The sequence below is a fragment of the Populus trichocarpa genome, chromosome 1 (genome assembly GCF_000002775.5).
Source record: "Populus trichocarpa isolate Nisqually-1 chromosome 1, P.trichocarpa_v4.1, whole genome shotgun sequence".
In the NCBI taxonomy this organism is placed as follows: Eukaryota; Viridiplantae; Streptophyta; class Magnoliopsida; order Malpighiales; family Salicaceae; genus Populus; species Populus trichocarpa.
The window spans coordinates 580,773-713,054 of NC_037285.2; the positions used below are offsets into that span (position 1 = coordinate 580,773).

Consider the following 132,282-nt stretch of genomic DNA (forward strand, 5'->3'; position numbering starts at 1 on the left):
CTATAGATGATGGTTTCTTTCTAGAATCGAGCTCAATTTTCAAAAGAGAGATGGGTGTGAGCATAGCCCTTTATTTTGTTTGGGCAACCCGTGATGCAACTTGGACTCTCTTCTTACATGAATCCGTGATTACAACATGGATCGAGTCTGTGATTAAAAACAAATTATTCAAGCTCACAATTTGTCTCTTTGCCTGCATGATCATGTGTGACAAAGTTAGACAAGAAATAATGCATGGCATGCTTTATCTGTTTCATTGCTAGAATCCTTGTGATAGGACACAGAATTCCCTTCTGTACATGAGGTATTAAGTCTAAAATAATTAGGTTTACCAATTACCACCACTTCCCATGTGATAATAACCAATTTCTTTTGTTTTTCTTAACTTAGCTTTTACAGGGGAAGTTATGCCGATAATTATTAATCTAGCTAGACAGGTCTTTCGAGCCCAAATTAATAATGTGGATAGCAATGATTTAATTATTATTTCCAAAATTATGAAAAACATTATTTCTTTCTTTAAAGTCTTATTGTTTCTAACTTTACCCTCCAATAATTATTTTCAATTCAAATATAATGATAACATGGATACCAAACCTAACCTAATTACTCTATAAACCAAGTTTTCAAAAGTCTTGTTGTCGTTGTTAACATCATGCTATAGACAGAGTTAGTGATGGATTAAGGTTGTTGTTAGTTAAAATTTTGTCCATTTGGTTTATATCACAGTTACTAAATCTAGCCAACTCAATGGGTTGATTTGAAACTTGACCGATTCATCTCTTAGCCTGGGTGTTCAAGAAAAAGTTAGCCATGAGTTGATTCATTTTGACATGGTCCACTCGACAAGTTAAACTCTGATATGTATAAAATATAGTTTGATTTTTTATTTTTTAGAATGATATTGTTTTAATTTAAAAAATTAAAATAATATTATTTTGATCAATTTATTTAATATATGATTGGAGTTTTGGGCCGAGGGAGGGTGGGTTTTATTACCATGGCTCGTATTGCCTTAGGTCTCCCGAATTGCAGGAGGCATGATGATATTACCAAACACGTTAATGAATGCATGTTGATTTCGTTTTAAGATAAGAAATACATAAGCTCAATGCTTCCCCTCTCTAAAACCTTGCACCTAAACAATGTTGCTTGTTTGGAAAAGCTGTTGTGATTAAAAAAGGTAATTAATTTATGGTGATAATTATGTATGCATGTGATCTTAATTGAAACTAATTAGAGATTAATTAATCACCGTAAGCTATTTCAATTATATCTGCAGCCACCATTAATTATATTGGTGCTTAATTTGGAAAGGTTGCAATATGGATATCCATCACATATTAAAAATATTAACTATAAATCTAAAAGACGGGAATTCACTATGCAAAATGCTTTACTATTCACATTGCCTTTTTCTTATCCTTTTTTTTTTTTTAATTTGGCTCTTTTTGGCCAAATTATTAGCCAAATTGTTTGGGAAGAGTTACATTAATTGAAATATGGGGTCAAAGTAACAAGAAGGAAATTTGTGGTTTTAATAAAGTCCCAGAAATATATTTATTATAGTCTCCATGTCTTCTAAATTATAAATATTTGTTACTTTAATTTTTAAAATTTTTTAAAAAAATCAATTTTGATATCAAACTTTATATTTTTTTGTTCTTAGTTTGAGAAAGATGAGAGAAAATTATCAAAATCCAGTATTAAAGAGAGAAAATTTATGTTGGCATCGATTTCAACAATAAAAAGATCAATATTGGTAGCAAATTGTTTCATTTGATAAGGGAAGTTTACATTAAATTTTTTTTTTTTTACTTTAAAATTTCCTAGAAGTTTATATATGAGCTCGGTAAGATTTTTTTCAAGTTGATTTCAAGTTTTGAGACTTCTTTTGAGTTTTTTGAGGCCATGAATAAGTTTATCAAATTGTCTGAGATGTTTTCTAGGTGTTTTTTTTGTCAAAAATATGTTGAAAAATTTAGCCGAATGAAAACAAAAATAAGAAAAATTAAGGGCCAAGCATGTTGTCCTACTCTTGTAGGGCCGTGCGTGGGCCCTTACTAGATGGGGCAAGCACGCTGTCTGGCTTGCTAGGCCCAGCAACGCCTAACCTTTTTTTTCATTTTTTTTTAATTTATATTTTCAAAATAATTTTTAAATTTATATTTAAAATAATACCTCTTCTCTCTTTTATTTTGTTTATCTAACCTCTTTTAAATAACAATTATTTTTTAGTTATCTTGTGTACATTTAATTTTTTGAGAGATTGTTCTAATTCATCTATAATTTTTTTATGTTTTATAAAAAATAAAATTTATTTTAAAAAATAAAAAATATTTATTTTCAGACATGTGTAGCTTTGCATAATATGTTTTTGCCTTTTTTTTAAAATCATTTTTATGTGTGTCTATTTTTATTACCATTGAAATAAAAAAAAACTAATTTTTGTGAACAAAGTTGTCAAACAAAATTGTGTCAAAGATTCGAGATACGAGGCCAAATATCTTTGTTTATATCTGACTTTTAATTTTAAATTTTTTTTATTATAAATGTATTTTTATTTATTTATTAACATACATAATTCTCAATTTATTTTAATATAAAAAACACATTGGAAAAGCTTGCATGTTCAAATTTTTTTTAAATCCAACCTACAACAAAGCACGAGTCAAATAACAAGTTTCCTTTAAAAATTGATAGATATAATGGTTATCACGTCAAAAATAATGATACAATGTACCATTGGATTTTCCTCAAATTTTAGAGTTTTGTGTTATCCTCACTTTCTTGTTAGTGTTATTAAATTCAGTTTGATTTGACAAGTCAATTTTGTAACTCATAAAATTTAAGCTAGATTTTATATTGAATCAAGTGAGAATTGATTTAATTTGATTTTTTATCAAAATAATATTATTTTAGTATTTTTTTAAAAAATAAAATTTTTAAATAATATCATTTTAAATTTACTCTAATCAATCCATTTAATTGGTGACTAGGGTCTTAGAGTGAGGTCATGGCTTGGAACGAGTTTTATAAGTATCTTCTTATCCCCACCGCAAGTTTTGATTTAATTTTGGATGATTGTAATATCAATCATCTTATCAACATATCTTATCAACATATTGTTCATCGAGAGAATTGTTCATATGGTGTCTATTTTGGACTCTGTACGTAGTGGGAAGCTTTAGGAGTTCGATAATGAGAGAAAAAAACTATTATATTAGCCTCACAACTTTTTCTAAAGTTTTGCGTGATTAACGTTAATTTATAGTTCATAAAATGATGTCTTTGCCAACAAAGATCGGCTCAACTGTTAATTGTAATAACAATAATATTATCAACTTTAATTTAATTTATCTCCCCACCAGTTTTCGTGTGTTAAATCCTTCCTTGGTCAAGTTTTCGAAAGATCGGATGGTGTGTTTTATCATAAATTTGTTTTTAATATTTTCTTGTTAATCTGAATTTGAACCCAGAGAGCAAGACTCAGCATGCAATCTCAATCATATCATACTGTTGTTTATTGTTATAATTAAGCCTTTGCTTGAGAACACTGGTGTGAACTGGGAATGGCTAGACTCCAGCTAATCGACATTGATTTGATTAAAGCAAAGCCAGTTGTGTTAAAAATTATTAATTAAACTCATGATTTGAAGTTTGATTTATATCATGTTTTAATTTAAATAAAAAAACATTAACCTGGATGACCAACTAGGTTGAGCCATGATCTATCTAGATTCAGTTTTTATTTTTTTTTAATATTATTTTGATAAAAAAAAAATATAAAAGCTACGACTGCTGTGATTATAAGTTCTTAAAAATTTAAAACTGGTAGCTCCTAAAATAATATTAAAATATTAAAAGCCACGGGACACAGACAGCCATAATAAGAACATCCAAACCGGTGATTGCTACATGGACACGTATATGGGGCCAAAAGCTGACGTGGGGGACCCATTCCCCCTTGATGAAGCATGGGGAATGCAGCCATGCGAACTCGAGATTTCAAGGAAATATGGGAGCCCCTTTTCAATGCAGCCTCACATCAACTTTATCATCGAAGACTTGATGGCAAGCAGTGCACAATGTACAGCAATTAAAACTCAACAACGCAGCCAAGAATTTCCAAAGGATGATGATGCCACTTGTCTGCACTTTGCTATACTGTATGGTGAAAGAATCATGACGGTTTGAATTCACTGATTATATTATCTCCTTATTAGAAATTTAATGTTGTCCCATTACATTAGATGTGATCATTGCATCCATACGCACAGTTGGTTTTCCATTGTTGGCAAATGATAGAATCATAGACAACGATTTTCAAATCTCAAAGCTTGGTACCACGGGTTCTAATAACAGTGTTTCTCTGTTGAATAAAGAATTGAGTATCATAATGTCAACTCTGTTGAATTTTTTGTCCATGAATTAACAATATTGTGAAAGATCAAAGGGGATGATGATGATGTACTCCTGTCCTGAATGAATACGATCCATTAAATAAGCTAAGCTTGTCTGCCTTCATCCTCCCATGTACTCTGCGCTTGGTGTTCATGGTAGCCACAGCACTTTTTGTCATGCATGAACAGGCTAGACAGACCCAAACTCACCATGTTTTGCATAATTTGTGGCCCCTGACAAATGGATCAAGTTTTCTAATGTAACTGTGCATCTTTTTGTTCCTGTTGCTTGATAATTAACAGGTTTCCACTCGTTTTTTGTCAGCCAGTCCTCCTCTCTACTGGTTTGCATCACATTTAATGATATCTCCTGGTATGAGTAAGACATGGCCGGGATACATGATCTGGGCGTATTCAACAGCGTACGTCCTTCTTGGCAGTTTGCTCTTTTCAAACCTCTACCCTTTCACTTAAAGCTTGAATGGAGTGTTCCTGTTTAGCAAGATGAAAGCTTCTCTGACTCGAGAATTTTTTCCATTCTACTTGCCCATTAATTGATTCTCTGGGTGCAAAACCACAGTGGAATGGAAGTGCCCATAAACCATCGATCAGGTTCTCGAAAATGGCAGTTGCAAAACTCCCCACGGTTCTTTTTCTGCATTTCTTGTAAAACCATGCTGTGAGATGCATGAATCACGAGCAGTTTTGAATAGAGCTCTGGCATGGGATTTTTTACATTTTTTGTGGGTGAGAGCAACTTTTGCCAGTGCTAGTGTGATTCGAAGAGAGTTGCTGATAGAACAGTATTGACCAGAAGTTTCATGGGTTCAGATTTAGTTGATGAACTGAGAATTTGTGTTTCTCTGTCACCATCATGGTATAGAATAGTAAATATTGCTGTGATTTCAATCAATAATTTCCCCCACTTTATTGATAGATATTCTGTGTTATATACACAGTGGTAGAGAAGTTAATTTAGGAAACATGTAAACGGTAATGCTAAAACTGTGCTGCTATTACAATGTACAGGCTACAGCTATAGAATTCAAATTTAGAATCAGCTCCAAATGTAGAATAAATGACAGAATATTTGACCTGATTTGAGGCTAAACATGCTCTGTTTTGATTTGAGTAGAATCACCGCATGTTTCCCTGATACATGGAATCCATAGCTTTTGTATTAGAAGAAATCAAAAAAACAAGTTGAATTGTAAATCAGTGTTCATTTTCTCCCCTTAAAAATTGCTAAAAATTGCCAGTGTCCATGAAAATCGAGTTCATGTGGTAAAATATTTTCCTTTTGGTTCACAGCAGCAATGTGATTTAACTTGCAAGTGTCCTTGATGAGATCAGTTTATTAGGTCTTGAACCATATAATGGAGGAGATAGCATAGCATGTAAGTGCTGTGACCAGTTAAACTAACAGTGATTTGTCCTGGATTCATACATTTGACAGGAAACCATAATTATTAAATCCAAACTGAGTTAACCGGAAAATTTGTTACCTGAAGTAAGTTTTACTCAGGTCGGGTTATAATTTAATAAAAAAAAATATTGATTTGGTTAGATTCAATTCCCTGTCGAGTTGATACTTGATATCTAGTTAAATCCAGAAAAAAACTTAATTAGGTCAATTTCTAATATTTTTTTTCTAAAAAAAAGAACGAAACAAAATCGTTCTGATAAAGAAATAATTAATAGTGGCTGAGATGGTGATCCAATAACTATTTTTGGACCAGAACCTGGGCCGGGCCGGAAATGCATGAAACATTGTTGCACCTCTCATCTAACAGGGCCAAAAGTTTTTAAGGAAAGAAGATTATTGTAGGCCCATATTTTGTCCCAATCAAGAATGATTCACATAGTCCAAGCCCAAAGACTCCAACGAAATGAAGATGTAGCTTGAGTTTGCACCTATAAAAACCTTATGCGTCTGTTTAGCTCTGCATCGAGCTTTATCAGTGGGGCTCAGACTGTATAGTCTCTCTCAAGTAATCCGCCTTTTTGGAATCATCTCTTCCATTTGAAGGTACCCTTTGACTCTGTGTAGATATTTTCTCAGGGCTATGGAAAACAAGTTTTTTTTTCTTCCTTGAGAAAATCAAATAGTAATTAACCAGTGAAGTAAGAAGGTTTTTGGCTCCAAATTTTGCAAAGAAACGGTGTAATATTGTTGTTAGCTAAATAGTTTAACAAAATTTCTGCTTTTTTCTTTTCTATTAAGAAAAAAGAAATTTAATTAAATATATATTATGAGATGCTTATTTATTTTTGGTATTTTCCTACTTGCTCTTTTAAATCTCTCCTTTTACATCAAGAAAGAAAACCCAGATTGTGAAAATTTTGAATTTTTTTGGAAACCTGGATATTTTCTTGATGCTGTATTGTAGAATCATGAAGGATTTTTTTTCTTTCAAGATAATCTTTTTATTTTTTATTTTTTTGTAGTTCCATTGATTGAAACAAGTGTAACTTACACATATCTAAGAATTTTGAGTTGAGAGTATAGTCTGTATAGCTATTAACTTTGTGGATATAGGGTAAGGATTTAGTTTAGAATCTTTAAGTGGTTATAGTGTCTTAAGAAATGAATTGACTTGCTTGTGAATTTGATGTTTTATCCTTTTTAGTGTTTTAATTTAGAATTGATAGACAATGTCTTGCTTATGTCCCGGAGTATATTGTCGTTTGATTATAATCAGTTTGTATATTTGTGGCAGCCATGTCTAGTTCGCAGTGCAAAGGTATCCAGAGAATGGAATGAGTGTGAAGAAGGTAGACCAGACATCTGCAGTTGAGCTTCAAAGTATTAAGATGACTGCAACAAGTTCTTCATCCGGTGCATCGACAACTAGTGGTCCAAAGGTGTCTTTATTTGCAGCTAAGTCAGGGTTTGTTATCCCTAAAAATAAACTTTTGGGTTCATTAGTTTCCATCGTCAAAGGAGGTAAAAAGCCGGGTAGTAAAAATGCAGTGAATGGAGAAAGTACCAATCAGGAACAGGTTCAGAGGAAAACCAAATGGGGTCCTGATTTAACACAAGATGCTTCTGTTAAAAGGGGAAGAGCCTTGGCATACCAGGTAAAATTTGGAATTCATCGCATGTAATATGTTCATTTTTATCCTATTCTTTTGAAGATTATAACCCCCTCATTTGAGCTTTTAATTTCCAATTTTTTGTTGCCTGGATTTTCATTTTTTGAAATATTTAATCTCTTAAATTTAAAATGGCTTCGAAGCATTTATCGCCTCAGTTTGTGGGAGAATATATTGCTCAGTTGGAGGCAATTGAAGATTTCCCTTTTTCCCATTGGGTGCTAAAATGTCAGTCTTCCCTGTGTGAATGGCTGACATGGAAGCTTCCCATTCCAGGTGCCACTAAGTGATATAAAAATTTTGGGCAGATTAGAGTGGATCAAATTGTGCAACAACTGGAATTGGGAATTCCAGAACCTGGGAGGGATGGAGACTCACATGACTCCAATGAGCTTGAAGATCCCAAATCTTCGATTCCACAAATCCATACTAAGGTAAAGTTGCTATTGATTTTGCATTGATGCTCATCTTCTATTGACTTTATTAGTACTTTAATTACTCTTTGTTTGACATCAAGAACTTATTGTTGGACTTATTGTGTGTAGAACTCTGAGATCTTGGAACTTGAAAAACAGGAAGCTATAGGCATGTTTGATGTTTCTCATCAAATCATGTTACTTTTTCCATTTTGTTATGTCTGGCTTGATTCTATCTTTCTTGATTTTCCAGGTGAGATACTTATATTGAATCCAAGCTACAAGGCTCCACCCAATTATAAGCCTTTGCTAAAAGAGACCACAGTTCCCATCCCTGTAAGTCATGTTTAGATGGTTTGGTTTCCTGTCTCTCCTTTTCCATACTCCACATGAAAAGATGCCTTTTGCTTTCGTAAGAGTAGTTTTATGACAAATTTGTAAACTTTCCTGAGAATAACCATGAACATTTGCTTTATCCTATATATTTTATCATAGAATGAAGATAAGGTAAGGAGTTTGGATTAGCAGGAATTTATTGGCAATGGTTTAGCAGTAGGTATTTTTTTTGTTATTTTTGTTTATTATTACCTGTCATGTTTGCTTGCTTTCCTATTTATAGCTAGTTACTTGTTGCTACCTATTTTTTGGACATAATGTAGGTGCTCGCTAGGGTGTAAGACTTTAAGTTATAAACCTACGGATATTAAGAGTAAATTACTTCAAATTTTGAATGGGTACTTCTGAAGCCAGATTGGGATTTAATTCGAGGTCTGCAAAATTCCCTATACAGTCATTAGAAATTAAGCATGCACTAGATATGCTGGACGCCAGTAGCTGGATTGAGCCACCATTATGTTTGTTCTTTATTTTGGTCAATCTGTGTGCTGTTATTGTTTAAAGCCAGCCGCCCATCTGCTATAAGTTCTTTTATTTCATAACCAAGCTGTTGCCACAGTCACTTATTTTGAGAGTAATATTGCTACATCATGACAAGTGTAAGGTTATAGTATATTGCCTCTGCAGGTCAAGGAGTATCCTGGATATAATTTTATTGGTCTAATATTTGGGCTTGGAAGCGAGACTCAGAAGCGATTAGAAAAGGTATATCCTTTGGTTGATGCCCCTGTCTGCTTCTGAGAAAACATGGGATTGTGTTTTTTTCCTATTCTTTTGAGGGTGGGGTGGCTTCTTTGATATTAGTTGTGCGTTTCAGTTATCCATGTTCAATTGCTGATTTTGTGAATAGGAAACTGGAGCCAAAATACAAGTACATGGTTCCAACGTGCATACAGGAGAGAAGGTAACACATCCTCTTAGTATGAAGTTATCGTCCTAGGATGATTGGTCATAAACTTGCTCTTCTTGCTCCCCCTCTAATTGTTCTGTTCATTTTAGTCTCCTTTTTGTGAATAAGATTTTTACTCTTGTCTAACTGCTGAAACATCTGTATCTAAATATCTTCCTTAAAGTGTAATGTGTTCGGCATTTGTATCCATAATTCTTAACTTTTTTTCCAGGTTGAGATTTCTCCATCTGATGGCAATGAGACTAAGGTTGCTTATGAGGAGTTGAGTGTTCATGTAACAGCCGACACATTTGAGAAAGTTGACGCAGCTGTTGTCCTGATTGAATTGCTAATCACCTCAGTATCAGTGAGTTTCACTGAACTGAAGATCACGGAAAACTACTTGTTTGTTTGTTTATTGTTGTCCATTTGCATCTTACAGCTGGATTGTATATGCGATTTTTCTTTTAACTTCTGCAGGCGATTTGGTCTTATACTAACTATCATCACCATTTGTGTAGGGAAATTTAGCGGCTGGGGATAATGCAAATGTTAGTCAGAATCAGGCGGCCTCTACTGCTTTTATGGTCTCTACTGCTGTAAACCAAGGAGTGGTGCTATCTTTTACTCCTCAACAAGGCCAGTTCCAATATCAAAATTCATGGCTCCCTGCTGCCACACCTCTACATCCACCTCCGGGCTTAATTTTCCCTCAGACTTCTTCAGCACCAGTTTTAAACAATCCTATACCTTTACAGTCAGCATCTTTCAATTCTTCAACCATGCCTTCATTATTCGGGCCTAGACTGGCACAGGCCTTTTCAAATCCATATCAGCCTAGAAATTTTCCCATGCCTACTCCACAGCCTCAATCTTTTACTGGTAGCCAGCCCCACCCAACAGGGCTGTACTCTGTTGCAAGGCCACCATTACTTCAACCCTCGTCAAGTGGTTCACATGATGGGCTTTTAGTCCCTTCTGGGTGGTCTGGATCTCCTGCAAGTGTTCCGGCATCATTAGGTTTTGTCAACATGGGACAAACAACAACTCCTATAGTTCCCTCACCTGGTCCATGGCCTACTGTTCCACAGCTAGGTTTTCCATCCAATGCACCACCTCCAAATGCAGCTAATATGGTTTCTCCTGTAACCTTCCCACCGGGACCATCCTCTCTGCAATCACACAGTGTTTCTATGAATCATCCTACCCTAATCCAATCTTCACTGGTTGCTCCTTTGCCAATTTCATCCATAAACCCGGTACTTGGTTCCACGCCAATTTCAGGAGTTGTAGGAGCTTTTTCTGGAACTACCTCAAATTTTGCTTCCATGAGATCACCCACAATAACAGATGCAAAAATACAGCACTCTGGTCCTGGTGATTTTACTTTTCAACCACATCATCTGCAGAATCCAGCTCCCCAAATAGCTCCCAGGCTTAGCAGTCATCATGCTGCTCAAAACGGTCCACTTCCTAGACCCATGATGCAATCGCCAGCACCTCAAGGACCACCTTTCCACTTCGAGGTCCCTAATTCAACTCCTCTACCTGGCAGGCAGATGTTTCCTAGACCACAGGTCAGCAACCAAATGGGTCAAGTCCCCTTTGTTGGAAATCCTACTGGTCCCTCGCTTCCCCCCAGCCTTCCAGCATTTTCAAATGCAAATTCATTTGGACAACCAGTCATGCAGATGGTGTCGAGGAACTTAAGTTCAACTCCCCACATACCCTATTTAACAGGTCCTTTACCTCCCAGACCGGGAAACCCCTTGCAACTTCAGCAGAATTATCCAGTTCCAATAGCTCCTCGAGGACAATCATTTGCTCCGAATCAGCAGCCTTTCATCTCCTTGGCATCTGCTAGACCAGCTTCATTCCACGGAGGTCAGCATGTTTATGATCCATTTTCACCTACTTCTGTGTCAACTGCGTCTCAACGGCAAGGAGCTAATCTAGGAGAGGGAAGAAAGCCAGAGAATGATCCACTGTAATTTTGCGTACCTTACAGGATGTCCTAGGAGAACACGTGAGGAAATCATGTCACGTCAGCTTAAAGAAGATCGTGTGACCGCCAATCTTGGTTTCTTCTTCATTGAAATAGATAAATTGGGCATTCCCCCTCCCTCCGGACTTCGACAAATTTATAAATGCATTTCTTTTCATCTAATGTTCGAAAGGGTAATAGATTGAACAATTTCATGCATTACTCCCTGATGACTAGACAGTGGGAGATAAAAGAGCTGATCTCATGGTTAGACCATCTATGGCTCCAATTCTACATTTCCCAAAATGTCTACCGTTGCCTATTGAGTCAAATCCACTTGTCGTATACAAGGAATACCTCTACAAAGCCATGAGAACAAAACAAACCGAGACGGTGAGGCCCGGCATCTAGCATTTACAAATCAACTATTGAAGAATAGCACCTGGGGCTTTTCTTTTTCGTGTTATATATTTACAGACACACGATCGGTCAAATAATTACATCGGAACATAAATTCATCTTCAATCTTATTACATGAGACCATTAGTTCTCACATCAGATAATTAACTCTTGACATCAAGCTTCTATGACAAGCAATAAATGCTAAACCTAACTTCAACAACAAAATAAGAGGCTTGTTCATATCTTAACAAACCGAACATCATTCTGACCGAATGCAGTTCCACATCCAGGGCATTTCCGATGGCGAATCTCTAAATTCCTTTGGATACATGGATTGCAGAACAGATGATAGCATTTCACAATCACAACCTGCCGCATATAAAGCGAGTCCAAAATAGTCAGCCTTTCAAATCATCTATAAGAACAATGACAAGGTCATCAGGTGATAAAAAACAGCCAGAAAGTTCACTCACCTCCTTAGGCCGGTCGGAACAGACACTACACTTGAGAATACTTTTACAATCTTTTATCTCATCTTGAAGTCTCTGTATTGCAGCCGCACCAGTTTCAGAAGTCAACTCAGCAACTTTATTGTTCACCTCCATGAGCTCTTCCTCAAGCCTTCTCCTTTCACTCCTGGCATAGCAAAATTCCCTTGTCAGGTAGATATTAGGTTTGCAGAAAGTTCTTTTTCTAAAAAATATAAAGGGAAGAGAAGACAAAGAAAAGCAAGAAGGCACAGAAAAGCCAAGTAAAAATACAAATACAGTTAATATGTTACAGTACCAAATGCTTAATGTGCATTTTTTCTCCTCACACAATTAACAGAACCTACCACACCTTCACCGACCATTAAACTTCAATCATAAACTATAACACACTCTTGTGAAGTGTAAGAAGTGCACAACAATTACTTAAAAAGCCCAATACAGCATCAACTAGACCACAAAATTCAGCTTAACCAAAACTATAATCCATATGCAATGCAAATTATAATTACCTACATGAGCACAAGGCAAAGTTGTTCCAAAACAAAAAGTCGCATTCTAGAGCAAAAACTATACAGCCCTTGTCTTCTATCCAACGTATAAAACACCATGCTACTCTGCAATGCACAGAAGTTTCATATCTAACTGTCAAAAAGAAAGACACCTCACCTTTCACTGTCTAGTTCCGTTTGGATTTCATTTATCTTCTTCTGGACCTGCTCATACTCCTTTTCAGAAGAAGAAACAGCATACTTAAGCCACTTCAACTCCTTCTCGGCATCCATCAATTCCCACCGTGCACTTTCAAGATTGATTGCAAGATGTCTGTCTTCTTCAGTGGATCTAACTGCCTCTATCAAACAATGCTTCATCTGCAAGATTCAACATCTAATTGATAAGAGAAATTAACAAAAAGACAAATCCTGCAGGATGTTTTCAAACAAAAATTACCTGCTCTTCACTTTGAGCAATCCTCAATTTTAATGATTCCACTGACACATTAACTTGTTGAAGGTGCTTTGCCAGTGCCTGCTTCTCGGAGAGTAGAAAGTTTTGAGTTTGCTTTGTCTTCACACTCTCAGATACCAGCTGCATTTTTAAACCTCAGTCTAATTAGAGATCAGAAGTCAATATTTCTACTAAACTACTTTGTTTTTTCACCAAAGCTAGCAGTTAGCATTAGCGGTTCAAAGTAGTTGGCAGGGCATGCATAGGGGTGTGACAGGCTTATATTGCCACGGAAGGGACCAAACCGACCACTACAGCAAACTGAAGGGCTAGCTTGGCCACCTCTGGCACGTGACAAAGAAAGGCTGAACATGACATACTGCAAATTTCACTACCACTTAGCCTAGAAGGTCGTCTATTTTTTCCCCAACCAATTAACAAAGTAATAAGCAATGTTTTGATAATCAACAATAAAGACAGATAACTATAAGACAAACCTTGATATTGTAGTCGTCCCTCTCACCGACTTGCTGCAATAAGTGTTGGTTTTGTGTCTGCATATCTTCATAAGCTTGGCCAATGTTCTGGATGAGTAAAGAATTAAGAATCAGGGTGGTGAGATAGGTGAGTATGGAGATTAGAAGGGGAAATGATAGTGGCAAGTACTAAGGAACCAAAATTGCTGGAAGTAACAAGAACTTATGGCTTCATGGGAAACAAACAAGACATTAGCAACATACCTCGATTTCAGAAATGTATGCCTCAGCCTCCTTGTCTTTACTTTTGATGGCTTCTTTAAGCTCTGAAACATCTCTGCATGTAATAGTTTGCAGAACATTGTCAGGTACAGGCAAGGCAATTCCTAGTGGATCTCTATAAAAAGAAGTGGGTGAAATTTTATTTTAAAAAAGAAATGTAGATGTATGAGAAAATACTCCAGGAACAAAAAATGAGGGGCTGATAATTTATTTGTAAACTTAATGCGAAATTTGACCATAACTAAATGAAAAAATAGATCTTCCTGCCAATCAAAAGATTTATGATGCAATAGCAACCAACCGCTCAGAAGCATCCAATTTGGCTCTTAATTCAGCTATTTCAGCTTCAGTAGCAGAAAGCCTTTGTTGGCAAGCAGCCTCAGCTTCATTAGCAGCTTTGACTCTCAACTCTAGACTGTGTTCATCCAATGCGCTTTTCAGAACTTCAGCTTGGGTACGAGCTCTACGTTCTGATTCTTTTATTTCATTAAGATTTCTACAAACAACAAAATTCAAAAATTAAAATCATGAGATTTAAAGGACTCAGTGAAGCACAAACAAGATCAGGCATGTGTCAAAAGAAACAGAAAAAAAAAATCCTAAACTAACCAAATTAATATTTGAGCTACCATCATATTTCTGAACTTCTTATTTATGCAGTTAATCAATTGGTTTTATCCATTAAATTTTGCAAAAATTAAAAATCCAAACAAGCAAACACGTAAAGAGGTACTCTTTTAATTCACCAATTCAGATGAATTGCCAGGTAAACATAATTGTGAAAAAATAGAAAGTTATGCTCTGTTTCTTTAATGGACTATACTGCAAATTAATAATGTCACTAAGGTAAATTGGGAAGGGAGCAAACTGTTTAGCAAACAATTATCCGTTGTTTCAAAGGGTTTTAATATCCTTTTTAAATGATGACACTAAAAAAATGTAGCATACATGTCTGTCAAATTTAACTGTTTTAGCCTTCATTGGCTAGAACCGAAAATAATGTCTTGCTAATTTTCAGCTTAAACTATACAGAACCCAAAGGCCATTAGCTTGTTGAATAGGTTGCATGATATCACACTCTCAAAAGAATGTACCTGTTGTCATAGCCCTCCTGTCCATACATGTCCAAGACTATTTGCAGTTCCTGTTTCTCCTTCTGCAACTTCTCAATCTGCAACATTAATACCCTTCAGTAACTGTTGTCAATTCAGTCATGAGTATCATAACACATGAATGTTTTTAACATTATTGCCCTAAGCTTTGAATATTGCATTCATCTTAACTATATCTTAATGATCTAGAAGTACACAAATTCCTTGCATGCGCACTCAATTATATGATTCCCCAAATTGGTTGATTCATACAAAGGATATGAAAAGAAAAGGTATTTGTTCAGGTTCATGAGAGAAACATAAACCTTTGTAAACTAGAAATGAAGAGGAATCATGTTCAAAATAATGTACTTACCAAAGTCTTAAGAGATTTTATGTCTGCCACCTGTTCAGCACATTTGCCTGCTAAGCATTTTTGTTCATTTGTCTGCATCAACAAAGAAATGAAAATCATAAATTTCAAAGACGCCCATTAAATCGAGACTGATAGTAGAAGGTAACAGACAAGCAATAGTTTTAGCTAAAAACAGTGAAGGAGAACAAGACAGGCTTTATTTTATAAATATTTAGTAGACTGTGGATTAAGTATTGACTCATCCATGGGAAAACAGCTCACTTTTAATAGATTATTTTCCACTAAAAATATGCAGGCAGTTCCTTCTTTTTCTATAATCATTTACAACACACTTATATAGAAACTCCTTGTGACTTGGCAGTCTCCTCATCAAGCTCATCAGATCAACTAACAAGGAAATTGCCTGGAAACACAAAAACCCATTCACATCTTCTCTTAAAGAAAGCTCACATGTAGAATGCTCAACCACTGAACTGAACAAATAAATGAAGATAGATTCACTAAGTAATCAAAAAACAATTGAAGGAAATGGCTGACCAAGCAAATGGCATTCATCATGAGACATTTTCAAGAGCTCATGTGAATGTTCCACCGTCTTCAAACTAAGAGCCCTATATTTAAAACTATAAAGCCACCTTTAGAATGAAGTACAGAAAACGAAGGGCAAATAGAAGAAATTTAAATCAAGTCATTTCTCTCAATTTTTGTTTTGTAATAATTGAAAAGGATATGGCCAATACAAAAAATAGCAGGGAACCTTTTCATTTAACAATGCTTTTAGTGATTTAGATTCTTCACGCAAGGAAACTGCTTCGTGTGCAGTCTGTTTCCATCGGTTCAACTGTGCTTCCATCATGCCCATTTCCTTAGACAAAGCTGAGGCCATAACACGAAACTCTTCTTTAATATCCTTTCTCCCTGCAGCAGGTAACATCTTAATAAACCAGATGTCCCATAAATTACATCTTCCATGGGAACAAATGTAGATATTAAAATCACCTGAATCCTGAACAGCTTCTTCCATTTTAATTTCAAGATCATTTTTTTCAATAATACACTTGCGCAGCTTCAGCTCGAGCTCTTCAATCCTAGGCACTGCAGTATCCATGGTATTTCTTGCAGCATCTGCTGACTCTACTTTTGCTTTCACTTCTTTCTCCCTTCTCACAACAAAAGACCTGTCGGCCTGAAATCATACTTTTAAAAGAGAAGTACATGTGACGAAATCATATGGAAGACAAAGGAAAAACAAGGTAAATAACCTGCAAAGAATCTGTCAGTGTTTTGTATCGTTCCACTTCATCATTCCAATGCTGGAGCTGATCATCTACTAAACTGTAGAGACGAGATGAATATATATGTTTGTCATCCTTGAGTTCATTCTGTGCAAAAATAATATCATGAGTTAGGTCCACCAAAACAACAGCTACTTTGCAAAACAAGTACATCATTTATCCTATCAAATCATATTTACAGACTTCAAGATCTTCCAATTCTTTTGATAAGGTCTGATTTTCATCTCGTGCATCTTCAAGCTCGGAAAGACGGTCAGCTGCCAGAATCTGCAGCATTTCCTCAAAAGCATATCCGATCAGTTAGTTAGTTAGTGTTGGTGTGTTGTGTGTGTGTGTGTGTGAGAGAGAGAGAGAGAGAGAGAGAGATGAATGGACAGATGGTTCAACTAGTACCTTCGTCTCGTCAAGGGAATCCCTCAATTCCCTTAAACGCTTCGACCTATCTGCAGTCTTTTCAGGTGACAAGTTTCCATTTACTGCACTTGGGGCCGGCATATGAATCCCAACCGCTGCATCCTTTTGCATTTTCAAATTGACTAGTTTTCTTCTACTTTCTTCAAGTTCAGCCATGATCTCTTCCAAATCACCTTTAAGCATAAGAAAAACATATGCACATTCAACAGATACTCATCATGTGCCATAATATAGAAGATGGAGAAATGGGTTACTGACCAACAATAAGTTAGTTTACATCCTAGAGTTGTATTTGTGTTTAACTGCATGCATTTGATAAAATTCTTAAAATATATACAAATTGATTTGAAAACCTATCTCAGAGACCTGCAACTCGTTTAATCTCAGATTGATCTGTAGAATGGTTGCTTATACAAGTCTGAATCTCATCAGAATATTCCTTATGCTTTGAGTGGAGAACATCAATCACCTCACGCAGATTCTTAGCCTCATCTTTCATCATATCATCAATCTTGGACAACTGGATGATGGCATCTGAAAATCGCAAAGATGCAACAAAGTAAAAATTAAAAACTCCTGAAGAAAGAACTAAAAAATCAATGAAGAAAAAGACTAACCTAATAAATGAAATAAATATGAAGAATGATCAAGTAACAATTGGACTCCACATCAAGATTTCTTCTGACCTTCTGTATATAGCTTTCCATTCAAATTCTCTACTATGCTCTCAGTTTTTGCCCTCTGAGCATCAATAGTATCTTCAAGAAATTTCATCAGCTCCATAGTAGAAGAGTGTCGTGAGGCAAGGGCTTCTTCTACAGATCTAACAATTCCGTCATTTCCATTGCTTTGAATAGAATCAGTCTTTAGCAGTCTGCAGAGAAATATCTGCTCAGCAGGGCATGGTGGAATTGAACCTAGAGATTGTCTCGAGTTAATATAACATATGATAACATGCAAAATAAATAACTAAAAACCCATATTCAAGTCTAGTAATTGTATAGATGTGACAAAGACCATAAATAGTCTCATAAAGAGAACCAAAAATGCTGATTAGTACCTCCTGAATGATCTGCATGATCCAAGATTTGCAAAAAATCTTGGCCTCCTCCAGCTCGTATGCCAAGTAGTACTAAATCATCAACCAACTATACAACAGAACCAGGCAAATTAAATACAACAGTAACAAAATGGAGTGAACCATTAGCAAATGTACAGGTGTAAAATTGCTCTTCGAACCTGATTCCATAGTTTGTTCACTGTGATCAACATGCCATCATATGAAGCTTGTTTGTCTTTTAGTTCTTTAATTTTGGCTTCAAGACCATGGAATTCATGTTTCTGAACATCTAATTGCTGAACAAGCTTTTGATTCTGGCATTGAAGAACTGTAACATCAACCTGGATGGAAGCAAAAAAAAAAAACCAAAGCTTTTAAATTAAATTTTCTGACAGCCTTTGACATATCATAAAAATGAGAGAGCACAAACAACGGTGCCAACTGACAAAAAAGACTTCCATTTCAAAACCCATAATCCAAAATCCTTTCCAATTACTAACACATGTAATGTCCTTCCATTTTCTATCTTTCCATACAAACCACTTCAAGACTCCTTTTTCCACCATAAGTGCTTGACAAGCTAAAGGGATTTCATCAATAGTTTCATAAAATCTGCCCTAAAAAAACCAATCCCGATATTACTTCAACAGCTCAGCTTAGAGTAAGCTCCGAATTTCCTCAATAATCTATCACGTGATGATCAATCACCATCACAACAACAACAACAAAGCTCAACCCCAGTAGGGTTCAGCTATAAGCATCCTTTTGCACCATTCACAGCGATTATTTCAAATAATGGGTTTCATTCATAAGCTCTAAATCATCTAAAAATCATGGGTTTCATTCATAATCATGCCCTGACATGACCAATCCCAATTACTTCAAAAATTCTAAACACACAAGCAGCAAAACTTATCACAATTACAAGAAATTTATTGAACAAACTGAAATTAGCAAGCAATCATGAATAGAAACAGAAATGTAGAAAGGGAGAGAGATTTTTACAGATTTGTTATCGGGAGGAGAAGTAGAAGAGTTACGAGCCATAGTAGGCGAAAGCGGGGAATTCAAGTGAGTTCTCTTCTTCTCTGGCTCTTCTGATTCTGAGCTTTCCATTTAAGGGTTTCTTCGTTTACTAAATTACTATATGAATATTTAAGCAGCCTGAGAATTACTGTATGATTCCATTTTTTTCTTTTGTGAAGAAACAAACTGCAAGAACACAAACCCTAGAGGAACAGCGAAATTGTAAGAGATAAAGCTAAGGTGGAGACTGGAGACTATTGGGACCAACCCGGCAGTAACTTGGCATGTCCGGTTTGGAAGAAACTTAATATATATATTTTTTTTAAATTAATATTTTTAAATTATTTTAATATACGAATATTAAAAATAACTTTTAAAAAATAATAATAAATTATTTTAATATATTTTTGAATAAAACACACTTTAAAAAATAACCATTACCACACTTTTAAACACTCTTAAAATTAAATATAGTTTGACATATTAATTTGGTGATGCTACCAACAAGCATAATTTAAAAGATCAATATGATATTTAAGAATATAATAAAAGTTTTTCTTAAAAAAAATAATTTTTATATGAAAAAATATTAAAATAATATTTTTTTAATTTTTTAATTTTACTTTTCATATCAGCACATTAAAACAATTTTAAAACACTAAAAAATTAATTTGAAATAAAAAAAAATAAAAAAATAAAAAACAAGTTCAACTTCAATATAAAATATATTTTTCTGAGTCATAGACCAAAAGTCTAGCTAGGGTTTATTTTGACATTGAGTAATATTTTTTTTACCAAAACAAAGTTGTTTTTTTGTTTTTTTAAATATAAAATAAACGTGAATGTTTCATGAATTTAAAAAATATAAATTTGAGTTGAACTACTAACTTTACAGTATACTCGTTTAATCCACAAATTTAATCTTGGATGTAATGAATCCTCAAATCAAGTCTTACAACGAATTATAAGAACAAATGCACACTTACTAATTTTCATGAATTATAAACTTTCACAATGCACACTTATTAAACTTGGACTCCATCCTCTCGCAGGTACATGTATTTAAGTTTTTTTTATTATTATTATTTTAGGATGTAACGAGGTTTAGCATAGAACAAATGAATGTATGATGGAGATTTGGTAGTCTATGATGAGCTCAAGAACAATTTTCAGATCAAGCTCACGCTTGCAGTGAGCTTTCGAGCTGAACAACAGAGCTCAAACAAGAAGCATTTGTTTATTCGCTCGCTAGAAGACATTAATGAATACTGAAAGAGAGGCCATTTTAGGAGGCAATAGGGCTGTCTTGTTCACACGCCAGAGGCAGCCCAAAATTGAAACTTTAAGGCCCTCCCCTCCCTCATTTAAGAGATTAGATAGTGTTCCTCAGGCCCATTTTAAGAAAAATATAAGCATTTAGAATTATTATTTTTTGAAAAGTAAATTCCTGAAAAATAAATTATTTTCTGATGTCTGGTAGTGTCATGAAAAATAAGTTGGAAAATAGTAAGAGAAAAGCAAAAAAATAAGGATCAAATTTGATAGATAAAAATTTTCAATTAAAAAAATAACAAGAGAAAAGTAAATAACAATCACAAAAATAAGGACCAAGGTTAATATAAAAATCAAATTAAATCAAATTCTAAGAGGTGAAATTGAAAAAAAAAATATAGCAATCAAAAGTTTGAGGACCAAATTTGTTATAATTAGCAAATAATATGATATTTCTAAATTTTTCATAATTTTTAGAAAGTGTTTTCCATTGACCAATTTTTCTAATGGCAAAAAAACACGAAAAAGTTTGGAAAATAGTTTCCAGGAAACCACTTTTCGCCAGACAAACTAGGCCTTAGATGCATTTGTGTTTAATTAAAGACTTAAAATAGAAAAAAACAGAGATTATAGAGATATAGAAAACATATTTTTTGTATTTTTTATTTTGAAAAAAACATAAATTTACTATTATAAAATAATATAAATCATATATTATAACCTCGCCTAACAGCTTAAATTTTTAGGTTGAAGTGGTTCTTTAACATAATATCAGAATCTTAAAGAGTTCGAATCTCACCATCTTTATTCTCTTTACAAGGTAGTATTATGAACTTGTATAAGTTTCAAGTTCAAAAAACTTTTACCTGAGGGGTGTGTGTTAGAGAATAATATAAATTATATCTTGAAATCTCACATAACAACTTAAGTTTTTAATTTGAGATGGTCATTTGATATAGTATCAAAGTTTTACTAACTAAATGGTCACGAGCATAGTTTTAAAATCCAGTCTAATCCGGGGTCGGAATCGGGCCAGATTTAAAAGAAAATAAAGAAAGGTAAAAACTCGGGTTAACCAGACAAAACTATTTTTTATCCCTTATGCATTTCTTAATTATGTCATAAAACATTAATCAAATGCAACCAGATATTCTCTTAACATAACAATAAGGCCCTGAACCGATAGTTGTTTTTCAATTCACATTGATGTTGATTTAGGGAAAGATCATTTATAATGGAAGAAGCTTCCTTGATATTTATCTCAATGGAGAAGAAAGAATTAATGTAAATCTTGGTCATTTCTCCGCACCATCTTCTACACTATTATTGAATTTTTGACCATTCAATCTCGTGTTTCCATTTCCCAGCTACCCTCTACTTCTGGTATGTGGTCACCAGACTTCCTATTTGTTAATTTCATCGTAAGAAAAGAATGTGTGGAAAGAGAATTTTTGTTTTTTTGTTTTAGTTTGTATGCCACTTTTTTTCAATGGAAGGATAAGACTAGCCAAAAAAAAAAAACAAAAACTCTCAAAAGTTTCAATTTGAAAATCTAAAACTTAAAGTCTAAAGTATGGAATAGATAAAAACAATATTATTAAATCCGCTTGGTGTGTTAACTTGATAATTTATCAATTTAAAATCTAATTTTAATTAGATTTTCAATTAAATTATGCACTAACTCAGTGCCACCTAATCAATCCAGACCTAATCAACCCATAATCTAGTGAAAACCTAATATAACTTTTTGTTTTTTCCAATATAGCATTATTTTACTTTTAAATTTTGTTGATAAGATACTATTAATCATTACTGGAGAAATTCCTAAAAGCGTTGTTTGAAAACTATAACCGGCTCGGCATAGTTGATTTGGAATTTATATTGATTTGAAAAAAAAAACATAAAATAAAATTTTGTTCATCCGGTTAAAAATCCAAGTTAATTTAAATTTGATCTCATCAAAACTCTTAATTAATTACTAACTCATTAACTATTTATTTTTTAAAAAATTAAAATTAAAATTTCAAAACAACGCTTAAAAAGCTATGTAATTGAATACGAAACAATGACCTTGCAAATAATTTTTAAAGATTTTCTATAAAAAAAACATAATTTTAAAGATTCTTAATCTAGTCATCTATTTACTTTTTTATAGTCATATATATTTCTTCAAGCAATCAAGATCTTATACGGCTAGCTATATCACCTTTATAAAAAGCCATAGCATGGAATACATGCATGAGAATAAATACGCCCTACGTACCTCAAAGCATATCTTATACTAGCAAAATGAAGTTTTAGGCTCAGGGTAAAGGCCACGGGATATTTGGACAATGAATCAAAACCCCTATTTAATAAAAGTTTTAAAAATAAATAAGAAATATTTATTAATTATACTTTATTTAGTAAAAAGTCCTAATTGCGAAATGAAAATTGCCCAAAAACCTATTTTTCAAACATCCATAAAAAATAAATACATTTTTTAAAAGATTTTAAAAGATTTCAATTTACTCAAGGTTTTCATTCACCTTAAGCCGACTCTGCCTAAGTGTCTATTTGTTTTCGTGTTAAACATTAACCGTAAAAAATATAAAAAAAAAATATGCTTTTTATAGTTAATTTGTAATTTGAAAAATAGTTAAGGCATGGACAAATACATGCTTAACCCTCTTGTAAAATGCAAGTGGTACGTACCATCATTTATGCTACAAACCATCATCATCACAAAGGCTTGACTTGTATATACACTACCAGAAAACCGGAGAAAAGCAACGGAATTACCGACGGAAATATTCTATCGGTAATGATTACCGACGGACATAATTCCGTCTCCAAATCGGTCGGTATATACCGACGGAATATTTCCGTCGGAATATACCGACGGAATTACCGACGGAAATATTCCGTCGGTATATACCGTCGACTTCACCGACGGAATATACATTTCGTCTGGAAATACGCAACGGCATGGTGACGTCAGGGGATTTTACCGACAGAAAGTACCGAGGGATTCAAACTGTGATAGCCGTACAGTGACGTGGCGCTGTCACCGACGGCATCACCGACGGTATCACCGACGGATTACTTTCGTCGGTGATACCGTCGGAAAAAACCATTATATGCACCCATCTGCCGACACTCTCATCCTCTGTTTCTCCTTCTTCTTCTTTCCCATCCCACCTCTCCCCTCCCAAACTCCTCCCAAACTGCAGCCAAACACCCATCCCAAACTCTCCACTATTCTCAACACGAGCACTCACAATATCCGTTTCTTGTAGATTTTATCATTTTTTTGTAAGTAAATCTATCCTTTTTAATTAGTTTTAATATTTAATTGTGAATTTTATTGTTTTAGTATATGTATTTTGTTAACGTTTGTACTTATTTAATTGTTATTTGTCAAAGAAACTTGTAGTATGAATGTATAATTTTGTAGTTGTTATAGGTTGTTTTAGATTTTGTCAAATTTTATTTGTTTGTAAATTGTTGAAATTTTGTTTGAATTACACCGAATTAAATGTGTCGTTGTGATGAAATAAATAATTAATAGCTTATTTAAGTGTCTTGTTTAATTGTTATCAATTATATTTCGAAGTTGTGAGTAATTCTGTAAATTTATATATGTATAAATTTGTATGTATGAACGTTGATAGTTGATAATTGATAATGAATATTTAACATAAGTGTTGTTTTAGCTTATTGGATAATGTCGGGGAAAACCAATATTTGTGTTATGTTTTATAGAGGTTCAATAGAAGTCATGGATGATCGTTCATGGATCTATCGGAACTCACCCCAAGGATTGCGGAGGATGGATTATTGTAACGGTGTCCAGGGTTTTATTAATTTCGCAACATCTATTCCGAGGAATTTTACTGATGGCGGTATTAGGTGTCCATGCAGGAAGTGTAAAAATTTAAAGTTTCTGCATCAAGATGTTGTAACGATGCATCTTCTAACCAAAGGGTTCATGGAAGATTACCTGTGTTGGTATGCTCACGGAGAACTATTTGTTCCTGATGAGAGCATGGAAGAACAGGTGGTTGGGTCAACTTCTAGTGCTAGTAACATGCATGAAGTTGGAAATGAGAACAGTAATCCTTACAGGAATATGGTTATGGATGCAATGAGAATGAGTGAAGATAATGTCAGGGGATGTCCAATCGTAGAAGAAGAACCTAATGCAGATGCAGCAAGGTTTTTTGATCTGTTGAGAGATTCTGACGAACCATTATGGGATGGCTGCACGAACCACAGTAAATTATCAGCCGTAGCACAGGTGTTCACCATCAAGTCAGATCACGGGTTGAGTGAGGCCGGTTATGACAAGATTATTGAATGGGCGAGAAGCATTTTACCTGAAGGGAACAGGCTGAAAGAGAACTTCTATGCTGCCAAGTCCATGATGAAACCCCTCGGTTTAGGATACCAGAAAATTGATATATGCCCTAACTTCTGCATGTTATACTACCTTGAAAATGCCGAGATGACCGAGTGCATGACGTGCGGGCATTCCCGTTACAAACCCAGAACTGGTAGAGGGAAGACTGTCGTGGCATATAAAAAACTTAGATACTTCCCAATCACACCTAGACTGCAGAGGTTATTCATGTCACCAAGGACTGCTGAACACATGACATGGCACCAATCACACCATGCGGTTGATGGAGTGATGGTTCATCCTTCTGACGGTGAAGCCTGGAAACACTTTAACAGTATGCATCCTCCCTTTTCAGCTGAATCAAGGAACGTGCGTCTTGGGTTGTGTACAGACGGATTCAATCCATTCGGGTCATTTGCTGCTCCTTATTCTTGTTGGCCGGTCATACTGACGGTTTATAACTTGCCACCGGGGATGTGTATGAGGCCGGAGTTCATGTTTTTATCTATGGTCATACCAGGTCCGAGCAGTCCGGGGCGGAATATAGATGTTTGTCTTCGTCCGTTGATTGATGAGTTGACGCAGTTGTGGTCCTCTGGAGCTTTGACTTATGACATCTCGAGGAAACAAAATTTTGTTATGAGAGCGGCTTTGATGTGGACTATCAATGATTTCCCAGCTTATGGAATGGTTTCTGGTTGGAGCACGCATGGAAAGCTAGCATGTCCATATTGTATGGAGAACAACAAGGCATTCACGCTAACAAACGGGGGTAAAGCTTCTTTTTTTGACTGTCACCGTCGTTTCTTGCCACATAACCACAGGTACAGAAAGAACAGAAAGGATTTCTTTGTTGGCAGGGTTGAAAATGATGTTGCACCCCCGCGTCTTTCCGGTGAAGAATTGTTTGATGTTGTGTCAGAGTACGGTGAAATTGTGTTTGGTCTCCAATCAGGTAAGCAGAAGTTTCCTAGTTTTGGTTTGACCCATAATTGGGTGAAGCGAAGTATATTTTGGGAGCTTCCTTATTGAAAGACCAATCTTCTCCGCCATAACCTTGACGTCATGCACATTAAAAAGAACGTGTTTGAGAACATTTTCAACACCGTCATGGATGTGAAGGGGAAGACAAAGGACAACATCAAGGCTAGATTGGATGTAGCGCTGTTTTGTAACCGTAAAAATATGGAGTTGGTTTGTGATGGGTCACGGGTCGCAAAACCAAGAGCAAGCTTCGTGCTAGAGAAAAACGCACAACTACTAGTCTACAAATGGCTTAAGAGTCTGCGTTTCCCCGATGGACATGCCTCGAACATATCAAGGCTGGTTAATACGGAGGAATGCAGATTATATGGAATGAAGAGTCATGACTGCCATGTGTTTATGCAAACACTCATCCCATTAGCTTTTCGTGATTTGTTGCCAAAGGGGATATGGGATGCACTAACGGAGATTAGTCATTTCTTCAGAGATATATGCTCCAGCAAGTTGAATGTTGATCACATTGAGAGGCTTGAAAAGAATATCGTCGAGACAATATGCAAACTTGAGATGATATTCCCTCCATCATTTTTTGACTCAATGGAGCATCTACCCGTACATTTACCGTTTGAGGTAAAAGTTGGAGGACCGGTCCAGTACAGATGGATGTATCCATTCGAGAGGTTAGATATTACAGTTGTTATGACATTTATAATTAAATGTTTTTATTTTAATGTTTTTAATTGATAATTTTATATATATATATATATATATATATATATATATATATATATATATATGCAGGTACTTGTTCAATCTTAAAAAAAAGGTTAAGAACAAGGCGCATGTTGAGGCGTCAATATGTGAGGCGTATATTGTTGAGGAGATCTCAACATTTATCTCATACTATTTCGAACCTCATTTGAGAACGAGGATAAACCGTGTTCCACGGCATGATGATGGTGGTGAAGTGCATTCAAGTGGGAACTTGTCAATATTCTCCAATCCTGGACGACCCACACCTAAAAATGCCGTGAGGGGAAGATATTTGTCTGAAATAGAGTTCAGACAAGCACACAATTATGTCCTATTTAACTGTGATGAGCTGAGACCTTTTATTAAGTAAGTAGATGTTCGACTTAAACTTTGTCAAGAGTGTACTATTTATGTTTTGTGATACCATACACTCATATACTTTGGAACAAACTTGCAGGCAACATCGACGATACTTACTGTCCAATAACTCACAGCTGACCGAATCCCAGATCTTTCAATTACAAGATGAAAAATTACGGGTTTCCCGACGTAGATACCGACGGACTATAACCCGTCGGTATTTCACAGAGAGTTGCAAAAAAATTTACGGGATTTTGCCACATTCACCGACGGATATACCGACGGAATATAACCCGTCGGTATTTCACAGAGAGTTGCAAAAAAATTACGGGATTTTGCCACATTCACCGACGGCTTTTCCGACGCCAATACCGACGGAATCACCGACGGAATTGCCCGCACGCATGTCTGACACGTGTCCCGTCTGCACATCACCGACGGCATTGCCGACTGATTACCGACGGATCTAAAAGTTTGGCGGGATTTTCGAACTTTTTTGGTGCGCATTTCAATTAATTACCGACGGAATTACCGACGGAAATTAATCGCACCGACAGCAATTAAGGGCCGTCGGTAATTCCGTCAGAATTTCACTATATATACCGGCCCCCACCCCCCCCCGCACCGTCTCCTCCCTCCCCTCCTCTCCCCCCGTCGTCTCCCCCTCCCTCTCCTCCCTCTTCTCCCCCGTCGTCTCCCCCTCTTCTCCTCCCTCTTCTCCTCTTCTCCCTTTCTCTTCTCCTCTTCTCAAGTGTGATCTTCTTCTCAAGTTTAGTTTCAAAAGGTATGTATTTTTTTTTCTTTATCTTTGTATTTTTTTTATTTTAATTATGATTATTTTTTTTGGTGTTCTTTGTTTTGTATATTGTTTGTAGATAAAATCTTAAATTCAACACATTATTAAGGTAATCATTTTTTATTCCCAAATTTATTTTGAATTGATATAATGTTTTTTAATTTTGTGTGTTGTGTAGTGTTTTTTAGTTTTTTAATTTTATTTATTAATTTTAGTTTTTTAGTTTTGATATTATTGTTTGTATTGTTATAATTGTTATTGTTGAATTTATGTTAAAAATGTTAGTTTATAAATATAATTGTTATTGTTGATTTATTTTAAAAATGTTAGTTTATAAATATAATTGTTATTGTTGATTTATTTTAAAAATGTTAATTTATATATATAGAATTGCATTTAATTATTAGTTTATCTTAATTTAGGATATTATTGTTTGTATTGCTATAATTGTTATTGTTGAATTTATGTTAAAAATGTTAGTTTATAAATATAATTGTTATTGTTGATTTATTTTAAAAATGTTAGTTTATAAATATAATTGTTATTGTTGATTTATTTTAAAATTGCATTTAATTATTAGTTTATCTTAATTTAGGATAAAATAATTAAATGAATGTTCATAGTTGTAATTCTATATGATGTTATTGAATAAAATGTTGTGTTGATGATGATGAGTTGGGTTGAGATCCAGGATGATTGGATCGGGATGTGAAATAAAATTGGAAGTGTAATTTGATTTTGTCAACAACTTGGGACCCCCCAGTACAGGGGAGACTCTGTCGAATTTTTTTTTTTAAATAATTGAAGTTAATTATTCGTATACATGTGTGTAGATGCGTAGAATGAAATCTACAGCACGTCGTCAGAAGACGGTTGCAGCTAGTTCTTCTAGCAGCGAGGAGGACGTATCCTTAGGTGCTAATCACGGCGAGGAATCTACGCCAACTTGTGATGCTGCCTCTTCTAGCGCGGTTTCACAGCGCAGAAGCGGTGTGCCTTCACAGCGGGGTCAATTCACCCGCAAGTACCAGGCACAATGGAAGGATGACCTCTCAATGTAAGTTCGTTTAGGTTTTAGATTTTTTTTTATATACTTATAACATAATTTATGAACAACTAATTAATATTAATTACTAATTTTATTTAATTTCAGGTTTACAAACATTGAGGCTGCAAGGACTATAACATTGGCGTTTAAATCGTCGATGGAGATTCCATTGTTTCAATGGAGCCAGGTTTCCAAACATCCTGAGTGGAAACCTAATATCGATGCATGGTTTAAGCGATTTCAGGTCGGTGTTAATTTTTAATTTCCAGCTTATTTTTAATAAATGATTTTTATAATTTTATATCTTGTACTATTTTTATTTTATATGAATTATTTATATACACAGAACAAATTTGAGTGGGATAGGGCGAACAACAATGTTGTGAGGAGGGTATGGGAGAATCACGCGGCAACTAGGTAACATCAAAAATAATATTTATTTTTGTTTTATAATTTAATGTTTTAAATTCTAATTTGTTACTATGGAAGTAGGTTGCGTGATTTTTGGTATGACACCCAAAAAAATCAAAAAAACATGCGAGGGATAACGGTCTTGAAGGATGGAATGAGGTGGCGGTTTGGCAGGAATTCAAAGCGCCATTCATCTCGGGGGAAATATGGACGGCATATATTGAGCACGTGACCTCAGAGCGGTTCTCACGGCGCTCACAGTCTGGCGCCGACAACCGGAACCGGCAAATTTATGGTTCGGTGACCACGCACACTGGCGGATCCGTCCCATTCAGCGCACATGCAAAGCGGATGGTAAGATTAATTTTATTGAAATATATCGATAATTAATTTGTCGTTCCTTATAATATATTTAACTTTCAACCTATTTTTGCCTTACAGGCTGCATCTCTTGGACGTGAACCGAGTCCAATGGAGCTGTTTCTAGAGACGCATGTGCGGAGTCAAGACCGCCAAAAAGGGGTGCAGCAGTTCGTGGACAACCGTGCTCAGCACTTCGTGGTATGTTCGTTCATTCATTTTATTTTGTAAGTTATTATTTTCTTGAATTGCATCTTGAATTGCATTTGATGATTTTTTTACCGATGGAATTTTCAGGAGACCTATAATAGCCGGTTGAGGGAGAGATATGGGGACAATCCGTCGACCCATCCAGATTTCGATCCAGATTTGTGGATGGAGGCGGGATCGTCTGGTGGACCCGATAAAAACAGGGTCTACGGGCTCTCCAACACTACGGCTGACAACTTGCGTTCGACTCGTAGTGTCTCAACTGTTGGAAGCTCTCCATCAGTATCGAACACCCAGTCTGAGGAGTTCATTGCGTTGAAACAACAATATCAACAACTCTCGACGAATTATGATGAGCTCCGTCAAATAGTCATGGAGATGAGATCAAAGATGGGTGACGATACTTGTGCAGCTTCTTTTTGGCCGTTTGGTCCCGGGAACAACCAGCCTCCTCCTCCTCCGCCTCCTCCTCCAGCTCCGCCGCTATTCTAGTTTAATTTTGTTTTTTAAACACATTAAATTTGTAATGAATATTATTACTTTTAGATTTTTAATGTTTAATGCATTTTTATTTGTTTATTAATGTTTTTTACAATTAATAAATTATTTTTTTTATATATTTCAAATACATACCGACGGATACTATCCGTCGGTATTTAACAGAGAGTTGCCGAACAATTACCATCCATGCCATCTTTACCGACGGCATCACCGACGGATAATATCCGTCGGTGATTAACTTCCGACGGGATTACCGACGGATAATATCCGTCGGTATCACACAGAGAGTTGCAACAAAATTACAAGCCATGCCATACATACCGACGGCGAACCCGTCGGTGATGCCGTCGGTAATTACCCTTAAAATTACCGACGGATTGGCCGTCGGTAATTTTCCCGCGAGGAATTTTTTGTTGGCGCGCGTATCCGTCTGTATTACCGTCGGTGTTTCCGTCGGCGGATGGTTTTTTTTATTTGCGACAGAATTAGCGACGGAAATGGGATTTACCGACGACTGGTTCACCGACGGATAGATTCCGTCGGTGAAGCCGTCGGTATTTCTTTCACCGACGGATTTCATGGCTAGCACCGACGGAATTAATCCGTCGGTAAAACTGGATAATGTTGTAGTGATATTTATAACTAAAATAAATTAAATTTTGTTTTTAATACTACTTCTATTGTTATAATTAAGGGATTTAGGGTTTGGTGTGTTCCAGTAGTAGCCAGTGCATGTCATTTTCAAGATACACAATGTGCTTAGTACGTATAACAAGTATATATGTTTGAGTCCACGGCAAGGTGGTAGAAACAGCCACCTTTTTTCAGGAGGAGGAAATTAATACAAGGGCGTTTTATATATAGTTCTACTTCTATTACTGCAAAAATGTCAGTGAAAGCTATTGTTTTAAACAAATCTTTCAACCGATCATGATCCAAAGTCTAATACTTAAATTAAGAATTGATTAAAAAATAAGGAGATTAATTTGTAGGGCCAAATCAAGTGAAGATCATTTCTGGGTGGATATTTGAGGATTATATAAATAAAATAACATCTCATTTTCTTTCAATTTGTTTTTTTCACTTTACAAACAATCAAACACAAACCACTCACCTATAAGCTAAAAACCTTGAATTAATCAATCCAAGCCAAACAATTTTCACACCAATTCCCAGCTCTCAATAACACAATACAACCCTCTCTTCCCATGTCATTGTTTTTCATCAAGCAGACATTGTTGAGGGCTTAAATTGAACAAAATGGGACACCACAAACCTAAATTATCATTTTTTTTTACACATACCTAATAATCACATTTAGCCCATCAATTTTGATCCCTCCTGTATATCTTTTCCTTACCTTTCCATGTCAATTGGTGCAAAGCCTTTTTCGAAATCCATAAAACTCTTCTTGTCACCAACTTTCTTACTCTTTTGTGATTCTACATCGTCCAAGTCGTCATCTGGAAGCTGGTCTTCTTCCCTTGTCAATGTTGAGTACTCAACTTTGTCCCCATAAAACTTGACCAAGACCAAATAAAAGAGCATCACAAAAATGGTGATTGCAATCAACAACCAGCTAAATTGAATATTCACCAGTGATTTAGCACGATGCAAAGCCTCGTTATCATGACATCTAACCACCAGGTGACCTTCTTCTAAGTTGAGGAAGCAACCTTTAGGTATCAAAGAAGGGGTCCATAATGCATAGCCCATGACTATGAACCAAACACCTTGGAACATGATACTAGCTGACCTAACAAAGCTAACCATGAAACTTTTAGGGAGGCCAATTCCCATGAGAGTGGTGGCTAGAGAAACAACTATGACAATTTGTAGAAGCAAGTGGTATTGCCCTTCAACTCCCATGTGATCAGCTGAGTGAAGGTGGAAGAGGAAAAGTTGTTGGCCAAAGGCTAATGCTCCAAGGAGTTGAGTTAGACCATATTGAGCTTTAGGCCCAATTCTATCGAGAAGAATAGCAAACACTGCATAAACAAAGAAAGTCATTGATATCGAGGAGTGTTCAAAGTTGTGAAGGTGGTTTGATGGTATGGTTCCATCAGAGTCAAATGGTTGATGCATTTCAGGACCAATAAAGAGTTCCATGGATATAGAAAGAGAGCTGCTTAACATGATGAGAAAGAGCTCCAAGTACCTAAATTTTGAAGTTGGGAACCATGGTGAAGACGTGTAGGAGTTTGGTTGTTGAGCATGGAGTTTGATATGGCTAAAGAGGTGCCATAAACCAAGAGCTAGGAAGGCAAAGCCTGGTGCCACATGACCAACTAAAGTACCCATTGTATGTTTTTGTGACACAAGTAGCACAACTATTTCCTTCTTGGTATGTTTTGTCCTAAGGAAAAGAAGAAAGAAAAACAAGTGTTGTCGTCGTTGTTTTTGGATAGAGAGAAAGGGAGAGGAGAAAGAGAAGTGGCCTGCTAGAATTGGGGGAGAAAGGAGTGCAATTTAAAAGGGATTTTTATGGTCGAAATTTTTAAAGGCCTAGAGGGTTCTATAAGGATTAAGCTTTGAATATTTATCATGGCTTGGGAAGAAGGTTTGAATCCATGGTTGACCGTCATGGTACATTGGCTATCGCTAGGATGAGCTAGCAGCCTGTCTTCTAGAATGGAATGGTGTGTCCCATTTGACAACTATAATCCCTTCACTAATCCAATGACAAATTAACCCCTTTTATTAAGTCTAAAATGTCACATCCATGAACTTAATTACCATTGAGATTAATTAATGCCTAAATTTTACAGCATCCATTTATGAAAAGATATACAGGTACCTCGACAACATTCAAGCACATATTAATTCCATGACGTCCATCTACCTCTTGATCATTTAAAATAGGAGAAATATACTATCATGGCATCCATTCAAGCATATATTAACTGTGATTTGGTAGTTGATCACCAAAATCCTCGTGGGAAAATCTTTTTCGTAAAGGAGATGATCCTAACCTGGAAAAAAAAAAAGCTGAAACAATTTTTTTCTAATCTGTTGTCTCCGTATGAAAAATAAATTTCATAGATGTTTCTAATTGGGTTCTAATTTGAAAAGGAAACCCCCCCTCAAAAAGATATTTCTAATTCGGAAATTGGAGAAAATCAATTTCATAGATGTTTCTGATTAGAAAAATCATGTGCAGGTTGTAGCTTTTGAAGAACTATAATTATAATTTTGAAAATAACACATGAAAATAATTGTGATGTTAATTTTTAAAGTATTATTTATTAAATATTTAAAAGCCACATTCACGAATCATAGTCATAATTAAATTAATGATTCTCGAAAGGACACTTAATTACATCGTTTATCGTGCTATAAATTAATTAGCAAGAAAATCATGTCAAGAAATTGGCCACGAAATTATACATACCTTGAATGCTAAGGAGCTATCCAGCTTACATGACATACCATTATACTCAATGTGTAGAAAATTGGAGTATATAAATAGATTGACTTAGATCGATGATCATCTTGCTAATTAATACTAATTGATTGAATGTCAAGATAATTAATTACTCCATAAAAAGTGCTAATCTTTAACAATTATCCTCTCAAGTAAATTCTTGGTCATGATGAAACCTGAAGTTGACTCCTTAATTTATCCATGCATGATTCAATTAATAAAAAACTATTATATGTATATGTGTGTGTTAAAAGGGCATTTTCGTCCATTAAACATTCGATCCATGGTCAAATTGGTGGTCAATTTCCAGCTTATTTATTAATTTCACATGCACTATACAAAAACTAATTTGTTTTTGCCTTTTCTTCTTGGATTAGCACACAATCTATACCTAACACGTATGCAGAAGAAACTCCCAAATAAAATAAAAGCATAGAAAAGTAAAAAATATGGAAGTTGAACTTGCCAAAAGCATGAACTCTTGAAAGAGACATATATATAGAGCTTGATAAACAAAAGGGATTTAATTCCTAATCATGGTGCTTATGATTTTATTATAAAAACGTTGAAGTAATTTAATTAATATTTTAAATAATGAGGCTATTAATTTTGGTCCAAAACTTGGTTAATAAGATTTTTTTTTTATGAATGGCTTCTACTCAAGTTAATTTTCGGGGAAAAAAATCTTAGTGGAATTAATTTGTTCAAAAATTGCCTTTTTTTATTTCACTTATAAACTTTCTAGTAGAAGCTTAGTTCTGTCCCAGCATAATTAATCTAAAAAAAGTTGATAAGTAAGAGATAATTTTTCTAAAATTTCCATTAAAATGCAAATATGTGATTTACTAATTTAATGGTTTAGTGTTTACTAGTTCTTTAATCCAATAATTAATTGGTTAACAAATAGTTTTATATATTAAGGTACCGTTTGTTTTTCTAATACACTGCTAAGGTTTAAAAACCGAATAAATATTTGATATATTTTTTCTAGTAAGTGATTATTTTAGTGAGCAATCATTGATTAAGTAATTCCTTTTATTTTTAGAAATTTTAATTTTTTTTATATTTTTAAATTATTTTGATGCATTTATATTAAAATTTAAATTTAAAAAATAAAAAATATTATTTAAATATACTTTTAAACAAAAAAATATTTTAAAAAACAACGATTTAAATACCAAAAATTCACTAAGTCATCAATGATCTCACATTAATGCTTTGTCGAGCTAAGCTTGACAGGACATGCATGGATAAAATATTCAAGACACAAATTAATAACACCATTTATTTATTATGTTTCTTTTCCATGAAACAAAATTTTAGCAGGATCGGCCTTCATTCCATGCGTCATCTGCCTGTAATTTTGTTATAATTGATTAATAATAATAATAATAAAAAGAACAATTCGAACTGTATCTTCATTAATTTTCATCCTCATGATTTCCCAGCATAGTTTATTAGATCACTTTTCTAGGGTATGTGTTTGATTGTAGGTGGACAGAATATTATAATATTATAAGATAAAAATATAGTTTAAATAAAATCATTATTGTCTCTAATACAAACGCCAAATTAATATCAATAAATTAAAGTAAAGTTTTTATATAGAATTTGGTTCAATCTCATGCATCAAACGCTATCTCAGAGAACAAATTAATAATTATCTTATTTCATGATATAATTAGTTGATTTTTTTGAACAGATTGAAAAATATTTATTGAAGTCCTTCTCTCCAAAATTAAGCGATCAAAATCTATTTCTAAATGTTATTTAAATGCAATCAAATTCTTCAACCCTAGCAGGTAGCAGCTAAATTTTATTCTTCTATCTCTATCTATTTTTTAAAAAAATTGATGTCACTGAAGATGTCATCAAAGCAGATCATGGAATTTTAAAGGATTAGGCTCTAATGTGAAAGGAACCTGACCTAAAACTAGCTTCTAACCATGTGTTTTTCCATGGAAATTAAGAAGAATAACAATTTCAGATAGAGAAAAAGAAGAATCATAATTAATTCAATTATTAATTTCAGTTTTTTTTTCCCAACTTTCTTTTTTAGTTGACAACTAAAAGTAGTATTTTTTAAAAAAAAATTCGATCTTACCTAGCAGGTTGATTCGTGACCTGAATGACCCGAGGTTTAGATCGGGTCTAGTTTCAACAAAAATAAAAGAATAATTAATTTGGTATTACTCAATCAAAAACCTAGGCTAATCTATGATTCGGTCGGTTTGAAAAAACTTGTTGATTTTATTTTATTTTATTTTAAATAATATTATTTTTAATTTTTAAAATAAAAAATTAAATTAGTCTAAATTAATCCACGTCAATCTATTCTGTCTATCCTAAAATGGTTTTATATTAATGTCTTGGAAACCAAACTTTTCTGTCCGAAACAAAATCTAGAAGAGCTGTGCATTCCAATTTCAAATCCCATGAAATAACCCGACTGCAGCAATATAGAAAGAACGAGGGATCTAGACTACATGCATGGACTCGTTCAGAATTATGACTTCTAGAAAAAAAAAATCACTGAATCCAAAAATGGTTAATACTGTATAACATGAATTATATGATTTTTTTTCTCTAATTCGAATCATTTAACCATCTCATTCTGTCTTCTTTGGTGCAATTTTTATTATTATAATTATCAAGGGTTCTTCTAGCTAGATCTTAGGTTATATAGTCTTAGGAAAATCATTGACAGCATTGAACCCATAAATGGTTAAATACTATATGTATATATAGTATTTGTCAAAAGGGGCAAACCCACTTTTCACATCAATCAAACTGATGACCTGCAGGTCGCCCAATTTGTTTTTCTTTGGTGATTCAATCTCTTCAATGTCTTTCTCTTTCTTGAATCATCTGCAGATTCTACAGATTTTAACCGAAGACACTGCATAAGAAAAGATTGTCATTACCAATATGTAACAAATTAATTCCCCAAAGCCAAATAAATTCACATGTATAAAAAAAACAACAACTAGATGAGGTGTTAAGATATAATTTATATTATTTGTTAACATATTTTTTTAAATGAAAGCTCTCTGGGTTTGAAAGTTATACAGATTTATATTACATTGTGTTTAATTTTTATCAAATAAATAAAAACAGTAAGATTTAAACTTATAATCATTTAGTCATCAAAATTCTAATATCATAATAAAAAATCATCTTATCTCAATAACTTAACATAATTATTTCAAATCATATTGTTACGAGTCAAAGCCTACAATAAAAGCATAATAACTTTTAGCTGCCTAAGGTATAGGTATCTTCTTCCAGTTTTTTTTTATGGAGATATTTTTAGATTTTATCATATTTATTTTAGAAAAATGTTTTTCAAAAAATATTTTTTTATATTTATTTCCTATAAAATCCTTCAAGAAAATAGTCTTAGTTGACGAGCAAACTTGACCCGATGATATCCTTACGTCCAACTAAAAAAATATTTTAATGAGATTTTTTTTTTCTGAGAGGATGGTTTTATTTATCTTAAAAAAATGAAAAGAAAGTAAAGGAAAGGGATATAATAATAATAATATTAGCACAAAGTATCGGAGTGAGCTATATTTGGATGGGCTGATCCCAATATATGAATCATGTTTAAGAAATTGTAGTTTGACATTTCAAAGGAAGCAGAGAAAGGGCTAGGCCCACAAAGCTCCCCCCCCCCCCAATGAATTCGATAAAAACTAATTCATTTTTTTTCAAACAAAAGTGTTATATTAAATCACCAATTACTTGAAATTATGGTAACAATCACCCAAAAAAAAAAAAGGCTGGTAAAAGAAAAATTATTAATTATGATGGATCCATTACAGAAAACGAAAAGAAACAAAGCTCATGATGTAAATAACCCCTAATGCACAAGCCATTAGTGCAAACCATACACTTTGCACCCTACCAGCACATATGTATATATCATTAAATAAATAAATAAATAATATATAGTATACCATTAAGCTAGAAACAATTTGTAAGCATAAGGAAAAACACTATGACTTCAATTTTTCCACATCCTCTGCCCATCCATGTCAAAAGGGGCAAACCCTCTTAAGCTTTCCCCACGAACCAAACACTTCGAGTCGCTCAAATTGTTCTTCTTTTCTGTTTCAATGTCGCTAGAGTCTTCGGGCATTTCTTCAAGTTCCTTTGCCAATGACGAGTACTTGACATTCTTGCTATATTTTTCAACCAAAGCCAAATACAAGGTTATAGCAAAAATGGTGATTCCATTAACAAGCCAGCTAAATTGAATGTTCACTAATGATTTTGCACGATGCAAGGCCTCTTCACTAGCGCATCGGACTATTTTGTGACCATCATCGTTGTAAAGTGAGCAACCCTTGGGGATCAACCTTGGAGTCCATAACATAAAGCCCATTACCATGAACCATACTCCTTGGAACAAAATACTAAGAGACCTAACAAAGCTAACCAAGAAACTCCTAGGGAAGCCAATTCCCATAAGAGTGGTGACTAAAGATATAGATACGACAAGTTGTAGAAGCAAATGGTATTGACCTTCAAGACCCTTGTGGTCAGTCGAGTGGAGGTGGAACATGAGAAGTTGTTGGCCAAAGGCTATTGCCCCTAGAAGATGTGTTAGACCGCATTTTGCTTTAGCTCCAATTCTATCAAGAAGCAGAGCGAAAGTTGCATAGACAAAGAAAGACATTGATATGAAAGAGTGTTCAAAGTTTCGGAGATGGTTTGATGGTATGGTTCCATCAACATCGAAGGGTTGGTGTTTTTCTGGCCCAATGAAGAGTTCCATTGTTATGGAAATGGAGCTTCCTAACATGATCAAATAGAGCTCTAGATACCTTGGTTTTGTGACGGGGAACCATGGAGAGGAAGTGTAAGAGTTTGGGTGTAGAGAGTGGAGTTTTACGTGGTTAAAGAGATGCCATAAACCTAGTATGAAGAAGGCCATGCCTGGTAATACATGCCCTATCAAACTGCCCATCTCTGCGACTGTGAGTGCAAGAAGTTCAGATTCTTTTGGAATGGGGAGGGAGACGAGTGATCTACAAGTGTTTTTATAGTACTTTTCTTTGAAAGTTTTATATGAATTGTTTCATATTTAATAAATATAACAGTACCAAATAATATGAAAAGTCGAGAATGGATCTTTCATGAAAAGGTTTAAAGTTTTTTGGATTGAATTCAAAATCAACTATTAAATTCAATATGATATATGAGAGCTTAATTAAAAAAACTATTAATTAGTTTCCGTACGTAGTCTAGATTGCTTAACAGATTTTAAAACGTTTGCCTTGATTCTATTATATGCCATATGCATGTAATTTTGTTACGGTATGGCTCCTTTCTAAGTTTAAAAACCCATCATTAAAAAAAAAAAAACAAAATCGTGTTAGATCGGTCTGTAATTGTTTTTTAAATTTAGTATGATATCAAAACCTCAAAAAATTCATTACATCCTAAAGTTTAATTAATTAAATTGCTTGATAAACTTCAAAAAAATACGCTGGAAGTGAAGGAGAAATAAGATAGAGCAATCATCCCACTTACAAAGTAATATATAAGGTCTAAGAGGTTTATTTCTCCTGTGGTCTCAGGTTCGAGCCATGTGGTTGTTAATATGATGGTTACTAGAGGCTTACATGATCGTTAATTTCAAGATCCGTGGGATTAGTCGAGGTGCGCGCAAGCTAACCCAGACACTCACATTAATAAAAAAAAATATATATAAGGTTGAGAATAAATTACGGAAATGAAATAAATTAAGCAATATGATTCCTGAGTTATAAAATTAAAATATTTTGAAAAGAAAAAAAATCAATTATTAAATTTAATTTAAAGCATAAAGAACTTGAATTTTAATCTAGATTTTAGAATTAAGGTATTTTATAAATTTAAAAGGTTCTATAAAAAAAAATATTTTGTTGAATATTGGCTTAATATCATATGACCGTGAGTACTTGACGGGTTTAGTGGCATGTATAATAATATAGGGCACTTAAGGTATTATATCTTGAGTTTTTAGAATTGTAGTTGAAGTTTTTTAAAATAGTTTTTTATTTGAAAATATATGACAATAATTTTATTTTTTTTAACATTAATATATTAAAATTATAAAAAAAACACTAAAAATATTAATTTAATATATTTTAAAAAAACTCCTAAAATAAAAAAACAAAAATTACGACAAACACCAAGCAACTTGATTGCTTTGATGAGGGCTAGCGAGCAGGAACTTCTTGCAGGCCACCTAACAGACTTGAATATTTATTGTTACTAGGGAAGTCTTAAAGGAAATTAAACAAGCATTAAATCTTGGTGCAGTAACCAAGTCAGCCGTGTGGTCATAAGAGGGACTGAGTTCTCTTTGAGTTGCTCAGAGGTTTGTGAGTATGAAAGGTTGGGTAATTTTATAATTTTGTGTGGATTCTCTTTTATATTTTAACCTTAGATTTTTCCAATATATTTGTAGTCTAAATTGAAGAAATTAAAGAGCTTAGCAATCCCTAAAACGCATGCTAGCTCCTGCCTTCAACCAATTGTATAAAGTAACATAGAATATTTCAAAGAGCAAATATGTGAAAGCAAAGTACTCCCTCTTGACTTCTCTCACCAGAACCTTACCTTAGTGCTAATAAATCTTCTCCTCATCATATTCCTTTACATATTGTAATTGCAAGAACAAACTGTTCAACAAGTCCACAAGTGCTCATTCCTTAATAAGCTAACTGATTAGCTGCAGCTTCCTAGCAGCTTCCTAAATCATTTTCCCCCTCTTACTTGCACAAAAATCTCCATCATTACCCTTTGCCCAGCTTAATTTTGTGTACAATTTGTTGTCCTTGGCCTATCATTATATATATATGCATGTATAATGTACATGCAGCTAGCTGCAAGGAATTAAAAAGATGGAGCAGGAGACTAACTTTCATGAAAATATAAACAGCACATGAGGCCTAGCTTCTTCTTTTTCTGTCTTGAGAATGACGATGGCTTACTAGTTACATCATCAAGTGAGCTACAAAATAAGTTTCATGATCACACGAGATCAAATATCAAACCAGCTCACTAATGGGTCTCTGATCTGGTGATAATAAGTTCTTTTCGTACTTGCAAGAGGCCATTGATTCAGATAACTTCTTTATAGAATCTGAGCTTAAAAACTTGTATGTTACAAGAGGAGGGATCGAGGTCATGGTAACCCCTCATCTTGCTGGTGAAGTGAAAAGCTTGCTTTTGTATTATAGATTTTTCCTCTCGAATTGGACGATATTTCACTTGGAATGTAGTCGATTTGGATGCTCAAGGGATTGAAGATACACAGCTTCAAACTTGGTGTTCATATTTGAAGATATAAAGCAAATCAATGAGAGAAGACTTGTTGTTGAAGTAAGGGTTTGAAATCAAAGTACAAAAACTTGTTCGTGCACCATTTTAATGGGATTTTTTTCCTTCGGAAGAAACCACCGTATGGCTGGTGTCAAATACAAAATAAAAATGTTTCAAGAGAGGCCATCACAGCTGGTCCATTGTAACCTTCCATATGGGTGTGCTAAGTCAGGAAGCGGCCTAGTGATGCTGGGTCTTGAGAGAATGGATGGTCCCTGACATAAATAAAGGCTAAATTGTTAAGGAGAAAGGGCTTACTGTCTTCAGTCCATAAGGCATCACCCACCCACTAATGTTGACATATGGTCCATAAGTATTATTTAAATAAAATCAAACAAGATTATCATTGTTTTTCTTAACAAATAGTACTCAAAAAACAAGTGCTTTTACATAGGAGTAGAATTAATTTTTATATTTATTCGGTTTCCTTTAATTGTATCATGGAACAATTATTTATTAAAGCAATCCTTAATTAAAATATGTGCATTTTGGAAGTCAACTAATGGAAGGCAAAGTCAGAGACGGTGTTTGCTAATTTAACCCTGTTTCTCAACATAATCGTCATGGTCATGAAGTCGTAATTTCTTAATGAGAAAATTAAGATTACCGAAATTGACTTCCAAAATTGCACAGTTAGGCAAGTTTTGCCCACTCTTAAGGTCCCATATATAAAAATTGCACCACACTATTGAACAAAGCACCGATTTCCATGGCTAGAATTTCCCCAACATATGGTTTCAAATTCACCGTTCTCACCCTCTTTTCTTCCTTTTCCATTATTCACGCTACAAAAGAAATAAAATCAAGGTTTTGTAAGAGCCTAGACCGGAAGCTACATGGGTACAAGAAAGAAAAGCTAACCCATTTTCGTGTTTTTTGGCATGATATTTATAGTGGCTCGAACCCCTCAGTCATGGCCGTAGTGAAGAGCTCAAACAACTCATCAGCAACTCTTAGAGAAATTGGTAGGACGAGCTCAAGGGTTTTGTGGATCAGCATCACAACAAGAAAAATTCCCAATTGATGGCAGCATTAATAGAATGAAATATTTGTCAGAATAATTAATAGATGGCAGGCAGCCTAATTAAAGTCTAAATCATTAACAAATAGCACAACTCTTAAAATTCCCTCACAAGACAAATTAATCATGGCAAGATAGTTTCCTTGCTATTAATTAATACGACTTTGACAAATTGGAAGAGTGTATATGTATAAGTTGGTAAGCGGCGTCTTGACAAGGAGTACCAAAATATGGAAACAAGGCAAGTGCTTTCGCTTTTGTAAATTGCCTTGCCATTACTAATCTTATCATTCATTTTTAAACAAGAGAGAATCTAGATGAGTTGTAACATATCCCAATACAGTAAAGAAATTGGTAGGCCTCACATGAAAGGCAAACGCTCTGTAACCCTGCTTCTGTGAGCTCCGACCATATTGGACCCAGTGGTTTCAGTCATGTACCCTCCGGGCCTTCCACAAACAGTGAGCAATGTCCGAGCTCAATTCATCTTCAAGGGGAAGAAGGGGTTATTTTCCTTGGATTTTGTTTGTGCCCTTCTTCATCGCTATAAAGATTAGATTTGCTGGACCTACTGCACTAGCAATCTTGCGTAAGATCCCACGATCGGTTTGAGATTCCCACTCTCCTGCAGCCAGTTGAAAGTGGTGTAATCATTCTTGACATTTAGTCCATTGCCTACGTATAATAAAGGAGTATACGATACCGAATCAAGCTGTGAAGTGTTTGAATTTTCTGGCAATTGGGTCATGTACAAAGTTCTTGAGAAGTGTGGAATAAATAAATAAACAAACAAATAAAAAAAAAACTAGTCAGACTTGGAAAAAATAGCAGTAGTCTGTGTAGGCAGCCACTGAAATTTCAAGTGATTAGAAAGATGGAGGAGAGAGTAAAAAATAAGTAATGTTCTTCTAAATTAGAAGAAAATAAAAGGCCTTATTGAAAATGATGGAAATAAAAAGAAAATTCAAGAATTTGATGGATCTACATTCCTAATCTTCTGTCTTCCATGAAGCTGGGCAATAGCCCTTTCAAGGTTATGGTATTCCTAGCTTTCGTGATTGATTCCAAGAGTAAAACAGCACAGCAAAAGGAAAGGGGAAATGATAGAATATTGAGTTGTAGAGTTTCAGCAACAACTTCATCATCAAGTTTGCGTAGGCTTTGGTTCAAAGCCTTATCAGCCAGCCCTGCAAGGATGACTGGTTAGAACACTTGCAGCTTCAGATTATGTCATAATTTGAGATCTGGTTGGACTTACTTTATGGGCTATCATTTTAGCTTCAAATTTAAATCTAAATAATAAAAAGTAATTTTTCCATGAATTTATAAATTCAAATATAAAAAAATCATATTAAGTTTGATTAGAAAAATAGTCTTGTTTGTTAAAAAAATCATTTTAATTTAAAAACTTAACTTATTAAGCAAATTTTTAAAGTATAATTAATTATATTGTTCTTTAACATATTCTTTTAAGTTAAAATTTACACAAATTCTTTATGAAAATATTTTAACTTTTGATTATTCCATCATTAAAACTTTAATACTATATTAAATAACTATTTTCATTTAAAAAAGTTGAAAGCATGATTTATATATATATATATATATTATTGCCTGGGAGTGCAGGAGCTTTGTTTTTTAATGCTTTTCAAGAGTGTATTTGCCTTGAAAAAAATTAAATTACTGATTTTTAGTGTTTTTCTATAATTTTAATATGTTGATAAAAAAAAACAATAAAAATACACTTTTAAAAAGCACAATTACCAAACACACATTAAGATTGTCACATGAAACTACGACATCATTTGACATTACGATCCAATTGTGCTTTTTAAAATTTTAAATTTGTTTTTGGAAAAAACTTCAAATTACTTTTTTTCTCATTTTTACATCCTAATATAAAAAAAAATTAACATACATTCAAATAAAAAATTACTTCAAAAAATAATCTCAAGAATCTCATACAAGCTTTGCATTAGAATATCATATCATTTTGGAGAAAAAAAAAAGGTTAAAAACAACACGTCAGAAAGTGATATTATGATGTCCAACCCCACATCCCAGGAAGTTGCTTGAGCTTTAATGCACCGAGTCCTCGGCCTGGGTTCAAAAGACTAGAAAAGGCACCGTATGATCAAAGGCCACAAAACTCACTGTACGCCACCAACCATAACGTACTGATTGGCTAAAAAAGCTAAAGACACAAGGACAATTACCAATAGAAATGCAGCAGTGGTATAAATTAACTTGAGCATGGACAATTCTCCAGAAAGACAGCAAGAAGGTTTGAACAGATTCTAACGTCAATTGCAAGACTTGTATGAGAAATCAACATGTTACTCCGGCCCCGATTGCCAGACGTGAAGGGCTGGCCGGTGGGTCCCAACTGGCTGGAACGTCTTGCCCCCCCACTTCGACAATGGAATCATCAGACCCTTTTGAATGTTTTAGCACCGACATGGAAATGTTTGGTCCAACAAACGAGCCCCTCAGTACCATTACATTTTTGTTAAGTCAATCTGATTGTTGTATTAAATTATAAACAAACCATGATGAATTTGACCTACAATACAAAGATATCATGATTTGTTTGCAATTCACGAGTTCAACTGAGTTGAATTAATGAAATGTGACAACAATAAAATAAATTTGATGAGAATGTTTTTTTATAGACTTGATTGTTATTACGGTACGTGATAGATACATGAAAATAATTTTTTTAAAATAAAATATATTTTTAAAATCTATGCTTCCAAACAATCATGAAATGACTGAGATATATAACCTAGATTGGTGGTGGACTTTTCCAAATCTAGCACTGATATGTTACCATATTTCCACATGATTTTGAGAAAAATCCATCTCTACACCTTTGTTGTTATGCCAAAACTTGGAATATATAGAGCCATAAATATAGACAAAGGGGGTGAGATCGAAAGTTTTTACCAAATCAAACAATTGCTGGCACCAGTTTCAATGTTTCACACTACAATAAACCAGAGTATATATATACTTAACAAACCCATTAGAATTGACAAAAATCATTATTTAGGGTATGATTTAGAATTATAATGGAAGGATTTCACGTGTATTGTAATAGTTTTTGTGGTACTTATGGTACTTTAAGAATATAAAAAAAATTAAAAAAATATTTTTAAATCAAAATTACTGAAATAAAATACAAACAGTGACATATCCAGGATACAACCAAGCAATCATGACCTTAATTTGACGTCATTCTTAAAAAAACTAATCCACTTTTTTCCTCTCTGTTTTTTTTTTCTTAACATCATCAAGACATCAATATGGCAGTGGAAGTCAGTCACGAAAAGTATGTGGTTGGTAACTACAGTGACAGGAAGGAAAAAAAAAAAAGAGTTGCATAATAGTAGATCAACAGTTCTGGAAGAATTTATGCAGAATTCACTATATATATATATATATATATATACAAGTTTTAGGCATACACCAGCTACTCCAACATCACCCCACTAAGATATTTTCCCAAGTTTAATTTTCAATTCCCATAATTTACTCCATGGCTAGATCAGTTCCCATCCTTGCTTCCAAATTCATCACTCTCTTACTCCTCTCTTCCTTTGCCACAATCTTGGTCACTGGAGACCAGGATCATGAATTTGTGAGAAGTTTGGACAGGAAGCTACTAGGGCTCAAGAAAGAAAAGCTAAGCCACTTCAAGTTATATTGGCATGACATCCTTACTGGCCAGAACCCCAGCGCCGTCCAAGTTGTGCCACCACCATCGAACACATCAAGAACAGCTTTTGGGTTAGTGAGAATGATCGATAACCCATTAACCTTAGGGCCTGAAATGAGCTCAAAGTTGGTAGGAAGGGCACAAGGGTTGTATGCACAAGCGTCGCAACAAGATATTGGGTTATTGATGGCCATGAACTTTGCTTTTATTGAAGGTAAGTATAATGGTAGCACTATTACTGTTCTAGGGAAGAACGCAGTGTTCTCGACGGTGAGAGAGATGCCGGTGATCGGAGGAAGCGGACTTTTCCGGTTTGCTAGAGGTTATGTTCAGGCGAGAACTCACAAGCTCGACATGGCCACAGGAGACGCTACAGTTGAGTATAATGTCTACGTTTTTCATTATTGATGGTCGTCCTTTTTTACCTCTTTTTCTTGGTTTTTATTCAACTATTTGCTTTAATTTATGAGGTGCTATTATCTATTTCCAATAATGGTGACCACTTAATTTTGATCATTACTTCCATGTTGGTGGGGAGAATTAATTGTCACTGTCAATCGGTACTTGAAGTGTTTTTACACTTTCCTTTGAGAATTATTAAAAGACAAAAAAAAAATTAAAAAAAAATCAGTATTGATTCAATATTATTCTGTCTAGCTAGATATGATCCGTGCATGCTAATGAGATCCATCAACACATGTAATGTGTTGGTTATATAATTGTAATAAAAATTAAATACTACTGATATTTGTTTGGCAATACAACACCAATGCTCTAGTAAAAACATATATATATATATATATATATATATATATATATATATATATATATATATATAAAAATAAAAATTATCAAATTTGTTTTTATAGATTTTATGTCAGAGTTATTCAAAATATAAAAATTAGATATATATTTTAACCTTTTTTTAATTATATTTTAAAAAATATTTTCTGTATTTAAGTCAAATTACCATTTATAATCATAGACTTATGAATGATATTATTATTTATGTTTTGGTAGTGTTTAGTATTGCAGGATAGTTATTTTTTAAAGTATTTTTATATATAAAATGTATTAAAATATTTTTTTATTTTATTTTTTAAAATCTATTTTTAATATTAGTAAGTATATAAAATGATTAAAAAAATATAAAAAATCAAATTATGTTGCTTTTTTAAAAAAAAAAAACTAAATTTTTAACAAAGACGCGGCGGCGAACGACGTTGACATAGGGTTTTTAAAACCTGCAACTTGCATGTTTTCACCGACACGCTCGGTCTGGAGAGTTAAAGTGGATTGTTACTGGGAAAATGACGTCATTTTGTTGGCAGACATAACCTGAATTATGGGGAAGTGGGAAACACGTGGCAGTATGAATAACACCTCGGATTCATTCAATTGACATTGCAATTAACATCATGAGCCTGGTCTGGGCCTCACATTATGGGCCTCAATTCTACCTATTTCTCAGGTTCAGGTTGGATCCAATCTTATTGGATCCAAGACTTGGACTCCCAGATTAATTTGTATTTATGTGAGCTTCAAGTTTTTTATTAAAGTATTTTTTTATCTAAAATTTTATTAAAATTAAATTTTAAAAAAATATATTTTTAATATTAGTATATTAAAATGATTTAAAAACATTAAAAATTAATTAAAAATTAAAAAAAATCAAAATATAATTGGACCTTAATACCAAATGCATATTAAATCACTTTACTTATGTTTCTTTTATAAAGGTTATGGATGTACAATAGATTCCCAGTTATGGCAAAGTAGCAGCCGGTCCATGATCTATGTAATCATAGCAACCTTGAGCTTTCCAAACATTTGTTTTTCTCTATGCTCTCTTCTCCTAGTAATATATATGATCTCGGGTGCAGCACAAAGAACAATCATCAAGCATGTTTGAGTTTTGATTCGAGGATCCATCTTCAAGAAAGTTGAATAATTCGATCATAATTAGCAGATCATCTTCAATGTAATGAGATGCTAATCATTGCTTAAGATCATTGGCATGTAGAATTCTTACAAAATGGATGAAATAATCACCACATTCCCTCTCCTTCATCTTGAAAGTTCGTAGTTATAAATTGGCTAAGGAATTTCATTAGAGTTTGGGCCATTTTTGGGAAAAGGAAACCCCATGTGGACCATCAAAGATCATATTGGTACATGCTTGCAAATGGGAATAAATGTCGTGTAAAATGTATATAATCATCACTTCGTTGATCGTGTTGATGATGCCGAAAGTGGATCAATAATCAGGAGTTTAATTATGGGTTTAATACTATACTCGAAAGGAGAGCGAGCATGCATGTGAGAAATATCCTAATCCCTCAAGCATACGGCATCCCATTATTTGTACCCAACAAATTAACAAACAAATAGCTTTAATATATAGTTCAAAAACCAGGAATACATATCCACATCCCTTTCCTTGCAATGGCTTTAAAGAACTCAAAGTAAATAGATAAAGCTAGCAAAGCTGATGTGGACCACCATGGCTAGCTAGCTAGACACAACTTTCCCAATAATATGACCCTACCATATTTTTTTCACTAAATTAATTCTATGCTTTTGCTTCATTATTCTTCTCATCAACCCATGTTATGGTCCATGGTCGGCTGTAGGTACTACTTTCTAATCTTTAAGATTAAGCGGCGGTTTGTTTTTATATTTTAAATTGTGTTTTGATATATTTTAAAATACATTTGATTTTAAAAAATATTTTTTTAATATTTTTTAAATTCTTTTTTTATGTTTTTAATATGTTAATATTAAAAATAAAATAAAAAAATTATTATATATCATAATACCAAACACAAAAAAATCTTACCCGTAAAAAAAATACACACTTTTCTTGGGATGATCTTCATGGTTAGGCAGAAAGGGGAAGTATCCCTGTAATCCAAGTAAAAAGCTACACATCCCCCCATTTTTTTCCCCTTTCCATGGTTGCTGATGACCTTTTAGTAAAGTATTAACTACAAATAGAATTGCTAATCAATTCCAAGAGTGAGTGTTATGCATGCTCTTGTCTTAATTTGCATAATTATCCGCCATCTCCTCCCTATTATAAAAACCATAGTCACGTCTATCAACTCTCTTCCTGAAGCAAAAACCAGCTCACTCTAGAAAAATACACTTCAAGAATTCAACATCTCTCAAGTCACGTCTTTCCCACATAATAAATCCACATCCAAAAAAAAAGCCATATTCTCCAACCATGGCTAGGAGCTACAATAACCACTCCTTCTTAGACTATATTTCCTACTTCTCTATGCCAATCCACCTCTTCTTTTTTATCTCCATCCTCTTTTCCATTCTATGTCTCTCATGGTACATAAACTATGAGGACAAGTTTGAGGACTTGATCAACCAAGTGAAACTGTTCCTCATGCTTTCTCCTGTAGTTTTACTCCTCCTTGTTCACTGCTTGTCTAGTTGTTTCCCAGTTTTCTTGCCATTTCCTGAGAGGGATTCGCTTCATAGAGCTGGAGGGTCTCCATGGGGTGTTGCTCTTTTGCTTGTTTTCCTCATTTTCATGATCTCTTACCAATCTTCCTTTCATGAGCTTTGGTAATTCCCTTTGTACACAAAATAATGTTAATTACAGTGTTACATATGTATAAAGAGGGTGTGTGTGCTAGCTATAAGTGCTGGCAGCTTGCTGTTCATCATGGTATATATACAAGACTTGCTTTTGTTTCTGTATTTTTACTAATTTGTAATCAAATTATTCACAATTTATGAGTTCATGTGGTCACTCTCATCTTAATTGTTCTCTCTCTCTCTCTCTCTCTCTCTCTCTCTCTCTCTCTCTCTATATATATATATATATATATATATATATATATATATATATCAAATTGATTGTGCTACCCTTTGCCAAATGATTTGTTGAAAAATATAATATCAAATCATATTTAATTCTTTACTGGCTTGTTGATAGTCAAGGATTTGTAGCAAATCCCAAGTCTGGTTTGAAGCTTGTAGGCATGAAGTGGTCCATGATGAGATGTGTGGTCACAGCCCACCCCTGACGAAAAGAGAAGGAAAATGGCATGAAGCATCTCTTCTTTAGACTGTGATCTTCATCTGTTGTCAACCTCAAGTAAATGTACCAAACAGAAAGATTTGACACACTGAGTACAATATAATGGTTAGGCAGAGCAGCTGTGTCTCCGCTTCACATGGCAGTGCATAACAAGTTTAATATTTCACTTTAGATTTCAATAAATATGAAGAACATTGATAAATTGAATTATTCTATTATCAATATGCGTTGTTATATAAATATTTCTACCATCATAATATTATGGAAATATTTAGAGTTTTAGTCCCTGTGTTTGAGTTGGCCCGGCAAACAAGAAAGATTCTATTATCAATTTAAAGTGGTCCTCTCTACCATTACCCCACTACTGGTATGCTTCTATCAGCTATATGATGAGTGGTCACACGACTCACACCTCAAAAGGATGAAGCGCTTCTTCAAATTATTTCCAATATTAGTATGCCATAGAGAAAGTTGAGTCCAATATGGCATAGGCATAGGATTTGATTATCACAAGTTCAGGTATTAACTGAAGGCAAGAAGAGAGACAATAATGGAGGGCGGGGGGGAGATGGCCCAAGAGGTGAAAAAATCTTCCTATCTTGTGGTTCAGAGAGGACACGCACTTCTCCCTTATTCTATCTTGTTAAAATGTGGTAGACATGGAGAGGAAAGAAATTATAGCAATAAGCTAGAAGGTTTGGGTGAAAATAGATTCGAGAGTGCTTAAAACATTTTCATGGAATTGAAAGACCCTCTCTACCTCTAGCTATGAGACGGTATATATTTCAAGACTTTTCTTGTGCTACTTGTTTCTAGGAATTGGCATTGGGGCAGAAGGCATTGAACTGGATTTCCATATTTAAGTACTGAAATGCTCATACTTAAGCTCTCCCATGCTAGATTGTGTTCTAAACCTCAAATTAAAGAGGCTCAGACATGTTGCCAATTTCGAAGAAAACACACAGAAAATTATGAAATGGAAGACCCTCTAACATTTTCAGCATAGATTGCAGTAGTTTCTTAACAACATGCCCTGCAAGAAGAAAGTAGCTAAGAGGGCGAAAGATCATGAACCTGTTATGCTAATATGAAAATAACAAGAGGGCATTTTGACTTCATCAAGTAGGTTAAAAGTTACACCATATCTAGTAGAAGCCAGCTTGCATAAATTCTGCACCCACCCTCGAAGCATGCTTAACTATGCTATTGCTTGGACAGGAGTGCTGTTAAACTAGAAGATGAGGCCGTGCAAGGAAGGCTGGTAAGAAATGAGGAAGACAAGAAGCAACAGCACAAAAGCTACACCCCAAGGTGAGCCTCCAGCTCTATGGATGGCACCAGGCTCCGACCCTGGAATAGGAATGTTAAACTGGCTGCCTGCGGAGAGCAAATGAACAGCAATAATCAGAATCAAAGGAGAAACGACCAGTAACCTTTGCAGCATCTCAGATGCTGTGGCCATGACCGCATCGTAAACTACATAGCCCAAGAATCCACAGATGAGTAATGTGGCTGTCATTAGGAGCCATTGTTCCGAGGGGGTGAAAGTTGAAGGTCTTGGTCTTGGAGCTGAGACCATTATGAGTAGAAGAAGAACAGCTCTTTAGTGAATGATGCTTGCTTGAAGTCCTGGCCAAAACACCAAGGCTCGATCGAGGAGTGACTGTTGTGTGGGAGAATAGAATACATGGATCCTTGTCCTTTTATATATGGACATACTATCCACTACCTTGTTAATTTAGTGGTAAAAACTATTTGCATCTCTGACTCTTGTCCCATGCTCTAATTTCTTATGGGGTCTGTACAGATTCACAAAATCTAGAAGCCAGATTTTGAGTCTCCCAAGTCCCATGGGAAGGAAGGCATGTGATCATCAATTTAAGTAAACTCAGGTGTTAGTACTAGTTAAATAAGTTACTATTAACTAAAAATCATTTAAATCTTAAATCTTAAATCATTATATAAATTCTTAAATCAATTCTCATATTGCTAAACTAAAAATGAGAAATTAAAATAAAAATTAGTTTCTCAAAATAGCTTTTTTTTTTAATAGATTTTAAATGTAATAAAATGAAAATAATAAAAGTAATATAGAAAACAAAATCAAATGAGTTCTATTTATTATTCCTCAAGACAACATTATTGAAGCTGCAAATTATTCCAAAACATAAGCCGTTACGTACACACAAGATAATGTACTTGAAAGCATAGCAGGTGGCATAGCTTAAGAGGAAGAGAACTCAGAATCTTCATGAATGTTTTGTCTTGAGGAATAACTGTGAGATGCATGTGATCTCACCATGGCTCTCATCACCAGCAACGGTCCTTCTTCATTGTTCCCCTCCATAAACGACAGTAAATCAACCTCAGGCTATAGGATCTGCTGTAAGATCTCCATCTTCTGTTGTCGTCAAACAAGCAAAATATACTGACTAAAATTGATAAAACAGAAACATTCAAGAAAATTTATCTCCTAATAAAAACTAAAAACTTAAAATAATATTAAAAATTAAAGAGCGAATTCAAATAACATTTAACATATATTAATAATTTGTAAATTGATATATATCTTGATATAAATATATATACTAATTAAACATATTAACATAAAATACTAGAATACATGTTAAAAATGACACTCGAAAATGATTATTATAGGAGGATCAGTCATCATAGGCTTGTATCTCTCTTACTAGTTAGGTACACAAAATATTATGTACACATAAATTATTTATATATATTTTGTTAGCATGGAGTCACTGACAAATATAACGATATCGGGACATAATAGATACTCGTATAATTATCAAAACAATGTACATCATATCGAATTGAATTTAGACAAGTGTAAATTCAAGAATTGATGAGTACTAGGAAAATAAAGAAATATATATAAATATTCAAGCAACTAACTAGTTGTACTCATCATATAATCAACATACATATTTATTTATATTACATGCATATTAAAGATTATTTCACTCACCTTAAAAACAAAAGCAAAAGACAAACGGATACAAAACTAGAGACTATTAAGGATCATTAGGAGGAACATCATCAGAACCTATAACGGATACGGAAAACACTTAAAAACAACTCAAAGTAAAATAACATAAAAGAGTTAAAACTCTAAGCTTAAAGACCAAAACATAATTATAAAGCTGAACTAATTCACCTGATCGATCTCGAACATAACCCAAATTGATCAAACCTTAACAGGCCTGAAAAAACTCTACTACTGGGTCAATCGGTCGACCAAAATATCCAACCAGACAATTGTCATCACAAGTCAACCAGTCAGCTGGTTTAGATCAACCGTTCGATCGGCATCACAAATCAACTGGTTGGTCAGTTTAGAACAACCAACCAATCGTCAACAACTAATCTATCGGTTGATCACGATTTCCAAAATCTCATATATTTGTCTTCAAATCTGAAGAACCCATAAAAATACAATTTGTTCTTCAACAACCTATAATTTCAGTCATCTAATTAATTCATTTAAGACCAACTAACACCCTAAAATAACAATTATAACTCTTAAATCATTCAATCATCAAATCATAATAAAAACCCTCACTTTTCTTAAAAACCTTCTACAATCAAGAATAACAATAAGAAGGAAGATACTTACTTCTTTAACCTTTCTTGAAACCAAAACCTTAAGTTAAAAACAAATATCTTTGGTGTTTTTAGAAAAAGTTACTGTAGAGAAAATAAAAAAGGAAAAGAAAGGAAAACAATTCTCTAAAAACTTTTATTTAAATACTAGGTTAGTTGGTTAGGTTAGGATTGAATTTTGGGTTTAGGTCTGATGGGTCAAGAATATGGATCTTGTAGTCATCATCGCCAAGAACAGCATCAATAGATGATGAATTCTTCTGCTTTGGTGAGTTCATGATGGAAGAAGGTAAGGAAGCCATTCATCCTATAACGAGTTTGCAATTGTCTAGAGCGTTTCTTTCTCTTTCAAGGTTAAAAGTATTGTTCTAATCCCCTAGAGAAACAACCCAAGAAATAAAGTTGGTGGCATTTTCTATAATTTCCTCTTATAAATATACAAGAAACATGAAACCTATATGTCAAGTCCTGGAACTGATAACACATATTTGGAGCATACAAAGGTGGTTGCGGGATTTGCCTCGTCTTTCATGCTAGTATAAATGGATTTATTTTCCTGAATACTAATTTACTGAAGCTAGCTGAAAAGAATTACAAGAGATGTTGGACAACAGCAAACACATACACCATTAAACACAAGATAATGTCTCCGTGTAGTTGAAAGCATAGCAGGTAGCATGCTTAAAAGGAAGCCTCAAAATCTTCTTGAATGTTTTGCCCTTGAAGCAGTAAGCTATGATCTCACCAAGGATCCCCATCACCAGCAATCACCCTTCAATGTTACCCCCGTCGATAAATGACAATAAACGAACCGATCCTTTCTCTGCTGAAAATGGCGAGGCTGCAAGATCTTCATCTTCTGTTATCTCAGGATATGCCATTGCAATAGCATTCATATGGAGACAGTACTTAACAAACCATCTTGAGAAGCCTCTCTCCATGGTATAGTCTACTATGGATTGATCAGTACTTTGGTCATGAGACGTATCAGGGGAGACAATACCTATGTTCAAATCATCAGGATTTTGGTTTCCTGCCAGAACCCCAATAAAATGCAAATGCCCATCAGACTATCCAAAGTACCTGAAATTCTGCTCCTGCCAATTCTCAGGAAGTGGAGGCCTCGGAATTGTCTCGAGGCATTCATTATCAAGCAAGAGACTGAAACCATCCCCCAAGGACTAATCCAAGAACAGCATCATTCCAAGAGACGCCGTCCGCAAAGTTGACAGGTAAAAAATCAAAACTTTCTTGGCTCACGCAAAGCTTCCAGTCCTTGGTCTCAGATGAGTACACATAAATCTTAAGCTCTGAGGTAAAGAATTGAGTGCAAACAACCCTGTAACAAGATGATTCCGAAGGATCAAACACCAACTGAATCGAATCAAAAAATTGTCCATCGTCAGGTGGTGGAGGTAGCATTGCAAATTGCCTTGTAGTAGGATTGAATATATAATTTATTGGTTGAGACCTCTCTGGAAGATCCCGTCTGCATTTAGAACACAAAAGCAAGCCATTGCAGGACTGAGAAACATAAATACATCCCGGGTTATTGCTGGGGTCAAAATCAAGGAAATTGTAGGAAAAGTAAGCTGATGATTTCCCATCAAGAGAAACATATTTGTGGGTTGGTGGTTCCTTGGAAAAGAAGGAAACTCTGAGGAGAAGAGCTGAAACGGTATGGGGATTGAGGTGAGTATGGCGGGTAGCAAAACTTGTGTTGGAAATGATAGAAAGCCATTTCTTGGAAACTAACTCGAATCTCAGGACTGCTTTTGCGGGCACACGCAATAGAATCTCAGTGACAAGGTCATCATTACCAAGAACAGCATCAATGGATGGTGAATTCTTCTGCTTTGGTGAGGTCAAGATGGAAGAAGAGGAAGCCATTGATCCTACCATCGATCAGCTTACAAGTACTGTCTAGGAAAGCATTTCTTTCTCTTTTCAAGGTTAAAGTTCTATGGGATACATGGACGGCAGGCACATTCTTTTCAAGAAAGAAACAATATCAATTACTTTATTTAGAGATTTAATTATTGTTTTAATCGCCTGGACTAATCTAACAGATAAATTCAGTGGCGTTAATTTTCAATATTTCCCTTTCGTGAAAATACAAGGAACTTGAGCCTTACATTTCATGTTATGCGCAAATAAGGTCATGAATGACAGAATTATATGATGTTATTATTGAGAATGTCGACAATGTGATCGAAGGCCTACAAAATGAATCCACAGCATAATTAGTTATTAAACCACAATGTGATCTATTAAACCAGCCTGGCCAAAGCTCAGTGAATCGACTTGGAAAACCTATTATCCAAATCCCAGCTTAATTCGGATTTTAATTTAAATTAAAATAATATTAATTTAGTCAAATTCAGATTTTAAATAAAAAAATCTTAAAAATAATAGCAATTTTATTTATTTAGTGATGTGGTGCATGTTATTTAAAAATATTTTTTAATTAAAAATATATTAAATAATTTTATATTTTTTTTTAATTTCTTACACCATGACATTGAAAAACACATGGAAAATAACTTGATTACTTAGTTTTCTTTGCTTCCTTGAGCGACATGAGGAGACACCAGTAAACTACCTGTCGTTTTCGCCTTGAAGGGAACCATATTAGATGGCAAACTAAAAAACCGACGACGTTTCAAATCTATATTTTATTCTCACACCGCAACAATCCTCAGTGAAAAGCCACAGAAAACAAGAGCTTGGGTGGGTCACTGTTGAGAGGAGGCAAATGGAAGGGCCAGAGATGTCTTCATCAACACCAACAGCAACGATCAAGACCAGCAATAACAATGATTTTAAGCCACAAAAACCACTGTTCAGGCCAGCTCAAGATGACACCAAGCCTCCACTCAAAGACCCAGTAAGTAATCTCTCTCTTTCCATTGCATGCACACACACACACACAGAAAACCATAGGTCGGAGCATGTGGGCACTTTTTTTTATGGTTATGGTAACACCTTTTGCTTTGGGTTTTTTTTATTTAATGTCAGATTCTGAGATCAGACCCAATTGAGACTGAAGAAGCAGTGCTAAAGCTGCCTCCTTTCCCATTTTGCAAATCAAAATGAGGGGCTTGGTCTTGTATCTGTTTCTGGGTTTTTGGAATTGGATTTATGAATGTAGACTATGATGATTTTGTGATTGTTGACATGTTTAGTGATAAATTGGGGATGATTTGTGTATGTTGGCTTGGAATTCATGGTTTTTTATTTAATCCTTGTATTTCTTTTTATGAAAAGTGAGGAACACTTAAACCACTTCTCCCAATTTCTCATTTTCGTTGAAGGCAGGTAGGTATCATCCAAAGAAAAATGTTTTTTTTTTTCTGATCTTGAAAAAATACTCTTCGAAACATCATTTTACTTTTTATGTCTTGTTTTTTTTTTTTGTAAATTATTAAATAGTAATATTTAATGTTTTACATGTTAGCTAAATTTATGTGTTAAGTTCAATTTATTTTTTCATGACATTGTCAATAATATACTTTTTCATGTTTTAGAAGTAAATTACTTTCGAGCTATTCAACTAACTTTGAAAACAATAACTTAGATAGGATATGCTATTCAACTAACTTTGAAAACAATAATTCCATAAAATTTAGACGCTATTTCAGCACATAATTTTCACATAATGTACCGTCCGTCGCACAGCACTTTTTACACCAAAGCATTGTTTAATCTAGGACATGGGAGGATGAACAAGAAACTAGGGGTGTTCAAAAAAACCGACCAACCGATTAAACCGAAAAAATCAAAAAAAAATTAACTGAAAAAACCGAACCGAAAAAAAAATCAAATAAACCAATTAAAAAATAAAAAAAACTGACTGGTCCGGTTCGGTTCCGGTTTAAAAAAGCTTAAACTGATTGAACCGGATCAAACCGAACCGGTTTCATTAAATCTAAAAAAAAAGTATAAAAAGAAAATCATAACCCTAAAACTAAATACCCTAACCCTTACAGCCGCTCCACTCCTTTTTCCCCCCTTCTTTTTCCCATAAACCTAACAGCCGCCCCCCCTCCCTTTTCCCTTTCCCCCTTTCCCCTCTCATAACCCTAACAGCCGCCCCCCCTCCCTTCCCCCCTTCCCCCTCTCCCTTTCCCCCTTCCTTTTCCCATAACCGTTACAGCCGTCCCCTTCCTTTTCCCTTAACCTTTCCAACCGCCCCCTCCCTTTCCTCTTTCCTTTTCCCCTAACCCTTCATGATCTCAATCTTCAGGGCTTCAAGGGAACATAAATCATCTCGAAAGGTCAAATCTGAACTTCTGGTTCAGGTAGATGGTGTAAACAATAGTCCCACTTGTGAAGATGGCCATCAAAAAATAGTGATTGTTTTGGCAGCTACAAACTTTTCTTGGGACATAGATGAGGCACTAAGATTGTTTCATTGTCTTCTTGTAAATATTTTTGAGATTTTTTTGCTTTTTGAAAGTCTTAGATTCATCCTAAATGGCAATATATCAAAGATGTAGTACAGCATCTCGTTTCTCCATTGGCACAAAACCTAGATTAAGGTATACAACAGCAGCAGCAAAAATGCTTCGGTTTTTTTGGTTTTGGATGCTAAAAACCGACCTGAACCGAACAAAACCAGTTCGGTTTGAACTGGTTTTCGGTTCGGTTCGGGTTATATTAACCAGGACTATTATTTTTCGGTTTGGTTGAATTTTTGGGTTAAAACCAAACCGAACCGGACCGCGAACACCCCTACAAGAAACCATGCCAAATCTGACCTCACCCAAAACACAAGGTCTCATATCATGAATTTGCTAGTTAATTGAGAACTACATTTTAATAAAACAATTTTTTTAAAAAAAAAAAAAACAATCAAACTCTGAAGTTGATCAATATTGTGGTACAAAGTGTATTTTAAAATTGTTTTTTAATTAAAAATACATAAAAAAAATTATTTTTAATATCATAACATTAAAATCATCTAAATATATCTATGAAAACATTTACCATGCAAAAACACTCTTCAAATCATTAACAAAGTCAACTAGTTTGTATAAATCAAGTTTCAAGTTAACAAGTTGACTCTTCAAGAAAAGAGTTGAATAAACATGATGAACCCACATGGAAGTGTTTTACATTTTCATTTCAAAATAATCTGAAGTTTACCATATAAACCTTTTAACGAGGGAGCGAGGATATGGTAATCATAAATATTTTGTTTAGTACATATGAAAAATAATGATAAATTACTAATATGAATGTTTAGCATTGAGCTTCAGATGAAGAAGAGGGATCTTCGGTAATCCTTGGGAACTTTTTTGGCAAGCTAAACACAGGATCATCACCGGCAAATCCTTGAAATGCCCTTCCTAAAGCATACCCGAGAGCCCTGGCTACAGGAACCGCCACTGCATTCCCAACTTGAATGTACCTGAATTTGGCGCCAAAAAAAAATGAGTTCCATAATTATTTGTCAAATTATGATTTCTACATTGTACAAGTGACGGCTAACAAGAGTTGATATAGAAACTAACCCAAGCTAGGTTTACAAACCCAAACGACATAGTTTACTTAATAAAAACCTAAAAACCCGATTTAATTTTTTAAAAATAATCAAAATGATATTTAAAAAAAAAAGTATTGAAACGATAATCAACCCCTTAAGGCTCAAGCCTTGAGCAAGGTGATAGAAGAGATGTTTACTAACTCTGTATCATTGCAGATATTCAAAACTTAATATGTTAATATTTAGAAAAACCACTAACCTTTCTTTAATAGGTCCACAGAGCTGATAATAATCAGGAAATCCTTGTAATCTTGCATTCTCTCTAATAGTTAACACTCGATCTTGCTCAGGATGCATGATTGCCTGATTATGAGGCTCCGCACGGGTCACAACAGTTGGGACAGTTTCATCCCACCATAAACGAGCAAATGGCCTGTTTCACAAGCTCATAATATTTATTAAACCCGAAAAAAAAATAAAAAAAAAACCTTGCTGAACAAAACACATAATGGCCAGATCCTTACTTGGAAGAACTTCCATTGACAAAAGTCATCGCATAATCAGGAACCTACAATACCAATAAGTCAAAGTAATATGAACAATGAGAATACATAAGAAGATTTATATAAAGATAAGTAGAAAGTATCCAAAATACCAAGGGTTTTCCTGAGCTCAAGTATTGCCTTGGAACTTCGGGATCCCACTCCACCTTCTTATCAGGTCTTACTCGTACACCAGGTAAATCCCTAAAATTTCCTCCCTGATCAAACAAAAATTTGTCATTAAATAAATGACACAATGATGTAACAGTAATTTGATTAAAAATAAATAAATGTTAAAGAATACCTTTCTCTTCGGGATTTGACAAACTCGTTGATAGTCATCGTCATTTAGTTCAAGAGGACGATGATCAAACAATAAATCATTTAATTCTAAACCTGCAAAAAGAATTAACAATGTCGCGTACATTATATTGGTACATTACATAGCGATCAGAACACATTCCTAACAAAAAAACAAGAAATCCACTCACCCATTTTCTTCAATCTAATCATTCGTTGAAATTCTGTTTTAGGAGATTCACCATATGGCATCTCATCACGCTTTTCATCGTTCGCAACCTGATTACATTAAAATGAATCAAACAGGAAAATGTTATAAGTTTACAAGATATTAAATTAAATGAACGAGAAATATAACCAACCGCAGGCAGGTCAGATATTGCATCCTCTAAAAATAATTTCCTTTCTAATTGAGGTTTAACACCCTCCTCGTAAGCCACTGTATTACCCTACATGTCATGAGCAAAATTATTTTAATAAAGATAAAAAAATCAAAAACATAAATGATATGGTATTAGTTGTTAACTAAAATCTATTGTGATCAATACAAGCACTCGTACCTCAAACTCTAGAGGAACAACACCCCTAACAAGAACATCATGGGTGGGAAGAGGATACTGTGGCAACTTCTGCAAAACATAAAAGATTTGATTAGAAAAATCACAAGTACTTTCGAAGTAGCATGAAAAAAATATTATATATCGTACCTCAGTAGCGCAAGCACCCCATAGAAAAACTCGCATACGAAACTGTGGAAGACCATATGCCCCGGCAGCCAGCATACCCAACCGAGCTTGGTATTTCATACTTACAAGGCAACCCATGGCATATCGTCCTAGAAATCCATCAGCAAACTTCAGAAGGTCAACCACATTCTCCATCAGCACAAACTTTGGCTTGAGAAAGTCTACTATGTCCATAAAAACAACAAGCTGCTTGTTTTTTGGATCCTCCAAAGGATTTTTAACATTCCTAAAGCGATTGAAGCCACTAATTCCTTGACATGGAGGTCCACCACAAATCACTTCAACATCTCCCTAAATGATATATTTTGAAAATGAATCAATCGGCAATGCATATAAAACAACTTAAAATGTGAGTTAAAGCTAAGTAAGCTTACTGGTAATGGCAGAATATTTGACTTGTAGCCGTGCATGACAAACTTCTTTATAGCTTCCCGACAATTGCTATTCAAAAACAATTGTTGTTAGACACCGTTTAAAGAGGAGAAAAAATAAAGAGCAAATAGAATAAGCATAGTGAGTAGTCTATTTGCATACCTCAAACCACTAATTGGTTCCCAAGTGTCATAATCAGGTCCATAATTTTTCCAACTAACCTACATTGAGCAAATTCAAAGGAAAGCAAGGAAAAAAGTTAGAAGATAAAAGGGTCAAAGCAAATGCAATTTCAGTTCTAACACATGAAAGCACAGAGTAGATTGGTACTCCAGCAATGTCAACACTATTGCAAACAGGCTTGGAACTTCATGAATGTCATAGGCGAAAATTGCAAACACGTGATTAAGCAATCATCATTATCTTCTTGGTCTACTCTCATTATAAATATCAGAAGATACCCTCTCACTCAAATATGCAAAACCTTGGACTCAGTTTCTGTTTATCTGTTAAAGATATGCCGATATAGTAAAAGTTAACCTAGTGTCTGTTTATTTGTTAAAGAAATTCCAAAACGGTAAGCATTCTTCACTTCAAGTTGACCACGTGTAAGCTAACGTATATACTACACGGTATAATTTTACCAAACCTTGAAGTAGAGGTCACGCTGGCCACCAATCTCCTTGGGATCTCCATGGCACACCTCAAGAATTTTCTCCACCTCGAACACTTCAGAGTCATCATTATTGTCACTGACATCATTGTTGTCATCATCCTCCTCCTCCTCATCATCATCATCATCCTCATCATCCATGTCAAAACTATATGTTTGTTGTTTTTCCGGGTCATCATTTTTCACAAGGGAAAACCTTATGCAGAGTTTTTCCCACTCTTTCAGTAGCATTAAGAAGTCTTCAGCAGTCTCATTTCTCACCTAATCCACAAAGTTTGTCGAGTTAAAGTTCAACATCTTGAATAGGGTGGAGCAGCAATAGAAAGTCAAAATTAAATATAAAAAGGACAACCTGTGTCTCCGGATGATTCAACCTTAAGCTTTCACATGCATGCTTATTCAAGTCAACAGCCCATTTCTGCAATTTGAAAAATAAAAGTGAGACGTCGATTTCAAAATAAAGTTCAAGACAAGAAATGAAACCAAAACATGTGATTAAATATAAACAATGATGATTGTGGCAACAAATCACACGTACATGAAAAGAAGAAAGGAGAAACTTACCGTGACAAGATTTAAACCAGACAAGTTAGCACCAAGACAAAGACCAGTAGACATTGCTCCACAGCCAGAATACAAATCTAATAAAGCCACCTCTGATTTCCTACGGCCACTGCTTTCACAAACCTCATCACACTCAAACTTTACCCCAGCAGCATCAATATCACTGGATATTGTTGATGAACTCTCAGGTGCAGTTGTATTGTTTTCTACAAGTTAAAAAAAAACAAGCAACATAAGATAACAGCTTACAGAAGACATGGATTTAAATTAATTTACCCTTGAATAGGAAAATCGTCACCTGATGGTAGCTTGACAAAGGTGGAGTATGGAAGCAAATAAAGCATGTCACAATAGAAGTCGCAATTTAAGGTCTTTGCCCGTCTAGTCTCTGAATCCACCTGAAATGGCAACTCCAAACATTAACAATTTTGTGACAATAAAATCAAATGAAAGGAATAAAATAGGGGAGTATTCATACACCAAGTGCCAATCTGACAATTTTCAGCTTCCGAGTAAGGCAGTCCAAGGGATTGTCATTTCGAATCTCAGAAAAGAAAACACACTTCGGATCCGAAATGTACTTATCTTTAATAATCTGTTTCAAAACATTATAGTTTTAAGAAATGAGCTATACGTCACACCAAAAATAATATATTATCAACCACCAAATATCCTTCATTTAACTTACCGTGTCAGTAGACCTATAGTACCATTGAGCAGTAAAATGTGGGGTCCTGTCTTCAGACTCGAACATCTCGATTATCCTACATATATAGTCTGCTTCTCCATCAGAAGCCTAACAACCAAAAAGAAAATCGGTAATATAAACTTTAACCAACGAAGGACTCAAACAAACTCTGAACTAGATCCAAAACTCAAAAAATCAAGTGAAGAGCAAACTCACTTGAACATGAGCATCATCATAGAGATTATAGATGATCCCATCAACCTCTGCCCGCTTGTAATGACATCTAGCTTTTATTATCTCTTCAGAATCATCCAAGCTAGAAGAAATTGAATAAAAAGAGGAAATATAAACTAAAACATATATCAATGCATTGAAGGAGAAGGGAAGTGGAGAAGGAAAGAATGGCTGAGCAGAACAATTGAGGACGTAAATTACCTGTTTGAAGGTTTTGAAATTGGTGTTTTGTTCTTTATCTGAAAGAAAAAAGGGAGACGTAAAATCAAGGGTTAACTTAATTTCAACCAAAACTGTTAAAGCAACTAAAAGTATGTTCTCAGTCCACAGCAAAATATAATTTAAATAATTTTTTCCCAAGCACGACCTTCATTTAATGAATACTTAGCTTTACTACATTCAATTTTGACAACGGCATAGAACCCTCTCCTAGACAAAATCCAATTGATTAAAATTTGATTGTTTTCACAGATTAACTACTCAACAAAGCCAAGATGTTTCTAATTTCGACAATCATTCAAATCCAGCGAAGATTTATGGAATCTCAAGATAAATATATAGCTTAATTAACTTCGTCACGGTTATTAAACATGACCGGGCAATTGCACACAGGAAATCCACAACCCAAAATCTGGTTCGGGTCATTCAATGTTAAAACCTAGTTGATTTCAGCAGGACTCGTTAGATATAAACCGAACTTGGCTAGGTAAAACATAAGATAAAAATTATAAAATTAATAGTTTTGATAAAATTAATTTATGAGGGCAATAACCGACGCCATAACCTAGACTCTTTTTCAAGTCATAAGAAATATAAACATGATAAACATAGAAATATTTATAGCGATTATCAACAAAAATATAATCAAGCAGCTATCTCTATCCATGAAACATATTTGCACTAAACACTGTTCTCGAACTGATTTTCTTTCGTATTTCTGCACAAAAAAATATATAAAAAAAAAAGATAATCAGAAAGATAATGACCAGAACAAGCAAAAACCGTTACCTTATTAGCATATCGATGAGGCCACTTCTTTCTCGCTTCTGCATCAGGAACTTGATTTCCGACAAACCTCGCCGGCGTTCCATCCTCCTCCTTAGCCTTCTCAGGAGTCGATATCTTCTTTGTTTTGCCAGATCCGCGTTTCTCCTTCTCTTTCTCCTTCGTTTCAGATCTAGAATCCCCGTTATCAGTCCCCATTTTAGCTCCTACTTCATCAATCGAGTTCGTATCATCCTCCTCTGCATCTAAGAACACCTCCTCTGTCTCCTCCTTCTTCACTTTCTTCTCCCTCAAACGACTCCGATTCGGCGCTGTCGACTGCTCTTCCTCTGCTTCTTTCTCCATCAAACGACTCCGAGTAGCCGTTGTCAACTGCTCTTCCGCTGCTTTTTTCTCCTTCAAACAACTCCGCGCAGCCGCTTTCGACTGCTCTTTCTCTGCTTTTTTCTCCTTCAAACGACTCCGAGTAGACGCTGTCGACTGCTCTTCCTCTGCTTTTTTCTCATTCAAACGACTCTGTTTCGGCGCTGTCGTCGTCGACATCATCTTTCGCGTTTTTGGAGGAGAAGACGACGACGTTTCTGGCTTTGAAGCTGTGCTGCGCTGTCGTTTTCGCGGCATGCTGGAGGAGGAGGAGAAGGATAAGGAGATGAAACGGCAACGTTTAGAGAGAGGGGGGGTTTGGTTTGGGGAGGGAGCGAGAGAGAGAGAGGAGTGGGCGGGGTGAACTTTGAACACGAATTAAAAAGAAGGCAAAATAAAGAGGGAGCGGGAAGCGAAAAAATTGGGAGGGATTTGAGGGATTTGATTTTTTTTTCTAGAGGGGGCTGATTTGATTGGATGGGATTAAGAGGTATAGTTTTAATGCTGGATTGAGAACAAGATTTGAGTCACGGGTTTGAGAATTTCGATTCATATTAACTCAAAAAAATTAAATAATTTTGTTTTAATCATAAAAAAAAGCCAATAGGTTTAATCTTCATTGTTATGGATTGATTATAATTTTTTATCACATCAAGCTAAGTCAATTTTATTTTATATTTTTATTTTTTTACCTTAACTAATCTTGATTTAGGGTTAACTTGTTAGGATAGACTAAACTGACAATTACATATATTTGGATCTTTCAATTATTATTTTTATTGTTTTAATAATGTGTATCTAATGAATTTGAATTTTAACCTTGTTTAGGGTTGTGTTTGCATCTACAGTAAAATTTGAATTTTTTATGTTTTTTTTTATTATTTTGATATATTGGTGTCAAAAATATTTTTTTAAATATATATATATGTATTATTTTGATGTATTTTTAAATAAAAAACACTTTAAAAACACAGCCATTACTATACTCCCAAACACTTCATTCATCTTTATTTGTGATGCAAAGGGATTTTGTTTTATCCTGATGATGGAATGTTTTTTAGGGTTGATGGAATGAGATATATTAGTTGTTATATTTTAATTTTTGATTGAAATAATTTTATGGTTTTTTCGAAAGGATGTTTTGAAAATAAAACTGGTTTTGTATTAAATGAATATCCAGGTTTTATTTGATAACATGGTTTAATCTGTTTTTTATTTGAAAAAAATATTAAAAAATAAAGTTTTTTATGTGGTTTTTGATGTACTAATTTTAAAAATAAAATAATATAAATATTTTAATACATTTTGAGTTGAAAATAACTTTTATAAAAACTCCAGACATCATATTACTAAACATATACTTTGGGTGGGTATAAATTTTTCATTTGAATTGACGGGATCAAGATTGAAGATGCATTGATGCTATTGACAGTGGGAAGTAGATAGCAAAGTTTTATCGTGATAAGGCTATGTTTAATTCCTGAAATTTATTTTTAAAAAAATTAGTTTTTAATTTTTTTTTGTTTATTTGATATTAGAAAAGTTGGTTAACAGAAAATATTTTCCAGTCAAATGAAAATTTAGCTTTGTTTTCAGGAAAGTGTTTTCCTGAAAAATTTGGGCGGAAAACACTTTCCCGAAGTTGTGAAAATTTTAAAAATGTCATATTATTTGCTGATTATATCAAATTTGGTCCTCAAACTTTTGATTGCTATATATATTTTGTTTTTAATATTTATTTTTCAATTTCATCTCTTAAAATTTAATTTTTATATTAACTTTGGTCCTTATTTTTATAATTGTTATTTGCTTTTCCCTTATCATTTTTTTATTAAAATTTTTTATCTATCAAATTTGGTCCTCATTCTTTTGATTGTTACTTATTTTTTTTGAAATAATTTATGAAATGTTATTATTATTATTTTTATTTTTTAGACTTGATCTCTATTATTTTGATTATTATTTATTTTATTTGAGATAATTTATGAAATTTTATTTTTTTTCAATTTCATTCTCATTCAACTTTTTAATTTGTAAGATTTGTTCCTTATTATTTTAATAAACTTGAAAAAAATAAAACATTAATAAGTTATTTTCCAGCTTATTTTCCATGACATAACCAAACACTAGAAAGTGTTTTCCAACTTATTTTCCATTACATTACCAAATATCGGAAAATAATTCACTTTTCTTAAATTCATTTTTTAAAAGAAAATTATTTTCCAACAAATAAACAGAGCCTAAATAAATGAGTATAATATCTTATTAGTTACTTTTTAGATTCACCTTGAAAAGAAAAGGAAAAATAAAAAAAACTTGGAAAAAACAAAAAAAAATGTTTGGATGTAAAAGGCCGGTGGTAATTGGAGGCTGGAGGGAAATTTTCCCTATTATTCTTGGAAAGGAGGGAAATGTCTACGAGAAATGAACTTTAAGATATGGAGAGTTTGAGAGTCTATTTGAAAATATAGTAGTGAAAGCTGAAATGTATTAAAATAAAAAAAAATTATTTTTTATATTTGTATATCAAAATGATATGAAAATATTTAAAAAATATTAATTTAAAATTAAAAAAATTAAATTTTTTAAAAACTCTTTTAAAACATAAAAACAAATTTAATTAACCTGGCAAATCATGCTACTGTGACCTCACGAGTGGGGTATTGTTTCTCTTTCCTTGATTGGCAACCACTTTTTTTTTATAATTTTTTTATATTTAAATATTGAAGTTAATATATATAAATGTATTAAATTCATTTATATTTCTAGATTTAAAAATGAACGTCTAGTCATGTTACAATCACTGGAAGAAAAACGGAGAGCTGCGAAAATTTTATTTCTCCAGCAATGATATATAGTGACTAGAAAATGTCATGGAAAGGCAGGTCCTTTGTAATCCTCCCGAGGGGATTTTACCTTATCCTTCATCCATATAGTAAAAGACTCGGAGCTACTCGTGCAACTGCATCGAAACATCAACACACAAATTGTATGTTATAGTTAATTATTATTATTACATGATATATAATTTAAATCCCACAGGCATGCACGTTTCATAGGAGCTCTTTCCCAACCTGTTATTGTTCTGGCAGATAGGTTATCTGTGCGTTGACACGAGCTACTTCTAGAAACGCGTACTACTTTTAATTATGAGACAATTGAAATAAAAAGAAAACGTTTTCTAAGTATGCAATCAAGAGCTGATAGCATTAAAAAGTACATGTTTTGCTTTCAAGCAATGGATAAGTAATATGTAAAAAACTTATTTAAACCGTTTCGAGTTTTATATAAGAATCAAATTGTAAAATATAAAGGGACATTAATATAACATAAGCATTGTCTGGGCAACTTAAAATAAAACATGACACGATAAACAAAAAGAGTATGAAAGCCTAATTTTTAAGTGATAAATGAAATCCAAGCAATTATTAGCAAGTAAATAGTAACAAATGCTTGTCAACTCTTTGTTATTGCAAGAATCTGAATAACTTAGTTAAATGTCTACAAAATTAATTTATATATTCATTCATGTGTTTGGACTCGATGTATAAAATGAGTATGGTATATACTTCAAACACTCATCTTAGAAGGTAATTTTTTTGTCAAAGAGAAAGCGATCTAAGAGCACATAAAGTCTTTAAACTTTATCGAGTAAGCATTGGCCACGCATCTAATTAAATAACCCAATAATTATTGTGCAAAGCAATGAAAAAAAAATTAATCAACAATAAAAATAATTGAAATTGAGAAAACCAGGCAAAAAATAAAGATCAAGATATCTCACATCGCAACACGAGTAATTTACTTGGTTATGTTTAATAAATTTATCTATAAAAATAAATTTGTAATAGAAAAACACATAAAATTTGCAATACACGCACACAAAATCTATTGAACAGTAATTGTAAAAAAAAAAAAACAATGCAAGGCTGCATGTAACACATAAAAATTACTGAACAATAATTAATAAAAAACAAGGCAAGGCTGCATATATAAAAAATCTTATATATATTCACTCTATATGCATTGCAACGCAAGCCATGTTTTTCTACAGCGTTCTTCGTATGTTACATGTAAAATCAATTGCATCCACTCTTTTTTACAGATGATATAGATAGCTCATGCAAAAATTATTAAGAAACAAATTAAATCTATATTAGACAAGTATCAATACGAGTGAATGAAATTGTGGCTGGAGTTGTTTGCGGTTGTTTTACAGAGTGTTTTTTACTCATAAATGTATTAAAATAATATATATTTTTTATTTTTTTAAAATTATTTTTGATATTAACGCATTAAAATGATCTAAAAATACCAAAAAAATATTAATTTTAAGTAAAAAAATAAAAAAAATTTAAATTTTTTAAAATTATTTTTGAAACGCAAAAATAAAATTTTATAAAAAGCTCTGTGTATGTGTGTGTGTGTATATATGTACTTTAAAAAACAAGTCTCAGATAGAAACTACGTAGAAGAGTCAAGAAAAATATGTCGACCTCCTAATTTCATCTTAAAAATAAAAAATAGACGACGACGTCGTCTATCGACAGCCCCTCTGTAGAAACAGCAGGAGGAAAAGACCTGCATCTACACACCAGGCCAGGGGATCACGTATCGTGGACTTGACCTTTCCTTCGCCATGGTCCATGGACTATATATCTCAAGAAACGACTCTTCAACGTGTCAATCTTCAACCTTCTGCTACTCGTTTCCGTGCCCACCACGAGTTGGATCCTTTCACCACGATCACACCCTTGCCGATCAAACTCTGAATAAGCTGACGTGGAAACTCGATCGGATTTTTATAAAACAGTAATTTTTTTAATAATTCAATTCATCTAATTAGACTTTATTCGAACTCCATCGAGTTGATAAAAAAACAAAATAATATTGTATTAATAAAAATAAGAGAAGGTTATAATGCGGGTTGATTATTGACCAGATAGTCGTCCAGATAATAGCAATTATTACATCTTTGACCCTGTTAAATATATTAAAGAAAGGGTGCATTATTTTAGAAGCCATGTAACACCAGAGAGAAATAGCAGAGAACTGCCTTGTTACCACATGGATAATCCTATAGGGCTGACGTGGCTTGATTGGTCTCTGGTAGGCGACAAATGTCATGTCTTCCTCTACCTGCGGATTAATATTTGGTTTCTTTGCTTTTTTAATTGTTTTTTTTTTATTATGTCTACTTTACATCTTTTTTATTATGTGGACCATTTTTATTTTAATATTGTGATTCTTCCTTCTAATTTATTATTTATTTCTTGACACCGCCTTAAAAAAGACAACCATGTGTTTATCACGTGTCAATAGTCATTAATGATAGATTTAATATAAATTAGATGGAGATACCAAGTTAAGAAACAATCTTGCAAGGAATTTAATTAAATAAATAAAAAAGTGAATACACTGTATTGAGACTTAAGAATGCATGAACCAAATGTTTCATTAAAATATTTTTTGTTAATGTTGGGAACACAAAAAAGATAAAGACTAGCACTATATATATATATATATATATATATATATATATATATATTAAAAAATAAAAATAAAAAATTATCTCGGAACTATTTTAAAGGTGAAAACTGTCAAAATCTATAATTACCTGCGTAGTTACATATGATTATCAACGTAGATATCATCATTTCTTGTTGTTATTCTTATCCACCGCCGAGTGAATGACCCTTTTTTTTTTTTTTTTTTTTTTAATTTAAATACAATCAAGAGCCCATTGATTAAATGGGAAAAGGGAGCGCCAAGCTCATCTCTATCTAGTCGGCCCTTTGTTGATTGTCTCTTAGAGAAAGGCAAGCAACTTTTGTTTGTGTGCTTGAAAACAGTTTTTTTTTTAAATTGAATTTTAGAAAAATAAATTTTTAAAAAATGAATTATTTTTTGATATTTTGTTGTGTAATGTAAAATAAATTAGAAAACACTTTTCAGTGTTTGGTTATGTCAAGGAAAATGAGCTGGAAAATAACTTATTAATGTTTTATTTTTTTCAAGTTTATTAAAATAATGAGAAACAAATCTTATAAATTAAAAGGTTGAATAAGAATGAAATTGAAAAAAAAAATTAAATTTATAAATTATCTCAAATAAAATAAATAATAATAAAAATAATAGAGATCAAATCTAAAAAATAAAAATATTGAAAGATGAAGAAATTAAAATAATAATAATTAACATTTCATAAATTATTTCAAATAAAATAAGTAACAATCAAAAGAACAAGGATTAAATTTGATAAATAAAAAATTTCAATTAAAAAAATGATAAGAGAAAAGCAAATAACAATTATAAAAATAAGGACAAAAAATAATATAAAAATTAAATTCTAAGGGATGAAATTGAAAAACAAAATATATATAGCAATCAAAAGTTTGAGGACCAAATTTGATATAATCAGCAAATAATATGACATTTCTAAATTTTTCACAACTTCCGGAAAGTGTTTTCCTTCCAAAATAAAATGAAAACACTTTCCTGAAAACCAAGCCAAATTTTTCTTTGATTGTAAAGTATTTTCCGTTGACCGAAAAGTGTTTTCCATTGACTAATTTTTTTAATGATAAATAAACACAAAAAAATTTAAAAAATGATTAAAACAAACACGGCCTTAAAAGAAAAAAATTACAAGTGCAATAAAAGGCATGCTTTTACTGTGCAATGCAAACATTCGTGTCTTTCATAATATCATGAAAAATTACCTGCCTTAATGAAAAGATGTAAAGTAACTAAAATTTATTTGTTTTTATGTTTTAAAAATAAAATATTTTAAAAATATTGTTTTATTTGTTTTGAATTATTTAATTTTTTATGTTGTCAGATTATTTTTATATGCTAATGTTAAAAATAATTTTTTTTTAAAAATAATTTTTTTAATATATTTTTAAATAAAAAAACACTTTAAAAAATAACTGCTATCCTAATATCAAAATCTTCTTTTATTATTTGATTAATTCAAGTTAACAAAATACAAGGAAAAAATAAAAAAAGGCCTCTGTTTTTTTTGATTTTTTTTGTTAAAAAATAGTAAAATACATGTAAAGAAAAATCATGAATAGCATTAAAAATGTATTTTTCAAAACCAATACAAATTTGAAAAATAATGAGGAGATACTGTATAAATATATATGATAAAAAAATAAAATAAAAAAATAATTTATATCTCTAGTAATTTCAAAGTGAATCAAGAAAAGACATGATATCCCTTTATTTTTATATATAAAAAAATAATACAAATAAGCTCAAACTATATTTAACAAATATATTTTTTCAATCTAAATATAATCCGCGTAAACAAAAAAACACAAGCACGTAATCTTGCATGTAAGCGTATTTGCCACCAAACTTACCTTCACCCCACAACCAAACCAAGCAAGCAGACCACTACGACCGTTTCCCCCTCTTTCTGGTCCCACCATAACCCAAAACTCCATTCCCACTTGCTTTCACCATTTCCCTTCCTCATTCTTTTGTCTCTTTCTCCGCCTCTCTCCCAATCTAACCCTAACCCTAAAAAGATCCCCAATTTCCACACCCTTTATTTCTCTATTTCTCTCTCAAATTGATCTTCAATCTTATAATCGAAACCATAAAAAAACCCTATCTAATCCGTTTTTTTCCTGAAGGAAGCCATGGATTATAGTTCGATTTCACTATAATGATAATCAGAGTAGAAGTGCTAGGGTTTTTAAGGGACGGATTGCATGGGCTTGATCAGCTATTATGCCTGAGCTCAGGAAGAATCGCGCAAGGTTAGCGCGAAATCAACAGCAAGAGAAGCAAACAGACACACCAGTTGCGAGAAATCACGCAAAGACCCGTGCTGCTGTAGCCAGAGAAGCGAAGAAGAGGCCGAGGACAAGATTGGAAGCGAAAAGGTTGAAAGAGAAGGAGGAAGAAGGTGATCAGAGTAACAGCAAGAAAAGTAAACGAGTCGAGGAGGAGGAGGAAGAGGAGGGTAAAAAAGTAATATTGATATCAGAGAGTGATAAGAAAGGGAAGAATTTGGTAGTTGATATCGAAGAAGAAGAGAAAGTTGAAAGAGTGAAGGGTGTAATGGCTGATGACAGTGGAGGTTTAAGTGCTAATAAAGCTGGTGCCCAAGAAGAGGAGGGGAGTACTGCTCCTTTTCCTGATAAGGTATGCATGTTTTTTTGTTTTTATTTTTATTTTGTGGCTGATCTGATATTTTGTTATCGGGGTTTACTTTACTTTGTTGTGATTTTGCTGATATATAGAGTATGATGTCATTTCGTTTTTAAATGGTATGTTTTTGTGTGTGAAATTTTGCTTTTCAAGCTGGGTTCTGGTTGTTGGTGTTGTAAGTTGCTGAAGTAATGGTCATTTAGTGGTTTTTTAGCTGAATGAGTGGTCTGTATTCTGTGGGGATTTTGATTTTGTGTTGGCTAGGTTTGGTTGATGGTTTTTCCTGAAGTTTGGCTTTAAATGCTGGTTTTGTTTAGTTGTTGTTGGTCATTTATACTTGTAGCTACAAAAGGATGGTTTTGTTGGAGGTTTAATATGCAATCTCATTAGCGTTTCTGATACCCAGTGAAATAGAATTTACATTTTTTTGGAATGTTTGAATCTTTTCTGAAGTGTTTTACGGTTTTTTGCTGTTAGTTCTGTACATGCATTTATTTGTTCATGATTTAAGTATAAAAGCCTAGGCTGAATTTTTTGTTAGTTTCCATGGTTTTGTTTTATTGTTGCATGGATGGCTTTCTAAATTACGACTTATTCAGCTTCTACCATTGCCTTTTGTTTTTATGGTAATTAGAGTGTTTGTTTTTTTTCTTATCTAAGGTTCAAGTGGGAGGGTCACCTGTATATAAGATAGAAAGGAAGTTGGGTAAAGGTGGTTTTGGTCAGGTGTTTGTTGGTCGTCGTGCTAATGGTGGAAATGAACGTGCGACGGGCTCTGGGGCCCTGGAGGTAAAATTAATGTGGCTACTGCATTTGTCTTTTTGGATATACAAACTTAATCTTCCTGTAATTTTATTTTTCCTGCCTGTGTTTCCTTTAGGTGGCTCTGAAATTTGAGCACAGAAACAGCAAAGGCTGTAATTATGGCCCCCCATATGAGTGGCAAGTTTACAAGTACGTACATTTTCCCGTAGATTAGGTTGTTCTGGTGGTTTTCAGATCTATCATAAATATTTTATTGACTCTGCAATGTGTTTTTGTTTGACAGCACGCTTGGTGGCAGTCATGGAGTGCCAAGAGTACACTATAAAGGAAGGCAAGGGGATTATTATGTAATGGTATGATGTTCAAGCCCACCTTTTCTCACCTGTTTATCATGTTTCCTGGTTTAACTTCAGCTCATATATTTTTCAGGTTATGGACATGTTGGGCCCTAGCCTTTGGGATGTATGGAATTCTTCTGGGCAAGCGTGAGTATTCATGCATTGATGTATGCATTTTTTAATAATATTAATATTTTTGGGCAGGGTTGAGTGTATGCTTTTTTCCATGGAATTGGTTTTGGGGATAAATTTTGTGAAGTTGTTTTTATGTTCACCATAAAACATGTTATGCTAAATCTCGCATGCATTGTTTTATCCGATTTGTCAATTTGCTACACTTTTTCCTTCCCAAAAATGGAGGAAGAATAGGGAATTTCTTTTATTGCCAGGCTGGATTCTTTTACACGCGAGACATATTTGCTTTCTTTGTTCTACATGTTGATTGGTTTGCCATTCTTTTTTAATGCAGGATGTCCTCGGAAATGGTAGCTTGTATTGCAGCAGAGTCTCTGTCAATTTTAGAGAAGATGCACTCTAGAGGGTATGCTATTTAGCTGTGTATCAAATTGTTTTCTTGGTTATGTTGTCATAAGGATATCCATTTGGTAGCTTTATTAATTCTTCATTCCACTTTTTCTGTGAAACACTTATGAATTATGCAACCTTGTTTGATTTTAGCTATGTGCATGGAGATGTAAAGCCTGAGAACTTTTTACTTGGTCAGCCATCAACAGCTCAAGAGAAGAAGTTATTTCTTGTTGACCTTGGATTAGGTGAGTCGAAGTCATTTATCATTGAAGTACTTTTATTGCTATTTTTTGAAATTCCTTATGTGTTATTGGTACCCAAAACTGCAGCAACAAAGTGGAAAGACAGTGGTACAGGACAGCATGTTGAATATGATCAGCGCCCCGATATGTTTAGGTGAGACTTGATGATTTTTCTTCTTTGGTCTTGTGGACAAAATGTGAACCTGACCATTATTTATGATACTGTTCTGTTTAATTCCTCAGGGGAACTGTTCGATATGCTAGTGTTCATGCTCATTTGGGAAGAACTGCCAGTAGGAGAGATGATCTTGAATCTCTTGCGTATACACTTATCTTCCTTCACAAAGGTAGATTGCCATGGCAAGGCTATCAGGTACTACAAGGACATACAATCACACATGCCATGCACATGCTTATATTAACAAATGCAAAACACACATGCTTGCAAGGGCAGTGCCATCCTCATGCATTTCTTCGATAAAATGATATGTTGACTCTGTTGTCTTTTCTTGTCAAATTAATCTTAGGGTGACAACAAGTCCTTCTTGGTTTGCAAAAAGAAGATGGCAACGTCACCAGAGATGCTGTGCTGCTTCTGTCCTCCTCCTCTTAAACAGTTTCTTGAAATCGTGGTGAATATGAAATTTGACGAGGAGCCCAACTATTCCAAATTAATATCTTTGTTTGAGAGCTTGATAGGACCAAATCCAGCTATAAGGCCAATAAACACTGATGGTGCTCAAAAGGTAGGGGTGCTTAAATCCACAAACAAGTATTACTTTTACACTCGCCCTTCTCTGGTCAATAATAATGCATCCTTTGGCAGATCATTTGTCAAGTTGGTCAAAAACGTGGTAGGCTGAATATCGAGGAAGATGATGATGGGCAACCTAAGAAAAAAGTCCGTCTTGGAGTTCCTGCTGCGCAATGGATTTCTGTTTACAATGCCAAGCCACCAATGAAACAGAGGTACAATGTTTTGATTCGTGATTCTTGGGTCTTTTCCCTCTAAAAACTTGCTTTGTTCTTTTGGATTCTAGTTTACCTTTATTAATCTGAGGCAACAAGAAATCATACAACTCTGGGTATGTAAGCAAAGAGAAAATCGTTTTGTAACAGTGAAGTGGCTGTCCTAAAAGGACTGCTACATGCCCTACCTAAGCAAAGATTCGAAAATGATTGTTATTGCATTTATCTGTTTGAAAAATCCTTTCACAATTCCATTGTGTCGCATGGTTTTTTTGGTCCCCTATACAGCCACCTTATCTATCAGGTTTGGTGGTCTTTTGCTTGGCAATTGGCGTAAGGGTGAACCACTCATAGACATGCCTCCCCAACTCCCCTCCTCCCTCTCGCTGCTTTCTTAAAAATATTTGACACTGGGGATGCTGGGCACCCCTCCTTTGCTTCACTGCACTTGAATGTGGTTTCCTGACTTCATTGAGGCCTGACGACATCTTTCTGTTCTTTATATAGGTACCATTATAATGTCGCTGATGGAAGGTTGGGTCAACATGTGGAGAGAGGAATTGCTGATGGTCTGCTTATAAGTTGTGTGGCATCTTCTTCCAATCTTTGGGCATTAATCATGGATGCTGGAACTAATTTTACAAGCCAAGTTTATGAACTGTCACCTTTTTTCTTACACAAGGTGAATCTCCACTTTGCATAAGTAAATGCAAAAATATAAACTCAAATTCATACACGCATTAGCATAAGTATAAATATGTTACATACATATGCATGTGTAAGTATGCTCTGGTTTCCTTTTCTTAATCATGTTAGTAATTGAATATGGAGACAATAATTGAAATTGTTACTTTCCAATTAACAGGAATGGATAATGGAACAATGGGAGAAGAACTATTACATCAGTTCTATTGCTGGTTCAAACAATGGAAGCTCCCTTGTGGTCATGTCCAAAGGTTAGTTCACATTTTCTCTTAAGTTCTTTGTATTAACGTGCAGCTATTGTTAGTCTTTGGGCCACAGTTTAATGGTTTATTATGACTTTTCTGTGGTTGTTGCATTTGAACATGAGCCACTTGCTTGCAACTTTTCTCTCTTTTTCTTTAGGCATGGGGGTCAAGGTGTTGCTGTGGTGCAAATTTTAGCAAACTTTTCCTTTTGGCAACTATAACAAAGTGATGCCTTTAATTTATGCAGGCACCCAATACACTCAACAGTCTTACAAGGTAAGTGATTCTTTCCCCTTCAAGTGGATAAACAAGAAGTGGAGAGAAGGATTTTATGTGACATCAATGGCGACTGCTGGAACCCGCTGGGGTGTTGTCATGTCACGCAATGCAGGCTTCAGTGATCAGGTCAAATTTCTTGTCATGTAGACAATTGAATTCATTCCTAGGCTATGCCCATTTCAAATATATAAAAGCAGCAGCCACTGCTCTTCTCACTAATTTGCATGAGCATCGAGCCCATGGATTTTTACTGTTCATAACTCTGACCAAACTTTCCATGGTTTGAATGTGAACTTCAATTCACCTTGTACCTATTAGTTTTTGGTTTTCCTTTTTATTTTTCAAAACTGTTGCTATTCAAATGAAAGCTTGATTAAAAATAAATAAACAATTTGTTTGAACTTGAACAGTGGATTCCCACTTAAATACCTAGCCTGAAAGCTCTTTTTACCTTGCCCTCTAGATTTCATTTTTATTTGTGATCTCACAGGAACAAATTGCAGATTTAGTTAGAAATTAACATTGATTAAGAAGTTTTAGATAGTTATTGATGGCAATAGACACATTGATTTAGAACCAAAATATAGAATAAAGTGACCTTGGTAACTTGTCAACCATATTTTTAAACGAAGTACTTTGAAACAAACTCGTGTGGTGGTTTGCAGATTGCTCAAGTTTAAACCATATAAAGTATGTACATATTTGCACTATATAAGAAGTTTATATGTTTTCTTGCAAGTGATTCACTCGAGAGTGGGTTCTGTGTCACTTACCACTGGCTTCAACAGGTCGTGGAGCTTGATTTTCTCTATCCAAGTGAGGGCATTCACAGAAGGTGGGATACTGGTTTCAGAATTACATCAACTGCTGCAACTTTTGATCAAGCTGCTCTTATCTTGAGTGTCCCAAAGCGTAAACCTGGAGATGAAACCCAGGAAACTTTACGCACATCTCAATTTCCAAGCACTCATGTTAAGGTAATACATTCTGTTTGATCATGGAGCTTTTGACTCTGTTCTTCAATTATCTGAATGCTTTGTTTGTGCTTGAATCCACCTCTATCACAGAAACAGACTGCACCTTTCTTTTCTGTTGTTTGAATCATCATGCAGTAAACCAACAGGCCTAAACTGTTTTCTTCATCTTTTCCAACTGCTGTAACATCTAGATATTTCACCACTACATAAACATAGTGCCTTAGCTAATATACAAAAGTTTGTACCATGATTTCATGGCATGCTAACTATGAGTTGTGACAAATTCTAGAAATTGAAGAAGTTTGCATAACAATTTCTTGCTTGTATGGGCATCTCTCCTGTTTTGATATCCCACCAGTGTTAAATTTTAGTCATTTTTACGCCCCCCTGATGGGAGTAGTATGAAATTTATATACACTGTTTATTCTCATTAATATTTTATTTGGTAATGAATTACGATGCAATATCTCACTTTGGTTTTTCTTTTAACGCACAGGAAAAGTGGGCGAAGAACCTCTATCTTGCATGTTTGTGCTATGGGAGGACTGTTTCTTGAAATGTCAAATTGTCGGGAGCAAGAAAACAAACAAAAAGAGATTTTGATGATTCTTGCCCACCCCACCTCGGTTATTTTGTTTCTCATGTTAATTATACAAATTGGAGTAGAGAGCTTTAGTTGCAGCAACTGAGAATTGTAGTTTTGTGTATGGTTGATATTGAAGCTGTAATTTTAGCTCTTAATACAGAAGGTTTTAGTTTGCACTTCTTTACTGCCTTCGATTTTATAACCTGAGTGTTCCAAAAGATTGGTGTAAATGATCTGCAAGCCAGAGTTCAGGATTTGGAGCTTCATCTGGGCCAAGGCTTTATTTTTTCTTTTCTTTTCATATTATTAAACCTGTTTTTGATATTAGTACATTCAAATAATTTAAAAATATAAAATTAATTTTAAGTAATTTTTTTAATTTGTTTTGGGAGTTTCAATTGTGTTCTTAAACAGTCAAGACTTAGAGCTTGATCCAAGTCAAATATTTAGTTGAACATGATATGATAAAATTTAGCCAGTCCAATTGGGTTAATTGTGGGTTTTTGTGCCATGTTTAATTAATTGATACTAAAAAGTTGATTTTGTTTTAATAAACATGGTTAATGAGAATTAATTTTCGAATCTAGAGTATTTGGTGTATCTTTTGGTTTCAAGTTGGAATTGAAAATGAAAAAAATAAACACTTAATTTGACTAAGCTTGTCAATCCAAAACCTAGTTGAGAATTTATATTTTTTAATATATTTTTTATTTTTTTAATAAGCCATCTTATATGAAAAACTTCAAAATAATACGGGTGGAAATAGACTATATACATATATAAGGAAGTAGACTATATACATATATAAAATATAATGCATGAAATGTAGTATAATTATTTCACATTAAAAAGTTAATAAATAATCTATATGAAAATAGGTTATAAAAAAAATACAAGGCATGCTTTTATAATATATATCTACCTGTATTATTTTTTAATTTTTTGAAGTTGGATAATTATATTATATTTCATGTTTTATATTTTTTTATAACTTATATACACATGTATTATTTCAAAATTTTTAAATATAAAATATTAAAATTTTAATTTTTTTTTAATTAATCTGAATCAACTTGAGATTTTGGCTGGTTCAAACCCTATGAAATTAATTTGATTTTCATCGTCAATATATTATTGGACCCAGTTACCGTATAATTTTAATTTTACAAAATTAATCACCATTTCTATCTATATATTACTGGCAGGAAAAATACCAGCCATCCAAATATCCAATCAAATGGCTGATACATGATTCACGTCACCATTTTTTTAATTATCTGAACAGCCATCTCCCTCCACAAGTTCTCGTCTCCCATGTCCTCCGTAGATTACATTTACACACCCGATATGAAAAGAGAAACTGATTTTGTCTCAGAGAGATAGAGATAGAGAGAATGGCATCGTCATTATTATCTACTTCTCATCTCTCAGTTTTCCCAGAACGCCTGTCTTTATACTCTAAACCCTCCCAGCACCACTGTAAGACTAAACTCTCTCTCTCTCTGTCTCTTTTTTAAGCACCCCCATAAGTGAATTTCAGCTTCTTGAAAACTGTCTCTTACTTTCTTTTATATACATGCTGTTGAATCTTCTTGGCTTGTGAACTTTGTTTTTATTGCTTAGGTTTTGCTTTCCTAGTTTAGTTCTTGTTTTCCAGTCGTCTATAGTTCAGTTCTTGTCAGCATGTATGAGAATTTGCCACATAGTAACTATAATTATGTGAGAACTTAAACATGTTTGAACTAGCTTCCATCTGTTTCCTCATGGTGTTTTTCGTAGTTCAATTGATGGATATCAGTGTTTGCTCTCATGTACGGTTTGTTGGTAGACAAGACAGTGTTGTTCTAACTATGATGTCTGTTTTTAACATGTATACATAGTACTTAATGTGAAGCCAGTTGGGATTCGTGTGAAATCAAGTTTGGAAGATGAAAGCTCCTCGTCCTCTGGAGGTTTCGATGACCCATCACAGTCAATCAAGATGAAGGTTTGTGTTTTCTCTATGTCGAATTTGTCTTTCTTTGTAATCAATTTTCTTAATTTTTGAAACAATGTTATTCATGATTTTACTTATATTTATGCTTGTAGGTTCTTCTCATTCTTAAGTGATGTTCTTAGGGAGAAAACCACACTTTTCAATTTTAGGGGGCATCGAAGCCAGCCCTCGATGAAATGGGATAATAGAGGAATCACTTTTAAATCTTAACAGATTAGCTATTGTATAGTAAAAGAACAGAATACTTGTAATGATTTTGTAGCGGAGAGGTTGTCTTCGTTAAGCAGAAAACTTAGAATGCTTATGTTTATAGTTCTTACTGATGTACAAGGTCTACAATAAGTCTATGATAGAATACGAGATGTTGATCTTCTATTCAGCAATATCCCATTTTTTGCAACAGGAATCTCAATTGTCAACATCAAGGCGCCAGTGTCTTTCTTGCTTGTGTTCAACCTTAGTTTTAATCGGTACTTCAGCAACTTCCATTTCGATCCCAAAAGCAATTGCCATGGATGGAAAAGAAAGACCTGTATGCCGGAATTGTTTGGGCAGTGGTGCTGTACTTTGTAAGTATTCTTTTGCTTTTATCTTGTGTTCTCTGCATTTTTCTTAATGTGATCTTAGTTTTGTCAAGTTTGCGTTTTTTTAGCATACTAGGGATCTTTAAAGTTTTAATTCAAAATTCATCTCGCCTTTTAAACTGGCCTGCAAGATGTTGATTTACCTTTTATATAGGTGATATGTGCGGTGGTACCGGAAAATGGAAAGCCCTCAACAGAAAACGAGCTAAAGATGTTTATGAGTTTACAGAATGTCCAAATTGTTATGGTACATATTCTCTGTCTGATGCTCCGTCTTTATATTAGCACCTGAGATTATATATATTCCGGTACTTGTTTTTACGCTTTCTCCTTCTTTGTTTTCATTTTGCATTACTTGGAGATGAGAAATATTCCATTTTTTATCAGCATTTGAATGCAGGAATGATAAACCGGACATAAGTTAAGTATATCTCGGCATGTAATATGTGTCATTCTGAATATCCCTGAATTAGAAAATCCAGACATGCCTCATTTCAGCAAGCTTCTTTATATCGCTGCTCTATAGAAACATGTTCATAGTGGTTCTTTGAGCATCTGATTTCTGACGATGAATCAACCAGAGATTAAAGCCCTTTGGACTCCAAAAGTATTTTGAAGATATAAGAATTAGGGAAACATTTGGAAAGTTTGGAATTTCCCTCATCAGAAATTCTGTGATAGACGTATCAGCCAGCTGTTGACGGAAGTAACCATTATGCGTCAATGAGGCCAGCCTTATAGTTTATTGAATATAAGGTTGCTGGATAAACTGGGACTCAAACTAAAGACACGTTTTAGCAAAACTTCCAAACATTGTCGTCTCAACAAGTTGTTGGTTTTCAAGTTTAGAGTAAAATATGTTGGAAACATTGCTGCATATTGGTGTACAAGATCTAAGAGCTTCTGTAAAAGCTACATCTTCCAATCTCTATCATGAGTTGCAAACAAGTCCCATATACCAGTTGAGTTTTCTTATAGCTTACTGCTCCTCCCTTTAGTTCAAAGTCAGTACATAGCACACCCTCTTATTCATTAGTGGAACATCACAAGAAGCTAAATTGATCCCTAGAAATTATACAAACAATACTTCAGAACCTATTTTTTCTGTTCAACATGCTGAAATGTGAAAAAGATTTAACAGCCAAGTATCAAGTCTAGAACTTTAGCCTGTACCTGTAACTTATGGTTAGCTAGACATTTTTAAAATCACATGCTGCATATTTTTTTTTCCTGTTTGAGAAACTGGTCACGCTGCTATATAGCTTCAAAAATGTTTGTTTTGACATTAAAGATCGTTGTATGGTAAAAGTTTCTTATTCTCCTTTTCCAACACCAAATGCATAACTGTTATCGTTACCACTTTTAGCCATGAATTCTTTACCCTCTTCTCTCTTTTTGCCTACAGTATTCTTGATAGTTTATTTTTCTGTGAGAAATGACCACCAGTGCTTGGCGTGTGCAGGTCGAGGGAAACTCGTTTGTCCTGTTTGTTTAGGTACTGGTTTACCAAATAACAAAGGTCTTCTAAGGAGGCCTGATGCACGGCAATTACTTGATAAGATGTACAATGGTCGGATACTGCCTGGTTCTTAAGTAAGTCATCATTTTGTTCTTCTCTACAACTCTCGGTAAATTTTTGTTTGTTGTATTCTAGGAACAACCGGTACTTTATAGCATTCTTCTTTTCATAGAGGGGTAAAGAACAGATTCTAACCTGAAAACTATAATTATGTGGCAATTTTCATGAGTACGTAAAGCCATAATGGTTGATCAACCAACATCTTTTCATGGGCTTCACTCTTAATTAGTCCTTTGATCAACAGCAAATCCAAAGGCTATGTTAGATTGCAGCTTGACCATTTAAAAGAGATGGGAGGTCCAAGGCAGAAAATCAAATTTCACATCTTCAGACAAAATTCTTAAAAGGAGTTTTGAACACTCCTGTTATATATAATAGGTTTGAGAGCTGTTTGAATTTGACACCATTAATTGAGAGCTTGAAATTTTTATATATGTAATAAGTTTGATGACACAATTTTTTTTTTATGAGAGCCCCCTAATTATAAGGTTTACAAACTGTTACTGAATTTCTGGAATTTGAGCAATTTTTTTTTTTTTTTGTAATGGATTGTTTAGTTGTAGGAACAACTAGAACTCGAGGCTTTGATACTAAAAGCTGAATCGGGACAATGTAAGATTTGAATAGAAAAGAAAGAAGAGAAGAGAAAGAAGAAATGGAAAGAGGAAGTGGGAGCTGGAGAGGAGAAGAGAAGAGAAAAGGGAGGAGGTGAATTCTGCAACTCTGCAATGTAGAAAAATAGCATATAAATAGTATCCCTAAACACCACCAACGATTGTACTCATAGCCCACTAAATAAAATTGTCAAACTAAATAAAAAAAATTAAATCTAATTAATAAACTCAAATAAAAAACTAATAACATTGGCTTGTACGTGCTCAATCTCCCAATAAATAAGTAGTGGGTTGGGTAATCTTCTGTCATCTTTGTTAGTACACGTGCCATAACATGCGGTGCGGGTCTAGTATTCCCACTAGACCAGGGCTATCCATTAGGTAACCTGCTGAGAACAGTGTGCTCCAGTTTGTGTTCACATTCGTCATCAAGATGAACGAATGCCCGCTCAACTTCTGGGAGCTTCTCAATCTTGCTCTGCAATGTCTCTCCAATAGCGTGTGCTTCCTTTAGAGGTAGCTCTTCTGGAAGTTCAATGTCAACCTGTTTCCAGAGGGGGAAACAGAAGTAGAGATGTTAAATCATACATATAATATAGACTTGGCAAATTCCCCTCTTGAAAATTTGATTAATAAACCCTTTTGACTTCACGAAGGTAGACAGAAGACAGTTCAAAGGTTTGCCAATTTGATGACCAAAACTTATGTCATACCGCAGGCATCACAACATTTGGACAAGGACGATCGAGTCATAACAAGCCAAAAAATCCAGTGTTCAAATCAGCAGAGTGGAAGATCCTTATTGCAAGACAATTCACTCAACAAGCAATACTAAATAACAATTATGTATGGCATGCTTACCTCTACGAAATAAAGAACTCCAAATCAACAAGCACGGACTGTGCTTAGTGCTTACACGCTCGACTTGAGGGTGCCTTGTGACAAGATATGTCAATTTCTGCAAGATTTCGGGAGAAACTGATTTCCCAGCAAGAGAAACTGCAACAAGCAGCCCATCTTTAGAATGCTGGCAGATATGTCTAACAGGAATAACCTTATCTGCCTATCACTCTATCTGCTTCCTTCCAAAACAACCACGAATGAAAAGTGATACCTGCATTTTCAAAAGCAGTTCCAGACCAATTTGTAATTGTGTAAATTGCAAGAAGAATAGCTCCAGCAGGGTCAATCCACCAGTAATATTTATCCCCAAGAACAGCAGCAACTAATCCTACCGCATTCGTCACCACGTCAAAATAGTGATCCTGGATGTCAGAATCTGATCATTAGCAGCTCAATAACAAAAAGCTAATTATTTAGAAAGTAGAGCCGAAAACCTTTGCATAAGCACGGGCAATACTGTTTCCTGAGCTTCTACAGTAAATCCAAAGAGCTAGTTTCCCCACAGTAGCAGTTACCAACTTACCATTATCATGTAAAGCCATTGTAGTTGATATGAGAATATCTTTGGACGTGGTTCATTTACAATAAGCTCTTCAGCAGCTTGGATCAATATCTGAAAAGCCTATGAAGAATGAGTGTTAGGTACCAAAATTCTACTCCTTCGAAAGTCTATGCTTATCAAGGGAAGTTAAACCAAGATCGTGATTGATGAAAAAAAATTATAAACACAATCGAGTTTAAATTTTCATATTCTGCCTCACACAGATCATTGTGTGTTTAAATTTTCATATTCTGCCTCACTTAGATCATTGACCGATGGACCACAAACACACCCTTGTTAATTTTATTTTTCATCATCTTCTTCACAAATTGTATCAGTTTCCATCAAAGTATCAACTTCCTCGAATGATTTTAACGTGGCGAATTGTCTTTCATAGTACTCCTTTACCACCATAAATTCCATAACAAAAGACAAGAACTCAATCACTGTAAAACAGAAATTAATCTCTATTTGGTTTCCAAGAAATTAAACAGAATTCTAAGAGCAGAAATGAAAACCCGTGAAAAAACAATCAACAGCAAGACTTGATCAAAATTACTCTTTTCCCTTTCATTCTCTCTACAGTTTCCAAGCAACGAAACAAGTCATCAACTTTTTAACCCATTTTATGCATAAAAACACTTATATTAACCCTCATACCTTTTCAGCTATCTTTGCTCTCAAAAGCTTTTTTTGTTTTTTTTTTGTTTTCACTTTCTTAGTAACCAAACAAGTACTAAACTTTTACCAACAAACACATACACAACAGCCCAGCAAATCCGAATTATCCTCCATTCGGATTCTTATCAAACTCTTGACCCGGTTCTTGGATTTCCTCTCTGTCTCTAGCGCAAAACAGTCACGGAAGCTCACTGTCATTAACTCCAGCAAAAAACAGGCACGGAAGCTGCAGAAACCTAAAAAGATATATCTTGTAGAAACACTGTTGACCAAAACTCGTTTCACAGTGTTTCTCAATCCTTTTATTCTTTTTGCGATTTTTAATAACTAAACATTTTTTTTTTAATTTTATCCATCTAGATTAAGTTGACTTGAATTTTAAATTTGATAATTTAATTTGATTTTTATTGAGTTATTCCAGTGTTATGCATTGAATTGAAATATTCCTGTGAAAAAAATGATAATTTAGAGATCAAATTTAACAAGGAGGCAGCCGTGCAATTTTTTTTTTACTGTTGAATACCCGCCTTGTTAAGATTTTAGCCTAAAGAATTTTTCTCCCTTTTGTTTTTGGTCTTTTAGTTTGAAAGCTTAACATTTTGATCTTAAACTTTATTATCCAAACATAAGAATACTGATCTTATAAAAATTTGTTTTTATAAACAAAATCATATTTAAAAAAGTTTAATTGTTAGATTATACCATCAATAGTACGATGATATTTGATTTTGAATTTAATAATTTAAATCAAAATATAAAAAAAATCTAAAAAAAAAATCAAAAGATTGATTATTGAGTTTCAAACCGGTTAGGCCCCAGTTGACCAAGTCAATCTAGATTATAGACTTAAGCCAACTAAATTTTTTTTTTTCTATTCTTTCTTTAACCCGGGTTGCCAGGTTGGTTGGTTCATGTCCCGAGTGGATCTATTAGGCCTGTTCAAATTTAAAAACAATATTTTTTAATTAAAAATAATATTTTTTAATGGTAATAATAAATAAAGTAATGGTATAATAATGGTGAAGTAATCATGGAAGTGGTGAAAAAAAAGAAGATGCGGTAGTGATAAGTTGAAGATAATCATCAGAAAAAATATTATTTATGATTGAACATGACGTAGAAAGTGGAATAAAATTGGGTGGAAAATTATAACTGAATTGTTGATTAAACATGAATCCTTTATTTTTGTATTGACAATAATTCTTCAAGTTTACAACTTACAAATTTTCAACTGGATACAGCAGCAATCTCTCTTTTTGGATACAGCGGCAATTTGTTTTTTCATCCCTCCACCCAAAACCCTTTTCCCCTTCCATTACAAAAATATAATTCTTTCACCATCATTATTAATTATAGTTCATTAGCATATGAAAAGTATAATTTATAGTTAATTATACAAGTAATATTACTTACCAAACCCTAAGATCCTATTTGCATGTCCTACCCCATGTTGCTTTTTTATTGTACAAGAAGCCTAAGGTTGGCTTAATTAGTCCTCTGATCAACAGCGAATTCACAGGCTCTGCAACAGCCTTTAACCAGAGAATACATATTACTTGTTTCAACTCCAAAAACTAAATAAATTTACAAAAAAACCCACAAAAATCATATTGATTGTACAAGCCTGATGTAAATTACAATCATCCATACTCCGAAAGTAGCATTGCTTTGCAACATAGATGACTACGGAAACAAGTAAGAAAAGGTAGAAATAAGGGCAAGGATGCATGGGAGGAGCTCCAAAAGTCAAGGATCATTGCCAGGCAGCTTGCGTAGAACTATATGTTCTGGTTTATGGTCACATTCAAAATCAAGATGAACAAAAGCTCTCTCAACCTCAGTCAATTTCTCAATCTTATTTTGCAAAGTCTCACCAATAACATGTGCTTCCTTTAGTGGCAGTTCTTCCGGGAGTTCAATATCTACCTGTTCCAAGGTAGCACAAATCGTTACAGGCTTAAAGAAAAGGATGCGCTAAAACTTGTAACGATTCGATGTTAATGAGAATTCCATATAGCATAACTAACCTCTACAAAATAAAGAACACCAAAGGTGTAGGCTCGGATCATCTCGATGCGCTGGACTAGAGGATGCCTGATGACAAGATATGTCAACTTCTGCAGGAATTCATGAGGTGCAGATTGTCCAACAAGTGAAACTGCATAAAGAAGTGCATGCATGGTTAGAAAACTTGGTGCATTCAAGGAGGACTATATTGGTGAAGAAGGTACCTGCGTTTTCCACAACAGTTCCAGACCAATTTATAATTGTGTAAACTGCAAGGAGGATGGCACCTGTAGGGTCCATCCACCAGTAGAACTTATTGCCAAGAACAGCTGCAATCAATCCTACTATATTCGTTACTACATCGAAATAGTGATCCTGAACATTGGCATTTGATTTAGTTAGAACTGGTGACAACAAGTCCAGAACTAAAAGACACAAAGCTTTTTCAGTGACAAGAACAGGAACAAAACCTTTGCATAGGCACGGACAATCTCATTTCTTGAACTTCTGCAGTATAACCAAAGGGCAAGCTTTACTGCCGTTGCACTTAGCATTATTGCATATAACCACAAAAACTGATTAGAAGACATTTTCTCAGTATGTTTGTGTTGAATTAGTTGTTCGACGGCCTTTGTCAAAATCTGAAACCCTGTAAGGAAATGAATCAGAATGACGAACCCTGTTCTATGAAGAAATCAATTTGCCATTCACATTAGGTTAGTTTTTCTGTTCCTAGTTCTAGCTCCTTGTTTTGCCAAGTTATCACTCACCATGAAATCAAACATGTCAAGATGCAAAATTTCCACGTTACAAACAAAGTTGTATCGAAAGAAACTAAAAGGATACATAGATTTGATACGCAAAAGGAATAAAAAAAGAAAAAATTGCTAGTTGCAGCTGGTTAACATACCAAGTGTAGCCATGATAGCAGCAAAGATAACAATCCCCACTGGCTGCACCCTCAATTTTCCAATAGGATACTTGTAGATATTTATTTTTTTCATTGACAAGTGAGTGAACCAAAGAATGCCACCAGCCATAAGATCAAGCAGAGAATCCAGCGTCGACGCTGCTACGGCCAAAGATCCAGTCTTTATAGTAGCATATATCTGCACACTATGCATATCTCCATCTTTAACAATTGGAATAAGAGATTGATCACACAGGCCAAAACCAATTTTTTAACAAAATAAAGTGCAGAAAAAGAAGAAACTAGAAGTTTTTGGAGTTTGATTGACCTTGGAGAACCAAATGGTGATAAAACTACACCTTAAATGCCAGCAATACTATGTTTGCATAGTTAGATATCTTCATAGCCTTTTCATGTCGAGCTTGGTCTTCATCATCATCCTCATTGTCGTTGTCATTTCCCATTAGAATATCAACATCCTCAAAGGATTTCAGCGTATCCATTTGCTTTTCATAATATTCCTTTTCCCCTGTAAAAAGATTGAAACAACAAAACATTCAAAAACTTGTGCAAAGAGTCAACAAGTTCTGTCCTTGGATTGAAGAACTAGTGAGTATGCAACCTTGAATAATTATCACATACCAAGGACCGATTACCTTCTGTTAAGCCTGTTGTTTTGGATAAATTGATCTGATAAGGGGACTCAGTATCCAGGCCAGATCTTACCTTATCAGGCAATTTTGCCACAAAATTAGACCTCAGCGAGTTCACTGAATTCCTTCCACTCAGTCTCCTGCTTCTTCTTCCTTCACCCATTAACAATGGTGTTTTCGGGCCAGAACCTGAATTCCCCTCCATCTGGATCCAAACAATTGATTCCAGTTCCAGCAGAAATATCTATAAATATAGGTATATCTTTTGCTGATATTTTTGTACAAAGATCTTTCGCTGATATTTTTGTACAAAGAGGCGGCATGAAGATGCTCGCCTTGTTGCTTAAAAACTAGGATATGATCAGCTATTAGTAGCTGTTGACTTTTTTAGCGGTATTTGCCTTCGCAAGTTTTGACTATTGCAGAATACTTTAGGAACATACCCAGAATGTCAATTACTTGTGCAAGAATTTTTCGCTCTTTTTCCTGATAAGAGGTCATGGACCCCGAAAACGGTTCATTTTTATTTCCATATTTACCCTTTAAAGTCCAACATCAAGTTTTACATAAAAAAAATATAGAATATTAATTCAATATCGGTCCCTGCCCATGTGATTTAAAGACAGAAAAATAAAAGAACATGCAACATAAAATTCTATCTAATTTAGTCGCACCACAAATTTTTATTCAAAATTTTATCATGAATATTTCATCATATAATAAACTCTTTATTACAATTCTTCTATACTGTTTATATACTATTAAAAAATTCTAAACAAAACTGGAATAATAATAATAAAACTGTAAATCAAATAAAAAAATCTTAAATTAATTAGAGGAAAATAACAAATTCTAAATAGTAATTTCTGGACATTATCATGAAGCCTTTATGATATTTGATTGTTATGAAATTTTAACTCTAAAAAAAAATAAAATCTTTAAAAATTTCTAGCAAAATTTTAACCCGTTCTAACAATTAAATCAAAATTTACATCCATGAAAAATCTTCAACATCGTATTTCCATTGCTTTATGCAAAAAAAATCTAAACCTAACAGGTTCTCATCAAAGACTAGCTAAAATATTTGGCCTAGGAGAAATTTTGGTAAAGAATATTAATGACAAACCCAAACAAAAGTAGCTATAAGAAAGTAGTAGGCTTTCAAGTTCCACTACAAACATGTATAACAACAACTTGACTTTTGTGGATCAAACTAGCTGTCTGCCCTGTTTAAAACGCTACGAGTACCTCATTATACAAAAGTAGGGTTCCCTTGTTGTATAGTCTTCATTCAATTCCTTAACTGGATAAACTGATTCACCATGAAAGGGAAACACTGGATCCCAGGTTTGTAACCTTTTACGAGACAAATGAAACCAACGCCAACTCTGACTACGCATTTGCACATGATGTTATCTATCTATATATAGACCAATGCTAACTGTTGGGTAACCTGCTGAGAACAGAGTGCTCTGGTTTGTGCTCACATTCAAAATCAAGATGAACGAATGCCCGCTCAACTTCTGGGAGTTTCTCAATCTTGTTCTGCAATGTCTCTCCAATGGTGTGTGCTTCCTTTAGAGGCAGCTCTTCTGGAAGTTCAATGTCAACCTGTTCCAAGACGTGAAATATAATGATAAATTTTTATTGGCTCATTCTTAAACAACAGAAGTAGAGATGATTTATAACTGAATTGTTGCTTAAACATGAATCCTTTATTTTTGTATTGACAATAATTCTTCAAGTTTATAACTTAAAAAATTTCGACTGGATACAGCAGCACTCTCTCCTTTTGGTCCCATTATTTTTTTTTCATCCCTCCATACAAAACCCTTTTCCCCTTCCATTACAAAAAAAATAATTCTTTCACCATCATTATTAATTATAGTTCATTAGCATATGAAAAGTATAATTTATAGTTATTTATCAAGTAATATCACTTACCAAACCCTAGGATCCTATTTGCATGACCTACCCCATATTGCTTTTTTATTGTACAAGAAGCCTAATGTTGGCTTAATTAGTCCTCTGATTAACAGCAAATTCAAAGGCTCTGTAACAGCCTCTGACCAGAGAATACAAATTACTTGTTTCAACTCCAAAAACTAAATAAATTTACAAAAAAACCCACAAAAATAATAGTGATTCTACAAGCCTGATGTAAATTACAATCATCCATACTCCGAAAGTAGCATTGCTTTGCAACATAGGTGACTACGGAAACAAGTAGGAAAAAGTAGAAATAAGGGCAAGGATGCATGGGAGGAGCTCCAAAAGTCAAGGATCATTGCCAGGCAGCTTGCTTAGAACTATATGTTCTGGTTTATGGTCACATTCGAAATCAAGATGAACAAATGCTCTCTCAACCTCGGTCAATTTCTCAATCTTATTTTGCAAAGTCTCACCAATAACATGTGCTTCCTTTAGTGGCAGTTCTTCCGGGAGTTCAATATCTACCTGTATCAAGGTAGCACAAACTGTTACATGCTTAAAGAAAAGGATGCGCTAAAACTTGTAACGAGTTCCATATAGCATAACCAACCTCTACAAAATAAAGAACACCAAAGGTGTAGGCTCGGATCATCTCAATGCGCTGGACTAGAGGATGCCTGATAACAAGATATGTCAACTTCTGCAGGAATTCAGGAGGTGCAGATTGTCCAACAAGTGAAACTGCATAAAAAGGTGCATGAATGGTTAGAAAACTTGGTGTATTCAAGGAGGACTATATTGGTGAAGAAGGTACCTGCGTTTTCCACAACAGTTCCAGACCAATTTATAATTGTGTAAACTGCAAGGAGGATGGCACCTGCAGGGTCGATCCACCAGTAGAACTTATTGCCAAGAACGGCTGCAATCAATCCTACTATATTCGTTACTACATCGAAATAGTGATCCTGAACATTAGCATTTGATTTAGTTAGAACTGGTGACAACAAGTCCAGAACTAAAAGACACCAAGCTTTTTCAGTGACAAGGTCAGGAACAAAACCTTTGCATAGGCACGGACAATCTCATTTCTTGAACTTCTGCAGTATAACCAAAGGGCAAGCTTTACTGCCGTTGCACTTAGCATTATTGCATATAACCACAATAACTGATTAGAAGACATTTTCTCAGTAGGTTTGTGTTGAATTAGTTGTTCGACGGCCTGTATCAAAATCTGAAACCCTGTAAGGAAATGAATCAGAATGACAAACCCTGTTCTATGAAGAAATCAATTTGCCATTCACATTAGGTTAGTTTTTCTGTTCCTAGTTCTAGCTCCTTGTTTTGCCAAGTTATCACTCACCATGAAATCAAACATGTCAAGATGCAAAATTTCCACGTTACAAACAAAGTTGTATCGAAAGAAACTAAAAGGATATATAGATTTGTTACGCAAAAGGAATAAAAAAAGAAAAATTTGCTAGTTGCAGCTGGTTAACATACCAAGTGTAGCCATGATAGCAGCAAAGATAACTATCCCCACTGGCTGCACCCTCAATTTTCCAATAGGATACTTGTAGATATTTATTTTTTTCATTGACAAGTGAGTGAACCAAAGAATGCCACCAGCCATAAGATCAAGCAGAGAATCCAGCGTCGACGCTGCTATGGCCAAAGATCCAGTCTTTATAGTAGCATATATCTGCACACTATGCATATCTCCATCTTTAACAATTGGAATAAGAGATTGATCACACAGGCCAAAACAAATTTTTTAACAAAATTAAGTGCAGAAAAAGAAGAAACTAAAACATTTTGGAGTTTGATTGACCTTGGAGAACCAAATGGTGATAAAACTACACCTTAAATGCCAGCAATACTATGTTTGCATAGTTAGATATCTTCATAGCCTTTTCATGTCGAGCTTGCTCTTCATCATCATCCTCATTGTCTTTGTCATTTCCCATTAGAATATCAACATCCTCAAAGGATTTCAGCGTATCCATTTGCTTTTCATAATATTCCTTTTCCCCTGTAAGAAGATTGAAACAACAAAACATTCAAAAACTAGTGCAAAGAGTCAAAAAAGCTCTGTTCTTGGATTGAAGAACTAGTGAGTATGCAACCTTGAATAATTATCACATACCAAGGACCGATTACCTTCTGTTAAGCCTGTTGTTTTGGATAAATTGATCTGATAAGGGGACTCAGTATCCAGGCCAGATCTTACCTTATCAGGCAATTTTGCCACAAAATTAGACCTCAGCGAGTTCACTGAATTCCTTCTACTCAGTCTCCTGCTTCTTCTTCCTTCACCCATCAACAATGGTGTTTTTGGGCCAGAACCTGAATTCCCCTCCATCTGGTTCCAAACAATTGATTCCAGTTCCAGCAGAAATATCTATAAATATAGGTATATCTTTTGCTGATATTTTTGTACAAAGAGGCGGCATGAAGATGCTCGCCTTGATGCTTAAAAACTAGGATATGATGCAGCTATTAGTAGCTGTTGACTTTTTTAGCGGTATATGCCTTCGCGAGTTTTGACTATTGCAGAATACTTTAGGAACATACCCAGAATGTCAATTACTTGTGCAAGATTTTTTCGCGCTTTTTTTTTTTTTTAGTTTAATGTAGGTGTTCGGGCCAGCTTGCGCGCACCTCGATTAATCCCACGAGCCCTAAAATTAACGACCATGTAAGCCTCCAGTGACCATCATATGAGCAACCACAGGGCTCGAACCTGAGATCACAGAATAAGCAAACCTCTTGGTCCAAGCTCTTACAACTGGGCCACCATCTAGATGGTTTTTTTTTTTCATTCTTTTTCCTGATAAGAGGTCATGGACCCCGAAAACAGTTCATTTTTATTTTCATATTTACCCTTTAAAGTCCAACATCAAGTTTTACATAAAAAAAAATATAGAATATTAATTTAATATCGGTCCCTGCCCATGTGATTTAAAGAGAGAAAAATAAAAGAACATGCAACATAAAATTCTATCGAATTTAGTCACACCACAAACTTTTATTCAAAATTTTATCGTGAATATTTGGCCTAGGAGAAATTTTGGTAAAGAATATTAATGACAAACCCAAACAAAAGTAGCTATAAGAAAGTAGGCGTTCAAGTTCCACTACAAAGATTGTACTTTTATTGTTTGAGGAAAGTAACAAGAAGAATGCATAAAATGGCACAGTGAAAGTGCTAGAAGAACCATCAGCCAAAGCATGTCAACCAAACATGTATAACAACAACTTAACTATTGTGGATCAAACTAGCTGTCTGCCCTGTTTAAAACGCTACAAGTACCTCGTTATACAAAAGTAGGGTTCCCTTGCTGTATAGACTTCATTCAATTCCTTAACTGGATAAACTGATTCACCATGAAAGGGAAACACTGGATCCCAAGTTTGTAACCTTTTACGAGACAAATGAAACCAACGCCAACTCTGACTACGCATTTGCACATGATGTTATCTATCTATATATAGACCAATGCTAACTGTTGGGTAACCTGCTGAGAACAGAGTGCTCTGGTTTGTGTTCACATTCAAAATCAAGATGAACGAATGCCCGCTCAACTTCTGGGAGTTTCTCAATCTTGTTCTGCAATGTCTCTCCAATGGTGTGTGCTTCCTTTAGAGGCAGCTCTTCTGGAAGTTCAATGTCAACCTGTTTCAAGATGTAAAATATAATGATAAATTTTCATTGGCTCATTCTTAAACAACAGAAGTAGAGATGTTAAGTCATACATATAATATAGACTTAAAACATTTCCCACTAATAGCTAAACCGTTTGATTGTACAAAGATAGATAGAAGACAGTTCAAGGGTTTGCCAATTTGATGACCAAGGCTAATTCGAAAGCAAAACTTATGTCATACCGCAGACATCAAAACATTTGGACAAGGAAGATTGAGACATAACAAGCCAAAAAAATTCAGTGTTCAAATCAGAAGAGTGGATGATCCTTATTGCAAGATAATTTCACTCATCAAGCGATAATTACAACTATGTATGTCATGCTTACCTCTACAAAATAAAGAGCACCAAATGTATAAGCACGGACTGTGTCTACACGCTTGACCTGAGGGTGCCTTGTGACAAGATACGTCAATTTCTGCAAGACTTCGGGAGATGCTGTTTGCCCAACAAGAGAAACTGCAACAAGAAGTCCATCTTAAAATGCTGGCAGATATTTCTAACAGGAATAACTCATCTGTGTATCACTTTATCTGCTTCCTTCCAAAACAACTAGGAATGAAAAGTTGTACCTGCATTTTCAATAACAGTCCCAGACCAATTTGTAATTGTGTATAGTGCAAGAAGAATAGCACCAGTAGGGTCAATCCACCAGTAATATTTATCCCCAAGAACAGCTGCAACTAATCCTACCACATTTGTCACCACGTCAAAATAGTGATCCTGGATGTCAGAACTTGAATAAGTTAAAAAACTGATAATTAGCAGCTCAATAACAAAAAGCTAATTATTTAGAAAGAAGAGCCGAAGACCTTTGCATAGGCACGAACAATACTGTTTCCTGAGCTTCTACAGTAAATCCAAAGTGCAAGTTTCACCACAGTAGCAGTTATCATGATAATGTAAAGCCATAAGAGTTGATTTGAGGACATCTTTGGACGTGATTCATTTACAATAAGTTCTTCAAGAGCTTGGATCAATATCTGAAAACCTGTGAAGAATGAGTGTTAGGAATCCACGTAACACTCAAAGAAGCAAAATCAACACACTTTTTGTTTCCCTAAGGTGTTCAATGCTGTTGAGTAGCTAACTTACTCCATGACAAGAGAGTGTGTACGTACCAAAATTCAACTTCCACGAAAATTCATGTTCATTAAGGGAAGTTAAACAAACAATTGAGTTTAGGTTCGTGATTGATGGAAAAAAATATCAAAACAATCGAACTTAAATTTTCATATTCTGCTTCATAGAAGTAAAATCAATGGACCACAAGAAAAAGATTACTAGGCAAAACAAAATTACCAAGTGTAGCCATGACAGCAGCAAAGATGATTATCCCCACTGGCTGCACCCTTAATTTTCCAATAGGATACTTGTAGATATTTATGTTTTTCATCGATATATGCGTAAACCAAAGTATCCCACCAGCCAAGAGGTCAAGCAAAGAATCTAATGTCGAGGCAGCAATGGCTATTGATCCAGTCCTTATTGTAGCATAAATCTGACCAGTACACAAAATTATCGATCTTAACAACTTTGAATAAAACTAACATTAGAACATGCAATTAGAAGACTTCTTTCAAGTTCGAGTATCTAAAAAACAAGCATCGGTCAGGTCACCTTAAACACCAGAAGCAAAACGTTAGCATAGTTAGAGATCTTCATAGCCTTTTCAGCTTCCACTTGTTCTTCGTCATCTTCTTCATCCATTGTATTAGTTTCCATCAAAGTATCAACTTCCTCGAATGATTTTAAGGTAGCGAATTGTCTTTCATAGTACTCCTTTTCCTCTATAAATTCCACAACAACAGACAAGAACTCAATCACTGTAAAACAGAAACTAATCTCTATCTGGTTACCTACAAATTAAACAACATTCTGAGAGAAGAAATCAAAACTATGAAAAAACAATTAACAACAAGACTTGTTCAAAATTCCTCGTTTCCCTTTCATTTTCTCTGTAGTTTCCAAGCAACCAAATAAGTCCTCAACTTTTTAACCTTTTTATGCATAAAAACACTTATATTCAATAACACTCATAGTTTTTCGGCCATCTTTTTTTTCTCAGAAGCCACCACCACAACAAAAGAGGTAACAAACTCCATTCTTTTTCACTTTCCTTTACTTTCTTAATAATCAAACAAGTCCTAAGCTTTTACCATTTTCATACGAAACAAACACATACGCAACAACCCTTTTAAGTTTCAGTCATGCATCTTTTGTACAGAAAAAAACATAAACTCCATCTCTTTCTTCATTTCCTTAAATTTCCTCAGCAGCCAAACAACATTTTTAAAGAAAGAAAAAGGGAAGGCCAGACTACATACCTTGGCTAAGCCCTTTGGTTTTAGAGATATCAACATGAAAAGAAGACTCAACATCAAGACCAGAGCGAACCTTATGAGGCAATCTTGATAAAAAATCTGTCCTGAGTGAGTTGTACGAATTAACTCGACTAAATCCATCATTTTTCCACCTCTCGTTACCATTCAACAATGGCTCATTAGGACTCAAACAACCCGTATTATCCTCCATTATTCGGATTCAGATCAAACTCTTGACCCGGTTCTTGGATTTCCTCTCTGTCTCTTACAAAAACAGGCAAGGAGGCTGACTATTTATATATTTAAGAAAAAGAGATCAACCGGTGGAATTGTCCTGTCTAGTAGCTGTGTTTATTTATTTTTTATTATCAAATTATTTGATTAAGAAAGATAATAATTACTTCATTTGTTTTCTTGTTGGGATTAATGTAAGCAAGTGACACGTGGCAACTTTAAAATTTGACAGCTCTGAGTTTTGGTTTGGATTTTTCAGATTTATTACCACTACTAGCAGCCTGCTTTCCAAATTTTTGTCAGCATGTAAGAAGCATATTTATTAAATTCAAAGTACTTGGCAAGGTGAGATATCCAGAGCTTGACTTGGCTAAAAATGATTTAGGTTCTTAATTTAATTTAATTTAAAAATTGATTTAGCTAAATTATAATGATTAGTGAGGTAATTCAAGGTTAAGTGATCTAATATGATGTAGACCCACCAAATTAATATCAATAACTTTCTTTTATATAATTATTCCTATTTTTCTCCCTGTTACCTATATAGTAGACTAGACTACTATGAATAAATGTTTCGGGAACTATTGATTCTTAAAATGTTTTTTTTTAATTATTTTTTTGTTAAAAAAATATTAAAAATTTTAATATTTTATAGATAATTTTTATAGTTTTAATATATTAATTAAAAAAACATTTAAAAAAACACCATGTGTTACATGTAGAGTGAAAAATGTTACTCTTATAGAAATTTGGTTTTTAGATTTTTTTTTTAAAATTATTTTTGAAAAAAGCTTAATTATTAGATTTTGGTATCAACATGATAATGAGATAGAAAAAAAAAACAAATAATTAGATAATTACTTTTTTTTTTCTTATCATATATTAAATTATATTCACTGCAGAATTTAAAGAGTGTGAGGTCTAGCATTTCAATCTATTTTAAATGTATGATTTTGAAGAATTTTGAATTTTTAAGCAGAGGAATTATTGATTTTACACATGGGAAATTTAATGTAACAACACAAATAGGTCTATTGTATGCTTTCTGTCACAGGACCATGCAAACACAAATAGTTCACTTTAATGCTGTACAAGACCATGCATTTGCATTGAGCCCATAGTATCAATGGAAAACAGTCTCCAAAAACAAAGCTATTAGGGTTTACCAGGTTGGTTTGGTACAATTTTAGTTGTTTTCAATATTAGAAAACCTATATGAAGGACTGCATTGAATCTTTTTTTATGTGGAAAGTGAAGTTCTAACCTACCAACACAGAAACCAACAGGAAAAGGAGCTCTGATTAATTCAACTTCATTGAACTTTCTTGTCTCTCTTGCTGTATGCTCCATAATCCAAAATTTGATTCCGGCAGCATTATTCAAATGATATTGGAAATATTCAGAGTCAGTTCTAAGATAGTTTGTAGAATATTTTAAGGTCTCTCACCCACCATAGTTGTGCCTGCATTTGCCAATTGGTCAGCACATATGATGCCTTCCATGAAAACATCACAAATCCTCATCCAAATCCCACTTCTTGTTACAAGCTATTTGCTGTGAAAAAACATCTGCAAATAAGCTAAGCTAAGGAAAGAGAGATTAAAATTTACAAGTCCAAACACGAAAATCTTGAGATAGAACTGGGTTGCAAGGCACATAAATACAGGACTTGCTACAAACTGTAGCAGTTTTATCACACAAGTAATCAAACTCTTCCTGCAGAAGAAAAGCTGTAGAGAGTCCTACAAAACAGTGGTGGCATCCTTAAAATTAATCATATGCCTGGTTGAATATTTTTAGTGGACAAACAAACTTTCAAGTTGCTAAATAGATGAACCCTTTGTATCCATGTTCCACGGGGACAATGAAATAAGCCTCTTCCCCGACTAGATCCTCCAAAAACTTTGGTTTGAAAAGGGAATTAGCCTCATTCCCATATACTCCTCAAAAGATTTTGGTTTGGCAAGCGGGCACAAAAATTAAAGATCTTCCCTCTACAGATGGTGTATGTTGCCAGCTATTTCCTTCATCTCATGAAATAGGTTTACAGTTGTTCAATTTCTACCATCACTAGTTTGTTAATCACCACCTCAGCTCAGCTCAGCAACAGTTTTACATACTGTTCCTTTTCTTCTATGAATCTGACATACTAGCAAGAATTTGCATCTTCATGAATTGCTGATACTAATAATTCAGCTGATGCAGCTACTTCTTGGTTACTTTGTTTCCTCTTCTTTTCACTTTGGCTCAGAGATTTATTCAAAGCCTGGTCAGCCTTTGAGACAATTTTTGACACAGTAAATCCTGTTACTTCAAAACTCTGGGCTCTATAAGGAATCAAAGCATCACGAAGAACAACACCAACTCCTTCATATGTCCAAACACCCAAGATTGCCTCTCCTTTGAGTCCAATACCAAACCAACCAAGACCAGCAGCAGCAACATCTACAGAACTTGAGTCCCACCTGTTCCCAGAGACATGAAATTCCTGTCTCACCCATTTTCCAAGATCTTTAACTCGCTTATCCCCAATTGGAGGCTGAACAAGGACCAAAGGAAAAGAATGCCAAAAATCATACATTATATATCATGCAACTTAATCAGAGAATATGAACAAAAAAATATCTTTTGACTAATCTCAGGCCTATCATATGAACTTTGTAAGCACCACAGCCATGTATGATCTTTTGGGCCCTCAATGATTTTGGCTAGAGTCAGGGACATGTCTACAGAAGTCATGGTGATTCAATTATCTTGGCCAATTTTCATTCAAAATTTTCTCTAGTAGCACCTCAAAATATCAATTGTGAATGTGAAGGAAGAGAGTCTAATTTGAGTAGTTAGTCACATAGTGTACTCATTCATTATACCACAATAAATAGGACTTTAAAATGGAAAACCAAGAGAAAATAAAAATAAAAAACGACTATTTATTAACAATGACAGTACCTGTAACTGACGACCGAAATGGTCTTCTACCATGGTGCTTACATTTTCCGTTTTCCCCATATGTAACGGAAGATATGGAGATGCCCACACTGAGACATATAGAGAATCTACTGATAATTCTACAATATCCAGTCTCATGAGCCCGCCAATATGAACTGAATGACCTTCCTGTCACAATCAAATGATATTAACACGAGCCATAATGTATACAGGCTAAAACCAGTCATGATTTTTTTTTATGATAAAAGTAAATCATAATTGATGTTCTTTAGCCTATATATGAATCAATAATTTGAAGCCAGTAATGTTTTCACAAGCCCTACAAAAAGCTTACACTCACTTGATCACCAATTCATCATCATAACTGGTCTTAATTCAAGAAAACTAACCTTGATTCTGTAAGTCCTTGGTTTCAACTCCTTGCTGATATGCACAAGCCTCTGCTCCTCCCTATTCAACCTTGTTGTAATCTGCTGTGGATTCAAAAGCCCTGGAGTGTCAAATAGCTTTGCCTGCCCTGGAAGAACACCTTCCACCCTAACAATCCCCAACGTCGTACCAGGCACAGGAGCCTCCGTCAAATAACTAACCTTCCTTTCATTTCCACCAACACACTTCGCCATTGCATTTAACAACGTACTCTTCCCTGCATTCTGCGCCCCCACAGCCCACACATGACCTCTAGCCCCTGCCAATTCAATCACATCCTCAGCCAAATTCTTCAATCCCCAATTCCTCACCGAACTCACTAAATGCACTTTCTTAATCACACTAGCACCACCTTCCCTTGCTCTTCGCCTAACCCATTGTTCAAATCCTAAAGGCGACAATGAACTAGGCAGCAAATCAATCTTAGTCACAACAAGCACAATCCTAGCTACATTCCCCGACTTCCCTTCTTTCCAAGCAGTGAAATTTTCCTCAATCGAATCCGAAACTAACTTAGCTACTTTTTTAGGAAACGACCCATCAAAATCCACAGCATCAACAACCAAAAGAACCACAGTCCTGGCTCCAGAACTCGAAACCAAACGCCTACCAACTGTATGATAAAAATCAAACTCGGGCAACAAATTCTCCACGGTTGGATCCTTAACTTTCCCATAATGTCTCAAAGAATGACACCTAGCACACACTACAGGAGGCCTTTTCCCCAAAACTGACTCATTTTCAGCCAAATCAAGATCTGGGTTTTGGCTATCAGGTTCAACAAAGAAACCCCTCTTGAGGGAACCTGGAAACTCCGACTCTAGTGAAATGGGTACTAAGTGGGCGTCAGACTTGTAATCCGGGTCTTTAACTGATGGCTCTTTGTAGAAACCAGGGTGTTTTGGGTTTGTATATTGCATGTGGACCCCACAGCCAGGGCAGACGGTGGCCGGAGGTGTTGCATCGTCGTAATTTCCATCTCTGGTGAGATGCAAAGAAGGAAAAGTTTGGTGCTTTGGTGGGTTTGGATTGGTGGGTTTTGAAGAGAAAAAATACAGGAAATTGGTTTTTGTAGGGTTTTGCGGATAGAAATTACAATAGGAATCATGGGTTTTTGATGGTGTTAAGGGTGATTGAACAAGAAAAGAGAGAGATAAGAGAGGCTTGAGTTTTGTTTTTGAAGCAGGGAGGTTTCTAGCTATGATCATTTCTCTGTGATGTTTGGTGGTGCTGATTGATTTTTGCAACTGGAGAAGAGGGTTTAAGGTTTTAGCAGCTGATGATGCTATGAGGTTTTGGAAGTTAAAGTTGGTGGAAACGGGGTCGTTTGTTCAGCTTAGTGCCTTAGCAATCTTTTTCTCTCCTTTTTCCTTTAATATTTTTTTTAGTACAGGAATATCATCGAGCCAACTGCTATGTAAATCATCCTTGTAAAAGGTGCATCCTCTTTATTAAACTAGTTCAACTAGTATGTAAATCGAAATTATGGTTTTAAAATTCAATTAGGGGCTAGAGTCATGATTGGAAAGATTGATTTAATTTTTTTAAAATAAAATAATATAGTTTTGATTATTATTTTAATAAAATTAATTTTATAATCGAGTTTTAATTGGGTTAGATTCAAATTAATTAATTTTTTTAATTTTTTTTTTAGATTCCAGATTAATTTATCAAGTCAATCTAAGTTTTATAAAAATTAGATTGAATTGTGAGAGTGACTTGCAAGATGCATTCTTGCATCAAAGTAGTTTATTTGTCAAATAAATTTTACTTGTTCTTCAAATCTACTAATACCTTTGACCAAGCGATTTTTTTTTTCTTTTTGTGGGAATTAATGTATGTTCATCCTTACTAGAATGGAAAAATAGATACAGATTGCAATAGAATCGAGCCTGGTCTTGGTCCCTTGTCTTCTATCTAAAGTAGAGGCTAGAGGATTTAAGTTGCTTTTGATCCTAGGTTTATATTTTATATCCAATTTCCCATTTGAATGCCAAATCCAAGCCTCTAAGTGCAGGATGTGCTCAATTGTTAACTTATTTTAGGTTTAAGTTTAAATTTGAATTTAGTATTGTGGTAATTTTTATTATTGTGATTTAAAAAAACACATTAAAATAAACTACAAATTATAGTTTCTCAAACCTAAGTTTTTACTGCAATTGAAGATGAAAAGCAGGTTTAAACGATAAAAACTAAGCAGCTTTTGAAGTTATGATGAATTTAAAAGCATCTTCAACCATACTGCAGAAAGTGGAGAAGGGTTATACAAGGAGTTGCAATCTGAGCACAATAAATATTGCAGATATCATAAGAGGCATTTCCATGACTCCATTCTAGCTATTGGATGGATCCCTATTTATCTATCTTTGCTTTGATAATAGAAATGTCAGGGTACTGCAATTTTGCTTGAGCAAGGATTGTTTCATCTTTGAATGAATAAAGCTTTGAGCAAGGTTCTTGCTGCCATACTGAGCACATAAATATAACCCTATCCCTCAAGAATTTTCACACCATCCCAGAATGAAAAAACTAACATGAATTCCATTTCAGAAGTTAGCCACCCACTTGAACCTGTCAATATAGATAAACTCAATTCTCTTGAAATGTGAGCAACTTATGCTACTCATTTACAGTGCATATAAATTTCCTATCTTCCATTTATTTCCCAAGTACATTAAGTTTCTATGCTATAACTCACTGTTCTTTCCAAATCCGTCCTGAAACTTTCAGTTTTAACTCCTGCCGATCCCCTCCGGAGAAGAAAAGTGCCAAGTTTCTCTGAATGATCAGTCCATCTTGGCTGTCTCTAACTTTCTGATGGCTATCCCTTATACTTCTGGGAACTCCTTGCCATGTAAGCTTTCTTCCATTACCACCAACTTCAATACTATAACTGAATTCCCTTGCCTCGTCTTCGGTGCCCATGAATCTTAGGAAGGCCATGTAAACAGGTGACATTCCTATAAAAAAAGTCTCAAAGTGCAAGCAAAACTGTCGGCCAAAACAATTAAAAACCTGTTGGAGAAAGAGACCATTAAGATTTACAGATCAAAGTGCAGTTCAAACAAATTAGACTATGAAGAACATGTTTAACGTCTACTCCTCTACAGATTTGTTTTACCTAAGCATGTTGGAAGACGGAGAACAACAAACAATGCCTAAAAAAAACATGGTTCCTGATAACTTTGCTCATAATTTTATGGTTTAAATACAAAAATGAGTTTATTGGGGAAACAAAAACTGAAACGGGAAAGAGTTGTTGAAATCCTAGAAAGTTTTAAGAGTTATTAATCTCATCATTCAGATTAGTAAAATCATTAGTAATTCCATCAGATTAATCACATAGACAATCAGATTATATAAATTTTAGAGAGATCTTACAGTTAACATCCATGTGGCATTGTCGATTTCTCCGGCATCAGACTTGACATATCTGTGATTGAAGGTGCATCCATCATGCATATCAACCTTATGATCATTCTTAAGATGCTTGATGAGAAGTGAAATGTCACCAGTGACAGAACATTCAGCTCCAGCATAAGGGCAGTTGTATGGACGATATTTGCAGTTCTCTTCATGTTTTGGCTTGCTGTAGTAGGGAAATATGTCACCACATCCCGCACTTTGGTACATGCAAGGAAGTTCTATTGACTCAGCAATTTTTTCCAGAGCCAAGCACCTTATATTTCCTAGCTCTCCTCGGCAAATTGGGCAAGAGTTCTTTACTCTGGCCCTGCATTGTGAGCATAGAGTGTGGCCATTTGGACACTGAAATACACAGAACATTAGCAAAAATGTCATTACAATAATATAAAACCGGAAATTTCTGGTGTTCTAAGTACTATGCTTATGATCGACTGGCATAATATTCTGACAGGAGCATACCTGGAAAATTGGAGGGTACATCATAGTGAAGCAAACAGGACAGTCAAGAAGGTCTTGCATGTTACTAGTTGATTGTTTTCCCAGATTTCCAGTGTTAGGGGTTGCAGCTTTTCTGAAATGGGAGCCTCTTAACTCAGCAGCAGAAGTTGCCATACGCCCATATCATGATCCGAAATATGCAATGCGTGACTAGATCTCTTCCTAACTGATGATACCTCCTGGGGCCCTTGTAATATTTCTCTTCCCAATTGTCAATGCTAGAAAATTTTTCTCTATCTCTGAATAAGGAACCAGATTCTATATCTCTTCTCAATTGTCTATCCTGTTAAACATAATTAACTTAAAATCAATTTTCCGCAAGCTATTATTTTCGGGAATTCTATGCTGATTAATCTGCCTCCTTGAATGATTATACAGTAACTTGGATTTGCAGCATGGACTGAGGATCAAGAAAAACAACAAAAAGCCCTAAAACACAGCAGGAATTGAAAAGACCTGGCAATACTGATATATCCTTATATGGCTGTTATATGAGCATCATGCTTCTTCTTATATGAACAAAAAGCAATGCATCTTCAACTAGCAAAGACAAGTTTCAGTCACAAAAGAATCGTCAAATAGCTGCTGGTACTTGCACAACTATCTCAATTTCACTATTGATGAAACAATTGTTTGATCAAGCAGTTGGACTATACCAAAAATCATTGCAATATCCAATTACTTGATTTCAAAAATGAAAGGAAGGAAAGGCAGAGTTATCAGCAAATCTAACATCCCAACATGGAGTTAATTCTACATCTTCAAGCAAATTCCAGGAAAATAAAAACCACCCAGATGAAAACTAAGGCTGAATTACAATCCCAGACTCCAAACAAGCAATTCAGCACTCAATCGAAGCCAAAACTGTTCATGTAAATCATAAAATTGAAAAATACCAATCAAAGCAACCCATGTATGTAAAATTTGAGTAACCCAAACACTATTGAACAAAAAAAAAAATTAAAAAAAAAATAGCAAAATCTAACCAAGAACTGCAGCAACCTGATGAGAATTTCAGCCCATAAACTTGATAAACAACCAACAAAGGCAAGAAAAAAGAGAAGAAGCAGTGCAAACTGGCCAAATATTGGTGGCACCCCAGATAAGAAGACACTAAGTCCAAAATCTTGAATATGCAATCCACTTGAGCCTTCCAATAATTGTAAGAAAGAAACTGGTTACGTGTAACCATAAGCAGTATTTCAGGCCCCGGAAATTGCGTGTCTTAAAAATTGACTAGAAGCAAACTATGATACATACAAGAGTCAAAAGATCCATCTTGATGTGCTATCTTAGGTTGCAAGTCTGTTTGCTTTTCAAGTCATGTAAATTGTATAGGTTGTTCGAATAAAAAAAGGATTTAGTTTCCTCAGTTAATGATAATATATTTTTTCATCGTTGGAAAAGAAAAGAAAAACTCAAATAAAAAAGATTTATAAGAAATAATTTCTTCATGAATGTATTATAAATTCGATCTAAAATCCTAGTTATCAAGCGAGATGTATAAATTCGATCTAAAATCCTAGTTATCAAGCCTAGACTCGGGGTGGCCAGGTAAACTCATGTATCCCAAAATAACTGTTCTTCCATGTTTCTCTTTCTTTTTTTTTACGAAAAACAAAAAAAATAATAATTTAGACAGAAAAAAAAAAAAAACGAAATAATTTACTGAGTCGATGAATTATTGGATGATTTCATCGAATGGGATTTGATAACTACTCATATAAAAATGAAAATAACATAGAAAATCTGCAAAATATATTTTTCATTCATTCATTAAATTAAAAGACAGGTGCTCTATCCGGTGATAGGAGCAAGGGAGGAAATATGTGTACAGCTTTGAAAGCATATACATTATTTTATATTATTTTTGTTGTCTTTTACATATTTATCAACGGGCCTGCCTGGTCTAATTTAACTAGTGGCTGCTTGTGTTGCTGGCACCTTTTTTCTTCGGCTTTGGATTTCCCATTGTGGAAGGTGACATTTCCTCCACGCAACGTTTCTTAATGAGTTTTTGATTGATTTGAGGTCGGATCGGACCGTTAAATGTCTGATAAAGGACTCTAAGTGGTGATGCTAATCAATGTTATAAGACCCTGTAGAACAACTTGGTGATCATTAATTACTCCGAGTCTATAAAAAAAAAAAAAAAAAAACTAATTTAATTTCTTTTTCTAAATCAACATTGTTATAGAGATTTTAGAAAGAAATTAAAAACTTGGGTTAATTTACCGATCTACAAGTCAATCCTTCTAATCTTATATTCAAATTTCGAGTCAAATCACATCTGGAACTAAGTCTTGTAAGAGCATGGTGAGAATCTATACATAAGTGAGTTGTTGAATATTTATTGGTTTGTGAGTTAAAGGTCAAAGACTCAAGAAAGAAAGAAAAGTTTATTTGGGTTTTTGAATTTTGACACTATAAACAAAACAAAACATATAAATATATATGATAGAAAATTCTTCAAAAAAAATAGCACATATCTTACCCTGTAATCTACTAGTATATTTGATATTGTGATAAATATTGGTTTTTAAATTGTTTTTTACTTGAAAAATATTTTTTATTTTTAAAAATTTATTATCACAATGAAAAAAAGAAAAAAAAAGGAAAGAAAACCGACCATGAATTCCAACGAACATAAAAAATTAATGCTAATTAAATCTTATTAATCTTAATTAATTTGTAACCTTGGTTTAGAATATCTCTTTTTAACAACAATAAATTCTAATAATTAAATATAAATTCATGTATGTCTTGTCAACTTAAGCACTACTATATAAGTTACGAGAGCAAAATATAGAAGAAACTAGTATGGATTTCCGTGTAATGACAAAAAAAAATTATAAAAAAAACGAAAAAACAATTAAATACTAATCATGCAAGACAATAAATGCTGAGAAAAAAAAAAGGCCATAACAAGAGAATTCAAGTGGAAAGAAGATAAGATTTAGGGTTCTAATTAAGCATACGAGTAAATTAATGTTGTGCTGGTGGGGATAGAGCAACAAGTATTTTCTTCTTCCTTTTCTCCTACAGCCTTAGAAGAGGTTTATAAATAGAAGGGAAAAAAGAGAGAGAATCCTTCTTACATACGCATGCATATGAATTACCTAATAATGGCCACATGCTTATTAATTTTTGGGATTTCTAGGCTTGTTTTCATCAAGCACTAAGGCCCATTTGGCCACGGCCCACCATCGGCCCAGGGAGTTTTGTTGGTTTTTTGACACGTTTTCATCAAGCCCTAATCTAGAGATGAAGCCCTGGGGCCCGTTTGAAAACGGCCCACCGTTGGACCAGGAAGATGCTTTTCTTTTTTAAAATCAATTTGTTTGTAAATGTTGCTGCTTGTGGTGTGCTAGTGATTGTGGGTGTATAAAAGATCATGTCCACCTTACAAATTTGCCCTTGAGATGGATTTCTTGCTCATACATGCTTAAGAAATTATTTGGGTAAAATTTGACTACTGCTTTGGAATAAAAAAGATAAAAATAATTGGGATAAAAGAGAATTTTTATTTTAAAATGATATAAATTTATTTTAGATGTATATTTATTTTTATATCTTTTTGTTATTGTTTTTAACTAAACATGGCTCTGTATCTAATTAAATGCATTTCTCTTATGTATTTAGCTTTAAGTACCCATTTATGGCAATGATTATTACGATAAAGTTCCTTCCATGAAAATGTTTGGTAGAGTGCATGACTATCGCACGTTTTAAGCCTTCAATGTACTTTATATATAACTAAAAATTATCAATGCGTAGACGGAAGGGAAAAGCCACAGCATGCTTTCTCAAGGCCAAATCAGCTTACAGCACAAACTTCTTCTGGGTCGCATTTTTCATCACCTTCGGCAAGGTCACCTTCCTCTCTTCTTCCATGGCGTTCTTTTGGTCTTTCTTTAAAGGTCCCACATATCTATCCATGCATTGAATTTGAGCTGGACTCAACCTTTAGCTTGGCCTTTTCTTTATCATTTCTTTAGGTCGGTTTTAACGTTTGTTTTTGTAATACAATGTGTATTTTAATTGTAAATTTTAAATTGTAATAGCAAAAGCTATAGAATATTAATTAAATACATACTTTTGTCCTAGTAACAATACAAATTATAATCTAATGATAATAAAGAACGATCAAGGCACATGGAAGTATCTTCTTACACGCACACACTTGTTTTCTTGTAAGAAACCAAAAAGCATTCAGTTATGGATATGGCAGAAGCTTCCTTTTCAATTTTCTTGGCGTGCGGTCAATTCATTACTTCTATGGCTTCAACCACAAGTCAAATGTGGCTTCTCTAGCAACCCTTCAAGTTCTTCTCTATATAAGCAGCATCCTTAAGCATCATTGTCATAATATTCAGATTGATCACACATACGAGCTAGTATCATCAGGCTAGATTTCTTTCTTCACTTGAGTAATGGAGGTAGAGGCATCATTAGCTGAAATCTTGATCAAGGTGGCCATGTTTGTGCTTGTACAAGTCTTGGTTTATGCGATTCTTTCAAATTCTTCAAATATCTTCTCCAAGAACAAGACAAGATCATTCAGTTTCAAACCTGCTCGTTCTCTTAGCATTCGTGGTTTCTTGGATGCTATTTCTGACATGCCACTAGGCAGCAGTGAGCCATCACCATTATCAAGGGGTTCGAGATCATTCACCCAAGATTCCATCTTTGATGATTAGATCTTGACTTTAGCGAGTTGAAAATATCATTGAAATTTATGTAATTAGTTCTATTAGAAATTAAATGCTATAATCATGGATTTCTTTTTTAAATTGAATAATTTAATAAATCTACTAGACTTTTGAACTGATATTTGCTTGGGCCCTTTACGCTGTGTCATCTACTCTTCCTGCAGCTTTAAATGCAGTTTATAGGGACTGGACCTCCCTCTTTGACCATCCATGGATGCTCAGCTGCACTATTCAACGTAATTCTTTGGGTTGGATCTGTATATAACAGGATAGCAAGAGGAGATAATAAATTGGCAAGTTCCGACATTTCATGGCTAGTAGAAATTCTTGCAAATTCATTCAAAATAGGCGGCAGGAAACTTGGTACTTCCCAGTATTTTGATAGCTCTTTATCAAAAGTAGACTAGTAAAATTGTAGGGATACATTACCTTTACAGAGAAGGCCTTGGAGCAGATCTTTGAGGTCAGGATTTAATTCTTCTGGGAGTGACAAGGGACCATTAACAATCTGTCACAAGATTTCTAACAGTTTAATAGACATTAAAGATAAACACACACGCATGAGAAAACAAAGTGTGAAAATTACCTTGTCATAAGTTTCAGGTGCACTATCGGCAAGAAAAGGGCAGCAGCCCACCACCATAAAATATAAGGTAACACCAACAGCCCATGTATCAGCAGCTTTCCCATGGTAAACTGTATCTGGTATAATCCAAGAATTCTTATTTATAATTAATTCCACAGTATTGGACTATGCTTCTTTTCACGGAACATAAATAACTTATTTATGTCATTTCACATTCATGGACTACTGAAATTCTGGATTCTAGAAGTATGTGAAAAAGTTGTTTCCAATATGATTTTCATATGCATTCTAGACGTAACGATAGGCGATGATCGTAGGTCGTAACCACTTCTGCTGACAAATGAACCCTTAGATAGAGAACCCTTACATGGAGTTTAGTTACTGTATGTTTCAGAATAAAATTCATGAAGATAGAAGGAATACTTCTTGTAATTTTTATTTTGAAAATATAAACTTAATTTAAAACTATTTTAAAGATAAGTTTATTTTATATTTTTATCTCTGTTTCTTCGATCAAATAGTTTTCTATCTGTTTTATATATATATATATATCCCTTATGTTATGAATATACAAACCCAAATGCAACCTTAGGGTTGATGGAAATAATGAATGTACCTGAACAACACTCAGGTGCTGTGAAAGCTGGAGTTCCAGGACATCTCAATAGCCCATCATTGCCATCCTGAAAATTAGAATTCCTAAATAAGATGAGTTTGGTAGGTCTGCAGAAGAAGCTTAAATTCACAGTTTGAAGGAGTCAAAGTGGAAATTTGTAGAGAAGATTTAGTAGAGTTCTTGACCTGTGAAACCATTGATTTTATAACAAAAACAACAAGAAGAAGAATCATGAATAGATTAGCAGATGAGTCATAATGAATAGCATTACCTCAAAGGCATGGCCAAAGCTGAAATCAACTATCTTCACCCTTCCACTTGTAGTGACCAAAAGATTTTCTGGCTTAATATCACCATGCACGATGTTCTGCTACAAATAAGGGAGAAAGATTCAACTTTTTCTACAAAGGGAAACGGCTTCAAGAGATTGGCAACTTACATGGTGATGCAAATAAATGAGACCGGCAATTACATCCTTGAAATATCTTCTTGCAGTTGTTTCATCAATCTGTCCTTTCGTCTCCGAAATGTTGCTCATACAACTGCTTTCCACGTATTCAAGAACTAGATGATAACAACCATGTGCCAAAAGAGAGATAGAAGTGCATCAAAACAATAGTCCTTGTAACATTTTTGAAAAACATGCTTCAAAACATATGGAAGAGGCTATCCATACCCATATACATATAATCAGATTTTTGGTCATCAATCACCTCAACTAGGTTGATTATGTTTGGATGTTCCAATGTTTTCAATATGGAAACCTGCAAGAAACGCACATTTCAACCATCAACTTCCTTACTATAATATGGACATGGCGCACCAAGAATATGGAGTTGGTGATAAAATGTTCCACAGTTTCCGAAGACTAATAGACCTATTCAGAATGCATCAAATGGCCAGCCATTATATTTTTCCAAATAACATAATATTCTTCTGGGAAATTTTGTGTCAATCAGATTGCATATTGGGGCTAGTTGCTCTTGTATGAGACAGAGTGAGCAGCTCTATCCACAATCAGAATTTGTCAAAAACTGGACCGTGCCAGGCAAGAAAATTCTCACCAGATAAGCTACTTGCGTCTAGAGAAAATCTTTATGCAACAAATCCAGAACATGTTCTTGAGAATCTAGAGGAACCGCTGATGAGAACTGAATATAGATATCTGAATTATTACAACTCATGGAGCTTTTAGCCTGCTTCAAGAAAGTAGCTGCAAGATGTGGAATCACAGTAGATGGAACCCTAAATAACCTAATTACTAAGAAAAAAGAGAGAATAAAACAACATAACAGCATGATCAAAAGAAAAGGCAAGCCTTGAGTTTGAGCATACATAAAAACAAAGAAATACATTAATGAGACACGAGTTCTTACTTCTCTGAGAACATCAGTCATGGCTGTTTCTGATTGTGTGATGCGCAACTTGCGCAAACGAGACTTACAAACAACCTACAATAACGATGGAATGATATTAATCATGGTGATCATATATGAATGTGCAGTTACAGAAAGAGATCATTCATTATGGTTCAAAGAAAATTAATTGGTGGGATCAAACCTTAGAAGGTAGGTATGTTAATGTTTTTAGTATTTTCATTATTTTTCTAATTAATTTTGGATTTCTAACTTGATTTTGGATTTTTATGTTATTTTTATATTTGAATTAGATTTTTAATTATTCTTATCTTATAAAAAAAGTAATACCGATAAAAAGATATAATCCATATTATTAGAATTATTATAAGAGAATTATTGAATAATAAAATTGCAAATTATGTTTGTATATGCCATCCATTCTTCTAAAATTTTGACTTTCTTTAATTCCTATTCTTTAAGTTCAACTGCGTCACCCCTGGTACCATCTTGATTTACGTAATATCCGTCAAGATAACGCCAAAGAATTATGATTTTTAAGCATGGCTAATCTTGTTCAATATTGCTTCGTTTGGATTCACAGAACTTTCTAGGTAGTTGGTGGTTCACAGGACAGAAATTCTGGACTAACAAAGAGTGAATCCATAGCAATGAATTCAAGAGAAGACGAGTGCATCGACAGTACTGTTTTGAGGTTAATATCCTGTTTTCAATCATAGTTATGCTTGGAGGAGTAAAATTATGGATAATTAAAACAAATAATCATTATAACTAGGTGTATTTACCTTAATAGCATATGGGATTCCATCGTTACTGTTTCGATAAAGAACCTGCACCAAATACACTATTACCTTACTGTTAAACAGACACAGAATAGAATACAAGGAATTTATATGTTGTTCACATGCTTACCACTCTACCATAGCTTCCTTGGTTGATCTTCCTTTCTTTTACATACTCATTGATCATCTTTCTTCCATTTGAATGCTACAAATTAATCAACATACAAGTACCCAGTAAACTAAGTTTGATAATTTCCTAACAGATCAAGCTTGAATGAGATCGGTCACTAGCTAGTCGTGCTGGATCGATGCTTTCGACACCAACACAGGCAATAATTTGTGTACTTGAGAGTGAAATAAGTTTCAAATATGTAAATCTTTACCTTAGAATGCTTGACAGAGGTGATTACTGTAACGGGAATCTTCTTACAAGCTTGAGCCGTCCTTGGTGTGCAAGGAATTGATTGTTCTTCCATGTCAACACAAATATTTCTGTAGGATAACTTTTGGTAGAAAATGTTTTCTCCATCATCTTGTCGACATGAGTGATCCTGAACACTCTTGAGAGAAGGGATTGGATGTGCAGTCCATAGGTAAAACAGACTTCTTGGGATTCTGAATAATTTTCGGCGAATTTATTGCAGCAACCTGAATCCTCGTTAAACTTGGAACAAACGTACGTAGGTAGACATCATGTGACAAGCAGAAATATCCCTTTACAAATACGTACTAGCTTCAAGACTCATCTTCTGCAACAGGAATCATGGACTTGTCAATATTCTTATCATACTTGAAGCTATAAATAAGCAAAAAGTCTAACCAAAAAGGTCACTATGCATCTTATAATCAGCACAAAACCAGGGATACTTACCTTTTATAAAGCATTAGGCACAAAAATGGAGGTAAAGGCAATAGTAAATGCCGGCGCCCGTCATGAGCTAAATTCTTACCCACAAAGAACTGTCCTCTTTCAGCACAGAAACATTAAGAAAGGCAGATGGTGCAGCTGACCACAGCACTTCATGAGCTAAATTCTTACCCACAAAGAACTCTCCTCTTTTAGCACAGAAAAATTAAGCTTTGGTATTGACTGGTAGCTGAGCAAAAGCTACCAACTTAATTAGAAAAATATCTCTTCCCACATCTAATTATATAGTCGGTAACTCAGTGGTAAAAATTTAAGACTAAAGGGTTTACTCTTTTTATAGTTTCAGATTCAAGTCATGTGGTTGCTAATATGATAACCACTGGAGATTTACATGGTCGTTAACTTCAAGACCCGAGCGATTAGTCGAGATGCGCACAAACTGACCCGTATATATATATATATATATATATATATATATATATAATCTTATCACATCTACATTGAACTGATATATATGAACTGATGTATATAGTTTTCATTGAATTTTTAGTATGATTTTACTTGTTTCACAATCAATCAAGTGTGTGTTTTTTTTTTAAAAATTTATTTATCATATGATACATGAGTACTTCAATATCGGATGAGATTGACACAAGTAAGTGGCTTCAAGGAGTCTTGTTCCTTACCCCTTGTTTCAAGAAATCTTGTTCCTTGTCTTCTTTTCTGACTTAATTACGATACCGATATTCTACAATATTATACTTGTTAAAAAGAAATCCAGCACTTATTAAGTGCAAAATGCCAGGTATAGTCAAAATTCAAAGTCATGCACACATCATATTTACGCATGGTTAAGATCACCCCCACTCTTAAAAGACTATAGTTATCTCATCCAATCTAAGATTCAAAGATTCAGGCCTTGAATTTATATTAAATCACATATCAATCTTGATTTATTTTAAAGTAATGTTATTTTGGATAAAATTCTAAACTCAATCAAGTTAATCATGTTGCCGGTTTACCCACTACATCATCTGAAAATATTATCATCAATCATTAATTATATCTAATAAAATTCATATAAAACTAATTAAAACATAAAATTAAATTGAACTCAACTAAACATCCATTTCATGTCACCATCACAAGAGATTTTTTTCTGTTTATTATTGGTTATAATATTAATAAAGTAACACTTCAGACAGCAAACGGGGATGTAGCTCAGATGGTAGAGCGCTCGCTTAGCATGCGAGAGGTACGGGGATCGATACCCCGCATCTCCATTTTGTAATTTTTTTTTTTTGTAAAAGTCAATTGGTTCTATAGTCACAGCACGTTTCTCACAACTCCAATCCAATCTCATTTGGGACCCACATCTCAACGCTTCTTATTCGGTCACAGTCTTAAGCCAAGCTGTTATTTTATCACCTCTCACCGGGCACTCGTCCCCTTCCTCAGCCACAGCCTTAGCCAGACAAGAAGTCAAGAAGTATACGAGACCCGCTTTCTGTCTCCATTTATTTTATTTCATAAATAAAAAGGTAAAGTTTATTTTAGACCCTATAATTTACAAATATCTATACTTTGATGCCTTGGGTCTTGGTGTTTCAATGACCCTTAATTTACAAAAAGATTCAGTATGGTCCTTATATTTGTTAAGTTTGAATTTGGAAGTGACTATAAGTTGGTGTTTAGGGCTACTTTGAGAACACGAATTGCACCACTTTTCAAACCAGCTCTAAAAATTCTAATATCAAGTTTAAAAATTATTTTTCAAAGGCTTGTTGAAGTTTTGAATTTAATGCTACACTTTATTTTGAAAACTTATTTGAATTTTTAAAAGTTATTTTATTTTATTTTATTCAGTGGAAGTGGATATAAAATCTACTCAGTTTGAATTTGATGTTTTATATAAGTGCTTATATAAGATTTATATGGATTTTTAATATATAAATGTCACGTAAATCACATTGTAAAATCATTTTTTTTTTATTAAAGCTGGAGTTAGATTAATTTATTAATATTAATAAATATATTATAATGTTAGTATTATATTATAAATATAATAGTTAATCAAATTTTTTTTATAGAGTTCATGTTTTTATATATAGTTATTATTAAAAATTTAATTCAAACAAATTATATCTATCATCATTAATTGTTATTTTTTAGATGTTAATATTTATGTTGTTTTAAGAACTTGACGTAATGTTATTTTATTGGAAATAATATGAAAATCAAAACATGAACATCTAAAAGAAAATGATTAAAAAGGATAACATTTTGTTTGATTTTCTCAAGGGTCATTTTTAAACTTTTTCAGAAATTTTTAAACTAATAGTTGATAAAATACTAAAATCCAACCTATATAAGCCAGCCAAAGTGAAACTGTTCTAAATTTAAAGGGACTAAACCTGATTTTTCATTAGTAAAATGGTTTCTCTCCACTGGTCCTCTAAATAATATTCATGTAAGCAGTTGATTCAGCTATAAAAGATTTGGAATTTCTAGCATCAGAATTCACAGTACTGAAACAAAAAACAATGAGTGCATCAAAAACGTTGAGGAAGTTGGAGGTGGTGTCACCAGTACCAGCTGACATAGACATTGCTAACTCAGTGGAACCTTTTCACATATCTGAGATTGCTAAAGAGCTGAATCTTAGCCCTAAACATTATGATCTTTATGGAAAATACAAGGCCAAGGTGAGTTCTTTTTTTATCTTCTTGTGATGGGATTTATGTAATATTATGAAGTGATTGTTTTCTTGCTTTCTTTTGATTGTTTATGTTGACCTTTTTGATTGGTGTAGATGTTTTTCTTGCTTTCTTTTGATTGTTTATGTTGACCATCTTGATTGGTGTAGATGTTTTTCCTTTGAAACAATGGTTTCCATGGATTAAATTCTTGAAAATCCAATCTCTCTTAAAGGGTTTTTAGATATTTTTAGGAGAGGCTAAGAAGATTGATTTGTTGGTTGATTTTATAGGTATTATTGCCTGTGCTTGATGAGCTTGAAGGATCAGGAGATGGGTACTATGTGGTGGTTGGAGGGATTACTCCTACACCACTTGGAGAAGGAAAGTCCACTACTACTGTTGGCCTCTGTCAGGCTATGGGTGCATTTCTTGATAAAAAGGTAGCCTTTTGTTTTGTTCCATTTCTTGCTTTTTACTGGTTTCATTTCATTTTCCCCTTCTGTCCATGTTTTGTGCGGTCAATGTTGTTGAGTTTTACCTGGGCAACAAATTTTTAAACTTTCATTCCATTAGTTTCAAGCTATCAGTTTGATTTATGTTTTTATGACATAGTCAAGAATCCATACTGAGTTTTTGGACTGGCTGATAACAAGGAAAGTGCCTTATAGAATCTGTGGAACAGAAATAATAGAAGAAATAAGAAATCAGCTCCAAAACGTTTTCTGTTTTAAGTAGAAAAGGGGGCAATTACCTAGTTACGATCCCATCATATGAGGTCCTAGAAGGATGACTGTGGAGACAGTTCTACCATCTAACACGTTTTGTGAGGACTCTCAAGATTCAGTTTTGCTCAGTAGTGATTGTATGGGTATGATTTTAAAGGTAATTACAGTTTATTGAAAGGCTACTTCTTTTGGCTGCTTTATACTGAGCTTCATGCTGTTGTCATTGTTATGTCTTGTCTTTCTAATGGTAGAAGTTATATCAATATCTGAAGGTTGGCATCATTTTATTGGTGAGGGCCTTCACGAGCTGAGGCAGAGAGTGTCACAAACTATTTTAGCCTGAGATGTGCATGAACTAAGATATTTTCGGGAAGGAATGTCAGTGGTAATGAAAAGCCATAAACTCTTGTTGGAATACCCAAATGTATGTTGACTCGAATTGCTTGTTAGAATGAACTTGACTTGAACCATATATTTTCAATGTTTGTTCATGTCCAATTGAAAAATTCCCACATTCTGTTATTCAAAGTCTTAATAAGTTAATACATCCCATTACCTTCACACACATAAATTTGCTGGTTTTTGGTATTTGTACATCTATGTTAAACAGCTGCATTTATATATGGTAGAACTTTGGCAATTTTTCCTCGCACGCCCTTGCAATGAAAGGTGAAAAGAGCAGTAAAGTTGGCTCAGGCTTTTGTTTTTTTCAAGAATATAGATCTGAAATTTGCAATCTTGAAAGCTACCACAATTCTTCCGTAGCTTTTAGTCAACAACCCAGGAAACTGATCTCTGGTTAAATAGCTGCATTGCCAAAGTCAAATTTTAGTTCTTTCCACTCTAATAAATTTCTTTTTTCTTGGTTTCTTTAGTGCACGAGGATGTTTAGGAAACTAGATATGAATTTGTCTTTATAGCAGGCAGTGGTGTTTCTTGTTTTCTTTACATTTTTGGTGTAAATGATTGTGTGGATATCATAATTCCGGATATGCCTCTGTTTATGATAGGAATTCTTTTCTTTTTGATGCTAGGTTGCTACCTGCCTTCGTCAACCATCACAAGGACCGACTTTTGGAATAAAAGGGGGTGCAGCTGGTGGTGGTTATAGTCAAGTTATTCCAATGGATGAATTCAATCTTCACCTAACAGGAGATATTCATGCAATAACAGCTGCAAATAATCTCCTAGCAGCTGCTATTGATACCCGGATTTTCCATGAGTCTACACAATCAGACAAGGCTCTTTTAAACCGCTTATGCCCACCGAACAAAGAAGGAAAACGAAGCTTTAGTGACATAATGTTTCGGCGTCTGAAGAGGCTTGGTATCTCCAAGACCAAGCCTGAGGAACTCACACCACAAGAAGTAAAAAAATTTGCAAGGCTTGATATTGACCCAGCTTCGATAACATGGAGGAGAGTAATGGATGTCAATGACAGGTTTTTGAGAAAGATTACTGTTGGACAAGGTCCTGAAGAAAAAGGGATGGTGAGAGAAACAGGATTTGATATATCTGTAGCTAGTGAGATAATGGCAGTTTTGGCCCTCACAACATCTCTAGCTGATATGAGAGAGAGGCTTGGTAAAATGGTGATTGGCAATAGCAAGGCCGGGGACCCTGTGACAGCTGATGATCTTGGTGTTGGAGGTGCCTTGACTGTACTGATGAAGGATGCTATCAACCCTACTTTAATGCAGACTCTTGAAGGAACTCCTGTTCTTGTTCATGCTGGTCCTTTTGCGAACATTGCTCATGGAAATTCTTCCATCGTGGCCGATAAGATTGCACTGAAGCTGGTGGGACCGGGTGGGTTTGTGGTCACAGAAGCAGGTTTTGGTTCTGATATTGGAACTGAAAAGTTCATGAACATAAAGTGCCGATACAGCGGTTTGACTCCTCAGTGTGCTGTTATTGTTGCAACAATTAGGGCCCTGAAAATGCATGGTGGTGGGCCAGAAGTGGTTGCTGGGAAGCCTCTTGACCGTGCCTACACAACTGAGAATGTGTCTTTGGTTGAAGCCGGTTGTGTGAATTTAGCTAGGCATATTTCTAACACCAAGGCTTATGGTGTAAATGTTGTTGTTGCTGTGAACATGTTTGCAACTGATTCAGAAGCAGAACTTAATGCTGTCAGAAATGCAGCTTTGACTGCTGGGGCATATGATGCTGTTGTCTGTACACACCATGCTCATGGTGGGAAAGGAGCAGTAAGTTGCTTCTTCCTGTTTGTCCATTCCCATACTGAACCAGGATGAATTTGTGCATCACTCGGCTCTCTGTGAAACCAAATAAGTCAAGATAGAGCTGCATGGTTCTTACTTTTTCACCTAGAAAGAACTACCACAAGTTTACCGAGCTTTGAGCTTTGCAGAAGATATGTCCTTTATCCTCATTATAAACACCAAAATTGCCGTGGTGTCTTAAATGTTACTCTATCAATTCATTGGTAGTGCTCCTCAGTTTCCCTTCTATCATAGCCCTAATATAGAATTCATACTTTATTTAATGTGTTATATCCTTTCAACTGCTGGTGTTTGGAGTTGATTATCCTGCAAGTGAAATCTTGCATGTCTGCTTCACCCCCTTGCCTGTTTCATCTGGTTACATCCTGTACAAGAAATAAATAATTCTAATCATATTTTGGATCAGGATCACGGAATATATATATCAGTGGATGAAAAGTTCACTGCCTGATATGAATTTATTGTCTTGTCTAGTTGCCTTGAAGCTGGTAAATGGTCCTCTTTTGACAGTAGCACAAATCTGACTCTAGCTTCTTGAGCATGTGTCTTTAGACAGAATCAGTAAAATATCGAAGAATTGGTTTTAACCTTTTGTTGTCTGCTTATCTCACTGCGTTGTGTTCCTCAGGTGGAACTTGGAATTGCAGTTCAAAAGGCATGTGGGAATGTGACACAGCCATTAAAGTTTTTATATTCCTTGGACATTAGTATTAAAGAGAAAATAGAGGCAATAGCAAGGTCATATGGTGCTAGTGGTGTCGAATACTCAGAGCAGGTAAAGAATTTGTTTCTTCTTTTTATCTCTCAATTTCCATTATGGTTCTTTTAATTCTATCTGAAGGTTCATGTTTTGATGCGTACAGCAGTCCCAATTGGTAGTTGCATTCAATCTTAATTTTTCATTTTTTCCCCTTTTTTACCAAAAATGACTGGCGTAACTGGGCTGAAATGGTCTAACTGTGAAAGGATTAAAAAGTTTTCTTGCAACGAAAATCATTGTGGGAGATGTTTGATGCATTTTTCTAGGTATGAAGTTTGTTTAAAATAGAAGATAATTCAGAGAAATCCGTTTTCTCTCACATTCAAGTCATGCGGGGTTCAGAAATTTGCCAGCGAAGTGCCCATGACTGAAAATTTTAAAACATGGACATTTGTTTAAATTCCATGTTCTCTGACGTTGACCTTCACTTTATGTCTAACCAGGCTGAGAAACAAATTGAGATGTACAGCAGGCAAGGGTTCTCTGGTCTGCCGATCTGCATGGCTAAAACCCAGTATTCATTTTCACACCAAGCGTCTGAGAAAGGAGCCCCCACTGGATTTGTTTTGCCAATAAGAGATGTCAGGGCTAGCATCGGTGCTGGTTTCATCTATCCTTTGGTTGGGACTATGAGTACCATGCCAGGACTTCCAACAAGGCCTTGCTTTTATGACATTGATCTGGACACTGCCACCGGCAAGGTTATTGGTCTCTCTTAATGCCAACTAAACTTTTCATTTCATGTGCTTTGGCGTAGGCTTCCCGGGTCTGCCCTTGCAGAAGTACAAAGCCAGAGTGTAACTTATATTTGATTTTTTATGTAACTTGATACACAAGCAACTGATTAAATGAAAAGTTCTTGTTTTCTTTCTGCTTTTAATCCGCAGTTAACAGTCTCGTATCAATGATGGCTAGTAATAATTCAGGTTTCTCTTGCTTTAGCTTCAGAGCTGTGGAAATTAGAACTCATGCTTGTTACTGTTAGTTAGCATGGCTATCTCCTGGGCGACACACATTGCATTTTTAAGTTTCACAAATTTCAAGCTTTGGTTTCAGCCATTTAAAATGAAAATTCAATAGAAAGCAACACTCCTCTATTGATGGTAATTAAAGTAAATATGTTAATAATAATAATATTTATTAATTTGTATAGATTGGATTATGAGTATGACAAGTTGAGTTTGATCGAAGTTTTTGTTAATTTATGGAAGAATTTCTTATTTTCTGTAAAAATTAAAATGTAATTTGTGAATTGAGATATTACTATTTCATGTGTTTTTGATAATTTTATATACTAATTCTTCTTAGCTGTAAGAATATAAATTAGTTTCTTAATCAAATTGACATTTAACTATTTTTAAATATCTTAATTTTACTAATTGCAGTATGATATTTATTTATAGTGAATGATACTAAAAATATGGTTATAAATGAATGCTATTTTAGAAAATATACAATTAAATTGTCAAATAAAACCAACACAAATGTTAAGTTACAAACAACTATAAAAATAGCATTTTTTATTTTTAACCAAATATATATATATTAAGGAAAATGAGAAATCAACCACATCTTGGTTGACGCATGCAATTACTTGCATGAATCTCCAAGAACCCAAAAACACAACACATAAAGTGCCAAGCAAGTTCTTACACAGGGCAGAGATCTTCCGCCATCCCCGCACAAAAAGCTAGTTCTTTGACGATGACAGATTCATCATTACCAATATCTTCAGCAAAACACCGTCTACTCACGAAATCTGCAGACACATCAAAGCCTAATTTCATTCCTTTCACAGGAAGAAAAAGTTTGTCATTTGCTTTTGGATTCACGTTTATCTTTATACCATCCACTTTTCTCTTGCTCTATATTCAATCATTTTCTGGCTATTCCTTCCCTTTTTCTTCCCTTATCTCTCACTTTCTCTCAAATTCTTCATCTCTTTCTCACCAACACCACACCCTTCTTCATGTTCCCAACGAATCTCCGTTAGCTGATGCTAAATATGGGGTTCATTCTTTGTCTCAAGAATACAATCTCACGTCTGAAAAGAGCCCTTTATTAAGTGCTGGTTTAAATGACACTGTAGCACAACATGGGAAGGTGGATGCAGGAAATGATTCTCATGGTGAGGAGGAGCAGTATGCTTTGAAGAGAGAAAATGGGGATAAAAAAAGGGCTGTGGAGAAAGAGAGAGTTGAAAGCAATGTGCTGGCATTGGATTCAAAAGGGAGAGATAGGAACACGAAAATTGAGAAATGGGTGAGGAAAATGGAGCAGTGCAATTGGTTTGATGGGAAATGGGGGAAGGATGATTCTTACCCTATATTTGCACCAGGATCTTGTCCTCATATTGATGAACCTTTCAATTGTTTTATTAATGGAAGGCTTGATAGTGAGTATCAAAAATATAGATGGCAACCAAGGCATTGCAATATCCCGAGGTAAACATAAAATATGTTCATATGTTTTTGTACCTTCTCAATTGTGTTATGATATATATTTTGAGCCTGTATTTATAATTTCTAGCTATAATATATTTGATTTCGGATAGCAATTGTGTTGAGAAGTGCAGGGGGTTTTCTCCCTTTTTCTATCAAATTATCAAATATTAATCCTTGAAATACATGCCAACTTCAATTTGCAGGATGAATGGTAAGATTATGTTGGAGATGTTAAGAGGGAAGAGATTAGTCTTTGTCGGTGATTCTCTCAATAGGAACATGTGGGAATCTCTGGTTTGTATTCTTCGAAATTCGGTGGAAGACAAGTCTAAAGTATTCGAAGCCTCTGGCAGAGAAGAATTTCGATCGGAGAGTTCTTACTCTTTCATATTCGAAGTACGTGGTTTGGTTTTCTCCTTTTCGTCTCTTATAAATGCCACAAGAAATCTGTTCATTGTTTGAAAACATTAATTTACTTGGATTGGTAGGATTACAATTCCTCGGTGGAATTCTTTCAATCACCATTTCTTGTTCAAGAATGGGAAATGGAAGGTAAAAATGGATCAAAGAAGGAAACTCTCCGCCTTGATATGCTTGAGAGATCATCCGACAATTACAAAACTGCAGATGTTCTGATATTCAACTCTGGACATTGGTGGACTCATGAGAAAACTTTGGACGGGTGACATAAATGTTTCCTCTCTTCAGGTATCATTCTTATTAGGAAATCATCCAGGAACAAATTATAACATCAGATACTTGCAGGAGGGGTTACTATCAAGAAGGTAGCCATGTCTACAGTCAACTGAATGTCGACAAGGCATTTCGGAAAGCTTTGAGAACATGGGCTAGATGGGTGGAAACAAAGACGGATCCGTTCAAGACCCTTGTTTTCTTCAGGGGATATTCTGTTTCTCATTTTAGGTATGTAACGAAGAACATAAGCTATCCGTGGATTCGAAAACAGAGGCTCACATAACAATCTTGTAACATTTTTGTTCCATTCACAGAGGTGGAGAGTGGGATTCTGGTGGGAAATGTGACAGTGAGACCAAGCCGCTTATGGAGGAGACTTATTTTGAAGAAGATCCCCCAATGGTGAAGATTCTGGAATCGACACTCAAGCGTATGAAGACACCAGTATTCTATCTAAACGTTACAAGAATGACTAATTTCCGGAGGGACGCACATCCTTCAGTATATAGGGAGCAAAATATGACTGAAGAGGGGAGGTCATTGTCGAGAGTCCAAGATTGCAGTCATTGGTGTCTCCCTGGGGTTCCTGATACATGGAATGAGATCGTGTACAGTCATTTGCTCTTCAAACATAAGCAGAAGGAACTAAAGCAGCAGCAGCAGCGTCTGGTACACAATTCAATGAGACTCCATTAATCGGAGAGTAGCCCAGCAATTCGATAAGCTGTAACAATTCAACATTCATATTAACTTTGTGATTGTCATGACATTAACTTTTATCACACCGGTGATTTTTATGTTAATCTATATATGGCATGTAGCCAATCCAATAATATTGGTTACACGTGGCCATGAATTTATTAATGCAAGCACAATGTTTAGACCAATCTGTTTCGTTTCCACTGACTAGAAGATTCCTGTGCAAATTTATTGCACGTTGGAAGACCGTTCAGTTATCTCTTAACCAAAATATCCCTCATCTCCTCTCTTCCCTTCCCTGCGCTCGCTTACCCATCTCCCCTTCTTTCCATCAACAATTCATGATTTCCGCAGACATCTTCACTCCTTCAAACTCTTCTCATCGTCCCCTTGTTTCCACCAACCTCTTCACTCCTTCAATCCTCAGTTACAAATGATTTGTTTCTCTGTTACAGGATGGTCCAGGTTTTACAACCATGGAAGCTAGAATGGTAGCAACTTTCATATAATTAGATTTATTTAAGTAATACTAGATTATTTTTTTTTCTTCTTATCGGAGTAATAGAATTCCACATCTTGTAAGTGTACCTTGAGGCTAGTTATTTAAATCTGTCATTACATCAAAATAATATAAAAATATAACAAATTTTAATTTGATGTAAAGCAAAAAAAATTAATTTTTTTTAAAGAATTTTTAAAACGCAAAAACAAACATGTTTTAATAAGAAAATTTAACCTAACCTTAAATGAAAAAAAATATCATCACCCAACTTTTATACAACATAAAAAAAAATTACATCAATTTATTTTCTCTTTACAGTATGAAAAAAAAATCAATAAGAGAAAAGAAAAACAAATTAAAGAAAAAAAATTGAAAATATCTTAAAAGGAAAAAATATTAAAGGGAAAGAAATTAGTTGTCGATGTATTGGATGCTGCTCTGCTATGCGCTATTCATGGTGCTACTGTAGAAAATACTTTATTTGAAGATGGTGATGATGCAAATACATTTCGTGCTTTTAACCCAAACTCAATTATATTTACATTTGAAAAAAATATTATTATTAACCCGCTATGGAACGCAGACTAATATTCTAGCTATTATATTATTACGTAATGATTATTTAAAAAAATATTGGGATAATATTTTTTTATTTTTTAAAATTAAATCAATTTATTTTACTTTAAAATACTATGTTTTTTAAACTTAAACTACATAGCTTTTTTTCCTAAAAAAACCATAGCTTTAATTGACTTGTTAATCTACATGTTAACCCGTGACCTAGGTTTTTGGCTGGGTTGACCCCTGAATTTGGTATACCTATTGTTTCCATTAGATTAGAGACTGAAATGTTTTTATTTACATACTTAATTTAAGATTTAATGCTAATTTGGGAGGAAATATGTTATTTGGGAAAAAAAGCCGAATTAATAATCAAGAATCCACCCACTCGTTTCAATTTTTATCCACCGACGGTGTTAAAAGGCATTAACAGAAAAGTTAAATCATGTGGCAAAAGTCCTGTTCATTAAGACTCATGGGACTATGGATTGGAACGGTCCCTTGGGTAAGAGACTCATTTTATTATTATTATTATTTTATAGACTCAGTGTCTTTGTTACTGTTTACCTAGACACAATTCACTGTGGATTGGAGTAATGTAATAACAGAGTTGCCCTTACCATAAAGAGTTGTAAAGACTGCAAGGGAAGGGTGGGGTTGTCTTTTCACTGGGAAGCATTTGGCATTGAATGGATGGTTAGAAAGAAAATGATCGATTTCGATTTTGGTGAGGCATTGAATGGCTGCATGCCCCAGGTTGCAGACACCTGGCGTAGGGATGCGCCTGGGTCAGCAGGCCCGTGCTTGGGGCTTGGAAGCACTGGGCGCTTGGCTAGAGCCGCGCGCCACATGGGGCTGCAGAACCAAGCAAGCGAGTCTGCGAACCCATACGTTTAGGTTTGCAGACCTGCTCACATTGGTCGTGCATCAGGACCCAAATTGAATGGGTCGTGTGCCAGAACCCAGAGGTAAGGGGTCCTATGTCAATACCCAATTATGGTAAAACTTGGCTTGGTAAGTCAATCTAATGACTCGCTAACTCGAAGCCTGACCCAAGCCATATTTTACTTTAAAATACTATGTTTTATAAACTTGAACGACATAGTTTTTTATTTTTCTAAAAAAACTATAGCTTTAATTGACTTGTTAATCTATGTGTCAACCTGTGTCCCAGGTTTTTGGTTGGGTTGACCCTAGAATTCGGTATACCTATGGTTTTCAATAGATTAGAGACTTAATATGAAATATTTTTATTTACATACTTAATTTAAGATTTAATAATAATTTGGAAGAAAATATGTTATTTGAAAAAAAAGTCAAATTAATAATCAAGAATCCACCCACATGTTCCAATTTTTATCCACCGACAGCGATAAACGGCATGTAATATAATTTAGTTAATCTCTTCTTCAAAAATAAGCAGAAGCAAAAATAGCAATATCGATCCTCGTCAATTACTGCAGAAAAGATCACGGGAAAAAATGATTCATTTTAGCACATTTGTTGACATGGAAAAAAGCAAATTTTTTATTTATTAAAACAATTCTATTTTATGAAGTTAACCTAGTCGGTCTTAGAATACGTTTGACAAGACTAACTCGACATCTCAACTAAATTTAATTGGAATAATATTTTTTCTGGTTTAAATCTAAAACTCAATCGTGATGATATAACGGATCATAAATTTATCGAATCAATAAGACTTAACATATATGCATTTTGGTGTGTGAGAAATATGTCAACAAGACTCCATTTGGTATTCATTTTTCATCACTCTGATATTTATTACAGCGCATATGATCGCTTATTATCACCTGCTTCTTGGCATGTAGCCTTTCATTCAAATTGAGCTAACAAGCATGCTATCTGGCCCAGCCAAGTTTGCATTGACTACCCTGCAGTTCAATCTGATCTCCCCTTCAGTTCCCGTCAGAGGGCTGAGATTTCCCATTCTTATCATGGACTCCACAAAGCTTTCAAAGAAAGCTGTTTGATTAGCACTGAAAGCGTTAACAAGTGCAATGACATCATCTGCCCCAGGAGTTGAAAACAGTTCTTGATCAGTCTGAAGCAGGCCTCGGTTACCTTGCAGATTGGAGTAGTAGTTACTGTCAAAGACATCAGGTGTTGTGGGATCAAGATCTGTTATCACACTCCTATTTCCACCTGGAGGACATAATTCCTGAAGAGCTGCTAGAAGAGTTGTGTCCAACGATGGGTCAGGAGCACCGGTGCTGTTGAAATCATACAATCGGAAGTCGAGCGTAGAACATTTTGCCCTTCCAAATGTGTGAGCACCTGAGAAGATAAAAAAGGAAATTACATCAAAGGAGAATCAATTATAACAGAGTTTTACAGTTTAGAGTTGAGCCTGCAAATAATACTTACCAGATAGAGCTACCAAATCACTATTATTATTAAGGCTGACATTAGTGAAGCTCTCTCTGAGTTGATCAAGGGTGAGAGAAGGGGCCGGAAGGAAAGCATTTGCTGCATCTCGGCTTGCTGTTGTACTATCTCTTCTTCCTAATGGAACTGTCCAATTTGGACCTCCTGCCTGCAACCATGCATAGTTAGGGGATTACTACTTTTCAACTCTAAACTTATTTCTATCTCAACTACTTTTTTGTCCAAACCCCCATAAAGTCATGCTAAAAAATTAAGTAAATCTCAGCTTCTTTCTTTCATTCAATTATGATAAACTATGATATTTGTGTTCTACGTTCTTTGACTAGAATTAGACAACAAGAGATCTATTTTATATTTTGGGGGGGTTGAGGGATCATTTTAAGATACCAAGACAACAGATTCTTCAGCTGCAATAGTGAGTATATCAGCACAGGAAACAGTAGCAGGACAGGCACTCTCCAACAAAGCCTTCATTGTATCAACAACTTCAAAACCTCTTGCAGAGTTGTTGTTCCCTCCGGCTTCCTTTTCGCTCACTATAGTATCAGTATTGTCCAACAAAAGCGAACCATCACAGCCCTGAAAATAAAATAAAAAACTTGAGAATCACAACTTAGATAGATGGTTTAATAAAATTAAGCAATAAGCAATATAAGATGTTTCAAAGTAATTACATTAACAAAGCAGTCATGGAAGTGGAGCCTGATGAGGCTGGCTCCAATCCGAGGATCGGATACCAATGTCTCCGTAATGACATTACGGATAATGCTGCTCACATTTGGACATGTCTGGTCATAAAATGTTGGAGTAAGCTGGCCATAAGCCAATGTTCCTCTAAGCAAAACTACAGAGAAAAAAGCTGCAACTATAGCCTTAGAAAGATGCATTTTTCTCCAATTTCTCCTATGAAAATGTTTTTGTCAATGTTAAAACTTGCATGGGAACCCAACGTTAACGATGTTGTAGTTTATATAGTGATAAAGAGGTTTGGAAGCTAAGACGCGGTTCTTTGAATTTTTTAACAAGAATAGTAGGCATACTTGCTTCTGAAGATTCTTGTGCAAAGTTATTACACGTTGAAAGACTGTTCAGTTATCTCTTAACCAAAATATCCCTCATCTCCTCTCTTCCTTGAGCTCGCTTACCCATCTCCCCTTGTTTCCATCAACAATTCATGATTTCCGCAGACATCTTCACTCCTTCAAACTTAAGACATTGCAAGCCGGTTATATTATGTCCTGGTAATTTGATTTTGAGTGAAATTTTGCTTAACATGCCAACAATTTTTATTATTGAATCACCAAAATTACATGGTTAGTAAGGATGGAATATTTTTTTTCTCATTTATTGTATTCTTAAAGAGGTTTGTAAGATGATGCAATGGATTGTGGTCCTTGTGGATTTGATAATTCCGCATCTCTGCATATATTAGTTTAACAAGAAGGAAGTCTGAAATTGAAAAACTAAAAATTCAAACTAAAATAATGTGGACAGAGACTATGTGTTAGTTTTCAAAATATTCATATTGAAACACATTTCTATTAGTTTTGTAATTCCGTTTTTGTCTTTTCTTTTCTTTTTTACATCTTACGTGCACCTCGACTAATCTCACAGACCTTTAAGTTAATGATCATAAAAACTGCTAGTAACTCTGAGGTTTATGAAACTCAAACTAGAAATCTTTAAAAAATAAATTTAAAACCTGACTAGTTGAACTCCTCATCAAAATTAATTCTTTTTTTTATATTGCTAGGTTGCTGTCATAGGAGAGGTAATCCTTGGTCAACCCTTTATATTTTAGTAGCTGTGCCTCGTACATTGGGACTCTTGTAGTATTAACGTTCCCTATTTTATGTGATGCCAGGAATCGGGGCTATGAATTGGGACTTATTATTTTTATTTTCTTCAACTTCACCAAAAGAGTTAATTAAAACTTCTTCTAATAGCCAATTCATTGAAGTACAATGCGAGCGGCAAATACGATATTGACAGAAGCATGCATGGAGATTTTCATGCTGTGGGTGGTCACATATAATTTTCTCACATTTTTTAAGCAACAGTAGCACTAGAATGCCACGAGAAAATATTGGTGTTCACAAAATCAGAGGTTTTTCTGTCACAATCGTACTTTTAACTAGGTTGTAGATTGCCTAGCCATTTGATGACATGACTTTACACATGGTATTGACAAAACGTTTCTTGTTCATCACTACTCTTGTAAAGTAGGAGCAGCCAGCTGACCTGGGAGTAAAACTAGACCCAAGAATTCTGTTACTCCGATAAGAAGAGAAAAAAAGGAAAAGGGAAAAAGTAAAAAGTAAAAAAGGCCAAAGCACAAATGAGGGATTCGATAAAAAGAGAAAAAAAGTAAAAAAGGAAAAGGTGAAAAGGAAAAAGCTCAAACGAGGGATTCGAATCCCTCGTTTGAGCTTTTTCCTTTACCTTTTCCTTTTTTACTTTTTTTCTCTTCTTATCGGAGTAATAGAATTCTTGCGTCTGGTTTTACTTCCAGGTTACCTGGGGGAGCTAGATTTGGGTTTAGTTTTTTTAATCTTTCATCACATTAAAATAATTTTAAAAAATTAATTTAAAATTAAAAAAATTAAAAATTTTCAATATTTTTTAAAAGCATTTTTAAAACGTAAATGCTTTAATGAAAATTCAACTCAATCTTAAATGAAAAAAAATATCATCACCCAATTTTTATACAATATAAAAAAAGTCATATTATTTTATTTTTTCTTTACAGTATGAAAAAAAAATTCAATAAGAGAAGAAAAAAAATTAAAAATATCTTAAAAGGAAAAAAAATAAAATGAAAAAAATTAGTTGCTGGTGTATTGGACGCTTCCCTGCTATGTGTTATTCATGGTGCTACTATAAAAAATATTTTATTTGAATATGGTGATGATACAAATACATTCCATGCTTTTAACCCAACTCAAGCATTTTTACATTTTAAAAAAATATTATTATTGACCCGCTGCGGAGTACGGGACAATATGTTACCTATCATATTATTACATAATGGTTATTTAAAAAAATATATTGAGATAATATTTTTTTATTTTTTAAAATTAATTTTTTATATCATCACATCAAAAAAATATAAAACATCAAAAAATATTAATTTGAATTATAGAAAAAAAATTTAATTTTTTAAAGCTTTTTTAAACGTAAAAACAAATATGCTTTAATAAAGAAATTCAACTCAACCTCAAATGAAAAAAAAAATATCATCACCCAACTTTTGTACAATATAAAAAAAATCTCATCAATTTATTTTATAAAATATCAAAAAATATTAATTTGAATTAAAGAAAAAAAATTTAATTTTTTAAAGCTTTTTTAAACGTAAAAACAAATATGCTTTAATAAGGAAATTCAACTCAACCTCAAGTGAAAAAAAAAATATCATCACCCAACTTTTGTACAATATAAAAAAATCTCATCAATTTATTTTCTTTTTACCGTATGAAAAAAAATTAAATAAGAGAAAAAAAAAATCTAAAAAGACAAAAAAATAAAATTAGAAATATCTGACGGCCTAGCCAAACCCAATAGCGTTGGGTCAGGGTGCCCAGCTAAACCCAATAGCGTTGGTTCCAGCTGTCTTATTAAACCCAAGATCGATAGGTCTGGTTGGAAGCTGGATCCAACAACATTAGATTTGATAACCAAGTTAGATCCAACAATATTTTTTAATTAAAAAACAAAAAAGATAATGCTTCCATACGTGTCATCCATAATATAAACACTTTATCTATACAATATAATTTACAGTATAACAAATCTATATTCACCGTACACGCACAATATTTTTTCCATTACTTATAAAATATAGTATACTTAATGGGAAAGAAATCACTCATGGTGATAATAAGGTAACCTGGATCGAATCTTGTTCGTACCAAAACAAGATGAGAAAGATTCTGAGGAATAAAGTTATCTTTCACCGTTTGAACGACAAGAATAAATGAATATTTTCACTTATCGTACATCTCTTTTTTTTTTAAAAAAAAAAAAAAAACTAAGTCCTGGCTTACAGGCTTGTGCTTCAAGGCTTCTCAACATTTCGGGTTTTTCATTGCAGAGTTAGGCCTCTTAAGTCTAGGTCTATTAGGGTTTTTTCAGGGTTAAGTATGAATTTAAAATAAAAAATTTATTGAATCTAATTGTGTTGATATTTTAAATCACAAGTTTAACAAGTTAAGCCATAATATTTACACTATTTTTTTTTTAATTTGATATTTTTAACTAATATATTTTTTAATATATTCTAAATTTATATTTCAATTAATATCATTCATCTTTGATTTTATTTTTGTTTATTTAACATTTTTTAGATTTATGGTATTTTGCGTAATTAATTTTTGAAAAGATTATTTTGAATCATTTATAATTTTTTAATCTTTTGTATACAAGAAATTTATTTTTGAAAATAAAAAAAAAACTTTCAGATAATATTTCTAATATGCAAAACGTTGCATGATATTTTTTCACTTTTATTTTATTTAATCAATTTAATATATGTTTCTATTTTTAATATCAAATCAATTTAAATAAATTTAGTTAACACAACCAAATAAATGTCTTGTCATGCAAGATTAAATATCTTGATCTATACTTGTCTTTTTATTTGTATTTTTAGTTATCAGTTAATAATTTTTTTATTTATTAACATATATAATTTTCAATTTATTTCATTATATATATGCATGAGTTTTTCAATTTATACTTATATTTTTTATATACAAAAATACATTGAAAAATGTTTTTTATATAAATATATATATTTAAAATATCTAACAAGCAACAAATCACGAGTAAAATAACCGGCTATAAAAACAAATGCAGCTTTTAGGGAGAAAAAAACTATAACATGTAATAATTTTATTTAGTATATTTAATGCTATGTAATTCAAAAAAATTAATTGCAACAGGCATAGTTTTGAAACCCAACCCGGTGGTCGACCCGGTCTAATGATCAGGTCACGGGTCAGTTTGGTTGACCCGGGTCAACCAAAAAAAAAAACCAATACAACACCTATAGAAAACACCTAACTAGTTACAATGCAACACTTATATAAACCAAATTTAAATTTTAAACCAACAACATAAATTTAATTCAATATCCAAAACACAAACCAAATATAAATTCTAAAATATTTAAAACAAAACATCTAAAAACATAAATTCTAAATCAACAACACATTCACTTTTATTGAATGAACACATTAAGTTTTTCTGTGTTCATGGGAGCAAAATTTGAATTAAATGTCGATGGAATTGAGCCAATCTCGTCAACACCTAATAAATCATCAGCATGCTCTTTTGAAACTTCATCGTCACAATCATCTTCAATCTCATTAATATTTATGACATCTACATTTCAAACACAATTAACAAATAAATATTATGTGTTAAACAATACTTTATTTTCAATAATATTTATCACTAAATAATCAATCATTAATTACCATCATCTAAAGTATCTTGTATGGTCATTGTTGATAGAGCA

General features: G+C 34.2%; 21 protein-coding genes, 1 long non-coding RNA gene and 1 other non-coding gene across 47 annotated transcripts; 10 read left to right on the forward strand and 13 right to left on the reverse strand.

The window, feature by feature from the left end:
* Window positions 1-6,290: 6,290 nt before the first annotated feature.
* Window positions 6,291-11,367, forward strand: LOC7483260 (uncharacterized). 5 transcript variants are annotated; one of them, XM_024594002.2, is made up of 9 exons: window positions 6,291-6,432; window positions 7,124-7,484; window positions 7,808-7,933; window positions 8,045-8,084; window positions 8,169-8,251; window positions 8,939-9,016; window positions 9,162-9,215; window positions 9,433-9,567; window positions 9,722-11,367. In XM_024594002.2, exons 2-9 carry the CDS (start codon window positions 7,164-7,166, stop codon window positions 11,189-11,191), a joined length of 2,307 nt encoding a protein of 768 aa, XP_024449770.1. In that variant the 5' UTR covers window positions 6,291-6,432; window positions 7,124-7,163; the 3' UTR covers window positions 11,192-11,367. The 5 variants fall into 5 exon arrangements, with proteins under 5 accessions (XP_024449770.1, XP_024449774.1, XP_024449773.1 ...); XM_024594006.2 differs by lacking the exon at window positions 6,291-6,432 and adding an exon at window positions 6,461-6,527; XM_024594005.2 differs by lacking the exon at window positions 6,291-6,432 and adding an exon at window positions 6,516-6,535.
* A 189-nt stretch (window positions 11,368-11,556) lies between these two features.
* LOC7455740 (E3 ubiquitin-protein ligase BRE1-like 2) lies at window positions 11,557-19,322 on the reverse strand. Of its 4 annotated transcripts, XM_024593998.2 has the most exons (19): window positions 19,022-19,322; window positions 18,196-18,357; window positions 18,017-18,104; window positions 17,643-17,873; window positions 17,323-17,490; window positions 16,936-17,129; window positions 16,726-16,809; window positions 16,510-16,629; window positions 16,247-16,433; window positions 16,005-16,165; window positions 15,248-15,319; window positions 14,875-14,951; window positions 14,082-14,276; window positions 13,763-13,835; window positions 13,520-13,606; window positions 13,026-13,163; window positions 12,744-12,946; window positions 12,060-12,222; window positions 11,557-11,955 (listed from the first exon to the last, which is right to left on the reverse strand). In XM_024593998.2, the coding sequence occupies exons 1-19, from the start codon at window positions 19,130-19,132 to the stop codon at window positions 11,824-11,826; spliced, it is 2,646 nt and encodes an 881-aa protein (XP_024449766.1). In that variant the 5' UTR covers window positions 19,133-19,322; the 3' UTR covers window positions 11,557-11,823. The 4 variants fall into 4 exon arrangements, with proteins under 4 accessions (XP_024449766.1, XP_024449767.1, XP_024449768.1 ...); XM_024593999.2 differs by lacking the exons at window positions 18,017-18,104; window positions 18,196-18,357; window positions 19,022-19,322 and having other exon boundaries at window positions 17,574-17,721; XM_024594000.2 differs by lacking the exons at window positions 16,726-16,809; window positions 16,936-17,129; window positions 17,323-17,490; ... (2 more) ...; window positions 18,196-18,357; window positions 19,022-19,322 and having other exon boundaries at window positions 16,247-16,425.
* A 9,108-nt stretch (window positions 19,323-28,430) lies between these two features.
* Window positions 28,431-28,966, forward strand: LOC127905008 (uncharacterized). The gene is made up of 2 exons (XM_052450687.1): window positions 28,431-28,645; window positions 28,742-28,966. Exons 1-2 carry the CDS (start codon window positions 28,431-28,433, stop codon window positions 28,896-28,898), a joined length of 372 nt encoding a protein of 123 aa, XP_052306647.1. The 3' UTR covers window positions 28,899-28,966.
* Window positions 28,967-29,161: 195 nt separating this feature from the next.
* Window positions 29,162-30,144, forward strand: LOC127904893 (uncharacterized). The gene is made up of 2 exons (XM_052449969.1): window positions 29,162-29,608; window positions 29,705-30,144. The coding sequence occupies exons 1-2, from the start codon at window positions 29,519-29,521 to the stop codon at window positions 30,107-30,109; spliced, it is 495 nt and encodes a 164-aa protein (XP_052305929.1). The 5' UTR covers window positions 29,162-29,518; the 3' UTR covers window positions 30,110-30,144.
* A 1,009-nt stretch (window positions 30,145-31,153) lies between these two features.
* LOC7455741 (uncharacterized) lies at window positions 31,154-32,617 on the reverse strand. The gene has a single exon (XM_002299094.4). The coding sequence runs from the start codon at window positions 32,417-32,419 to the stop codon at window positions 31,475-31,477; it is 945 nt and encodes a 314-aa protein (XP_002299130.1). The 5' UTR covers window positions 32,420-32,617; the 3' UTR covers window positions 31,154-31,474.
* A 4,711-nt stretch (window positions 32,618-37,328) lies between these two features.
* LOC7455742 (uncharacterized) lies at window positions 37,329-38,571 on the reverse strand. Its single transcript, XM_002299095.4, has one exon. The coding sequence runs from the start codon at window positions 38,515-38,517 to the stop codon at window positions 37,552-37,554; it is 966 nt and encodes a 321-aa protein (XP_002299131.4). The 5' UTR covers window positions 38,518-38,571; the 3' UTR covers window positions 37,329-37,551.
* A 6,697-nt stretch (window positions 38,572-45,268) lies between these two features.
* On the forward strand, window positions 45,269-46,177 carry LOC7455743 (dirigent protein 19). The gene has a single exon (XM_002297612.4). The coding sequence runs from the start codon at window positions 45,482-45,484 to the stop codon at window positions 46,067-46,069; it is 588 nt and encodes a 195-aa protein (XP_002297648.1). The 5' UTR covers window positions 45,269-45,481; the 3' UTR covers window positions 46,070-46,177.
* Window positions 46,178-50,690: 4,513 nt separating this feature from the next.
* On the reverse strand, window positions 50,691-51,302 carry LOC112328941 (uncharacterized). The gene is made up of 2 exons (XR_002984302.2): window positions 51,155-51,302; window positions 50,691-51,071 (listed from the first exon to the last, which is right to left on the reverse strand). It is a non-coding gene; the product is annotated as an uncharacterized LOC112328941 (long non-coding RNA).
* A 2,807-nt stretch (window positions 51,303-54,109) lies between these two features.
* On the reverse strand, window positions 54,110-55,232 carry LOC127903962 (F-box protein At5g07610-like). Its single transcript, XM_052445166.1, has 3 exons — window positions 54,590-55,232; window positions 54,426-54,503; window positions 54,110-54,375 (listed from the first exon to the last, which is right to left on the reverse strand). The coding sequence occupies exons 1-3, from the start codon at window positions 55,230-55,232 to the stop codon at window positions 54,110-54,112; spliced, it is 987 nt and encodes a 328-aa protein (XP_052301126.1).
* A 778-nt stretch (window positions 55,233-56,010) lies between these two features.
* On the forward strand, window positions 56,011-56,608 carry LOC7455745 (uncharacterized). The gene is made up of 2 exons (XM_024611621.2): window positions 56,011-56,229; window positions 56,361-56,608. Exons 1-2 carry the CDS (start codon window positions 56,098-56,100, stop codon window positions 56,436-56,438), a joined length of 210 nt encoding a protein of 69 aa, XP_024467389.1. The 5' UTR covers window positions 56,011-56,097; the 3' UTR covers window positions 56,439-56,608.
* Window positions 56,609-58,409: 1,801 nt separating this feature from the next.
* LOC7483264 (DNA (cytosine-5)-methyltransferase CMT3) lies at window positions 58,410-64,750 on the reverse strand. Of its 2 annotated transcripts, none has more exons than XM_052456760.1 (20): window positions 63,958-64,750; window positions 63,151-63,188; window positions 62,932-63,031; window positions 62,716-62,823; window positions 62,506-62,622; window positions 62,326-62,425; window positions 62,028-62,233; window positions 61,816-61,881; window positions 61,435-61,724; window positions 60,953-61,006; window positions 60,793-60,859; window positions 60,380-60,709; window positions 60,233-60,301; window positions 60,035-60,121; window positions 59,864-59,951; window positions 59,677-59,768; window positions 59,486-59,590; window positions 59,355-59,398; window positions 59,090-59,263; window positions 58,410-58,755 (listed from the first exon to the last, which is right to left on the reverse strand). In XM_052456760.1, exons 1-20 carry the CDS (start codon window positions 64,573-64,575, stop codon window positions 58,587-58,589), a joined length of 2,922 nt encoding a protein of 973 aa, XP_052312720.1. In that variant the 5' UTR covers window positions 64,576-64,750; the 3' UTR covers window positions 58,410-58,586. The 2 variants fall into 2 exon arrangements, with proteins under 2 accessions (XP_052312720.1, XP_002299134.3); XM_002299098.4 differs by having other exon boundaries at window positions 60,953-61,011; window positions 61,440-61,724; window positions 63,958-64,748.
* A 6,991-nt stretch (window positions 64,751-71,741) lies between these two features.
* Window positions 71,742-78,297, forward strand: LOC7455746 (casein kinase 1-like protein HD16). Its single transcript, XM_002297615.4, has 16 exons — window positions 71,742-72,477; window positions 73,144-73,272; window positions 73,364-73,437; window positions 73,532-73,601; window positions 73,678-73,733; window positions 74,056-74,127; window positions 74,265-74,359; window positions 74,444-74,510; window positions 74,600-74,729; window positions 74,884-75,102; window positions 75,183-75,325; window positions 75,833-76,007; window positions 76,191-76,281; window positions 76,523-76,680; window positions 77,343-77,531; window positions 78,028-78,297. The coding sequence occupies exons 1-16, from the start codon at window positions 72,061-72,063 to the stop codon at window positions 78,085-78,087; spliced, it is 2,145 nt and encodes a 714-aa protein (XP_002297651.2). The 5' UTR covers window positions 71,742-72,060; the 3' UTR covers window positions 78,088-78,297.
* A 1,110-nt stretch (window positions 78,298-79,407) lies between these two features.
* Window positions 79,408-84,033, forward strand: LOC7483265 (protein PHOTOSYSTEM I ASSEMBLY 2, chloroplastic). 3 transcript variants are annotated; one of them, XM_024602489.2, is made up of 6 exons: window positions 79,408-79,596; window positions 79,998-80,104; window positions 80,517-80,682; window positions 80,852-80,944; window positions 82,160-82,290; window positions 83,609-84,033. In XM_024602489.2, the coding sequence occupies exons 1-5, from the start codon at window positions 79,512-79,514 to the stop codon at window positions 82,288-82,290; spliced, it is 582 nt and encodes a 193-aa protein (XP_024458257.1). In that variant the 5' UTR covers window positions 79,408-79,511; the 3' UTR covers window positions 83,609-84,033. The 3 variants fall into 3 exon arrangements, with proteins under 3 accessions (XP_024458257.1, XP_024458252.1, XP_002297652.1); XM_024602484.2 differs by lacking the exon at window positions 83,609-84,033 and adding an exon at window positions 82,834-83,149; XM_002297616.4 differs by lacking the exon at window positions 83,609-84,033 and adding an exon at window positions 82,521-82,784.
* LOC7483266 (metal tolerance protein 4) lies at window positions 83,261-84,335 on the reverse strand. Its single transcript, XM_024587401.2, has 4 exons — window positions 84,228-84,335; window positions 84,005-84,155; window positions 83,807-83,889; window positions 83,261-83,434 (listed from the first exon to the last, which is right to left on the reverse strand). The coding sequence occupies exons 1-4, from the start codon at window positions 84,333-84,335 to the stop codon at window positions 83,261-83,263; spliced, it is 516 nt and encodes a 171-aa protein (XP_024443169.2).
* A 2,192-nt stretch (window positions 84,336-86,527) lies between these two features.
* Window positions 86,528-93,015, reverse strand: LOC112327808 (metal tolerance protein 4). 9 transcript variants are annotated; one of them, XM_052456763.1, is made up of 7 exons: window positions 92,675-93,015; window positions 88,292-88,461; window positions 87,933-88,131; window positions 87,493-87,671; window positions 87,247-87,397; window positions 87,043-87,173; window positions 86,528-86,941 (listed from the first exon to the last, which is right to left on the reverse strand). In XM_052456763.1, exons 1-7 carry the CDS (start codon window positions 92,874-92,876, stop codon window positions 86,762-86,764), a joined length of 1,212 nt encoding a protein of 403 aa, XP_052312723.1. In that variant the 5' UTR covers window positions 92,877-93,015; the 3' UTR covers window positions 86,528-86,761. The 9 variants fall into 9 exon arrangements, with proteins under 9 accessions (XP_052312723.1, XP_052312725.1, XP_052312728.1 ...); XM_052456765.1 differs by lacking the exon at window positions 88,292-88,461 and adding an exon at window positions 92,377-92,546 and having other exon boundaries at window positions 92,675-93,014; XM_052456768.1 differs by having other exon boundaries at window positions 92,661-92,812.
* A 631-nt stretch (window positions 93,016-93,646) lies between these two features.
* Window positions 93,647-96,870, reverse strand: LOC7455748 (metal tolerance protein 4). Its single transcript, XM_024602476.2, has 7 exons — window positions 96,548-96,870; window positions 95,841-96,010; window positions 95,523-95,721; window positions 95,033-95,211; window positions 94,793-94,943; window positions 94,549-94,679; window positions 93,647-94,190 (listed from the first exon to the last, which is right to left on the reverse strand). The coding sequence occupies exons 1-7, from the start codon at window positions 96,753-96,755 to the stop codon at window positions 94,017-94,019; spliced, it is 1,212 nt and encodes a 403-aa protein (XP_024458244.1). The 5' UTR covers window positions 96,756-96,870; the 3' UTR covers window positions 93,647-94,016.
* A 1,513-nt stretch (window positions 96,871-98,383) lies between these two features.
* LOC7455749 (GTP-binding protein BRASSINAZOLE INSENSITIVE PALE GREEN 2, chloroplastic) lies at window positions 98,384-101,477 on the reverse strand. Its single transcript, XM_024610054.2, has 3 exons — window positions 100,117-101,477; window positions 99,728-99,895; window positions 98,384-99,317 (listed from the first exon to the last, which is right to left on the reverse strand). The coding sequence occupies exons 1-3, from the start codon at window positions 101,362-101,364 to the stop codon at window positions 98,928-98,930; spliced, it is 1,806 nt and encodes a 601-aa protein (XP_024465822.2). The 5' UTR covers window positions 101,365-101,477; the 3' UTR covers window positions 98,384-98,927.
* Window positions 101,478-102,674: 1,197 nt separating this feature from the next.
* On the reverse strand, window positions 102,675-105,553 carry LOC7455750 (E3 ubiquitin-protein ligase SINAT2). 2 transcript variants are annotated; one of them, XM_024610066.2, is made up of 4 exons: window positions 105,083-105,553; window positions 104,042-104,363; window positions 103,538-103,924; window positions 102,675-103,171 (listed from the first exon to the last, which is right to left on the reverse strand). In XM_024610066.2, exons 2-4 carry the CDS (start codon window positions 104,192-104,194, stop codon window positions 102,851-102,853), a joined length of 861 nt encoding a protein of 286 aa, XP_024465834.1. In that variant the 5' UTR covers window positions 104,195-104,363; window positions 105,083-105,553; the 3' UTR covers window positions 102,675-102,850. The 2 variants fall into 2 exon arrangements, with proteins under 2 accessions (XP_024465834.1, XP_002299139.1); XM_002299103.4 differs by having other exon boundaries at window positions 105,067-105,553.
* Window positions 105,554-108,113: 2,560 nt separating this feature from the next.
* Window positions 108,114-113,251, reverse strand: LOC7483267 (serine/threonine-protein kinase GRIK1). Of its 4 annotated transcripts, none has more exons than XM_024598067.2 (12): window positions 113,024-113,251; window positions 112,536-112,901; window positions 112,283-112,357; window positions 112,156-112,200; window positions 111,371-111,445; window positions 110,671-110,758; window positions 110,434-110,558; window positions 110,266-110,337; window positions 109,995-110,061; window positions 109,379-109,494; window positions 109,222-109,300; window positions 108,114-109,047 (listed from the first exon to the last, which is right to left on the reverse strand). In XM_024598067.2, exons 2-12 carry the CDS (start codon window positions 112,626-112,628, stop codon window positions 108,959-108,961), a joined length of 924 nt encoding a protein of 307 aa, XP_024453835.1. In that variant the 5' UTR covers window positions 112,629-112,901; window positions 113,024-113,251; the 3' UTR covers window positions 108,114-108,958. The 4 variants fall into 4 exon arrangements, with proteins under 4 accessions (XP_024453835.1, XP_024453816.1, XP_024453831.1 ...); XM_024598048.2 differs by having other exon boundaries at window positions 110,266-110,364; XM_024598063.2 differs by having other exon boundaries at window positions 110,266-110,361; window positions 113,024-113,249.
* Window positions 113,252-114,230: 979 nt separating this feature from the next.
* Window positions 114,231-114,303, forward strand: TRNAA-AGC (transfer RNA alanine (anticodon AGC)). The gene has a single exon. It is a non-coding gene; the product is annotated as a tRNA-Ala (tRNA).
* A 1,130-nt stretch (window positions 114,304-115,433) lies between these two features.
* Window positions 115,434-120,330, forward strand: LOC7455752 (formate--tetrahydrofolate ligase). Of its 3 annotated transcripts, XM_002297618.3 has the most exons (5): window positions 115,434-115,725; window positions 116,010-116,159; window positions 117,479-118,654; window positions 119,319-119,465; window positions 119,894-120,330. In XM_002297618.3, the coding sequence occupies exons 1-5, from the start codon at window positions 115,564-115,566 to the stop codon at window positions 120,167-120,169; spliced, it is 1,911 nt and encodes a 636-aa protein (XP_002297654.1). In that variant the 5' UTR covers window positions 115,434-115,563; the 3' UTR covers window positions 120,170-120,330. The 3 variants fall into 3 exon arrangements, with proteins under 3 accessions (XP_002297654.1, XP_024445572.1, XP_052312776.1); XM_024589804.2 differs by lacking the exons at window positions 115,434-115,725; window positions 116,010-116,159 and adding an exon at window positions 116,810-116,829; XM_052456816.1 differs by lacking the exons at window positions 115,434-115,725; window positions 116,010-116,159; window positions 117,479-118,654 and adding an exon at window positions 118,710-118,893.
* A 680-nt stretch (window positions 120,331-121,010) lies between these two features.
* LOC7483268 (protein trichome birefringence-like 1) lies at window positions 121,011-123,477 on the forward strand. The gene is made up of 5 exons (XM_024583138.2): window positions 121,011-121,894; window positions 122,098-122,290; window positions 122,383-122,576; window positions 122,660-122,818; window positions 122,905-123,477. Exons 1-5 carry the CDS (start codon window positions 121,155-121,157, stop codon window positions 123,284-123,286), a joined length of 1,668 nt encoding a protein of 555 aa, XP_024438906.2. The 5' UTR covers window positions 121,011-121,154; the 3' UTR covers window positions 123,287-123,477.
* A 2,613-nt stretch (window positions 123,478-126,090) lies between these two features.
* On the reverse strand, window positions 126,091-127,857 carry LOC7483269 (peroxidase A2). The gene is made up of 4 exons (XM_002299105.4): window positions 127,436-127,857; window positions 127,149-127,340; window positions 126,741-126,909; window positions 126,091-126,650 (listed from the first exon to the last, which is right to left on the reverse strand). Exons 1-4 carry the CDS (start codon window positions 127,646-127,648, stop codon window positions 126,193-126,195), a joined length of 1,032 nt encoding a protein of 343 aa, XP_002299141.4. The 5' UTR covers window positions 127,649-127,857; the 3' UTR covers window positions 126,091-126,192.
* Window positions 127,858-132,282: the final 4,425 nt, after the last annotated feature.

What these genes read in the sequence shown, in the direction of transcription:
- LOC127903962 (XM_052445166.1), bottom strand. Translation starts at nt 55,232, where the DNA reads ATGGCTTCCTCTTCTTCCATCTTGACCTCACCAAAGCAGAAGAATTCA. An exon ending in GCTTTGCGTGAGCCAAGAAA is followed by an intron (nt 54,504 to 54,589) that starts GTTTTGATTTTT and finishes GGATGGTTTCAG; the next exon opens with TCTCTTGCTTGATAATGAAT. An exon ending in TGGCAGGAGCAGAATTTCAG is followed by an intron (nt 54,376 to 54,425) that starts GTACTTTGGATA and finishes GGGTTCTGGCAG; the next exon opens with GAAACCAAAATCCTGATGAT.
- LOC7483266 (XM_024587401.2), bottom strand. Translation starts at nt 84,335, where the DNA reads ATGGCTTTACATGATAATGGTAAGTTGGTAACTGCTACTGTGGGGAAA. An exon ending in TTGCCCGTGCTTATGCAAAG is followed by an intron (nt 84,156 to 84,227) that starts GTTTTCGGCTCT and finishes TCTGACATCCAG; the next exon opens with GATCACTATTTTGACGTGGT. An exon ending in GGCACCCTCAAGTCGAGCGT is followed by an intron (nt 83,435 to 83,806) that starts GTAAGCACTAAG and finishes CTCTGGAAACAG; the next exon opens with GTTGACATTGAACTTCCAGA.
- LOC7483260 (XM_024594002.2), top strand. Translation starts at nt 7,164, where the DNA reads ATGAGTGTGAAGAAGGTAGACCAGACATCTGCAGTTGAGCTTCAAAGT. An exon ending in TTCCACAAATCCATACTAAG is followed by an intron (nt 7,934 to 8,044) that starts GTAAAGTTGCTA and finishes TATTGTGTGTAG; the next exon opens with AACTCTGAGATCTTGGAACT. An exon ending in AGACCACAGTTCCCATCCCT is followed by an intron (nt 8,252 to 8,938) that starts GTAAGTCATGTT and finishes TTGCCTCTGCAG; the next exon opens with GTCAAGGAGTATCCTGGATA.
- LOC127904893 (XM_052449969.1), top strand. Translation starts at nt 29,519, where the DNA reads ATGGAGCTGTTTCTAGAGACGCATGTGCGGAGTCAAGACCGCCAAAAA. An exon ending in ACCGTGCTCAGCACTTCGTG is followed by an intron (nt 29,609 to 29,704) that starts GTATGTTCGTTC and finishes TGGAATTTTCAG; the next exon opens with GAGACCTATAATAGCCGGTT.
- LOC112327808 (XM_052456763.1), bottom strand. Translation starts at nt 92,876, where the DNA reads ATGGAGGGGAATTCAGGTTCTGGCCCAAAAACACCATTGTTGATGGGT. An exon ending in TAGTATTGCTGGCATTTAAG is followed by an intron (nt 88,132 to 88,291) that starts GTGTAGTTTTAT and finishes CATAGTGTGCAG; the next exon opens with ATATATGCTACTATAAAGAC. An exon ending in TTGTCCGTGCCTATGCAAAG is followed by an intron (nt 87,398 to 87,492) that starts GTTTTGTTCCTG and finishes GCCAATGTTCAG; the next exon opens with GATCACTATTTCGATGTAGT.
- LOC7455746 (XM_002297615.4), top strand. Translation starts at nt 72,061, where the DNA reads ATGCCTGAGCTCAGGAAGAATCGCGCAAGGTTAGCGCGAAATCAACAG. An exon ending in GAGAAGATGCACTCTAGAGG is followed by an intron (nt 74,128 to 74,264) that starts GTATGCTATTTA and finishes GTTTGATTTTAG; the next exon opens with CTATGTGCATGGAGATGTAA. An exon ending in ACACTGATGGTGCTCAAAAG is followed by an intron (nt 75,103 to 75,182) that starts GTAGGGGTGCTT and finishes ATCCTTTGGCAG; the next exon opens with ATCATTTGTCAAGTTGGTCA.
- LOC7483267 (XM_024598048.2), bottom strand. Translation starts at nt 112,628, where the DNA reads ATGGAAGAACAATCAATTCCTTGCACACCAAGGACGGCTCAAGCTTGT. An exon ending in ATCTGATTATATGTATATGG is followed by an intron (nt 110,559 to 110,670) that starts GTATGGATAGCC and finishes GTTATCATCTAG; the next exon opens with TTCTTGAATACGTGGAAAGC. An exon ending in TCATTTATTTGCATCACCAT is followed by an intron (nt 110,365 to 110,433) that starts GTAAGTTGCCAA and finishes CCTTATTTGTAG; the next exon opens with CAGAACATCGTGCATGGTGA.
- LOC7455748 (XM_024602476.2), bottom strand. Translation starts at nt 96,755, where the DNA reads ATGGAGGATAATACGGGTTGTTTGAGTCCTAATGAGCCATTGTTGAAT. An exon ending in AACCAAAGGGCTTAGCCAAG is followed by an intron (nt 96,011 to 96,547) that starts GTATGTAGTCTG and finishes TGGAATTTATAG; the next exon opens with AGGAAAAGGAGTACTATGAA. An exon ending in GACTGTTATTGAAAATGCAG is followed by an intron (nt 94,680 to 94,792) that starts GTACAACTTTTC and finishes TTCTTGTTGCAG; the next exon opens with TTTCTCTTGTTGGGCAAACA.
- LOC7455750 (XM_024610066.2), bottom strand. Translation starts at nt 104,194, where the DNA reads ATGGCAACTTCTGCTGCTGAGTTAAGAGGCTCCCATTTCAGAAAAGCT. An exon ending in TGTACCCTCCAATTTTCCAG is followed by an intron (nt 103,925 to 104,041) that starts GTATGCTCCTGT and finishes TGTGTATTTCAG; the next exon opens with TGTCCAAATGGCCACACTCT. An exon ending in ATGCCACATGGATGTTAACT is followed by an intron (nt 103,172 to 103,537) that starts GTAAGATCTCTC and finishes TTTCTCCAACAG; the next exon opens with GTTTTTAATTGTTTTGGCCG.
- LOC7483268 (XM_024583138.2), top strand. Translation starts at nt 121,155, where the DNA reads ATGACAGATTCATCATTACCAATATCTTCAGCAAAACACCGTCTACTC. An exon ending in AGGCATTGCAATATCCCGAG is followed by an intron (nt 121,895 to 122,097) that starts GTAAACATAAAA and finishes TTCAATTTGCAG; the next exon opens with GATGAATGGTAAGATTATGT. An exon ending in TATTCTGTTTCTCATTTTAG is followed by an intron (nt 122,819 to 122,904) that starts GTATGTAACGAA and finishes TTCCATTCACAG; the next exon opens with AGGTGGAGAGTGGGATTCTG.
- LOC7483265 (XM_024602489.2), top strand. Translation starts at nt 79,512, where the DNA reads ATGGCATCGTCATTATTATCTACTTCTCATCTCTCAGTTTTCCCAGAA. An exon ending in TAAACCCTCCCAGCACCACT is followed by an intron (nt 79,597 to 79,997) that starts GTAAGACTAAAC and finishes ATGTATACATAG; the next exon opens with TACTTAATGTGAAGCCAGTT. An exon ending in GGGCAGTGGTGCTGTACTTT is followed by an intron (nt 80,683 to 80,851) that starts GTAAGTATTCTT and finishes CCTTTTATATAG; the next exon opens with GTGATATGTGCGGTGGTACC.
- LOC127905008 (XM_052450687.1), top strand. Translation starts at nt 28,431, where the DNA reads ATGAAATCTACAGCACGTCGTCAGAAGACGGTTGCAGCTAGTTCTTCT. An exon ending in TGGAAGGATGACCTCTCAAT is followed by an intron (nt 28,646 to 28,741) that starts GTAAGTTCGTTT and finishes ATTTAATTTCAG; the next exon opens with GTTTACAAACATTGAGGCTG.
- LOC7483264 (XM_052456760.1), bottom strand. Translation starts at nt 64,575, where the DNA reads ATGCCGCGAAAACGACAGCGCAGCACAGCTTCAAAGCCAGAAACGTCG. An exon ending in CTCATCGATATGCTAATAAG is followed by an intron (nt 63,189 to 63,957) that starts GTAACGGTTTTT and finishes TTTTTCTTTCAG; the next exon opens with ATAAAGAACAAAACACCAAT. An exon ending in TGTGGACCTATTAAAGAAAG is followed by an intron (nt 58,756 to 59,089) that starts GTTAGTGGTTTT and finishes CGCCAAATTCAG; the next exon opens with GTACATTCAAGTTGGGAATG.
- LOC7455743 (XM_002297612.4), top strand. Translation starts at nt 45,482, where the DNA reads ATGGCTAGATCAGTTCCCATCCTTGCTTCCAAATTCATCACTCTCTTA.
- LOC7455749 (XM_024610054.2), bottom strand. Translation starts at nt 101,364, where the DNA reads ATGATCATAGCTAGAAACCTCCCTGCTTCAAAAACAAAACTCAAGCCT. An exon ending in CAAGGACTTACAGAATCAAG is followed by an intron (nt 99,896 to 100,116) that starts GTTAGTTTTCTT and finishes TGATTGTGACAG; the next exon opens with GAAGGTCATTCAGTTCATAT. An exon ending in ATTTCGGTCGTCAGTTACAG is followed by an intron (nt 99,318 to 99,727) that starts GTACTGTCATTG and finishes GTCCTTGTTCAG; the next exon opens with CCTCCAATTGGGGATAAGCG.
- LOC7483269 (XM_002299105.4), bottom strand. Translation starts at nt 127,648, where the DNA reads ATGCATCTTTCTAAGGCTATAGTTGCAGCTTTTTTCTCTGTAGTTTTG. An exon ending in CTGAAGAATCTGTTGTCTTG is followed by an intron (nt 126,910 to 127,148) that starts GTATCTTAAAAT and finishes GCATGGTTGCAG; the next exon opens with GCAGGAGGTCCAAATTGGAC. An exon ending in TGATTTGGTAGCTCTATCTG is followed by an intron (nt 126,651 to 126,740) that starts GTAAGTATTATT and finishes TTATCTTCTCAG; the next exon opens with GTGCTCACACATTTGGAAGG.
- LOC7455741 (XM_002299094.4), bottom strand. Translation starts at nt 32,419, where the DNA reads ATGGGTACTTTAGTTGGTCATGTGGCACCAGGCTTTGCCTTCCTAGCT.
- LOC7455740 (XM_024593998.2), bottom strand. Translation starts at nt 19,132, where the DNA reads ATGGAAAGCTCAGAATCAGAAGAGCCAGAGAAGAAGAGAACTCACTTG. An exon ending in TGAACAAACTATGGAATCAG is followed by an intron (nt 18,105 to 18,195) that starts GTTCGAAGAGCA and finishes TCTGTTGTATAG; the next exon opens with TTGGTTGATGATTTAGTACT. An exon ending in AGAAGCTGTTCAGGATTCAG is followed by an intron (nt 16,166 to 16,246) that starts GTGATTTTAATA and finishes TACCTGCTGCAG; the next exon opens with GGAGAAAGGATATTAAAGAA.
- LOC7455752 (XM_002297618.3), top strand. Translation starts at nt 115,564, where the DNA reads ATGAGTGCATCAAAAACGTTGAGGAAGTTGGAGGTGGTGTCACCAGTA. An exon ending in GTGCATTTCTTGATAAAAAG is followed by an intron (nt 116,160 to 117,478) that starts GTAGCCTTTTGT and finishes TTTTGATGCTAG; the next exon opens with GTTGCTACCTGCCTTCGTCA. An exon ending in CTCATGGTGGGAAAGGAGCA is followed by an intron (nt 118,655 to 119,318) that starts GTAAGTTGCTTC and finishes TGTGTTCCTCAG; the next exon opens with GTGGAACTTGGAATTGCAGT.
- LOC7455745 (XM_024611621.2), top strand. Translation starts at nt 56,098, where the DNA reads ATGGAAGGGCCAGAGATGTCTTCATCAACACCAACAGCAACGATCAAG. An exon ending in AGCCTCCACTCAAAGACCCA is followed by an intron (nt 56,230 to 56,360) that starts GTAAGTAATCTC and finishes ATTTAATGTCAG; the next exon opens with ATTCTGAGATCAGACCCAAT.
- LOC7455742 (XM_002299095.4), bottom strand. Translation starts at nt 38,517, where the DNA reads ATGGGCAGTTTGATAGGGCATGTATTACCAGGCATGGCCTTCTTCATA.